We start from the raw sequence: 143,228 nt of genomic DNA, 5'->3' as shown, positions 1-143,228 counted from the left end.
CTGTGATGAAAATCTGAGAAACAATTTAGGAGGAAAGCTTTGTTTTGGATTATGATTTCAGAATTTTCGGTCCCTAGTCACCGGCCCTACTGTTTGGGAGCCTACAGAGAAGCAGAACATTATGGTAGCGACTATAGGATGAAGTTAATTAGGAAGGAACAAGGAGAGAGAGGGAGGAAAAGGAGGGTAGGAAGAGGAGTTCAGAGTCCCAGCGTCCCATTCAAGGGCACACACTCAAGGGCCTACTTCCTAGAACCAGGTCCCATATCCTAGTTTCTGCCATCTCCCAATAGTCCTTTAAACCACACATGCATCAATGGACAAATCCATCCATGGGGGGAGAGGGTAAAGCCACCATGATCCAGTTAATTCCCAAAGGCCCGCCTCTGAACTTAGATTGGTCCAATGGGGACAAAGCCGTCAATGCATAAGCTTTGTGTGGGATGTTTCAGACCCAAACCATGACAGGGAAGCATCCAGTATTGTATGTGCTATTTCGTCTTTCTCTAGCTTTTTAATTGACGTTTTAGAAACAATTGAAAAGAGTGAAGATCATAGAGATAGAAAGCAGAATGAAAGTTACCAAGGGTTGGGGGCAGGAGGGAATGAGGAGTTGGTTAAAGCATACATGCTTTCTGTCTGGGAGTTTGGAAATTTTCCTAGAAATAATTTGTTTCATGAAAGTACTTAATGCAACTAATTGTACACTAAAAAGTAAAGAGGAAAAATTGCATGTGATGTATATTGTACCACAGAAAACAAGTGAAAAAGTGAAAATAAAGAGGAAGTATACTGAACAAGTATAGACCATCACATTTGTGTAAACAAAACGTGTGTGTCCGCACATGTGTAGACGAGCCGAGTAATGCCTTGTATACAATGTGACCCTAGAACTAACGCTAGCATTTCTGGAGATCTTTTGATAACTGGATACTCTGCATTAAGAATCTGTTTTGAGCCGAGCATGGTGGCACACACCTTTAATCCCAGCACTCAGGAGGCTGAGGAAGGCAGCTCTCTGTGAATTTAAGGCCAACTTGTTCTACAGAGTGAGTTCCAGGAAACCAGAACAATTACAAAGAAACGCTGTCTCTAATATCCCCCCAAAAAGAGAATGTTCTTTGATCGCTTAAAACAAAACTAAAAAAGTATATCTACCAAAAAAATTGTTGAGTCACAAATTGAAGAGAGAAATCTGTTGAGCCTTGTGAATTGTTCTTCAGTCTCTCTTGGTAAGATCCCCACAGAGCAATGGAGACTTTTCTAAAATGTAAAGAAATGGCCACTTACATTAGGGGTCTACCTGCACAAAGCTAGCCCACTCTTGGCAGAACCGACAGCAAAGGAGATTTGCTTTTAATGGCTTTTCTCACCCTTTAGAAATGATCCTATCCTTTGTATTTTAGCCATCTCCCCGGCACCTGAGATTCCAGTGCTTCAGAAAGTGCCCCCAACTTCCCGGAGCTCTGTACAGAACTCCCTAACCCTGTCTTTCCTCCCAAGGGAATGTTCTGGACCTTTCCTTTCCCTCCTCAAAACTTAACAGCTGCTGGGTCCCTTTCACAAAGGACCTTGCTAAGTGATTAAGGAATTCAATCAACTAACTCAAGCTAAATGTTAATAGCTTCATTTGTCTCTCTATTAGGAGATAATATTTTAATTTTAACAGAGGCCTTCAATGTATTAATTCAAAGGAATGACTAATGGCTTGTGTGGGTGGGAATGGGGGATGGGAAGATTTCGCTTAATCACATCACATAAGCAGCTGCTTTGAAAATATCCCCACTTTCAACGGTTTTATGCAAATTGCTCACTCTAAATTTATTAAAGTAAATGTTTTGTATCTGGCAGGAGATGCAAAACTGGCTTGGAGTGTGATGCAATTATTTGTTTATAATTATTTAATGGTTACCTTTGTATATAACATATGTTGATCCTATTAAAATAAATCTGGCCCATAAAAAAGGGTGTCTAACAGATGCAGCCGGAGGTGTTTAATTGAATTAATCTGAAACAGACTTACCACACCACAGGCCCGCAGTATGAAAGGGACAGCTCATGGGCTATTTTTTTTCCAGTTGAGAATGTAAGGGGGAGGGAGTGGCTCCAGATACTTTCTTCGAAGAACAGCACAGAGGCCAGTCTGTTCCAGAAGGGAAAAAAAATCATATAAGGGTGATTTCGTTGTACAAGAGCATCATTGCTTCTGCTCTCAAAAGAAGCAGCTACTTGTCTGAAATCCAGAGGTTGACCAAAGGCTTTTTTAGCCGAGCAGCTCTTAACAGGATGGTGGGAAGAAAAGCACTTTTGGCATAGTCTCATCAATAGGACACTGTTCTAAAGCTCTAGTGGGGAATGGACTCCACAGGCTGCTTGCAAGAGAGTGGTTCAAATGTTCCTGATGTGGAGAACTAGCATGCGCCTGGCGCGTTGTATTATTTTATTAATACTCTGCTACTGCTTTCATCAGTTTTATAACTCTTCTGAACTGCTGTAATAAACGTGTATGTTTGCTATCTGCATTGCATTGTTCCCGGAGTGTTAATGTGTGATCGGGTCCAAGCCTAACCCTTACTGCTGGCCAGGCCTTTCCAATTGGCAGTGGCAGTTACTTACTAGCTGGCTTCCACAGCATCGCACCTTTCCTAATTTTCCTAACATCTCACTATCTGTTCCTTGGGTTCTGTTGTTTCTTTCTGCTGTTTTATTGCTTCTGAAGCCTGTATACCCCAGAGCTCAGGCCTTGGCTCCCCTTTCCATAAACACTCACTCCTATGGGACATCCTCTAGTCCTGTGATTCCCAGTGGGATCCATATACTGATGGATGCCAGTTGTATCTTCAGTTCATATCTCTCCCTTGGGTCCAAGCTTGCATATTCTTCTGAGAATTTTGCATCTCCACCTGGCTGCCTCATAGGCAATGCTAACAGTGTGACCAAAAATGAACTCTTACTTTCTACCTCTCCTCATTTCATTTAGTGGCACCATCCAACTATTTTAAATCAGACGGGAGTTGTCATCCTTGACACTTTCCACGCCCCAGTGCCCAACATGTAACTTAGAATTGAGTCAGATTTCCATTTTCTCACTTCTCCTTATATTAATCACCCTGGCCAGTGATCCTTTCAAGATGGAAATCTGATCATTTAAAGCCTCATTCCCCGACTAAAACTCTTCAGTCTCTTCTCATTGCCATTAAAAAATTCAAATTGCAGAAGCTATGCAAGACCTGGCACTAGCTGTTGTGATGGCTACTCTTGGGTTATCAACTTGACTATGTCTGGGATGAATTACAATCTTGTGATCCGGATCTTGAGGCAGGAAGACGACATGCTTTTGATCTGGATCTTGAAGCAGGATGACATACTTCTTTAATCTAGACCTTGAGGTGAGAAGGCACACCTTTCATCTGGGTCATACCTTCTGTTGTTAGCCTGTATAAGGATGCGGAGGAAGGAAGAGGTTGTTTGTCCTTCACCTACTTGCCCTTGCCTAGTCAGCACATCTGTTCCTTCACTGGATTGGATCCTACTTCTTTGGGCTTCCAGCATATACAGAAGACCAACTGAGACACCCAATCTCGTGGGACTGAGCATCTCTAGATTCTTGGACTTTACGTTTACAGCTAGCCATTGTTGGACTGCAATCTGTAAACCATTTCAATAAACTTCCATGTATGCATACATACAGATAGATGGATAGATAGATAGATGATAGAAAGAAAGAAAGAAAGAAAGAAAGAAAGAAAGAAAGAAAGAAAGAAAGAAAGAAAGAAAGTAAGTTAGGGAGATAAAGAAATTCGTTCCATAAATTCTGTGACTCTATAGAACTCTGTCTAATAACAGCAGTTCTCTTATCCAGCACTCATCCTTGCCCATGACAGTCTAAGCACACTGGCCTTCTGACACCCCTGGAACTATACACTGCCCTTACACCGCCCCCCACAAGAACTCCATGTGCTCATTTCCATCTTCTGCAGGGTTTCTCCCTCCACTCTCCACATGGCTGTCTAAAGTTTTCTCTCAGATTACATAGCACCTAATCAGATAACCCTTTCTGACTACTCTATCTATAGTAGCCCCTTCTCTTTATCTTCATCATCCTCTAATATTGTATGGCAGTCCTTTTCTTTTGGACACTATCATCAAATAAAAAAATTACATGTGTTTATTTTGAGCACTCACATACCCATGCATAAACACAAATATGCATTCCATGAGACTGAGAGTTTTGCCTGGTGTATCTCTAACACATCAAACAGCACCTGGATCACAGTAAATACTAATATTCACCAAATAATATAGGTAAACTGGTAGAAGAGTATGGTCCAGGAATGACCCTTGCAACCTGACCTAGATTTACCCCAATTTTCAATACATAATGAGAATTTGGAGAGGCTCTCTTAACAGAACTAGTACAGTCATAATAGACCCATGATAGGAAGCCAGACACATGACCCAGAGCCTCAACTGTCTATATTCTAATTCTTAAATTCGCTCTATAAACTTTAGTGTCCCTTAAGATATTAACTGCTATTATGAGAAAAGGGGATTTGATTAAAGATGTGTAGAAAATGCTACAGACTCTCTTAGAGACTCACAGCACACATTAGCATATTACGGCTCTAAGAAGTTCTTCCAGAAATAAAATCTATTTGTACTTTGTTTAACATTTCCCCCAACATGTTTGACCATGAAACATTTATGGTCTATCCACTTATTAACATCTCACAGTGGGGTGGGAATGTAGCTCACACTAGAATGCTTGTTTAACATGTGTAAGGCACTGGATTCCATTTCTAACACCACAGTAAAACAACATCTTACAGTGCCCTACAATCCTCAAAATACAGTTTTGGAAGCATTGTCATAGATATTCAGACAAAGCATGTGTGTGCATACGTGTGTGTGTATCATGGATATTGATCAATGTTAAATTAAGAGTCATAGAAATAAATCCTAGTCAAAAGATTCTCTTGTGAAATGAATTAGATTGGGATGCAAACTTAAAATAAGACAACAGAAGGTGGGGCAGGCTGGAGAGATGGCTCGGTGGTTAAGAGCACTGGCTGTTGTTCCAGAAGTTCTGAGCTCAATTCCCAGTGCCCACATGGCAGCTCACAACCTTCTATGGGATCTGATGCCCTTTTCTGAGCTGCAGATGTATGTGCAAACAAAACATCAATATACATAAAACAAATAAATCTTTAAAATAAGGCAATTTTGGGGGACAGTGCACCCTGTTAATGCAAACCTACGTGATGTTTGACACTGTGTCCTGTTAATATAAACCTATGTGGAGGTTTGAATAGAAATGACCTTCACAGACTCATGTGTTTGAATGTTTAGCCCATAGGGAGTAGCACTATTAGGAAGTGTGGCCTTGTTGGAGGAAGGGTGTCACTGTGGGTGTCAGCTTTGTGGTCTCAGCCTGCACAGTGGCTCTCAGTCTCCTTCTGCTGCCTGCAGATCAAGATGTAGAACTCTCAGTTTCTTCTCCAGCACCATGTCTGCCTGTATGCTGTCATGCTTCCCACTATGATAATAATGGATTAAATCTTTGAACTGAAAGCCATTTCCAATTGTTTTCCTTTCTAAGAGTTGCATTGGTTAACATGTCTCTTCACAGCAATAGAAACCCTAACTAAGACACCCTAGTAAGAATGAACTGACCTACAGCGAATGAACAGTGTTGCTCTACATTCATAGTTCAAATGCTATTGCCTCGTATCATCATTTCTACATCACTGACAATCTGGAAAAGACTGATGAAAGGACTATGGAGAGAGTTCAGTTGGTAAGATTCTTGTCATGTGAGTAGAATGTCTTGAATTTGATCCCTGGATGTACACAGAATCTGAACAAAGTGTCACATGCTTCTAATCCCGGTACTAAAAAGGTAGAGACAAGTGGATTCCTGGGGATTCACTGGCCAGTCAGCCTAGCCTATTTAGGAGCCAAAGTTTCTAATGAGACTTTGTCTCAAAAAATTTAGGTGGATGGTCCAAGAGAACTAGCACCTAAGGTTTATGTAACTCTAGCTTCCAGTGGATATGTGGGTACACCTGTGTATATCCATCTGAACACATGTGAATGTGCATACACACAGATATCAATGACACACTGTCAGTGATCCTTAGGAATACACAAAAATGGGAAGTATTACTATCAAATTAAAAGACTAGAGATGAGCAGCTGTTATAAGGGAAAGGTGTGACAGAGTTTGGTGGCACCTGTCTTTAATCCCATTACATGAGAGGAAAGGGCAGGCAGATTTCTGTGAGTTTGAGGCTAGCCTGATCTACACAGCAAGTTGAAGGCCAGCCAGGGCTACATAATGGGGGGATTTGCAAGGCAATGGCCAATAGAAATGCACATTGACTTGAAGTCAGACACATTGCTATTGCTCTTACCCATTTCAGTAGTTCTTTTGGTTATTTGAGCACTGTACATTGGTTCATGCTAATGGCCTCTACAGTTGCTGTTCCTTCTGCCTAAAGCAGACATAGGCAAAGCTTTTTCTGTTGTAGGCAGCTGGAAATATTTCAGGCTTTGTGGGCCATATGATCTCTATCCCAACTACTCAGTTCTGCTGTTACTGCAAAAGTAATAATACATAAACAATAAAACTTTACTTTCAGAATGAGAATGTGGATCAGATTTGGACCAAAAAAGAAAGTTGTTCAATATGGAGCAAATACAAAAATAACCCTTATGAATGATCCTTTTTATTCAAAATTTTACATAAACATTATTATCTCAAATGACACTATCCAATCTAAAGTATTTGCTTTATGTGCTTTAAAATTTAGCTATTTTAATTATTTCTATTATACCTATCCCAAATGGTATTTTCTTATTTATTGATTTCCCCCAGTTCCCCCACATACCAAAATAATAACTAATATTTATTAAGCCTTTTTGTATATATGTTACTGTTCTGAACACTTCAGATGCATTAAGCCTTTTAATCTTTATAATAACATATTGAAAATAATTCTTAATTGACTTATTTTGGAGATGAGGAAATGAAGATTGAAACATTAAGTAATTTATTCTCAGTCACATAACTGAGTTGGTGATGGTTCCAGGATTTAGACTCTGGCCCCTAAGTGATGTGGGAGTCCCCTCTGCCTGTTGCTTGTATTGGTTATTCTTTAATGAATAAAGAAATTGCCTTGGCCTGATAAGGCAAAACTTAGGTAGGCAGAGAAGACAGAACTAAATTCTGGGAGGAAGAAAGCAGAGTCAGAGAATTGCCATGGACCCACTGTCGGAGATAAATTTGCTGAGACTTTACTGGTAGGCCACGACCTCATGGTGATATACAGATTAATAGAAATGGGTTAAACTAATATGTAATAGTTAACCAATAAGAAGTTAGAGCTAATGGGCCAAGCAGTGATTTAATTAATAGAGTTTCTGTGTGGTTATTTCGGGGCTAAGCTAGCTGGGCTGCCAGGACAAACAAGTGGACCCTCCTTGCAACACCTCAGCAGTGTGCTACATTAAATCTCAATGATAAGCTCTGAATTGTGTGTATCCTATCTGTCTTGTTTAGTGATGTCCTTGAACAGTGTCTAGCATCTGTTTAATAAATATAGGTCAACATAATAAAAATTCTAAGCTTATTAAAGGGAGACAGTATTCAACAAATTTGAAATTTGATTACTTTTTAATGAAGCTACTAGATGAGACAAGAAAAATAAGTACAATGTTGTGTGCAGTGGCTTAAATGATAATGGCCCGCATAGGCTCATATCTTTGAGTCTTCAGTTGGTGGAGCTGTTTGGGAAGAATCAAGAGGCATGGCCTTGCCAGAGGATGTGTGTCTCTGAGGGTTGACTTCGAGGTTTGAAAAGTTCATTCCATTCCCAATTAGCTCTCTTTCTTGTCTTCTGGCTATGAATCAGGATATAAATTCTAAACTACTGCTCTGGCACCATGCCTGCCTGCCTGTTGCTGTGCTCCGTGCCATGATGGTGGTCATGAACTCTAACCCTCTGAAACTGTAAGCAAGCCCAAATAAATTCTTTTTATATAAGTTGCCTTAGTAATTGCAATAGGAAAGTAACTAAGTCATTGTGCTATTTGCATTTTAGCAAATCATTAAACATGATTTTCTATTTCATAAGAGCTTTCCATGTCATTTGATGCTGTTTCTCTTTCCCTTTCTGTTTGGTTTCCATGACATTTTGTGGTTTCCTAGATCCTTCTACACCTTAATAATTTACTTTGTCCTTTGTAACACCTTCTCCCCATCAATCATCTCCTCAACTGGGGGCGTTAACTAGAATGCCATCTTCAGCTGAAATGCTTTTAAGTAGTCCCCTCCATTGTCACTGCTTCTATTTTCCTGATAACACCTCAGGCTAATACTTGACCAGATTTTTATTTCAAGCCTGAGAAGTTCCACAAGCACCTTGTGTTTACATGTCCAAAATGAAATCCTTATTTTTTTTCTTATACCACCTCCTCAATTACTGACATCATCTATTATCTCCACATTAGAAACCTACGTGCCATTTTTGCTCCCACTCCGCTTTTACCCTACTCATAACTCAACACCAAGCCCATCTCAATTTTACTACTTAAAATTTGTTAGCTCATTACTCAACTATAATCAACTCCTCTGGTCTCTTTTTCAGTTTTGCATCTATTGTATTCTCAACACACTTTCCAGAAATATTTGTTTCTCTTTTATTTATTATTTGTGCAGTGTGTATGATTTGTGTGTGAGAGAGTGTGTGGGGGGGGTGAGGAGTGAGAGGGAGCATACTTGCAGAGGTCAGAGGACAGCTTTCAGAAGTCAGGTCTTCCCCCCTCCCTCCTCTATAGAGCTGGAATCAGGTCAATGGACTTTTGGGGTTAGTGATTTTACCTAGTCATCTCACTGACCTCAGAATTAGCCTTTCATAAGTGAAAGTTTGAGAATCAGTTATGATGGCACAGACCTGCAGTATCAGCACTGAGAAGACTAGAACAGGAGGATAGTGAGTTTGAGGTCAGCCTCAAATACATGGTGATCTACACAGCATGACCTTGCTTCAATAAGAATAAATATTTTCTCATGTAATGGCACATTGCCTACATGATAGAGCTCAAGTTACTTTGGGACCTACAAATCTACCCAAACTTGCAATCTACTGTATCGCTCACAACTAATGTTTTAGAAATTACAAAGTACTTTCATCATTGTAGCTCTTTATTGTTTTGTTTTGTTTAGATTTGCTTTGGGGGCAATTTTAAGGAAATTCATATATGAGAACTGAATCTACACATCATACTCACAAATTTATATATATTCTGCTAAGTTCATTTAGGGTTGCTCATGCGTACATGAGTTCAGGGTTGAACACTTGAAATTGGACAACTTAAGCAGGAGCTCCTCCCTCAAAGAAACTGATTCTCTCAGTAGTCACTGACCACCTAGAACTCTTAATCTAGGGTTGGGACTCTGTGGAATTTCACCTGCCCATGTTGACAAGTCAACTGGTGTTGACATTATGTCATTTTGTTTTGTTTTGTTTTGTTTTGAGACAAGGTTTGTCTGTGCAGCTTTGGAGCCTGTTCTGGAACTCACTCTGTAGACCAGGCTGGCCTCGAACTCACAGAGATCTGCCTGCCTCTGCCTCCTGAGTGCTGGGATTAAAGACATGAGCTATCACTGCCCAACTCATTACATCATTTTTTTTTTCAGGCAACCATACTACTAAGATTTCATGGGTGCATTTTCCCTGTCATGACTTGGAAACAGTAGGAGGAATACAGGAGTCTCCCAAAACAATATGGACTCTTACCACTGCCTTTGGTTGCCTTCCAAAATTTGAAGGGAAGACACTATTGCTGAAGACACCACACACTCTGAACACAGGGCATGGAAAAAATCAATCTGAAACTGATCTGAAATCACTTTCCCTTTGGACTGGTTCCCATAGTATCAGAAGGTTATTTGCAAACTGCTGGAGGAGAGGACTAATTGGTAGTCCTACCCAGCTATAAAGCCTATGAACCACAACAATGACTGGCCTGAGAAGATATCCCCAGTGGTGCAATAGTGGCAGTTTTATCTTGGGGGTAACCAATAACTACAAATTGAGCTTACAATTCTCTCAATAAGAATGAATCTGTAATGTGTACTTTGTACTGTTAACTGAGCCAGCTACCAGTGGTTAGAAAGGTCACATAAAGAGAATCTGCTACAATGCAGAGAATAAGTAACCATGAGGGGACAATCCTGGATCATATTGTGAGGATGAGAGTACTCACAACTGGTTGCTAAGTAGGTGTGATGTCAAAGTAATATAATCCAAGAACATGAGAGGCTGAGGCAGGATGCTCATGAATTTGAAACTAGCATAGACTGATTACACAGAGAGACATTGTCTCAGAAAAATATAGGTTGCTTGCCTGAACTTACTGAAGAAAATTTTAGGAATACTAACTTCAGATTGTACTGTATTATAGTTCTGGGGTTGGACCTGTGGACACATTTATGATGTGGGAGTCCCCTCTGTGTGTTGCTTTTCTTGGTTAATGAATAAAGAAACTGCCTTGGCATGTTGATAGGGCAGATCTTAGGTAGGTGGGGAAGAAAGAACTGAATTCTGGGAGAAGTAAAGAGTCAGAGAGACACCATGGATCCGCCAGAACTGTGGGAAACTAGCTGGGTAGTGAACAGATAAGTTTACTGAAGACAGGACAGTTATTTAGAAGGGACTTTAAATTTCTAAGAAAATCTGAATTTCAAGAGTGAAAAATGCAGTCCAGACAGAATAAGCAGAAATATATGACAGTTAATACAGCAATCTTATGTAACAGGAGGGCCTGCTGGTTGGGGTTTATGTCTTGCCCAGTTCCCACAGGCAGTAAGCCCCCAAAGAAAATCACTCAGAGAGTCTGCATTAGGCTATAAAACTGATTGGCCCATTAGCTCAGGCTTCGTATTAGCTCTTATAACTTATGTTAACCCATTTTTTCTAGGCTATGTTAGCCACATGGCTCAGTACCATTTTCAGTGAGGCAGGTCACATCCTGCTTCTTCAGTGGTCTTGGCAGGTCTGGGAAAAGAGCTTCGTTCTTCCCAGAATACTCCTGTTCTTATTGCCTCACCTCTGCTTCTTGTCTGGCTATTGGCCAATCAGCGTTTATTTAAAATATAATTGACAGAATATAGAACTGTCCTGCACCAATCTTATATTTCATTTCAAAGGATTTCAGTGCATACTTACATAATAAAATAACATATAAGCTTGTAAGTATAAAATGATTTGATTGATTTTCATTTATATATTACATAATATAAATCAAACTCATTATTCAAGGGTTTAGCTTTCCAATATAAACTAAATCCTTGGACTGGAGAGATGGCTCAGAGGTTAAGAGCATTGCCTTTAATTCCCAGCAACCACATGGTGGCTCACAACCATCTGTAATGGGGTCTGGTGCCCTCTTCTGGCCTGCAGGCATACACACAGACAGAATATTGTATACATAATAAATAAATAAATATTTTTTAAAAAAACTAATCCTTTTCCTGAAGAAGCCCATGGTTTAGTAAGGGGAAGATGAAAAGATAATTTAAAAAGCAGCAAAGTAGAATAAAGACAAGCTTCTACAGAGCATGTAAAATAGAGTTATAATAAATAGTGGAAGGGGGTAATAAGGAAAGATGGGTATAAAAGAAGAGTGGCAGTTATTTAGGGGAAGAAAGACATTTGTGAAAGATGAGATAGTAGCTTTGTAATCATTTGCTCTGTCCCTTTCCACTCCCTTCCCCCATCTGCCTAGGCAAGCTGATCTTCAGCTTCCAGCCTGAGTCCTCTCTCTCTCTCTCTCTCTCTCTCTCTCTCTCTGAGGCAGCTTCTGTCTCTCCCTTCTCCCCACTTCTCCCCTTCCCCCCTCTCCCCCCTCTCTCTGCCTCTCTCTCTCCTCTTCCCCCTTCTCAACTTCCCTTCCATAACCCACTAAATAAATATCCAACCTCTCTAGTTTTTGGTGCCTGTCCTGGAACTAGCTCTTGGAGCGAAGGCTGGCCACAAACTCATGGAGATCTGCCTGCCTCTGCCTCCTGAGTGCTGGGATTAAAGGCATGCACCACCACCACCAGAAACTACAGAGACACCCTGACTAGAAAATCCAAAAAAAAAAAGAAAGAAATATCTAACCTCACTCTGCATGGCATGCCTATCCATGTGTCTCTTTCCCGTGGCATGGCTCCCTACCTGGAACCAGCTGCCTTCAGAGACCTGCAGCGTAGTCTCATGGCATGTCCATTTGTCTGTTTCTCCTCATGGGACTGGCTGCCCAGTAGAGGTCTCTCAACCACCACATGGCTACCTGCCTGGGACTCACTGCCCCTTGTGGCCCACTGCAGCCACTCGGGGACCTGCAGCCATCCCTGCCTGGGACTGGTTGCTCTTGGGACCCACTGCCCACTGCAGCCACCCAGGAACCACAGCATTTTACTTAAACCCCAACAAGCTCAAAAGCCAAAGGGAATGTGATAACTTCAATGAAGTAATGATATTCTGAGAATACAGACTGAATATGGAGTAAAATGAAGAGATGATGATGAAGCTGTCACAGGATAGGTCATAAAAAGTTCCATGTGACATTCCAAGGAGTGTGAACACAATTCAGAATCTTTGAGTGATTTTGTGTGGGGAATTGGCATGATGAAATTTCCATGGTACAATAAATGCTCGAATAACTATAGACAGGATAAACTCAAAGCAGCGGGGACTGAAGCAAGAGCGCTGTTCTGAAAAAAAAATTCATTATGTCAAGTAAGAAGTAATGAAGAGAGCACATATTTGAAAGGGATTTAAAATGTAAGTAGAACTTTGAGACAAAATAACTGAGGGAGAAGTGAAGGGTCAGGTTTCTGTTTTCACAGGAGGGATGACAGTGGCACTTCTTCAAAAGGGAAGAGCAGAATTTTGAGGAACACGGAAACGGGGGAATGAGGAAGAATGACAAGATCAGCTTGGACTTAAGCTATGGAGCACTTACCTAGAATTGCTGATCTGAAAAATGAATGTTTCAGTGATTCTCAGAAGAGATGAGAGCTAATGACAGGTGTGGATACAAGCAGACACGTGGGAATTATGATAGCTAATAAATTAATCAAGGAAGAGTTTGCACAATGAATTGAGAACTGAACTGTGGACAGAAAATCTCAAAACAGCCTAGTTTAAATTCTGTCATGTGGTTATTAGTGTTAACTCTAAAGAAGATGCATAATAAAAATGAGCAAATGAAGCGAGGATAAATAGAAAATGTTCAATTTGAGGAGAAAGGGAGCACCAGGAAGTGGAATGGAGCTAAAGCCTGTGTTCAAGGAGTTAAACAGATTTAAGAAATGAATAAAGGAGTGGTGACCTCAGGGCAGGCTCCCACCCAGCTAAGCTTCCAGTTTGTGAAAAGAAATTAAAGAAAATTTAGAGCTGGGTGTGGTGGTGCACACCTTTAATCCCAGCACCCGGGAGGCAAAGGCTAGCAGATCTCTGAGTTTGAGGCCAACCTGATCTACAGAACAAGTTCCAGAACATCTAAGCTTAAGCAGTGAAGGAACTGGATATAAGAAAGCTGGTGAAGACGTAATTGAACAAGGGGGGCATGTTCCAGCCTCAGTAAACAGCACAATTTGGCATCTTTAGCCACGTGGTCCTGGCTTTAAGAGAAGAAGAAAGAGGTTATGGAATATTCTCCTGTGACTAAGGAAAGCCTCTGAGGCAAGGCATGTGTCAGGGGAGTCCCTGAATGGAGGCCAAGAGAGGCCATTGTGTGAAGCTGTGAAAGTGAAGCCTGGACTGCTTTGGATGTTGGAGATGCCAGAGCCATGGGATACCTGCTGAGGAAAACGGCTAACAGGGAGTGGAACCAACCTAAGAGGAAGAAGTGTGTTACAGTCAACAAAGCTGAAAGGAGTTGGAGTTCTGAAGAGCATTTTGACAGCAGATATAGAAATGCAGAATTTGAAGTTTGGCTAGCTGGTTTTCAATCTTGCTTTGGTCTAGTATTTCCTCACTGAGCTCCCTTCCCTCTGTTTTAGAATGGTAAAATGTATCCTGTGCCATTATATGTTGGAAGTATGTGGTATGTTTTTTTAATTTTGATTTTATAGGGTATTACAGTTAAGAGATTTCATAAATCTCAAATGAAACTTTGACCTTTGGACTTTTACACATTGTTGAGACTGTGATAGACTATAGGGACTTTTGAAGTTGGACTAAATGCATTTTGCATTATGATATTATTAAAAGCTTATGATGGTCTTGGAATGGAATGTGGTATCTTGAATGTAATAGCCTCCATAACCTCATAGGGAGTGGCGTTATTAGGAGATGTAGCTTTGTTGGAGTAGATAATGCCTTGTTGGAGAAAGTGTGTCCCTGTGGAGACAAAGCTTTAAGGTCTCATACATGTTCAAGCCGTACTCAGTGTCTTAGTTCACTTCCTGTTGCCTTCAAGTCAAGATGTAGAATTCCCAGCTCCTTCTTCAGCATCTGCATACTGCATGTCCCATCGTGATGGTAATGAATGAAACTTCTGAACTGCAAACCACCCCAATTAAATGTTTTCCTTTATAAGAGTTGCCCTAGTCATGGTGTCTCTTCACAGTAATAGAAATCCCAACTAAGGCAATTTCCTATTGCTGCTATATAAAGTAACCACAAGCACTGTGGCTGAAAAGAACCCAAACTTATTGCCTAATTCTTCTGAGAATGAGGAATTTAAAATTAGTCTTACCAAGCTAAAGTTAAGGTCTCAAAATGACTAATTCCTTATGGAAGTTCTAAGAAATAATAAATTTCTTTATCCTTTTCAGTATCTAGAGATCCTCTGTATTCCTTGGTTCATGGATTCATCCTCCATCTTAAAACCAGTGTTAGAATTTCACTATCACCGTATTTAAGATCACATTCTCTTCAATGTCTGCTCTGCTGCCCGTTTCTCAGAATGATCCTTCTTAGTACATTAAGTTTACACAAATAAGCCAGGATAATCTTTCTGTCTCAAGAACTTTAATCATACCTTTAAAATCTTTTCTTTCATATAAAACAACACATTCAAAAATTCCAATAATGTGAACACAGGCATCTTTGAATTGTGTTATTTTGTTTACTGCACTAAGGAAGTAGAGACTTTCAAAACGGAGGAGATTCAATAGAGTCCAATGTAGAAGTCAAAGGAAATCAGGACCAAAGTGGCCTTTAGAATTAGTAGCTATTAAAAAATTGTCATATCAGAAAGAATTGATAGAACTAGAACTACAGAATAGTAAATTAAAAGACAACTATAATATGTTGTATGTAATGGGACTCTCATCTTTTACCACTATATGAACCAATATAGAACAGAGAAAGAACACATTAAATCTTATGGTGCTTAATTGGAATTCAAGGACTGGTACAAATCAATAGTTTTTAATATAGATATATATCAATATAGATAACACAATAGAAATACAGAAATATATGTGCATTAATGTTCACACACATCTACCTATATGAATGCAAATACATGCATATGTAGACACATATGCACATATATACATATATATAAACAAACCATTTTGTGGCTCCTTCCACCAAAAGATAGCACAAACAAATAAGAACAATAGGTAACTTCGCTTCTAAACCTGTAGTAACTCAGAAATCAGAAAAGCAAAAAAGGACCATTGAGGAGGAAACTAGAGGAAAAACAGAGTACACGTGATCTGATCAGGTCTGAAATGGGAAAAATGGGTAAGGGCTCTAATAAGGAAAGAAGGAAGGAGATAAATAAATACAAAAGAATTATGTGGAAGGGTAAAATAATAGTAAGAATGTATTAAAAAGTCAAAAATTCAAACTGTTAACTTTCTACCTAAAAAATAATTATAAGTTGGTACATAAGTGTATACATGTCATTTAAATGAAATTTTCCCATCTAAGGTGATCTTCCAAAGAGCTGAAGATCATCTCACAAAAATCTTAAAACCAGGCAGAGAAACACTTGTTTTGAGTTGTAGGTTAAAGTAGTCTAAGAGAATCCCAAAACACTAGGCTAGTGTGATAAGCCTTTGGTTTCTCTTTGAAGGTGGAAAGTAAGTCCCAATTACTGAATACACTATGTGTTTTGGACACAGGGTCCTAAGGACCCTCAAGATGAGGGCCTGAAAGCCTCCTCACTGAGAACTAGCTTTCATAATACAAGAAGTTGGCATGCAAGCTTCTAAAAGAGGGGAAGCAACCAACAGTCATACTTATATGATACCTATAAATCACAAGGACCAGCATGGCACAATAACCCTAAGGGTGCATCAATGGCACACATACCTTGGCAGTAACAAGCATCTCTCTAATTGGACTTAAGACCCACTTAACAAGAAGAAAATCATGCCTGGTACTGGAAACCTAGCCAACTACCCAAAGCTAGTGAAGTCATGGCTATTGGAGGAGAACCTATGGCCACCACTTTACTAAACCAGAATAATTCCTAACCATATTCTAAATATTTGTCCTTATATACACAGCTAAGTGGAGTCCTTACTCCTCATCAAGGAAACTTCCCAGAGACCAGTACAGAAAACCACAACCAACTGAAATGCAGAGTTCTGAGACCCAGTTCCCACTGACACAATACAACTCTATTACCTAAGTCTTAGAGATCATTGCAGGCAATAGGCTGGAGATCTATAAGAGCCAGAGGAACAAGAAGTTCGTTTTGAGACTGCATCTCCTAGGAATATCAGCCTTGAAGTCTCATCAACATGGATGCCTCAATATCACCTGATATGATACTTAGCAGCATGCTATTGTGGATGGGGAAAATCTCACAAGACCTCAAATCTACACAAAGATTATAGGCAATTTCAGAATTCTGGGAACTGAAGAAATAGTTTTCCCCAGGGAAGAAGAGCACATCAATTGTTTCTACAATACCAAATGGTCAGCCCTGAAAACATGTATATACAAGTAACATTATACAGACTAAGATGATTGTATTTATATATTTAGGAATGTGTGTGTGTGTGTGTGTGTGTGTGTGCATATTCATTTAAAACACAATTAAAGAAAAAAGGTTGTGGAGGTTTGAATAAGAATGGCTCCCATATGCTCATATATTTGAATGCTTAGTCTCCAGGGAGTGGCACAACTTAAAGGGATTAGGAGGTGTGGCTTCGTTAGGGTAGGTGTGGCTTCGTTAGGGTAGGTGTGGCTTCGTTAGGGTAGGTGTGGCTTCGTTAGGGTAGGTGTGGCCTTATTGAAGGAAGTGTGTCACAGGGGTGTGCTTTGAGGTCACAGAAGCCCAGGCCAGGTGCAGTAGCACTTCTCTTCCTGCTGCCTTCACATTCAGATATAGAACACTCAGCTACCATTTCTGCCTGCATGCCACCATGCTCCCTACCATGAAGATAATGGACTAACCCTCCAAAAGTGTAAGCAAGCCCTCAATTAAATGCTTTCTTTTTGTAAGAGTTTCCATGGTTATGGTGTTTCTTCGCAGCAATAGAACACCGACTAAGACAGAGCCATAAATTTGAAAGAAAGCAGGGCGGTACATGAGAGGGTTTGGAGGGAGCAAAAGTAAGGGGGAAATAATGGAATTATAATCTCAAAAAGGAAAAAAATAAGCATCGAATTCTTGGGCTCTAAAGGCCACTTGCCACTAAAAAGAGCAGGAGTTCTTGGAGAAATGGCTGGTTCTGGGGCCAGGGTTTCACCATAATAATTGAATCAGAACAACACTAAATGATCTCAGTAGCTGGCATTTATAAATTTACCCACACATATATGTAACAATCATTGTTAATAATAAAAGATCATGAATCTGAGAAGGAGTGGGAGGGATACTGTAAGAATTGAAGGAGTGGGGGTAGAAATGATATCAATAGAATACTCATGCATAAACTCAATAAATAAATAAAATTTAAATAAAATGTAAAAGATAATAATTCAACCAGGAAATAATCACCAGTGAATGTTAAAACTAGTGGATGAAAAGTCTGAAGAGTAATGAAATATTTGTATTATCTCAAAGTATCTTAAGCAAGTGGTCAAACTTAATATGGCCATTAAAGGAACAAATACTCATCACGTGGTTACCAAGGGCATAACACTTCTATGATATACCTTTGTAAAGTGTATAAAGTTAATGCAATAATGAATAATGGGGAGAATTCATATACCCACTGTGGTGGTTTGAATAGGTATGGCCCATGTGTCTGAATGCTTGATCATAGGGAATGGCACTATTAGAAAGCATGGTCTTGTTGGAGTAGGTGTGGCCTTGTTGGAGGAAGTGTGCCACTGTGGAGGATGACTTTCAGGTCTCATATATGCTCAAGCTATGCCCAGTGAGACAAATCACTTCCTGTTGCCTGCTGAATCAAGCTGTAGAACTCTCAGTTCCTTCTCCATCACCATGTCTGCCTGCATGCCACCAAGCTACCTACCATGATGATGATGAACTAAACCTCTGAAACTGTAAGCCAGCCTCAATTCAATGCTTTCCTTTAAAAGTTGTAGTCATGGTGTCTCTTCACAGCAATAGAAACCCTAACTAAGACACACACATCCTGAGCGCTATTCTACAAAACAGCTGGACTATACTCTTCTGAGTTGTCCATGTGGTGAAACACACCCAGATTAAAGGAGACATGAAACTTGAGTACAGCTCAACTAAGAGTTTCTTCTTCTTTCAGGTACATTATTGGGGCAACAAACAGAGTAAAATCTAAAGTAGACATGTGTGTTAGCTGATCATTGTTAATTTCCTGACTCTGAGCTACAACTGGGTTATTTAAGAGAGTATCATTTATCTACAGAAATACGTTGATGATAGGATTCAAGAATCGATGCCATTGTTTCAGCAATGCACTATCAGAGCAGAACCAATGTGCGCGACTATGGCTAGGTAAGTGTACCCTTGTACAGAGAGAGCGAAAGAGGGGGAGCAAGGGGGGTTAGAAAGAATGCATGGAAATTACAGCACATATTTACATCTGAGGAATCTGGGGAAGGGAAAAGGTGGGCTGTTTTTCCTTCTACTCGGTGCAACTTTTCTGTAAATCTGCAATTACATCAAAATAATTAAGTAAAATAAATTATTACAAAGTAAAGAGAACAACTCAACTTTAACCAATCTTACTTTTCTTTCTGACTTCTTCCATCGGGTTTGACTGAAGGGATGTTCTGTGGTGGTACTGGTGAAAGCTGATGTTTGTACTGATGAGAGGGATGCTGGCCTGTCTATAGACTCCTAGAAGACAGTAAATGACAATAGTGTATCAGGCAATATTGACATCAGGAACATTGATAGGGCAGAGCTTGGATGGGAGAATGGACAGAAAGCATTCAAGTGCTCCTATGAAGGTAAATATCGACAGGGTTGATAGGACAGCTTGCACTCCCAGTAAGGCAGCCATTCTCAGCCTGTGGGTTGAGGCCCCTTTGGGGGTCACACAACCCTTTCATAGGGTCACATAAGGCCATCTGCATATCAGAAATTTACATTACAAGTTATAACAGTAGCAAAATTACAAGTATGAAGTAGCAACAAAAATAATTTTATGATTGGGGGGTCAGCACAACACGAAGTACTGTACTAATAATTAAATACTAGTGCAGTGGTTCTCAATCTTCTTAATTCTGTCATCTAAGAAGTCTAAGGAGGGTGTCAGTAAAGTGCCCTATTTGAAAAGTGGAATACAATCAAAATAGCTCTTCTAAGGAACGGGAAGGGGGAAAAGAGTAAATACCGAATTATCTAGTATTGTTTAGGGTACAGCTGAGGCTCAAGGGAGTTAACATCCAGTCATAAAAAAACGACTTGGAACTGGCTGTGCTGGTCAACAATCAGGCAGTGGAATGGAAGCTGGAGTATCATTTATCATTTATTGAAGGTCACCTTCAATAGTGAATTCAAGGTCAGTCTAGGCCACTCGACACATTTGCAAAAGAGCAAACCCATTTGTTGACTCATCCTATATATAATGGCTTTACCTCCTACTCCACAAAGTTTGTACTTCAGTATTCATGTGGGTGAACCACAAGATTTCCTGTCCCTTTTCCTGTTTGTCTCCCACGATCTTTATCTTAATTCTAATAACTCAGCCACCTACTTCCATGCTAACACTCTGGACCTTACCGTCATAAAAAATTATACCACTTCTGTCGTTTTGATTTGAAAGTCCCAATTGTCTACCACCCACCACTGCTAATAATACATATCCCCTCACATCATCACAGCTCTCTGAGATCTCAAATCTACTGTTTACTGCTCCCCTAAATATTCGTCAGCCTGCCTCCTGACTTCATTCCTTAGCCGGTCCTGAATGCGGGTCTCATCCTTACAAATACATACAACTCCCTTGGGCATTCACTCCTCAGTCCACTGGTAAAGCTCTAACCCCAAATGCACACCACCGTTTGCTTTCTTGGAGTCTGACCCGAGCTTCTGAAGAGTACAGGAGAATACCACTTAGCTGACAGGTAGGTCTTGCTTCAGAATTATGTGCTTAGATATCACAAAGTAACTCAGTTTCTCCCTTGTACTTTGAATGACAGCCTATTAATCTCAAAGAATCTCTTCCTTTATGACTTTTCTCTTTTTCTTTTCTTTTTCTTTTTCTTTCTTTCTTTCTTTCTTTCTTTTTTTTTTCAAGACAGGGTTTCCCTGTGTAACAGTCCTACCTGTCCTGGAACTAGCTCTTGTAGACCAGGCTGGCCTCGAACTCACAGAGATTCACCTGCCTCTGCCTCCCAAGTGCCTCTTTTTCTTTTCTAATATTAATCTTTTCCTCTCCCTTGGACCATTTCCATCATATTTCATTCATGCCCCAATACTCTTTAACAGCTAAATAACCTTCCCTGACCATATAGCCAGTTCCAGTCTCTCACACTATTCATCTACTCCACTTCCTCATCAATTTCTCTTATATGGAGTTTTCTACATCTGCTTTCCACACTTCCTGACTTGCACTTGATTCTCAGTTCATTATAACCACCAAGATAGCTGTGGTCATCAATACCCTGCATGTTACCAAATCTAATGGGTACTTGCATGCCCTCATTTTGCTCATCTTGTCAGCAGTATTCATCACAGATGCCTTTCTGGACTCTGTACTTTTGTGGCTCTTTTCTTAACTATTCAGTGATTCCTCCTTCTCCTTTGATATCTGATCTTCCTTGTACCTTCTTCGAAAGCACTGGTATTCGGAAGCAAGCTGTCCTATACCCTATTCTCTTCTCATTCTCTATTCTTTCAGTGGGGAATTTATGCTCTACTGTAGAGCACAATGCCTTTTATTTTTTTCAGCTGTCTAAAAAGATACCTATGCGTCAGTGGTCACTCTCACCATATCTGTTGTCAAATTTGACTCCTTAACCAATTTCATCTCAAAAGTCTCATCCTTACAGATACATGCAATTCCCTTACCCATTTCCTGCTTTTGGTGTCATACCTAAAAAAACCACTGCCTAGTCCAAACTCTTAAAAAGTTATACATTTGTTTTCTCCCAATAATTGCAGACTGCTCTTAAACGTGTATTTTGATCCATTTTAGACTAATTTTTGTCGATGGTATTAAGTAAGGGTCTAATTCCATTCTTTTGATTCTTTTGCATGAATATTTCCAGCTGTACATCAGTTTTTAAAAGGCTTTTCTTAGTCAGATGTGCTGACACATCCGTTTCGCTCAGATGTTCCAGGCAGGATTGGGCAAAACAACAAGATCCTGTCTCAAAATTAAAAAAAAAAAAATTCTTAATTGGATGGTCTTGCCAAAACCTTGTCAAATTTCAGTTATCAGGAATTGGAGAGATGGCTCAGTAGTTAAGAGAACGAGCTGGTCTTCAGAAAGACCCAGAGTTGATTCTCAGCACTCACATGGTAACTCACAAGGGTCGATAACTCCAGTTCCAGGGGATCTGACATCTTCTGGCCTCCGTGGGCACTAGGCACACAAGTGGTACAGACATACAAACAGGTAAAATGCCCGTACATATAAAATAGAAATAGAAACAACAAACAAAAAAAAAACCACTATGGGTCATTCCTTTCACTTCTACTGTGCTATTAATTGCCTGAGGGTTTTGTTGATTTTTCCTCATTCTAGGGCCCAACCTGGTGGTGTAACCATTCTCTAGGACGATGGCAACAGAGGGCAAAAAAAAAAAAAAAAGTAGCAAAACATGTGACAGTTCTTCACCCTCCCACCTCTAAATGCCACCTTCGCTAAAATTTCAGTTCTCGAACCATGTTGCCAAAACCAGCTTCTGATGGGGTGGAGAAAAATACCCGGAGGAAGAGACCTTGAAATCAGGTAGTATTCAAACCTCTCATGAAAATCTTAAATGAAACCCCCCACTTTTGCCCCCAGTCTTACCCGTTCTTGTGCTTCTGTCTAGACTGGTTCCTCCGGTATGGTGCTTCTTAACTTTGCACTACTGATCTTTGGGCCAGATGATTCTTTACTGTGAGGGGCTGATCTGTACACCATAGGGTATTTTGCAGCACCCTTGGCCTCATACCTATATCAACTGTACATAGTAATTATGTTTTTGCACAACTGCATACACAGACATACACTCATACTCCAATTTATTATGACCAAAATATCGCCAGTCATCACCAACTGCTCCTGGCAAGCCAGTACAGAGACTTTTGGTTGAAAACTAGTGCCTTTCTTTAGGTAATAGTGGTCATTCAGGTATTTTTCATCAGTATAGTCTTGGCTATGATTGCCAGTTTTACAAACCCTATGTTCCTATAGCTGTGTTTCTTTTTCTTCTCACTTACTGTGATACTCTTTCAAGGGAAATTTCCAATCTTGATATTTGCGTCCAATTTGAGTAAATTTATATTACATTATTTATAGCTATAATTTCTTCCAATACCTTTTCTCTGCTGTATGTGTGATCACTGTTAGGTAAATAGTGGACATCTTGGACCTGATTTGTGTAAATCAGTTACAATTCTCCTCTTGCTGGTGGTCAGTTTAGGAACACAGGCATAAGACAAGCAGAGTTGGTAATCTTGTGATTATAGTTATTCATAACTTCAAGATGGGCAGTAACCAATGAGGATCCCAGGGAGACTGAAATAAAGAATTTTTACCTTATTTTTTGAGGGGAGACATGTAATGAAAGCAAGCATGCATATAGTACCTACAGCAAGCTGGGCATGGTGGCACATGCCTTAAATCCCATCACTTGGGAGAGGCAAGCAGATCTCTGTGAGTTTGAGGCTAGCCTGGTCTACATAGTAAATTCCAGGACAGTCAGAACTAAATAGTGAGACCCTGTCTCAAAAAGAGCAAAACAAAAAGCCTTTGCTAGAAATAGGTTTCTTAGCCAGGCCGTGGTGGCGCATGCCTTTAATCCCAGCACTTGGGAGGCAGAGACAGGCGGATCTCTGTGAGTTCGAGACCAGCCTGGTCTACAAGAGCTAGTTCCAGGACAGGAACCAAAACCACAGAGAAACCCTGTCTCGAAAAACCAAAAAAAAAAAAAAAAATAGGTTTCTTACAAACAGAAAAAACAAGGCCTAGGATGACTGGGATACTTTAGACGGAAATAAGGGGGACCAAAAATTCTGTGTCTTTCTTGAGATTATCTAGCTGATAAATTAACAAACCCTGTTGCTCACACTATGTCTGGATGTATTAATTAATACATTATATTCCATTGTTATTATTATTTAAAATATTTTCTCATTCATAAACTTTATAATAAAAAGTTATAAATAAAAACTCACACATAGAAATTAATTAGACCCAACAATCTGTAGATCTCAGTGAACTTCTATAGAGTTAGAATGACTATTTAGAATGGAAGCTGTGTAGTTCACGTTGGATTTTACACATTCACTATGGAATATGTTTTTACGCACTGATTCACCACAAACCCCCAAAAATCCATGACAGGGTTAGACCTAGAAAAAAACAAGTAACTTTATATCATCTTTCATATGTTGAATATAGCCATATGTATGTATATGTATACATATATTTGTGTATATGTATATGTACATGTACATTTGGCCAAATAACATGTAGGAAAGAAAGCAAAAAGGCTAAACGTTAGAGGATAAGGAAGGACTGAATGCAGGTAATGGACATGAGTTATAAAAGAAGATATACTTTACTATTTAAAGTTGCGTGTGGCAGGATTTTCTGCTGTCATTAGCACTCTGATAGTAAACTTCCTACATTTTGTCTTTAATTTTGCCCTTCTGTTTGTTTCATTTTTGAGACAGGGTTTCACGTAGCTCTAGATAACCCTGAACTCACTCTATAGTCAAAGATCACCTTGAACTCCTGATCCTCGTGCTTCCTTTTCCCATGTGCTGGGATTGCAGTTGTATTACAGTTGTGCATTAGCATGTCTGGAAAATTTTATTCTTGCTTAAAGGAACTAAATCAACCCTTCATGAATTTGAGCATGTGCATTCAGGGTTCCTGATCTTTCAATTGGAAAATTGGATAAAATTATTTTCTTAGTCTTAACTCTAACTTGTTTATTTATTTATTACATTTTTAAAATTTATTTTACATACCAACCACACTTTTCCCTCCCTCCTCTCCTCCCATTCCCTCCTCTCACCTCCTTTCTACAACCCCCATCCACTCCTCAGAAAGGGTAAGACCTCCCATGGGCATCAACAAAACATGGCATATCAAGTTGAGGCAGGACCAAGCTCTTCCCCCCTGCATCAAGGCTGGGCAAGTCATCCCAACTAGGGAACAGGTTCCAAAAAGTCAGCTCATGCACCGGGGACAGATCCTGGTACTATTGTTAGGAGCTCCACAAACAAACCAAGCCACACTACTGACAGCCACATGCAGAGGGTCTAGTTTGGTCCCATGCAGTCTCCCTAGCTGTCAGTCCGGAGTCTGTGAGCTCTCATAAGCTCAGGACAGCTGTTTCTCTGGGTTTCCCCATCATGGTCTTGAACACCCCCCCCCACACACACACACTTGCTCATATAATCCCTTCTCCCTCTCTTCAACTGGACTGCTGGAGCCAGGCCCAATGCTTGGCTGTGAATCTTTGCATCTACTTCCATCAGTTACTGTATGAAGATTCTATGTTGACAATTAGGGTAGTCACCAATCTGATTACAGGAGGCCAGTTCAGGCACTCTCTCCACTATTGCTAGGTGTCTTAGGTGGGGTCATCCTTGTGGTTTTCTGGGAGTTTTCCTGGCACCGGGTTTCTCCCTAACCCCATAATGACCCCCTCTATCAAGATATCTCTTTCATTGCTCTCCCTCTCTATCTCTTCCCAAACTCGGTCATCCAGATACCTCATGGCCCATCCCCTCCCCTCTCCCCCACCCCCAGTTTACCCAGGACATCTCATCTATTTCCCTTCCCAGGATGATTCATACATACCTCTTAGGGTCCTCCTTGTTACCTAGTTTCTCTGGGGCTGTGGATTGTAGCCTGCCTAACTCAAGCTTATGACCTGAAGAAAAGGAATATCCATGTGAACTTTTAAAAATTGTTGTTGTGTGCATGTGAGGTTGTGTGTGCCACACTATTCACTGGCAGGGAGAGGGCAATTCTGTGTGGTTGGGTCTCTCTTTCCCCCTTCACTTGTGTTTCAGATTATGAAACACAAGTCAGCAGGCTTTTATCTACTGAACCCTCTCATCAGCCTGGAATATCTCTTTTTTTAAAAAAAAAATGATTTCTATGTACTAGGTACTTACTGTTAAAGCACAACTTCATTTCATTTTAACAACTCTGTGCTTATTGCAATAGGTTTGAGAGAGAGAGAGAGAGAGAGAGAGAGAGAGAGAGAGAGAGAGAGAGAGAGAGAGAGAGAGAGAGAGAGAGAGAGAGAGAGAACAACCCTGGAGGCTGGGAAGGTAAAATACTTAAGATCATCAACCAGTAAGTGGTAGACTTTGGGAGTACAACCACAAGAATTTCTTTTAAAGTTGGTACCCTTAAATGTGGCACATTTTCCTATCTTTCGCTTTCCTTTACTCGAGTTACTAGAAGTAAACCTCTGAATTTCTTTTTTCAAGCAAAGCTGACTACTTCACAGTGGAACTCTCTCTCTCCCACAAGCAAATGTACCAAGTATGTTCTCCTTTCTGGTTTGGTTTCTAGGATCTCTCAGACACCATGTTTCCTGCCATCCAACCATACTTATCCTCTCTTTGGGGGAGAAAGAGAACCATCTGTCTGTTTTTTTCTGGCCAATTTAGCGTACTCTACATTCACCAAAAGAGTTTACTGATTTTTTTTTTCAGCATCTCTCTTCAGCAACTTCTTTTTTTTTTTTTTTTTTTTCGAGACAGGGTTTCTCTGTAGCTTTGGAGCCTGTCCTGGAACTAGCTCTTGTAGACCAGGCTGGCCCCGAACTCACAGAGATCCGCCTGCCTCTGCCTCCCGCGTACTGGGATTAAAGGCGTGCACCACCGCCGCCCGGCCAGCAACTTCTTTAAAATAATAAAAAGGCTTTAAAGTTACAGAATTAAAGGATTTTATTTTTAAATCACAAGGTGTTTCTAGATGGGGTCTTTTGAGGGTATCTCTCAAACTCTCCCTCTAGTGGTTTCCCACATAAATTGTACCTAAGTGTGTCTTCCTAGGTTCAGAGAAGCTTTCGACAAGGTCTTGTGAAGGATGCTTTTGGCTAAGCTAAGGAACTTTCTCACTGTGTGGCTAGGAGACTCTAGCAGTTCTCACAATGTACTTTTCAAACTCACGCTGAGTACATCAATGGGATAAAGCATAAAAACCACATGATCATCTCAACAGACTCAGAAAAACCATTTGAAAAAAATTCAATGCCCTTTTCCTGATGAAAACCTCTCAGCAAACTATAAATAGAACAGAACTTTTCACCATGATTAAGGGCATCTCTGAAAGTCCCACACCTACTATCATCAATAGTGAAGATTGAAAACTTTGCTCTGAGATCAGGGATAAGATGTCTGTGTACAATATTGTATTGGAAGTTTCAACCGGGGCAGTTGAGCAAGTTAGATGAAATAAAAAGAATTCAGATTGGAATATAATTGTCTTAGTTTACAAACGACATGTCGTGTGTGTGTGTGTGTGTGTCCCTAAGGAGTCCACAAAAAGGACTATGAGGATTAATAGGTTAGCAAAACTGCAGAATAGAAAGTCAATACTAATAATTGTATCTTTAAACACTAATGGTAAAAAAAAATACAAGATAAAATTAAGAAAGGAACTATGATGGGGGCTTTAAATGGGGAGAGGCAAAAGAGGATAGATAATACAGGAGAGGAAGGTAGGTGAAATAAATAACACTAATGATACTTGAAAAAGACATAGGGAGCGATAATTTATATTTACCTAAAATTACATTTAAGAATAATGTACATATTATGCATATATGTAATATACATTTAAATGAAGTTAGATCACTTGGGGTGCTATATACTTCCCCAGGAGCCATAAACTATCTAATAAAAACCCCAGAACTAGGCATGAAAAATGACTTTATGAGTTTTTGCTCAGAGCAGGAGAGTCCCAAAGCAATATAGACTATTGCTATTGTCCTTGGCTGTCTCCAATAAGTTAAAGGTAAGTCTCTATCGCTGAAGATATCACACACTTTGGACATAGAACTTCAGGGATTTGACCCCCAAAAAAACCCTCCTCCCTGAGTATTAGCTGTATGGTACCAGAAGTTGATATGCAAGCTGTTAAAAGAGGGAAGCAACCAACAGTTCTAGCCAACTGGGGTGCAGATGTGTGACAAGGCATTTCCTAGGGAGATGCCGCACTTACATCTACTCAGATAAGAAATCTGTGATTGACCAACGTACTGATACCACCAAAGCTCAACTTGAGTTTTATTAGGGTTACGTATAGGAATGGGTGAGGGGTTACTTACAGGAGCAGAAACAACTCAAAGATTCAAATGACCCAAGAGCCCACTCCAGCACAAGTGATATGAAGGTGTAAATCACAAACAATGCCACACCAGTTTGGAATTATGATTAATAGGGTGGTATTTATTTAAAGGGGAAAAAATTTACAGATCACCGTCCCAGACAACAGCCCTCTGCGCAACCAGGGAGTCTAGTCGCCGGTGGAGCAGGAAGTGAAGAGAGCAAGAAGGGAAGTAGCCACTTTTTTAAAGGGAGAGAGACCACGCCCCAATGGGCTGGCATCTCAGCGGCTATAGGCTGGAGGAGCAGAAGGACCTCCCGCAACAGTGATATAGTTCACCAAGGCTGGGAACCTGGAGCACATGGGAAAGGGAAGAAGAAGGCAGGGAAAATGGTATAATTACATTTTAACTAATTTTTTTTTTAAAGCAACTCTGTTCACAATAACATCATGGTTATCCAAGACCAAATCATTAGCCTTAAAAACTTCTACATGCAAGTAGCATTACACAGACTCAACAGGCTGTATTTATATCTTTATTCACATATATGTAGCAATAAAGAAATGGAGACCATAGAGTTTGAGAAGGACCAGGGGTAAGGATGCATGGAAAGGATTGGCAGAAGAGGTGGGATGATGTAATTAGATTTTAATTGAATTAAAAAAAACACAATACTTAAAGAATTTAAAATACTGAGGACAATATCATTCACATTGAACTATAGGTTTGAAGAAATACCTATAAAAACTTAAGTTTGTTTTTTTTAGAAGAAATTGACAAGATGATCTTAAGATTTATGTGAAAATGGAATGGAATCACAAAAAGTGAGAAGAAAATGTTGGAGGATTCATATTTCCTCATTACAAACTTACTACGAGATATAATTAACAACCCAGAAGTAATTCATATTTGTAGGCAACTGACCTTTTAATTGACTTTTAAATTATATTTATTCATTTTACTTTATGGATTGTTCCAGCCCTAGCCTAGAGTATTTTTAAGTCACTGGTGTTTTGAAGATTGTGACAGAGACCATGCAGCAGCAGAAAGCATAATGTTGTCAACCATACTGAGAGGAAGACGCACAACCGTGCAAACAGGAGCATTATGCAAGCGAATTCTTCCTTTACGAAGGGAGAAAGTCAATGGACAATATTTCAAGCTAAAATAAGCAGTCATGTTATTTAGAGGTAAGAATAAACTCTCCTACTTAAAAAATATTTAAAGATTTAAATTATTGTGGGGGGCATCAGATAGAAAGGAGTGGGGCTGAAAGATTTCTTCACTCATCATATTTTCTTCTGGACATTTTATGGTCCAAATTAGTGTTTTTATGTTCTTTTGATGACAACTGAAAATTTCCATTTATTCAACTTTATTTTACACAGGCTCTTAAAAGGGGATCATTTCGGGTCCCAGAAATACAGGCATAGAGTCCAAGTGAAGGTTTCCTAAAAGGAAGTTGTACTTTGGAGGACAAATCTTACCTACCGAATTCATTCCTGAAGAACATTTCACTTTTGACCGTCTGATGTTCTAACTGGTAATCTGGCAACTTGTTCCAAAATTAAGATAACAACAAAGGTATTTTATTTTTTGTTCATCGTTTAATAGCTTTTCAGAAAGAAAAGGACATCAAAAGAATTTCTGCTCGGTGAGGAATGTAATTTCGAGTTGTTGAAGGATGGACTATTTGTGGACTCAGTGTTGTTCTGTAATAGACTTTTCGAAAAGAGTGTACTGCAAAAAGATTTCTCTGGTGGATTCTTTTCCTTCTGTGGTTGCAAACTTGATTGCAAAGCATCCTCTACCAATGCCAAAATCTTTGTGAAACCCTTTCACCTCTCCTCTAAATTGGCACCGTCTACCTCCTCTAACACTGAAATTCCAATCTGTGCGATGACATGGCTGTCTAGGCAGGTCTCAATAAGGAACTGCAGGGCATTTTTCAGCATGTTGTGTGTGGTATTCTGTGAAATAGAAAAGATCTGGTGTATTTTCTAATTAGTATTTCTAATTATCCAATCCATAAATACATTCTTTTTGCTTCCATAATCATTGCTATTATATTTTTCTTTGGGGGAACAGTGTCACTTCATTGTAGCCCCTAGTTGGCCTGGGACACACTAAGCCCAACCAGGCCTCCAACCTACATTCTTCCAGTCTCAGCTTTTTGAGTATTGGAAGTACAAACATGGGTCCCTGTGCCCAGTTGCTCATAACTGTACTCATTAGCCTCCAGTCTATTAAAGAGATCATATATCTACTCTTTGATCATATAGAGGGTAAGCTTGTCCATACACTGTGTAGAGATTTCTTTCAGTATGCGCTCATGCTCATTGTCATCTCCATGAAATATCTACCGCTCCCTGAGCTCCAGAAATGACTCGCTACACACAGTCCTCAAGTCACTGAGGATCCCACTGGTATGGAATAGGTGGCAAGCAGACATGGTCTCTCAAGCTGGTTGGGAAACAGTGGCATGACCACTAAAACTTTAAGTTAAGTTTAAAATGCAGAAAGAAACTACAGGAAGGGGGAAAGTACACACTTGAGAATATTTAAGAGATTTGTGTCCAACTGCAAGGACGACCTCAGTTGTTCTAAGAAAAAAAAAACATGATCATAAGATCTGATTTTTGAAGTCTTTCTGGGAACAAAAAAAAAATGCCTTGGCTTTTGATTTTGGTTGACTCAGATTTTATTTCCTATTTCAAAGAGGACACTTTTCCCCCTGTGGTTAGGATGGAACCCAAGGCTTCGCACATGCTTTACCACTGATCCTCAGAACACTTTCATAACAGTGTGCACTTAGGAAAATATGGCATAAAACTGCTAACTGTACCAAATGCTCTTAGAGAATGAGCCCTACTATCCCTGATCAAGAGTAGGTATCAGGAGATTAGAGAGATGGCTCCACGGTTAAGAGTACTGGTCCTGAGTTCAGTTCCCAACAACCACACTGTGGCTCACAACCATCTGTAATGAGATCTGGCAAAACACTGTAGACATAATAGATAAATAAAATCTTTTTTTAAAAAAAAGAGTAGGTATCAGGGCCTTCAAGATGACTCAGTGGATAAAGGCATCTTCCCCTAAGCCAGATGACTTTCGAGAAAACTGACTCCTGAAAGTTCCTCTGACTTCCACACACTCATCTTGAAACACATGTGCCCCACACATATGTGCACATACACACAAAAAGTAAATAAATAAAAATATAAATAAAACAGATTTAAAGAGTAGGTTATCAGATAAATCACATATGATTGGTATGAAAGTACAAATCTGTGGTCCCTCTGGCAGTGGGACCAGGATTTATCCCTAGTGCATGAACTGGCTTTGATGGAGGAGGGTCGTATGTCTATGTGTTACTTTCATTGGTTAATAAAGAAACTGTCTTGGCCCTTTGATAGGACAGAAAATTAGATGGGTGGAGTAGACAGAACAGAATGCTGGGAGGAAGAAGGCAGTGAGGCAGATGCTGTAGCTCTCCTCTCCAAGATGGACGCAGGTTAAGATCCTTCCCAGTTGGGGATGGAGAGATGGCTCAGAGGTTAAGAGCACTGGCTGCTCTTCCAGAGGACCTGAGTTCAACTCCCAGCAACCACATGGTGGCTCACAACCATCTATGATGAAATCTGGTGCTCTCTTCTGGTGTGCAGGCATACATGCAGGCAGAATGCTGTATACATAATAAATAAATCTTTAAAAAAAAAGATCCTTCCCGGTAAGCCACCATCTTGTGGTGCTACACAGATTATTAGATATGGCTTAAAGCAAGATGTGAGAGTTAGCCAATAAGAGGCTGAAACTAATGGGCCAGGCAGTGTTTAAAAGAATACAGTTTGTGTATTGTTATTTCGGGTGTAAAGCTAACCATGCAGGAGACAGGCGAGACTAAAAGCAGACCTGCCCGCAGCTCCATCTACATGGCTTTTTGGAGCCCATTCCCTATGGTGGGATACCTTGCTCAGCCTTGATACAGGGGGGAGGGCCTTGGTCCTGCCTCAACTTGATGTGCCAGACTTGGTTGACTCCCAATGGGAAGCCTTACCCTCTCTGAGGAGTGGATAGAGATTGGGTTGTGGGGAAGGGAGGAGCAGGAGGAGGAAAAAACTGGGATTAGTATGTAAAAAAAGAAAAAAGATTGCTTTTTGAATAAAGTAAGTTCAAATACTTTTTGGTCATATCCTAATAATTTACAGTTTCCATCTATAATATGAAGATCAATACATTGTGTTTAGGTTACACAAAGAGTCCGTATATATGTTATTTTTTCCCTTTCCTATTTTGTAGTGGTTCCCAAATTCTTGCATGAAAGAAATGCTTGTTGAACTCAATTGAAATGCAGATTCATGCAGCCTACTCTTAAGATAGTCTCTGTAGATTTACAGTTTGAAGTCTACAACATGGGGATCAATATATTGTATTGTTAAGTTACACAAAGGATCCCTATATACTAGATATCAAGTAGTCAAGGACCTGTATAAAAATGAGAACACTCTGGTATTTTAAATTTGACCTGAATTAAGATAAGATTTTATTAGCAATAATTCTACTTGTCATCTTAGACTTTAGAGACAGTTTTGTCTAATTGCTTTAATATTCAAAGTCTATTTTAGAAAACTTCATAGAGAATTTTAAATAATTCTCCTTTTCAAAAAAATTCTAACAGGAGCAAAAGCCACTAAAATGACTTCCTTGGAGCTGATGACACATGCCTGTAATATCAGCCCATGGGAAGCAGAGGCAGTAGGAGTGCAAGTTCGAGACCAGCCTGAGTCATATAGTCAAACTGTATCTCAAGTAAACAAAGATTTGATTGTTGATAGCCACACTTTTCAGAAAAAGGCATTATCTCCTTTCCTTCTCTCACTTTCAGTGACCCCAGTAAATGTGAAGACCTATGCAAAAGGCTTGAAAAGTAAGTTAAAACTGCACATGAAACAGCTAGGCTAGGCTTGCCTGAAAAAACAGTCAATGAGGGAGTCTTGGGCCCACGAGTTGATGTTTCGCTCAAGTTGGAGAATATACAGATAATATGTAGAGGATCCACATATTTATTTTTGGAAAGTGCATGCCATATTTTTGTGTGTGACATGATAACATTTGTTTGAATTGCATTTTAAAAAACTAAAGATTCATATTCTTGTGCTGTACTTAAAGATTCTGTTTATTATGAGTGTTATATTTTCTGTAGGTTTTAATAAATTGTAAGACATCAAAGAAAAAAATCTTCAGTGAAAGAAATGCATGGAGAACGAAATGTAAGTGTGTATTGTTGCAGCAACTCTGACTGTGGATGTGGAGAGGGACACAGGAATTGATGTTGTAATGTGCACCTCTCATTGATCCAGTTGCAAGTGGTCCAAGAAACACAGTTAGAGAAAGTTTGCTGAGGTGCAGCACTCCCTTAACAAATACTAAATAAACACTCTATTTTCTAGGCATTTGTGATAGCCATTATGAGTACAATAATGAAAAGACTCAATGAATGGAAGTCTTTTAGCAGGCATCTCAAGTACCTACATGATATGACTTGCACACACAGTAGACATGCAAAAAATATCTGTTGAATGAAGAAGTGAGTCAAGAATGAATGAGTTCTCAGATGAGGTCAGACAAGAATAACATAATACAGAATGATTAATACTATTTTAGAGATATTTATGAAAGAAAAGAGAAAGAAAGTAGTATTTATTTGGGATGTATTTTGTGGCAGGCACTGTGACAACCTTCTACTGTGTCATCCTGGAGGAGAAGCAGTTAACTCAGCTCAGGGACAACAGAGAATGTGTTTAGAAGGAAAACTGCATGCACTGACTCTCAGAGGACCCAGAATGTGTGTGAGGAGTCAGAGGAATTGGCTTTTAGCCCTTAGAGGGATGTAGGAATTTGGAAGATTAGCCAGGCAGAGGAAATATATCAAAACACAGAGACATAGTATAGACACAAAAGCATAGAAAACTTGAGGGGAAGCCTGGAGAACCCAGGTGTCTTAGTTACTTTTAAATTGCTGTGATGAGATACCAACTTTTAAAAGGAAGCACTTAATTTAGGGGCTCACAGTTTCAGAGGCTAGTAGAGTCCATGACCATCATGGAAGCGTAGCCACAAACAGGCAGGTGTGGTGCTGAAGCAACAGCTAGGGGTGAGGGAAGAGGGGCAGGAGAGGGAGAAAGAGAGTTAGTTAAGTGGAATTGATATGGGTCTTTGAAACTTCAAAGCCCACCCTCAGTGGCACACTTCCTTCAACAAAGCCATACCTCTTGATCCCTTCCAAACAGCTCTACAAACTGGGCACAAAGCATTCAAACATATGAGCCTGTGGAGGGGCATTCTCATTTAAACCACCACACAACAATAGAATAATTTATATATTTAATTTAAATTTAATTAATTTAAATGTGATGCCCTGCCGTTTTAGATGTCATTTGGTAAAGCAGTAGAAACCCATTAGATAAGAATGTGTGTGTGTGTGTGTGTGTGTGTGTGTGTGTGTGTGTGTGTGACAGATTATCAGTGATGTCTGGAAATATGGCTCTGGAAATTTATTCCTTTGAGTCATTGATAAATGGCCCTGTGAAAAAACAAATATCCCTTTTATATTTTATTTCCTTTCACTATTGCTGTTTCTAGATTAGAAAATCAGATCATGTGGTAGTTACAAATTTCATTTCACCCACATTGGACATAGTTTCCAATAGTTTCCTTTCAGATGAGATGGGTCAAATATAAGTTGGATACTTGAGCTGTTTGTCAAGATAATTCCGTAACTAGCTGAATCACTGTAGTTAGTCAAAGAAGTAAAAGAATGATTTGGTCAGACTGGAAAGCAAGTTCTAGTAGAAAACCAAAAGCCTCTTTGCTCATCTTCTTGGGCTAAGTGATAATTTTGGACCACTGTAATAAGAGCTTTAAAGATGCTTAGAGAACTGCAAAGATGGAATGCCTCCCTTGAGAAGTAATGAGCACTAGACACCAAGGGATTCAAGCCAACCATAGAGAGCTTTTTATCTGGTAGCCAAATAGTAGACGAGGCCCTTTTAATTAGTGTGTCATTTCAAATCAAGCATGAACATGCAGAATAAAAAAAAATCAAAACTCAAAGATGAACATGATGAAGCATGCCTAAAATCTTTGTCCTAGGGAGGCTGAGGAACGAGGATTGCTAGGACTCTCAGGACATCCTGGGCTACTAGACCTTCCCAGGTTACAGAGAAATCCTACCACAGACAAGCAAATAAAAGGGACTTCAGTTCACAGTTCAACTTCACAATTTTCTGAGAATAGGGCCATTAGCAGGGTGTGAAACTAAAATAGTGTTAGTGTCCTCATCTGTAAGTGAGAGGTCGAAATACTTCACTGCAGCAAATACTTTAACCACCTTTATGTAAAAACACAAAACGCAAGGCTGAGCACATTGTTGGTATTCAGCAAACGGGTCATCTTGTCCCTATTATTTTTGTTCACTGACTCAGATGACATGCAAATGCATCTCAGATCTACCTATGACATAAATATGGGAGAGACTTTGAATTGAACTGATTCATCGTAGATCACCCCTCCCCCAATTTTAAAGGCCCATGAGATGGATCATCAGGTAATGGTGTTTACCACCAAGTCTGGTGATCTGAATTCAAACCCCAGGCCCCCAATTGTAGAGAAAATCAACTCCTAAGAGTTGTTCTCTGACCTCCACATGTACACTGTGTTACTTACCATCATCACTCAAAATAAGCAAATAAAATTATGAGATTGTGCCATATACAAACTGACAAATTAATGCATAATACTTAACAAGATCACATGTAGGGTATCATTTCTAGAAGGAACATATAATTAAAGGATCACAGGCTTGATAGGAAGCTCTGTTTTAGAAATAAAACACTCAATAATTTGTTTCCACTCATCTCTTCATTTATGCATAAATATTTGTCAAACATTTTACTGGATTCTGGGGAAGCCATAAAAGAATATGTCTGGGATGGAGAGGTGGGTATGTGGTTAAGAGCACTGACTGTTCTCCCAAAGGGCCCAGGATTGATTTCCTGTACCTATGTGGCAGCCCCACTGCCTTCCATAACTCCAGTCCCAGAGAACCTGAAGAGGCCTCTCCTGGCCTCCTTAGGCACTGCATGCATGTGGTGTACAGACATTCATGCAGGCAAAGCATCATATACATAAAAACAAATTCTTAAAAATCGAAAGCAATAATATGCTTCCTCTTTTCTCAAGGAGCTCACCCTCTGAGGCAGTGATACAGTGTGAGTATTCTCTTTCCAGATGCATGTGGAAGTTTAGAGGAAGTACCCTGAAGGGAGTACAGAAATTTAGCATTGGGGGTTAAGGGAGAGACAACTTTCTACAGGACACGACTCCTGAGCCTTTGTAACTCCTTTTTTCCTTTCTTATTTGTTCTTTGAGAATTTGATACAGTATGTTTAATCATATTTTCCCATCTTCCAACTTCTCCAAGATCCCCATGCTTTTTATCCACCCAACTTGCTGTACTTTCTCTCTTCTTACAACAAAAACAGAAACAAAAGTCACTAAAAAAAAAAAAAAAAAAAAACATGAAGTCCAGTTTGGGTTGGCCATCACCTCCTGAGCACTGAGCTTGCTCAAGAGTTGATATACAATATAACTCCGTTAGAGAACTAATTTTGACATCTCCCAGGAGTTATCAATTGCAAATAGCTTCTGAGTTAGGAGCGGGACTTTGTGCCCACTTCCCCTCCTTCATGTTGGGAATTTTGTCTAACTTGAGTGTGTGCAGGCCTTGCATGCTGCCAGTGTTTCTGTGAGTTCATATGTGCATCTGCCCTGTTGTGTCTGGAAAAGTGTCTAAAACCTCTGGCTCTTAGAGTAATCTTTCTGCCTCTCCACATAGATCCCTGACCCTTGATGGGAGAGCAGTGGGATCAAGACACTCCCGTCAGGACTGAGTACTCCAGACTCTCACTTATGGGTCTTTGTGTAAATTACCACTGACTGCAAGACAAAGGTTCTCGGCTGAGGTTGAGTGAGACCCTGGTGACCTTCACTGGCGTTAGAGGTCATTTTGTTGCTATGTTCATTTAGCAGAATAGTATCAGCAGGTTTTCTCCTGGGCTCAAGACTTATCTAGTCTCAGGCTCTTGGCCACTTTAGCAGTGTCCTGGAAGGGTTCCAGCTTATGGAATAGTCCTTAGATCCAATAAAAAATGGTTGGTTGTTGACCTAATATTCATGCTATTATTGCACCACTGTGCATATCTTGCAGGTGGATCGATATCATAGCTCACAGGGTTCATAACTGTCTGAGATTGATGATTACATGTCTCCTCTGGTGGCGTGCAGAGTATGTCCCAGCACCGTGAACACTAGTCAGCAAGGGTGAAGCTTCTACTTGGGCACCAGCTCGATTTCTCCATATTCAGTGATATAAGTGATATCTTCAACAATAAGGCCTTACCAACGGTTTGTGAAGGGTAACCAATAGTCTCAGCAAGCCTGTGATGTTTGGATGGGTCTGTGGGGCTTTCGTTAGACAGCATCTCAAAAAGATGCAACACATTCACTGCATCTGGGGTTCTATTTGGTAGCATATGTTATCTAGTTAGGGTATTGTCTCTCCCATTACATGGTGACTCACTTAAATTCCTTTTATATAGGTATGTATTTTAGGAAACTTCTACAGTAGTAGGTTTCCATATGGCTTTTAAAAAGACCTTTAGTGGGTTTTGTGTTGTTGTTGTTATCCCTCTCTATATCCCCTCCTCTATCCTGCCTCTCATCCTACACCCCCTTTAATCCCCCTGTTCTAGTTACTCCTTTATCCCCTTATAACACTGTATTCTATATATCCTTCCTTGAAACATCTCTGGTCCCCTCTGTGTATATTCTAAACAAAACACACATATCTGAAGCTTAAAAGATAACCTCTACATAAAGGAAAAAGCATGCAATATTTGTCTTTTTGGATCTGGGTTACCTTTCTCGGGATGATTGCTTCTAGTTGCATCCACTTACCCACAAATTTCCCAACTTCACTTTTCTTAACATTGTAATAATAAATGTATGGCATTTTCATTATCTATTCATCAACTGATAGGCATCTTAGCTGTTTACAATTGCATGAGTAATAAGGTGTAGAGTCCTTTGGGTATATGCCCAAGAGTGGTATAGCTGGATCTTGTGGTAAACCGATTTCCAGCTTTTTGAGGAACCTCCACACTGATTTACATAGTGACTGTACCAGTTTGCAGTCTAACCAGCAATGAGTAAGTGTTCTCCTTTCCTCACATCCTCACCAGTGTGTTTTACTGACCTTGACTATTCCTGCTGAGGTAAGATGGAATCTCAGAGCTGTTTTAATTTGAATTTCTCTGATGGCTAAGGATGTTGTATATTTTTTAATATTTCTTAGCCATTTGTGTTTTGTTTTTTGAAAACCCTCTGTTAGTTCTGTGCCCACATTTTTAACTGGGTTACTTGTATTCTTGGTGTGTGTGTGTGTGTGTGTGTGTGTGTGTGTGTGTGTGTGTGTGTAAGTTCTTTGTATATTCTAGAAATTGACCCTCTGCCATATATATGATTGATAACAATTTTTCTTCAATTCCATAGATTGGCTCTTTATTCAAGCAATAGCATTCTTTGCTGTACAGATTTTGTGTGTTTCATGAGGTCCCATTAGTCATTTGTTGGTCATAATGCCTGTGCTACTGGGATCCTGTTCAGAAAGTCCTTTCTTGTGCCAATGATTTCAAGCATATTCCTCATTTTCTCTTTCATTAGATTTGATGTATCAGATCTTATTTTAAAGATCCTTGATCCACTTGGAGTTGAGTTATCTAGTTTGACCAGCACCATTTGTTGAAGATTCTGTCTTTTCTCCAGTGTGCCCTTTTGTTTCCTTGTCAAAAATCAGGTGTCCATAGTGTGAGGACTTATGTCTGGGTCTTCAATTTGACTTCATTGATAGACATATCTGGTTTTATGCCAACACCATGCTGTATTAATTACTATAGCTCGGTAGTACAACTTTAAGTCTGGGATTCTGTTACTTCCAGCAGTACCTTTATTATTCAGTAGTCTTTTCACACCCCTGGTTGTGTTGAAATTTTGTTGCATTGAATATGCAGATTGCTTTTGACGGGTTGGCCATTTACACAATATTAATTCTACCAATCCTTGTGCATGGGAAGTCTTGCCACCTTCTAATATCTTCTTCAGTGTCTTAAATTTTTATTATGTAAGTCTTTCACTTGCTTGGTAAGATTTATTTCAAGATATGTTTGAGGCTATTGTGAAAGGTATTGTTTACCTTATTTCCTTCCCGGTCAATTTGTCATGTGTATATAAGAAGGCTACTAATTTTTGTGTGTTAATTTTATTATGGTACACACACACACACACACACACACACACACACACACACACACACACACACACATGCTTGGCAGGAGTTGGTTCTCTTCTACTGTGTGGGTTACCAGGTATGGAACTCAGATCATCAGGCTTGGCAGCAAACACCTTTACCACCTGAGCCACATTGTTGGTCCCCTAAATATGCTTAACTTTTACTCCTTTAAAAAGAAACAAACACAACTTTCCTCCAACTATATCCCCAAGTGTCACTTGCCTTGAATTTTTTCTTCCATAGTCATGGATGCTTTTATCTTTTTGTAATTTATTTTTTTGAGAAATATTATTTTAATTATTTTTTTCACATCCTGACCACAGTTTCCCCTCCCCTCTACTCAAAGTTTCACCCACTTCCCCTTCCCCCCACAACCCACTCCTCCTTGGTTTCTCTTCAGAAAAGGGTAGGCCTCACATGGATATCAACCAATCATGACATTTCAAGCTGCAGTAAGACTAGGCACCTCCCCTCACATTAAAGCTAGATGAGGCAACCCAGTGCAAAGAAAAGGTTCCCAAAAGCTGGCAAAAAAGTCAGAGACTGCCTCTGCTCCCAAGGGTCAGAATTCCCACACGAAGACCAAGCTACGCAACTGTAACATATATGCAGCAGTCCTAGGTCAGCCCCATGCAGGCTCCCTGGTTGAAAGTTCAGTGTCTGTGGGCCCCTGTAAGCTCAGGTTAATTGATTCTGTGGGTTTTCTTATGGTGTCCTTGTCCACTCTGGCTCCTACAAATGGATGCTTTTCTTAAGTGCAGAAGCTTGCTCCATTTCCTCACCTCCTTTAAAAACTCCATCCCGAGTGGGCAGTGGGGGCACACACTTTTAATCCTAGTATTTGGGAGTCAGAGGCACATGAGTCAATGTGAGTTTGAGTCTATAAAGCAAGTCCCAGGATAGACAGGACTGTTACACAGAGAAACCAAACCAAATCAAACCAAAATACACCAAACCAAACCAAACCGAAACAAAATACCTCACCTTCCTACCTTGCTTTTCTGCTCACAGAACAACATCATTACTGCTCCTGTTAAAAGAAAAACTAATACCCTCCTCTTTGCCAAACCCAGTGAGTAAATAAAAGCCTCTCTGCTGCATGGACTGTGACTAATCACCCTTAGCCTACTGCTAGTTTCATGCCTCCCTTGGGCCTGCCTCCTCCTTAAGGCTTCTGACGATATTTCTCTCCCGAGTCTCCTCATTCCTCTCATGTTACTTGTGGACTCCTCTGCATCCCTTAGAGGTCAACCTTTCTCAATCTATATCATTCCAATCAATCACCTATCTCATCTACTCTGATTGCTTTATTGAGCTGAAATCCCTCTCTGTATCTCGTTGAGCTTCAAACCATATATACTCAATTGATACTAACCATGTAGATCACAACCTATCTCACAGATACCTACAGACAAAACTGTGTGTCTTAATGTCACCTTTCGTACACAAGCCCACTCCTTCTGCTTTTCTACTCATTCTTCTTATCCATTTCACTGCCATCAATTTGGTGACTCACCTCTACCTCCACAGTTGTCAAGCCCTGAATCTTTAAAGTCCTGATAATTCCTTCAGCTAGTCACCATGACTTAATAAGTCTATCTTCTAAGTATCAGATACACCTCTTATTTGTGGTACTATATCATTAACTGACCTGTCACCCCATCCTGTCTTTTCTGAATTATTTAAATAACTCTTTTCCCTTCTCTTCATCTACTCTCTTAACCACATTGGTTCCATGAATGTGTGGTTTCTAATGTAGATGAAGTCCCATCACTTCTAATTAAAGCTTTACCATGGCTCCCCACTATAAGAGTCCAAGATGCTTCACATGCCCCACAATTCCTACAACCTGGACTTTTCCCAATCCTTTTTCCTTACCATTTTTTATCTTCTTTGCCAATTAATGTCTCTCCACCTCTGCACACACTTTTCTTTCTAATATCATTCCTTGTACACACACACACACACACACACACACACACAAAATCAATCAATGCACATATGTTATAAAGACCTTAATTGGGTCAGGTGTGTGGTGGGTTACAGGAAAAAAAAGAATGTGAACATACCTAAATGCTAATGGAAAGACTCTAGTAAAAGGAGTAGTTCAAAAAACAGACAGGAAAGAGCCATATAGTGGCTCATAACCATCTGTAACTTCAGTTCTAGAAGATCAGATGCCCTCTTTTGGCCTAATTGGGCACTGCATGCCCAGGGTGCGCAGATGCACATGCAGGCAAAACACCCATGCAAACAAAATAAAATAAATCAACCCTCTATTTAAAAATCCCTGTATATATTCTTTTTAAAAGAAAGAAAATAGTTTCCAGGGAAGTGAGAGGTCATGGGTTTAAAAGCATTTAGGTGGATGGATTACATTTGAACTAGAGAATTAAGGACTTTTCTTTGTTTCAAGATAAAAGTTTTTTTAGGAGAATAGAAGGTGTGGAGATGAAATTGTATGACAGTGTAAAGGGAAAACAGGAAAATCAATGTTTAATCTAATTACCTACATGTTCATAATATAATAAGAAGTGCTCTCTTCTACTTAGAATAAAGTAAACCATGGAAATTAGCTAGAGAAATGAAGTGGGGGCAGAGATAATTGAAAGCATGAAGGTTAGCTCTGTATAGTAACCATAACTGTATATAAAGGAAAGCTGTAAGTGAGAGAAGTAGATAACAGTAGAAAGGATCAGAAAAGAGAGGCCATACCGTCTACTGACCTTGCGGGATAAGAAAGAGCCTCTAAATATTGATCATTCAGGGGGGTTGGTTTTTTGGTTGTTAGGAATCTGACTAAAGTTGATGCCTAATGAATATGATATTTAAGCTCATGTGATCATAAAACTTTATCTGAAGATCACAGGAAGTGACAGTTCCAATGTACCCAGCATTGGACAAAACACAGCACCACATGCATTCCTGAAGGCTTTATTTTTACAGTGGATATTTACAACACATGGTGTATCCAGAGGACAGCCAACAAATCCCCAAGGAGTGATAAAGAGCACTTGCCTAGCGTGTGAAAGGCTCTGGGTTGGATCAGAAGTACTGCAGAGATATAGAGACAGAGAGATTACGAGGGTTGGGGGAGGGCTAGAGGGAGCCATGAACTGATGTAGGAAATGAGTGTGCCTGGTTACAGAAGGATAGGACAGCTATTGTGAGACACTTGACAAGCTATTCCTGTTCCATATGGTAGAAATGAGAGTATTGCGTAAAAGTTAGAAGAAGATTGCAATATTGCAATTCTTTTCTTGCCGTGATGAAATGTGAACTTGTCTCCTGTTTTTAGTAGACACAAAATAAACAGCTACCTTCCACTGGATTTTAGAAAGACTACCCTCCAAGACTAACCACCTGAGATGTTAATGAGAAGAGAGAGAAGTTGTTCAGGGCCACAGACCCTCTAGTGGATTTGTAGACATTTCTGATGGAGTCTTTCCTCCCGAAACTGTATAGCTAGACTCAAGTAGAAGGCCCTCTCCCTGACTCATGCTACTGGGGAAGAGTTAGTCACTGACTCTATAAATAGAAGGGAGCTTGAAAAATAGTTCAAAAACGATCACATTCAAAATTCGAAAGGGAGGAAGGTGGCCAGACAAACCAAATAACCTTCCAGGAAACAAAATTTACTGGAATGACTTCTGGAATTGCTGAGAGGGCTCTGCAAAGATCTTTCCAGTGACTGCCTTAGACTAATACTTGGTCTTGTTTCAACTATGTGAAAAGAATACGGATTTGAACTCTTTAAAAGGCTATGCTGTTTCCTGCTGCAGATGAAGGCAGTGGCTCTGAGAAAGGAAATTTGAAAGAGGTTTACCTTAAGAAGACTGCTGGGGGGAGGGGCTGAAGGGGGCTGTGTGCACCTGTTGAGGCCTGAAACCCTGTGGCCGGCCATCTAGCTTGTGCTAAGAAAAACCAGCGCCTGACTGAAGCGACTTGGAGCTCACAATGGGAGAATATGCTTATATATATTTAACACCGGTATTTAAATGAACAGTTAAACATAAGCTGAAACAGACTGGCAGATCCGAAGCAAAGACAGTGGCCTTGAGCAGCTTGCAGAAGAATAGAGAATAAGCAACTGTAGTGTAGAAGGTTATTTCAAGAAACTGAAGTAGGAAGCAGATATTAACGGATGTTTGTCATTTACACTATACGGCCTTTCTCTTCAAAGTGTTGTCCTTGGACCCAGAGGCACAGCAGCAGCAGCAGGTTTGTTAGAAAGGCAAGATCTCAGGCTCCTTCTCAGACCTACTGAACAGCCATCTGCCTTTTCATAAACATCGGACAATTTGCATGCCCAGCACCGTTTGAGAAGGGCTGTTGTGTGGAACTTCTCGGTTAATGCATTTGAAAACATAGATCATTGTGTGCTTTTCTTCATAATGTTGTGAAGATGAAATGGGGGGAGCTAGGTCAGCTGCCTACTAGTACAATGCAGTAGGTGTTCGCTGCATGGTAGCCATTATTGTTTAAAAAAAAACCCACCACTTTCTGTTAGAAATAGAAAAGAACTAGGCTATGATCCTATACAGCCTGTCAGAATCCTTGTCTTTCTGGATATCTTTGGGAACTCAGTCTGCCTCCTTGACCACAAAACCAGCAGTCAAGCTAAAATATTTCTTGTTCCATTTGGGCTGTCTTCCGAGTCTTGCAGAATTAGCAAGATTCCCTACTTTTTCATTGCAAATGGCCCGTGTTTCTAGTGTATTGGAGCTTTAAAAACATTCTTCTGTGGGCTGGCCTGGAAATGTAATTCCATTTATCACATTTTTTTTTCTTCTGTGGAATAATGCATGCCACCTTCCAAACAATTGGTTTCAGGATGAACTTGGAGAACTTAGCCTGCCTATAGGGTAGAAACATGTTAGTGGCTAAAGTGGTCACAGAAGATTATATAAACCAAATCTAGAATTTCAAAGATGCCTGGGAGGTAAATAAGAAATACTACAAGGAGGGCTAAAGAAACCTCTCAATTGGCAAAGTGCTTACTAGGCAAGCATGAGTCTGTGTTTGATATACAGCATTCATATAAATAGCCAGTTGTAGTAACAGGTACTTGTAATCACAACACTGAGAAGACAGAGAGAGGTGGATCTTTGGGGCCAGCCAGCCTAGCTTAATCTGTGAGCCTCAGGTCCCAGAGAGTCATCCTGTCTCAAAAATCAAGGTGGGCTCTCACAGTACTCTCTCTTTCTCCATTCCTCTCCTGATCTGTCCTGATCCCCCCAGCCCTGTTCCCATCACCTCTTGCCCCGAGTTCACCTGCAAAATCTATTCTACTTCCCCTTCCCAGGAAGATGCAAGCATCCCCGCTTGAGCCCTCCTTGTTACTTAGCCTCTCTGGGGCTGTGGATAGTAGATTATCCTTTACTACACAGCTAATATCCACTTCTGAGTCAGTACATACCATGTTTGTCTTTCTGGGTCTGGGTTACTGCACTTAAGATGATTTTTTTTCTAGTTCCATCAATTTCCTGGTGTCCTTGTTTTCAACAGCTGAGTAGTATTCCATTGTGTAAATTCTCCATATTTTCTTCATCCCTTCTTCAGTTTAGGGACATCTAGGTTGTTTCCAAGTTCTGGATATTTCAAATAAAGCTGCTACGAACATAGTTGAGCAATTGTTGTGGTAAGATGGAACATCCTTTGGGTATATGCCCAAGAGTGTTATAGATGGCTCTTCAGGTAGATCGATTCCCAATTTTAAGTGATAATAGAGAAACTGCTTGGGTCTGCACTAGGTCCTCTGCATATGTGTTATGGTTGTGTAGCTTGGTGTTCTTGTGGGACTCCTAACAATGGAAGTGGGGGATGTCTCTGACTCTTGCCTAAGCTTAGAACCCTTTTCCTCCTACGGGGTTGCCTCATCCAGCCTTGATATGAGGGTTTATACCTAGTCTTATTGTAACTTGGTATGTCGTGTTCTGTTGATACCCTGGGAGACCTGCTCTTTTCTGAAGGGAAACAAAGGAGGAGTGGATGTGGGGGAAGAGGAGAGGTGGGGGAACTGGGAGGAGTAGAGAGAGGGGAAACTTCGGGTTGGGATGTAATGCACTAGAGAAGAATAAATAATAAGAAAATAAATCAAGGTGAGTGACTCCTGTGGAACGACCTTTGACCTCCACATGGGTACTCACACACAGATGTACCCAACACATTAGAATAGGCACACATGCACAAACACACATAACAAAAGCACACTACTAAAAGAAGTGGAAAATAAGGCAAACAAATCAATCTGAGTTCACAGTATCAAGATTCAGAGAGCTAATAGGAATGGAGCCACGGCTGAGAATGGATATTTTTTAAAAACAACAGCAACGACAAAGCATTTCCTACTATATTGGCTAAGGTACCACTAATTAGTAGCTTAGGATTTACAAACAGTACTAGAGCTTTGCAAGTAAACCTCCGAAAGAGTCACCCTCTTCCTGCCATACAATTAGCACCTGCTATGGGCAGTTGCCCCCAATCCTATTTACCTGCATACTCTGGCATCCAGTCTTCGAGTGAATTAAACTTCCTTCTGTCCTTAACCTGTCTCTTTATGACACAGGGAAAAACCATTGCAGTTTTTCCATATAAAAGGAAAAAGACTCCTATACTGGGTAAAACGAGCTGGCCAGTAAAAATGTGGTCCCAGGACGACGAGAAATGGAAAGCTAGTAATGAAAGGCCATGGAAGAGCGAAGGCTGTAACAGCGCTTCTCACCAAAATTGGTAGCAGTAAAATGAATCGTATCCAAAGGAGCACTGGGTTAATGTGGCGGTAAGCTAGCAGTGTCTGATGACCACTATTTATGGATGTCCGTTAAAGTAGCCACGAAGTTCTAGGAAGATGCTCAGATTTGTACTAGCTTAAGAAACATGGGGAAAGTAACCAACGTAGTAAGGACAGAATTTCTGCCAGCTGTTAGAGGGAGATGGAGTTGGAGTGAAGAACATAGTTCTGGCCTACTGAGACTCTACCATCTGATCAGAACATCGAAAAGAAGTACTCAAGAAAAACGAAGAAAGCCTTTGATCTGCTTCTATCGATCAGCTTTCCTCAGCTTTGCAGTGCCAAAATTGTGCTGATGAGAAAACCTGAGTCATGTCTTTACTATACAGAAAATATTCTTGAAGGCAAGCAGAGTTCTGATCCACTTCTTCCATCATCAGCTCCTCTCTTTTCTCTATGCAGTTTTAGAAACTGCTACTTGAGCATTCCATATGGCTGGTATCAATGGTGTGGGCCAGAAGTTGTTGTCAGGAAAAGCTCTAACAGTAAGCACGCTTGAAGGCATCATATCTGAAATAACATGACATGATAAACTGCACAGTCAGACAAGCCAGAAGATCCAAGAGAAAATGCCATCTCAATCAAGGAGAACCTAAAAAGAGAAATACTGTTAACGGTCACCATTTGATGTATAATTGTCATACTCTCGATAATTAATTAAATACGTTATACACTATACATGACCCTATTTATTTCTCATATCAGTTAGAAGTTATCATGAAATTTGTTTCAAATTTTCAGGTAGTTATAATGATGTCTACCCTCTTGAACACTTACTATGCTCTAGGCACTGTTTTATACACCCACTAGCTCATGCATGTTTAAGAAGGATTATAAAATAGACTGGAAATCCAAGAATAGTTGATAAATACCTGTAATTCCAATTACTTGGGAGGTTGGAAAAGAAGGATTTCAAGTTCAAGACCAGTTTGGACAACTTAGTGAGGTTCCATCTAAAAAACAGAAGGCTGCCAATAATTAACAAACAGCACGGAACTGAAAAGTTTCTGTACAGCAAAGCAAACTATTGGCAGGGTGAACAGACATCCTATAGAACAGGAGAAAATCTTTGCAAGCTACATCAGGTTAATATCTATAATAAATGAAGAATGGCAAAAATAACGCACACACGCACTCTCTCTCAAACACATCCGCCAATCAACAAATGGGCTAATGAAATAAACAGGCAGTTTTCAAAAGAAGAAATGTACACAGTGGACAATAAGTATTTTTTATTAACGTGTTCGTATGTTGACACCAGGGAAATACACATTAAATTACTTTCAAATTCCATTTCACCCAGTCAGATGGTTATTGCCCCCCCCCCCTCTGCACACACACACAAAAGCAAAAGCACATGCTGGTGAGGATGTGGGCAAAGAAGAACCTTTATTCATTGCTAGTGGTGGTATAACCTAGAACAGCCACTATCAAAATCTATGGAGGGTTCCCCAAAACGTAAAAATAGATCCTATGGCCCAGCTATAGCACTCGAGCATGTACCCAAAGGGCTCTATCCTACCACAGAGATTCTAGCACATCCATGTTTACTGCTGCATTGTTCACAACAGGAAGGCAATAGAACTAGCATACATGTCTATCAAGAGAAGAATGAACAATGAAAATGTGGTATTTAAACACGGCAATTTATTCCATTTTTAAAGAAAAACAATATCATCAAAACATCCAGAGAAATCACACGTTCTCTCTCATATGTGCATATTAATTTATAATGTTTGTATGCATGCAAATAAGTGGGGGAATGAGCGTGAGTATAGACTATGAAAGTAGAAGGAAGACTAAGGAAAGGAAAAAGAAGCATTGAGGAAGCAGGGACCGGACGGGATACAAGTGACTTGAAGGCACAAAAAGAGGAGTGGAGGGCTCACAGTGGGTTAGGAGGGGAAAGCACTGAAGAGAGTCGGCAAAAAAGTTTTGTTTGAAAATGCCTTAATTAGCTAGGCTGTGATGGTGCGCTCCTTTAATCCCAGCACTTGGGAGGCAAAGGCGGGCAGATCTCTGTGAGTTCAATGCCAGCCTGGTCTACAGAGCGAGTTCCAGGACAGCCAGAGCCACACAGAAAAACCCTGTCTCAAAAACAAAACAAGAAAAGAAAAAGAAAGTGCCAGAATTAAACCTAATATTGTACATGGACATGCTAATTAAAATCTTAGAAAGAAAAAATCGGAGGATACAATACTTGCGCCTGGCTTGGGGTAACAGGTTGAGGATGTAGTGAAGTTGGTATTTGCTCAGGGTACATGAAACTCTGAGCTCAGTGTCCAGCACCACATAAAAGTAGGTGTGGTAAGGCACAGCTGTGTAATACTCAGGAGATAGGAGGCAGTAGGATAAGGAGTTCAAGTTCATCTCCGGCTACCTAGTGAGTTGGAGACCGTCTGAGTGAAGGGAGAGTCTCTTGGGAGAGGGGAGAGGAAAAAAAGAAGAAAAATAGATTGAAAACTACTTTAATCTTCCCAATTCGTTACTTGATGTTCAATTCAATATGTCCCTTCCAGAAAGCCTTCCTTGAATCTTCCTATGTAAATTAGGTATGCCCACATTGTGTCCCTTCTATCAACACCTGTGTGTCTTTCTTTCACAACTTTTATTATATGTCTGTTGTGAATGGCTCTTTACTTGCTTTTGTTCCCACCCTAAAAATACACAAACACACTAGACTACAGCTACAGCTGAGAAAATACATACATACATACATACATACATACATACACACATACACATTAGGATGCAATAACAGATAACGTCTGCAAAACAGATCTATGGAGAGTATGATAGATATGTTAATTTGCTTCATTGAAGAAAACAATTTCACATTTTGTATGCATAACAAAACAACATCATTTTTTATACTGCACATGCATTTTGTCAAGTGTACCAAAATAAAGCATAGGAAAATAAATAAAAGCAACTAGGCAAAGGGAAAAGTGCACAAAAAGGGTTTACTAATTCCTGTCTTACAGCCTCAGAATTGTGAGTTCTGAACCCACAGGGGACACAGACGTCCTAAGTGTTCAGGTGTGGGTGGGAGCTGCTTTCTCCAAGCGGCTGCCTCTGATGCCCTGCACTTGTGTCTCTGCAATCTTCATCATGAAAAGGATGTGCACACTCCCAGGTACCCATCCCGTACTTCATAAAAGGCAGAAGCCTCAGGTATTAGAGCTAAAGATCAGGGGTGACCTGAGTGTTCTGACATACTGGTGGGGCCTCAGCAAGGGGGCTTTGTCATCAGAGTATTTGCTTCTTCACAATGTCTGGAGACATAAAGAGCTGAGAACAGAGGCACTGGGATGTCAACAATAGCTGCCCGGGGTGGGAGTCAACGTTCTCTGCGGTATTAAGTTTGTGTCATGAAAATGCACATCTAGAAAGGGAAAGCTGAGAAAAAACTTGCTTTTGAATGGCAAAGTTGTGGGTGAGCTGTGAGAATTCATCATCCCATCCTACGCCATCAGTTTTCTGAAATCATCTTGTATTGCCGTTACAATAAAAACATTTCTTTTCTACAGGCAAACCATGATAACTCTGGCAAATGAGAAACCTGGGAAAGCTCCCTCCTTTCATTCCTTTCCCTCACGACACCCAATTTCCTTTCTAGAGGTGAGCGCTGTCAGCACTTTAGTTGCAAGCCTTCCACAGATGATCTATGTTAACTTAAGCAACAGGAAAACGTGCGCGAATTCTGAGCAGTGCAAACCTTACCTGTGACTGAAGGCTGACAAACCCACTTTCGAGTAGTTAAAGGCGATCCAGCCTGCTGGCTATAAGGGAAGATGAATGCTCTGAGATGTGACTTCTCTCAAGTCTGCTGTCCTGAGAAGACAAAAATGAGGGAAGGAAAAAGAAAGAGGAATATTTATAAAAAAAAAAAAACAAAGGAGAAATTCTTAAGGGCAAAGACTTGATACCACTATTATACTCTGACTACTGTTAATACTTCTATGTTATGATTTTAAACATTTATAATGGCGGCCATTTGTTTCACTTGATGAGGAAAAGGAAAGCAACCCTCAATGGAAAACAAGAAACCTGACACATGGGCACATTTACACACTTTTCATACAGTTCCCTCACACCTATACACGGCCATATGCAAATGTCATTCCCCCACATACACAATATCAACAAATGTATATCAGGAATAGGTGAGATATATCCACCATTGCAATAATGCAACTATTCTGCATATATTGAATTTTACTATTCTTATATATTTTTTCATGTGTTATTTATTTTGCTGTGTGTGAGAGAAAAAGAGTAAGGGAGAGAGAGGAGAGAAAGAGAGAGGGAGGGAGAGGGAGAGAGGGTGAAAGTGGGAGGGAGAGAGGGATGTATGAAACTCACATGTTTGCATGTAGGTCAACTTCAACAGTCACTCCCCATGCACGTCCCTTGTCTGAGGCAGGGTTCTGTGGTTCACCACTGACTGCATGAGCTAGGCTAGCTAACTTGTGGGCTCCTGGGGCTTCTCTCTAGTGTGCGACTTAGTTAGGGTTCTTCTTGATGTGATTTTTTTTAAAAGCAACTTGAGGTATATACAAATATCAAAGAATATTGAGCCTATAGTTCGCTATCCTAGAGAAGCTAAGTAATAAGGTGAACCCCCCAAAAAAAAACATTTATGGATCCTCCTGGAAATTGGAAGCGGACAAAATTGCCAGGCAAAAGTTGGGAGCATGTGGGTGGGGTAGGGTGGGGGGAAGGGGAGAGGGGGAAAGAGAAGGGAGAAGGGAAGGATTGGGGAGAGCTTGGGGGAGTGGGATGGTTGAGATGGAAGAAAGACAGATATGGGAGCAGGGAAGATATCTTAATTAAAGGAGCCATTTTGGGGTTGGCAAGAGTTGGCTCTGGAGGGGTTCCCAGGAGTCCATGGGGATGACCCCAGTAGGACCCTGGACAGTGGAGGAGAGGGTGCCTGAAATGGCCTTATCCTGTCAGACTGATGACAGTCTTGATGATATCTTGAATATCACCATAGAACCTTTGTCCGGTGATGGACGGCGATAAAGATAGAGACCCACATCAGAGCACTGGACTGAGCTCCCAAGGTCTAGTTGAAGAGCAGAAAGAGGGAGAAGATGAGTAAAGAAGTCAGGACCACAACGGGTTGGTCCATCCACTGAGACAGTGTGCCTGATCTAATGGGAGCTCACCAAAGCCAGCTGGACTGGGACTGAACAAGCATGGGATCAAACTGAACCATCTGAATGTGGCAGACAATTGGGGCGGACTGAGAAGCCAATGATAATGGCACTGGGATTTGTCTCTACTGTATGTACTGGCTTTTTGGGACCCTAGTCTATTTGGATGGAAGGGGGAGGGCCTTGGGCTTCCCACAGGGCAGGGCACCCTGTCCTCTCTTAGGACTGGAGAGGGAGAGAGGGGGGGGAGCAGGAGGGAAGTGGGAAGAGGTGAGGAAGTGGAAATTTTGAATGGTATTATTTATAAAGCAATAAAAAATAATCTGCTGAAAAAAAAACAACTTAAGGAGGAAAGAGTTCATCTAGCACTTCCAGGTAATACTCCATCAGGAAGCAAAGTCAAAGCAGGAAGTCAATGTAAGAACCTGGAGGCAGGAATGGAAGCAGAAACCATGAAAGAATTTTGCTTGAAAAAAAATAATGACATCTTGAAATTTGCAAGCAAATGGATGGAGCTAGAAAACATCATATTGAGTGAGGTGGCCAGACTCAGACAAATATCATATTAGTCAATCATAAGTGGTTTTTAAACATAAAGCAAAGAAAACCAGTCTACAAATCACAATCCCAGAGACAACAATGAGGACCCTAAGACACACACACATAAATGGATTTAATCTACATGGGAAGTAGAAAAAGACAAGATCTCCTGAGTAAATTGGGAGCATGGGGATCTTGAGGGAGGGTGGAAAAGGAGGGGAGAGGTAGGGAGGGGAGCACAGAAAAATGTAGAGCTCAATGTAAAAAGCCAAAAAAAAGGAGCAGAAGGAGAGAAGGCACGAACAAGGAACTCAGGACCACGAGGGGTGCACCCACACACTGAGACAATGGGGATGTTCTATAGGGAACTCACCAAGGCCAGCTGGCCTGGGTCTGAAAAAGCATGGGATAAAACCGGACTCGCTGAACATAGCGGACAATGAGGACTACTGAGATCTCAAGAACATGGCAATGGGTTTTTGATCCTACTGCACATACTGGCTTTGTGGGAGCCTAGGCAGTTTGGATGCTCACCTTACTAGACCTGGATGGAGGTGGGTGGTCCTTGGACTTCCCACAGGGCAGGGAACCCTGATTGCTCTTTGGGCTGATGAGGGAGGGGGACTTGATCGGGGGAGGGGGAGGGAAATGGGAGGTGGTGGCGGGGAGGAAGCAGAAATCTTTAATAAATAAACAAACAAACAGTAAAAAAAAAAAAAGCCAAAAAAAAAAGAATTCTGCTTACTGGCTTGCTCCATTTGTTTTCTTATAACCTGTGATGCTTTAAACTAGTCAGCCTCCCATAGGCTCCCATATTTGAATGCTTGGTCCCCAGTTGGTAGAACTGTTTGAGAAGGATTAGGACATGTGACCTGACTGGAGGAGGTATGTCACTGGGGTTGGCTTTGAGGTTTCAGAAGCCCTACCACTGATAGTTTCTCTCTCTCTCTCTCTCTCTCTCTCTCTCTCTCTCTCTCTCTCTCTCTCTCTCTCTCTCTCTCTTCCTTTTCTCTCTCTCTCTCCTCTCATTGTGTGATGTTTTACTCTTTTGGTATGTGGGAGCCTGCCACCCAACTCCCAAATAAATCACACATGGAGGCTTATTCTTAGTTATGAATGCCCGGCCTTAGCTTGGTCTGTTTCTTGTCAGCTTTTCTTAGATTATCCCGACTACCTTTTGCCTCTGGGCTTTTCTCTTTCTCATCTTTTGTATACCTTTCTTTCCTTCTTACTCCATGAGTGGCTGGGTAGTTCGCCCCTGATGTCCTCCTTCCTTCATTCTTTCCTTGCTCCTTGCTCTCCTCCTTCTTGGTTCTCCTTCTATGTATGCTCTCTGCCTGCCAGCCCCACCTCTCCTTGCACCTGCCTCACTACTGGTTGTTCAACTCTTTATTAGGGCCATCAGGTGTTTGAGACAGGCACAGTAACATGGCTTCACAGAGTTAAACAAATGCAGTGTGAACAAAAGTCACACACCAGAAAATAATATTCCCCAACACCCCTTTGTCTCTCTGTCTGTATGTATGTATGTCTGTGTCTCTGTCTCTCTATCTCTATCTTTCTCCGTGTGTGTCTCTCTATCTATCTCTATCTTTCTCTGTCTCTCTCTCTGTGTCTGTCTCTCTCTGTGTCTCTCTGTCTCTGTCTCTCTCTGTCTCTCTCTCTCTCTCTCTCTCTCTCTCTCTCTGTGTGTGTGTGTGTGTGTGTGTGTGTGTGTGTGTGTGTGTGTGTGTCCGTCTCACTACCTTGTGCTTATGGACCAGATGTAAGCTCTCATCTACTGTTCCAGTGCCCTGTCTCCCTGCCTGCTGCTATACTCCCTGCCATGGTGGTCATGAATCCTACCACTCTGAAATTGTAAGCAGCTTAGCCCCAAGTTAAACACTTCCTTTCATAAGTTTGCTTGGTCATAGTGTCTGTTCACAGCAATAGAACACCCTAAGAACCAACTACTCAGTAGCTAATAATATCGTAGGACCACCTACTCAGGGGGTAGCACCACCCACAAAAGACTGGGCCCTCCCAAATCAGTCATTAATCCACAAATGCCCAACAAATTTACCTTATAGATGCATTTAATCAGTTGAATTCTCCACTCTCAGATGACCCTAGCTTGTATCAAGCTGAACAAAACAAAAAACCTCTCATTCGCACGAACTCTCATCTTCCTGTAGGGCACAGGAATGTAGTTCTGTGTTAGCTTTCCTGGGATCCGAACTCTCATCTTCCTGTAGGGCACAGGAATGTAGTTCTGTGTTAGCTTTCCTGGGATCCGAACTTTTGCAGTCAGGCTTGTGTGAACAGTGCTTTCCAAACTTCCCAACCCTTTTATCCCTTTAAAAGCAAATTCTTGGCTTGGCCCTTTCCAGACCTGAGCCAGTGGAGGACACGGATGGGTCCACCGAGACTTCTTGGGGTGGGGGAGCACAATCAACCAGGAGCCCCGGACACTGGGTGATCAGACCATCCTAGCACCATCCAAGGTTTCTAGGCCCAGGCACTCAAGAGAAGAAAAAACTGAAAGTTTTGTGCCATGCATTAAGGCTGGTGTGGGCAGGACTCAACTAAGCACCACCTACGACCCAACCAAGATCCCTGGTGCTAGCCAGGTGGTGGCACGCCTTTAATCCCAGCACTTGGGAGGCAGAGGCAGGTGAATCTCTGTGAGTTCGAGGCCAGCCTGGTCTACAAGAACTAGTTCCAGGACAGGCTCTAAAGGTACAAAGAAATCCTATCTCGAAAAACCAAAACCAAAACCAAAAAAAAAAAAAAATCTCTGGTGTCAGGCAAACTGTCACCATTATAGTGAGTGAGTACAAAATGGGGAAATAGAAAAGAGAGAGGCAGAAGGTTCATGGACTGGGGAGAGAGGTGGATCTGAAGAGGTGAGGGTGGTGAGGAGTAAGCTGAGGCAAATGACCAGAGTCCAAGGTGATGTCCAGGCCAGTGGCCAGGTCTTGGCCCAAGGCCCTGAAACAGCCCAAAGGGGCCTGTATTGATACCTGTGGCTCCTGTCATCACTGAAGGCCATGCAGAAGCATGTAGTCTTGGCTACTACCTGGGGCCATGGTGGTATCCGAGGGCCATATTGGCATAGGGGCCATGCCAATCTGAATGGCCTGTGCTGCCACCTGGGGCCATGGTGACATCCTGGCCTGGGATGTCTGGTGCCATGGTCCTACCAAAGCCAGGGTCTGTATTGATGTCCCTATCCAATGTTATCACAAAAAGCCAAATGGATACCCAGGGTCTAGGCCACAACCTGTAGTCATGTAGTGTCTGAAGGCCATGCTGCCACAAGGGCCATGATGATCTAAGTGGCCTGTGCTGTCACCTGGGGCCATGGTGTGCTCTTGGCTAGGGCTGCTGCCAAAGGCCATGTCTGGGTCTATAACCCCACAGCAGCCAGGATCTAAGTTGATGTCCATGTCTCCTGTTACCACTGAGGGCTATGTGGATGACTGGGATCTGCTCAGCTACCTGAGACCATGTCGGTGTTCGAGGATCATGCTGCTGTCCAGGCCATACTGATCTGAGTAGCCCATGGTGATGTCAGCACTCCAGTCAATGCCAAGGGCCATGCCTGCAGCTGCAGCTGGGGTCTGTGATGGTGTCCGTGAGCTATGTTAGCACAGGGACTCACTGGAACCGTGCTGTGCTGAGCCAGTCTCGCCCTCCTTTGACCCAGGGATGGCTGTCCCTTCTCCTCACTGGGTACTGTAGCAGAAGAGTTGGGTAGCACCCTAGAGCTGACTCTGTGGTCAGGACACGGGCGAGCTGACCTGCCCACCCCGTCATCAGTCATGTGGTGGCATGGGTGAGAGAAAGATGCCGTCCACCCCTTGCCCACCTGTGGCAGGTGAGAAAGCTGGCCCCAGGGATCAAGGGACTGAGAGAACTAACTTGCCCTACACCAGCTGAAGCACACAGAAGAGCAGGCCCTGCACCCTGGCTAGACAGCACACTAGAGCTGACCCTCTAGTGTGAACCAGCCCTGAAGGCATGAGAGCAGGAGAGCTGACCCCACTCTCCACCCCCCACATTCCCCCTACAACAATCAGGAGACAGAGCCTTCCACCTGGGCAAACACAGTTGAGCTGGCCCTAGTGGTGTGCGTGTGAGGGACCTGAATCTGAGGGCCCGAGAGCAAGAGAACTGTCCTGCTCGCTCTTTGCTGTAGGTTGCATTGCACCCCTGAGCTAGCCAAGACCGTGCTGGAGAGCTTGCCCAGGTAGTGACAATGAGGGAAAGAGCCGGAGGGCTGGCCAACTCAGCTTCCCGCCCCTCCCCACTCCAGACCCCAACATCCACCTCATCTGTGAATTGCTGGAGCATATAAAGGAGCCGAACCTCCCGATCCAAAGCTGCAGAATCTCCACAACACAGAACATCCAAGAGGCACCCCAGTGAGAGCCCAGTATCGAAGGTGTAGCAGAAACCAGAGGCTTCGAGCCAGACCAATGACTCAGAGCAATGAACACTTGCAAGTAAAGATGAATGGACTAAAGGGTAAGCTGTGTGACTCACAGGGCCACACGACAGCTTTCATGACGGGTTCTGTTTTGTTTTGTTTTTGTTTCTGTATTTTTTCTTTTAAATTTGGTTTTGTTCTAGCGGGGAGTTGTAAAGGCGGAGGGAGGATGCAAGGGGCTGGGGAAATAAGTAGGATCTGAACTCATGATTTAAAATCCACAAAGAATCAATAAAAGTCAGAAAAAAGCAGTTCCTTATTTTCACTTTTTTTTAAAAAAAATTGATTTTGGCGATTTCCTGCATGTACAATACAAGGTATTGTTTGGCCTGCATTTATGCCTGTGGACCACATGTGTGCAGCGTCCTCGGAGCCCAGAAGAGGGCATCAGATCCCCTGGGACTGGAATTACAGTCTTGCTGGTGTTGGGAATCAAACCCTTGTCCTCTGGAAGAGCAGCCAGTGCTCTTACCCACTGAGCCATGTCTCCAGCATCCCCGTTACTCTCCATTGCTCTGTGCGGGTCCTTTCCTCTCAGCACACACACGTATGTTGTACCTAGTAAATTTTTTTTTACATAGAAAATGTGTAGAACAGGGATTTTTAGAAATCTCCAGAGAAAATGTACTTAGATGAAAAAATATTAAATCTTCATTTTCATCAGTCTCCAACTTAAATTTATATTTTTTTCAACTACAAAGGCAAAGAAAAAGTTATAGTACCACCAGTGTGTAGGTAGGAATCAATAGAAATCAGTTTGTAATTGTAATTTGTGTGTGTACATTCATGTATGTGTAGTGTATGTGTGTATGATTGTGTGTGTGCGTGCGCACATGTGTGTGTTTGTGTAGAGATCAGAAGTTGCTTTCGAGATCACTTACTACCTTATCCCTGGAAACAGGGTTTCCTCATAGAACACATGCTGAGAATGGCTGACCAGAGGCTCTGAAGACCCACCATTGGCGCCCCCACACACAGACACCTGGATCCTCGCCTCCAGACTCCACTCACCTTCGGCCTAGGCTTCCAGTCTTGTGCTATCATGCCTGTTTTTTAAACCATGGGCACTACTGACTATTATTATTATTGCAGTTGTTGTTGTTGCTCTTTCATATATTGCATCCCAACTGCAGTTCCCACCCCCTGTTCTATCTCTGTCACAGTGGCTGCACCTTAATCTACTATTTCAGCTAGCAACTGGGACCCTGCAGTTACAGGCCTGCTTTCAAAGGCTGGGGCGAACCCCTGCTAGCTCAGAGAGGTTGGGGAGCACCAAGCTAACCTTCTCTTCTTGCTGCCATCTCCCAAAAGCCTCTTCTTCCACTCCATCAAATCAGAAAAAAACACTCAAAACCCCTCCCTACTGCTTCCGGTGTGTCATTTTATCTCTTCCAGATGCCCTCTGATGCTTTATGATTACTTTCTGTCAACTAGTTGCTAACTCAGCCTCCTGACCCAAGGTTAATTTTATTTAATTAATGCAAATGCTAACTCGGGGTCCATAGTGTGATTGAATATCCTCCAACACTTCTCCCAGTCTCTCCCCTTACCTCCCCTCTCCCCTAGAGCCGCCCTCCCTCTGCCTCCCCTCAGAAAAGAGCAGGCCTCCAGGGACATCAACCAAACACGGCATATGCTACAATAAGATCAGGCACATAGCATCACATCAAGGCTGGATGAGAGAACCCGGTAGGAGGAAAATGGTCCTACAAGCAGGCAAAAGACTCGGCAACCACGTGGCTCCCACTGGTAGGAATCCTACAAAAACACTGAGTTATTCAGCCATAACACATATGCAGAGGACCTAAGTCAGACCCCTATAGCTCACTGATTTCTGCAAGCTCCCATGAGTTCTGGGCAATTGATTCTGTGGGCCATGTTCTCCTGGTGTTTCTGACCCCTCTGGTTCCTCCAGTCCTTCCTCCCACTCCTCCACAGGTCTCCCCTAGCTCCGCCTAATGTTTGGCTGTGGAACTCTGCATCTGCTTCCATTGGTTTCTGGATGAAGTCTCTCTGGTCTCTTTGATGGCGATTCTGCTAAGGTCCAGTCCCAGAACAAGCTGTAGGTCAAAGGTTTTGTGAAGGCTTAGTGTCCCAATCCCTCCACTGGAAGCCTTACTTGGTTTCAGAAAATGACCCGTTCAGGCTCGATATCCACCCACCTCTTACTAGGAGTAGATGCCATGGAGTTTCCCTTGTACTAGGTTTTCATGTCCCCTGAAATGCTTCCCAATTCCAGTCGTTTCTTCCAGTATTTCCTCCCTTCCCTCCCGCAACTTGATCCCTCCTGTTCCCAACCCCACCTGCCCTCAGTCCACCCATAAAATGTATTTTAATTTTATATGGGTGTTGGAGATTTGATCTTAGATTCTCTTGTAGCAGGCACATTACTGACTGGGACATCTCTCCTGCTCCAGAAATAATTAACAGTTTTATGTCACATTACAGCTATTGTGGGTATCTTTAAATATATTAGCAGTCATTATACTGATGTTATCATGGTTATCAAAGCTGTATCAAGAATCTCGCTTTTGCCGGGCGGTGGTGGCGCACGCCTTTAATCCCAGCACTCGGGAGGCAGAGGCAGGCGGATCTCTGTGAGTTCGAGACCAGCCTGGTCTACAAGAGCTAGTTCCAGGACAGGCTCCAAAACCAGAAACCCTGTCTCGAAAAACCAAAAAAAAAAAAAAAAAAAAAAAAAAAAAAAAAAAAGAATCTCGCTTTTACTATATTAAGAAGCACTTACATAATGTTCTATGTTGTATATTTTGAAGTCTTCACTTCAGTACAATCGATTTTCTTTGTAACCCTGTGTGTTTTATTCTGTGTTATCTAAGAACACTGTTTTGAGAAGAGGTTTATAAGCTTCCCTATACTGTCATAAGGATGTGTGGCAGAAAACAGAAAAAAAAAAGGCTGTGAACCTGATCTAGATTTACCATTCCCAGCTTTTACAAATGTGTGATACGAAAGTGTGTGAGAGTTTTAATGAATCTGATTCCCTCTGTGAGGAGAAGTTAACAAACCTGAGTATTGATGATATGAAATGAACTTGCCTACAGCTCCCTTGGGTATATTGATTTGAACCTAACTAGACTATACGTGCTTAAAGGGTGTGTACTTATAATCCAGGTGTGCTTTATCTTGTCCCCTGTGGCTCAGTTTCCTGATCTATTAAATGAGACTGATGGTAGCATCTAACTCAGAAGGTTGTTGGGAAAATTAATTTGTATGGTAGCATATAAAGGACCTAATGCCTGGCTCATGATTTCAGCTATTATAATATTATACTAGGGTCACCAATTTTCTTCGTGGTACTCCACAGTATAAATAAAAATCTTTCAATGTATTAGTCAGGAAATTATTGGATGCATATGTGCTTCTTCTGTGAATGGTCAATCGTCTTAAAACACTTTGTAAATATTTGATAAGCCTTCATTTTAAAAGTCAATGGATAAGAACACACGCTCTGAAGTTAAGAAATTATAAGTTCAAACCTTGACTATATCATATACTCCTTATATAGCCTGAGAGTTTCTTTAACATATCCAAGGTCACATCACAATCAAAATCAAACCCACCTACTTCACAAGATTGTTGTAACAAATAAGTGTGTGTGTGTGTGTGTGTGTGTGTGTGTGTGTGCGTGCGTGCATGTGATATGCATATTTGGGGCACATAGTAAGGACACAATGAAACATAGTTATCTCTTTTCTTAATAATTATATAAAGCGAGGCAAATCTATGAAGTGGACGGGTTTGCTGCTGGCTGGTTTTTAGCCAGGGTCTTTTATGTAGCCCAAATCCCCGAGTGTTGGGATTACAGGTATAAGTCACCACACTAAGCTCAGAGCAGAAATTTTTGTAATGCCTTACACCGAGTCCCTAAGACATGAGCTCTGAGTACCTTTCCAACTCTCAGTTTCTCTTTCTCGTCTCATTCTCTAGTAACACAAAGCTCGTTTGCAATTCACATGGGATCCAAACACACCCACAATTCTCACTCACAGGTCTCTCTCCACTAGGCCCTGATTTTCAATGATTCTACTCACAAATTCTCTGTTTTATGATGGTGAAAAAAATCAATGTATATTCTCTACTTCAAACTTAGGATTTGAATGATGGGCAGCTCCCAGTAAGCCACAAGACTAGGAAGGTCATATGGACTACTGCTTGCTAAGCTATGTTGCTCAGTGGACTGAGTGTAGCAACTCCACTTTTTTTTTTTTTTTTTTTAGTTTTTCGAGGCAGGGTTTCTCTGTAGCTTTGGAGCCTGTCCTGGCACTAGCTCCTGTAGACCAGGCTGGCCTAGAACTCACAGAGATCCGCCTGTCTCTGCCTCCTGAGTGCTGGGATTAAAGGCGTGCGCCACCACCGCCCGGCTCCACTTTTTTTTATTTAGGATATTTTCGATTCAGGATGGATTCACTGGAGTATATGTTTACTATAATTCAACCAAGGAACATGTGTACATTGCCCATTCACCCCAAAGTAAGCGCTCCTCCACCTTCTCCAGGACATACAGTTGCCTTTCCCCAAAGCACCAAGCGCCTATCATTTACCTCTTGTAGTGGTAGGCTTTGGTTTTCTTTTCTTTCTTTTTTTAAGGTGCTGATGATTGGACCTAAAGCCTTGTACACGTTACACAAATACTCCCCCACTGAGCTATATCCTCAACCCTTAACACATGTTTGTGCCTACATATGAGAGAGAGAGAGACCAAGTTGTCCAAGCTGGCCTTGAACTTGTAATCCTGCCTTAGCCTCCACAAAAACCGGTGTTTCAGGCCAGTGCCACCAGACTCAGCTAGACTTGTAGTATTTTGTCTGTCTGTAAATCTGGTTTTTCAGCTGAACCAGGAATTTGTGTGGAGAGCTTTGACGTGATCTTATTTACCTCTGAATTTTTATGAATGTTGTACCTGGCGCAGGACAATCATACAGTAAATGGCTGTTGAGTGACTCCATCCAAGAAGTAGGTGTTTCTTCTACTCCCTTTTTTGCTTCACCCAAAAGGACCACCACCTTTGTCTGCTAGTACCCTAGACGCCTGCTCTCTGAATATATGCAAGAGCATTTGTTTGGAATCTCTCAACCCGACTGTGTGTCAGTAAAGTAAGACTTCAGACAAGAGAGTCAAGAGGGCCCTGTCCCATCAGCCTTCCCTCACAGAGGTATGCAGTCTGTCAACACAAGCTGGACTTGCTCGCTGAAGTTGCCTGCACACAAATGTCGGCGCTCTGAACTCTATCTCTGTACTATCTAGATTGGTCTGTATCTCAACTCTATTTACTCTTGATCAGCTTTGATATGGTTTGCAAAGCTGTACTGAATTATTAACAATACTCCTTGAGAACAAGGACTACAACAGGGAAATGTCAAGGGAACAAAAATCTTGAATTTAACGGTGCCAAATGCTGAGAAGGAAATAGTTCCAACAGGGCCTCATTCCAAGGTTATACACAGAGATAAGAGGGTTCAGGCAAACACAGAAGCAAAAGGCCTAGCTGTTCCCAGAACGCAGATAAACATTTGTGGAACTAATATATTTTATTATAACATTTAACATAAAATAATTATAAACAAGAAGGAAAATAATAAACACTGTAATTAAAAAACAATTCAGTAGACTATAAGTCTACACAATGCAGATGAAATTTTATATTCTACTACCTCCTCTGGCTTTTATCCAAGAACGTTCAAAAAAAAGAGAGAGAAGAAAGAAGGAAATGCAGGAAAATGACGTGACGGGCTTTTAAATGAAAACAAAATAGCCGTTTCTTAGTCTATGAGGATGCAGGGCTATACTCTCAGTTAAACTGCTCTCTGGGATAGCCACCACGGCCTCTTTCATCCCGGGCCTCACGATTCTCTCCGGAACCAGAAATACAAGAAGGTTTGGGTTTTCTTGTCACTACAGCACCAGGAGGACGGGGAACAGGAATCGGTTGGCCGCACGTTACTCCTACTGATAACAGGTCTAGCTTGAGGCTTGGTTTTATATGGGGTGGGTTGGGGGTCTTTTGTTGTTGTTTGATTTGGTTTGGTTTGGTTTTTGTTGTTGTTGTTTGGTTTGGCTTGGTTTGGTTTTTTGTTTGTTCGTTTGTTTTTGACAGTCTCACTGTTTAGTTCAGGTAGGCCTGGAACAAACGCGCCTCCTGCTTCTGCTTCGCGAGTAGTCGGGACCTTAGATGCATGCCACCACGGTAGGCTAGAAATGTATTTAAGTCAAGTCTAGCAGGGTTCAGGCAACTGGAACTTCACTTTTACTGAAACAGAGAGCCTCGACTTGCCATCCCAATGGACTCTTCCACCAGGAGGCACCTGTAGTGTCTCCTCACAGCGCTGAACCTTAGGCACCGAGAGAACATAGTTCAGGTTTTGGGCAGAAGATGGCAGTATATACTGCTCGATTTCAAATGCCTAGGGTTAATGAATGAAGAGAATGAAGGGGGCGGGGGTGGGGGTGCGTTGTAAGGGAGTTGGACTGAATAGAAATTTGAGTTTTATACAAAAACTGAATAATGTGGATTTTTTAAAAAAAAATTCCCAAGAATCAATAATTGCTCAGTCTTTCACGATCAACATATTCTAAGTTCCCAGACACCCTAAAAGGCGTCCTGCTTGATCAGCTCGCGCGTCCCTGAAGCTCCCGTCCACAGCAGGGGCTTGAACCCAGGGCACCAGAGTGACCCCTATATGTGCCCTCTTGCTATACCTCCGCTCGAGGTTTATTCTCCCAGATCCCTCCGCCGCCATTACGGGACGCATCACTCCTCTCTGACTGTGCGTGCGGGCGGCTGTGCAGAAGTCTCTGCAAGAGCGAAGGCGACAGATCACCTGAAGCAGCAGGTAGGGGGACTCGGAAAAGCGGGAGAACAAGTTTGGGGGGTAAAAAAAACCAGGAAAGATGAGTGAGGAGAAAGAGGGAGTGCTGACATGGGGGGCGAAGAGGGGGGGAGACGGGGAAATATGAAGGAAATAAGAGGGGAGGGGGTCGAAGCAGGATCAGAGAAAAAGAGAGGGGCAGCCAGAAATAAGATGGGCGAAAAGAAATACGAGAAAGGGGAAGGGGAAACGGGGAGAGAAATGGAAGAAACGGGTAAAGAAACTTGGGGAGACGTTAAATGACAGACATAGCGGAAAGAGCGGGAGAAGAAACGGGCGAGTTGAGCGGCGGCGGCGGCGGCGGTGAGGGAGCAGGGGAGGCCCCGGGGAAGCCCGCGGCCGCCGCGACAGCGGGACCTAGGGGAGATGGCGTCGAGTGGGGCGCGGGCGACGGGACGGAGCACCGGAGGGGGTGCCGAGTGAGGTGAGACGGGCACCGAGAGCCCGGGCGTGTTTTTAAAGAGTTTGGAGTCGGGGCATTTGCTTAGGTACTCGTGCTGTTTTTCTGGAACTTTCCGGAGTTGCTCGCCGAGGAGGCCGGGGCTCTTAGCTCTCCCTCAGCACTTCTCCTCAGCCGAGCGGCGCGGCGCGGCAGCGGCCATTTAAAGGCCGTGTCACCTCAGGCCTTGAGCGCCTCTGGCCGTCCTGTCGGGGGAGCCCCGGGCAGCGGCGGGACGGGCACCATTGGCCCTCCCGGCGAGCGGGAGACCTGTGCGGCCGGGGCGGCTCGCTCCCCCCCCACCCCCCTTCTCTCCCTCTCTCGCGGGGGAGAGCGGCGCGCGCGCGCTCCTGGAGGTCTGGACGTTTAAGGCGCTGAGCTCCGAACCACCCAGCGCCAAGCGGCTGAGGCAACGTTGAAGCGGGCTCCTCCACAGGAGCGCGGGCGGGCGACGGTGCGAGCGACCGCGTGGGCGTTAAGGGGACGGGGGATGGGGGGCGACTCAGCGCGTCGTGGGGGAGGGGGTCGGTCCCCTCAGGCGACGGCGGCGGCCAACCCTTCTCCGCTTGCCCCTCGGGGCTCATTTACGTGCTGTCACGGCCCGGTGCGGACGCCCAGGCTCTGGCATCTCGCTCGCCCACTCGCTCTGGGCTCCTGACGCCGCCGCCGCTCGGTCAGCGAAGCCCGCGAGCCTGAGGCCGGAGGCTGGGAGGGCGCGCCGCGGCTCACCCGTTCTGCCCGCCCTTCCTGCCCGCGGCAGGTCCGCCTGGAGCCATGCTCGCACTTGGGAAACTTAGGACTGCGCCGGGGGGCCCGCCTGTGGCACCTCCGGGGCAGGAGGGTAGAGGTGGCGGCGGGGGGGGGGGGCGGGGTAGGGGGGTAAGGGGGGGGGGGGAGCGGCCCTGGCTTCCAGGGGAGGAGGAGGAGGAGGAGGAGGAAGTGAGCCCAAGGGATCCGCTGGGGAGCTGTTTGTCCAGCTGTTTCTCTTCGCACCCTGAGCGCTCCAGCCAGAAGGGGGCCCGCGCTGAAGGTGGCCTGGCTTTTTTTAGGCGCTAATTTCCAACTCTCCTCGCAGCTTGTCATTCCCAGGCACCCTGGAGTCCGAAAAGGCCAGCTCGGCGGGCGCGCACCTGCCAGCCGCCCCTGACCTCGCCGCCGCCGAGCAGGCAACCCCCAAGCCTGAGAAGAAGATGGCCCAGTCCAAGCTCGACTGCCGCTCACCTGTCGGTCTCGACTGCTGCAACTGCTGCCTGGACCTGGCCAACCGGAGCGATGCCCAGAGCGGCAGCCCCGGGGACAAGAACCCGGGCAGCCCCACCGTGAGCAACTTTCGGCAGCTGCAGGAGAAGCTGATCTTCGAGAACCTCAACGCCGACAAGCTCGACAGCATAATGCGGCAGGATTCCCTGGAGCCGGTGCTGCGGGACCCCTGCTACCTGATCAACGAGGGCATCTGCAACCGCAACATCGACCAGACCATGCTCTCCATTCTGCTCTTCTTCCACAGGTGGGTAGCCGGCCCGAACGCCTGGGAACACGATCCTGCTGACACCGGCCTCTGCTGGATCTTGGCCTCTGACCAGGAAGTTCCTGAGGGGCACTGGGTGGGTTGGGGGAGTAGGCGACCATAGCTGATCCTTTTGGCTAGCTTAGAGCCCCGCGGAGCTCAGGGAATTTTAGCAGGCGCAAGTGCATTTTGAACGGTGCCTGGAAAGGCTCGCAGATTCTAGGGCCCGGAAGATGGGGTGACACCATATGGGTTGGAAGTAGTTGTAGATGCCCCCTCTTGGAATTTCTGTAGTCCTTCAGACAATTCTGCCTTGAGGTTCTCTTGGAATTTGAGTTCCACCCTACTCAATGGAACTGAAACTGGGCGGCATTGACAGTGACGACAAGCGGAACATCATGAACAAATTAGGCTTCTGATGGGGGAAGACCAGGATGAGGGATGGGAAAAATAGAAACCCGTGAGAACTTTTGAGATTCGGGATGGGGAGTACTGGCCCACTCCGTAGGTTATAGCCTTCCATTTTGAATGCAAGTGAAAAGCAATCCCAGAAAAAGTGGTTTAGGATTATTACTTTAAGAACTTCAAGACACCTGTATGGCAGGAGGATGGATGAATCCACATCCATGTAGACGTGTTGTCTGAGTGTGTATCAGATTTTCTAGAAAGGCTGAAGGAAAGAATGGGAGAAGGGAAGAGATAAACACAATGGGAATGCCCAGGGCATCTGCTATCCCCAACAACAAGATACTTTGATATTAATAACTTAAGATTCAGATAATTTAGAGGTGGGAACTTCAGGAAACCCTTCTATAGGTGTAGTGTTCTTAGAGATATTGTGTGTTTATGTGTGCATGTGTGTCTGTGCACACTGGGGTGGATTTTATTGTTGCTCAATGACACAGGTTATGTAAGAGTGACATTCCCTGCTGGGGGAGACCTAGGTGGTAGTACAAGTTATGCTTCTATCTTTTTGTATGACCCTGAGCAAGTTCTCTTACCTTCCTGCTCTCTGTATGGCACTTTCTATCTTTGGGCAAATGGTGTGCCCAAAGTGATGAAATGCCCAAAGAAATGCTGAATACTCATGCATTACTTGCATGGCAGTAAAACTCAAATGCTACCAAATTAAAAGCTACCAAGAAATGCAGGAGGCACTCCTGTCGACCGCTAAGAATGTGTTTACCTCCTTTGTCCCAATACACATCCACTCTAGCCATAGTGGTTCCTAGTGGGGATAAGCAAGGCTGCTTGTCTTAATGTTGTTGTTATATCAAGTTGTTTCTCTGAGGCATTTTCAGTAATTTTCTTACTTATTTCACATTAGGCATCACATTCTTTCATGGTCTAAAATAAAGCCAAGCTATAGACAGAATAGATTTCAAGAAAATCTTCATTTCTCATGAAATACTACTACAAGTGTATTTAGCCCACAGACACTGAAATCCTGTAGAGCACAATGCTTAACTGGCTCGTCATGGTGGTAATGATCTGCTTGCTGGTATAGCTCAGTTAGAGAGTTGGGGAGAAACCTGGAGACAGCACTTGCATTTGCTTTGACTGGCAAAGCAAGGGCTCTTCTAGGTCTTTGGTGAAGTGAGAGGGTGATTTCTGTTTAGAAAAAAAAAGAGGCCTTAGGAGGGTCTGACCTGGGTGAGTGAAGTGTGAGGCTGACATTTGCAGAGATTTGCTGAGATTTGCAGAGTTTTTGTGTCACACCTCTGTAGTGTCCCGATTCCCTGGGTTTCTTGAAAGACCTCCTTTGTCACCCACTAACAACAGTTTTTGGTACTTAGTTCTTGGCAAAACCTGAAAATGCTACTGAAGAGGAATATTAAAGGCACTGTATAAGAGAAAAGAACAAAGTAGGGGGATATGCACCTGACCACAATGCCTTCTGGCACCAGAGCAACTCAGTCAGTGTTCTATGCTGCTATCTCAGAAAAAGCCAGAAGGCTACCAGGCTTTTTTGAAGCTCAGTAGTGAGTGACAGAATCCTTTGGTAAGAACCTAATAATTATGACAGGATAAATCACTCTCTTTCCTTAATGACTGGTATTGGAGATCCAGATCCTAGATTCAGTCGAGGCTTTGCACAGAATGGCATGTTCTTTGCAAACTAGAAGAACATTGTTGCTGGTTATGGGTCTTCTCCAATGTCTAGGCTGAACAGTCTTCTATATGAATATTTCCTTTCTTGATTTATTTGATTCCCTGGGTTTCTACCTGTATAATCCAGCCACAATTTTTACTCCTGTTCCAGTTCACAATAAGACATTTCAGATCTCTGTTTGAGTGTGTTTTCTACTATCATTTTTCAAGGCAACAACTCCTACCGGAGATTCTGCCTCTTACCTTGTAGCCTCTTCTGCTATTTCAAGGCCTCCAACATTCTTCGGAAGAAGACTTGGCACATTCTTGATTTATATCTGGTTCATTGGTATTGGTCTGTCCTAGTTCCCAGTTTAGGACTGGATTTTCTTGGAACAAAGAGTGTAAGCAATTTGAGGGTAGGGCTGCGTTTTACTTGCTTGGTTTCTCCTTATGCAGCCAGTATTCATTAAAGGTGTTTTTGTTTTGTTCTGTTCTGGTGATTATGAATAACTACTTAATTGTTGGTGTACTCTGAGGTAAAGATTTCACAACTTTAACCTTTTTAAAAGAAGGTTTTTAAAATTTTTATTGATGATGTGTTTGTGTGTGTGTGCAGGTACCCATGGAAGCCAAAAGAGAGTATCAGAACCCCTGAAGCTGGAGTTACAGGTGGTTGTGAACTATCTGATGTGTGTGTTAGGAACCAAACTCATTTCCTCTGCAAGAGCACCAAGCACTCTGAACCATCTCTCCAGCCCCAAAACTAATCTTGTGCTAGAAAATCCTTATTAGTGTTTAAATGTGGATTTTTCTTTTTTAGTTTTAATCACATGTGGTAGCTAATAGTTTGGTAGAAGTTCTGATGGAGTATTTGTACTTACAGAAATCAGTTAGGATGTGTATGCAGCCTTTTAGTATATAAATGGTACCTCTAGACTATTAGGGAAAAGAAATGTATTTTAAACACCACCCCTTAAATCTTTTGTAATATAATTAATAACTAGAAAGGATTAATAGCTAACAATTATTGTTCATTTATAATACATACCAAGAATAACATCTGCATAATCTCATTTAGTATTTATACCAACCCAACAAAACTGATATTATTAGCACCGATTTTCACTTTTATAAGAAGGAAACTGATGCTTGGAAATTTTAAGTTGCCCTGTCTCACAGTGAAGAGCAATACCAAAACTCCAACTGATATCATGGATTCTGGAGTCTACTGAATGTCTAAAAAACCTAACTAACTAGCTAACTAACACTAAAGAGGTGCTTACAACACTTAAATTGTTTCTATGAAGCAAAGAAAAAATGTTATTCCAGAAATTTTCTAAGTGATCAAAATGTCCAACTATTCTACCCCTACATGGGACACAGGACTCTGATGATCAAACTTGGACAGCCTCAGGGAAAGTGTGATGGTTGGTCACTATTATTAGACTTCATTTTATCGTTTGTCTATGCTTCTGAATACTAGAAAGTTTAGGAGAAAAACAGTGTACACTGGACAACTAGCTGAATTTTCCAGTTTATATGCAGTATTTAAAACAAACAGACAGACAGACATAAACCTTCTTAAATGAAAATTTTGAATGAATTTAATTACCAAGCTTGCAAGGTGTAGCTAATCACATGGTAACTGGGAATATTCTGCTCTATGGTTGCTGTTTTTATAACCACAGATTTATTTCTAAAATTTTTTTTTTGGTTTTTTGAGACAGGGTTTCTCTGTAGCTTTGGTGCCTGTCCCGGAACTAGCTCTCATAGACCAGGCTGGCCTTGAACTCACAGAGATCTGCCTGCCTCTGCCTCCCGAGTGCTGGGATTAAAGGTGTGTGCCACTACCACCCGGCTAAGATTTTTTTTTTTTTGACATAGAGTCTCACACTACAGCCCAAGATGGCTTGGAACTCATAATGATCTTGGCTGTCCTGGAACTCAGCATAGCCCAGGTTTGTCTTGAACTCAATACAGTCCTTCTGACTATGCCTCTCAAGTGCTGGGATTATAGGTATGAGCCACCACACCCGTCCAAAATCAACCATATATTGCCCTTGGTCCCAGAGCATACCTGCTCAGTGTCATCCCAAATACCTAAATCTTAATTCCCTTCAGCTCCAAAATTTTTAGAATTCTATCTAAATAATATATATATTATATAGAATATCTTATATTCTATAAGCTGACCTGCTACCAACGGGTTCTAATACACAAATCTCAGGAAATAATATTAAATATTTCTGATTGCTTGATGTATGCTAATTCATTTAATATTCTTTGTTGAGCTGTTTGTTAGGTACTAGCATGGAGGAAGAGTTAGATATAGACATCAGTTTTTTTTTTCAAGAAATATTTTGCCGGGCGGTGGTGGCGCACTCCTGTAATCCCAGCACTCGGGAGGCAGAGGCAGGCGGATCTCTGTGAGTTCGAGACCAGCCTGGTCTACAGAGCTAGTTCCAGGACAGGCTCCAAAACCACAGAGAAACCTTGTCTCGAAAAAACCAAAAAAAAAAAAAAAAAAAAGAAATATTTCATACTATTTAAGATTCAAGTCTGTCTTTGAATCTGAACCATCTGTAACTCCTCTCCTATAGCATCAGTGGTATTTAGACCACACCGTGAGAAACCCTGAACTAGAGATTGCAACCCTTTGTCAATTAATTTACCATTTGATTTCAAGGACGGGATTCTTTGTCACAGAGAGGTTTTGAGTTTCTATGTGGTTAAGCCTGTCATTCTTTGCTTTTGTGATTTTTGCTTTTGGTATCAGGCTTCAAAAGTCCTTCCTTGGCCTAAAGTAATTTAACATAACTATTTCCCAAGTGTCTAGTAGTCTGACACAAAATAGGCACTCTAGGATTAAGGGACATCCTCCATTAAAAACACAAATGCATTTGCAAACTTAACATTAAGGGTTTGGATACCTTATGAGAACCCTACCATATAAGAAATTGTCATTTTGCCAAGGCACAGATGTGAATTGCATGTACTGGCAGGCTGGTACATGGAAGCCAGTCCATATGCTAATGAGAAAGCTCAGTGCCCTACTACCACCATTACATGAGTATCTCTGTGCCATATATATTGTGTTCATACACATATATTTTATGTGTTTAGTGCTCCAATATTTGCAATGTAAATTTTGCCATTTTCACCACTTTACTCACTAAGTAGTAACATACTCAGTCTCTCCTCTCCCCCATCCCTAATAACCTGCCACTTTCTGTTTCTATAGATTTGCTTGTTTTTGTTATTCCATATAAGTGGAAGTGTGCAGTTTATGATCCTTTGTGTATGGCTTCTTTCACTCTCATGATGTTTTCAAGATTTATCCACATTGTAACATGTAACAGTACTTCACTTCTTTTCATGACTGAATAATATTCCATTTTATTGCTATAACACATTTTGTTTATGCATTCATCTGTCAACAGACATGGATTGTTTCTACTTTGTGTGACCATTATGAGGAATTCTGCTATTAATACTATACAAGTACATGCTACAGTAGCTGGTATTTGGGGTATTTGCAGTTGTTTGGGATATATACCTGAGAATGTCATTGTTCACTGATTTTCATCAAAAATTTTGACCATGTATTCATAGTCATTACCTGTCATTTACTTCTTTGCATCATCTCTGAGAAAAGGGTGACAGCTCATAAGAAGTAGATTTTAATGTGAATGAGATGTAGAAAAGTCAAGTTTAGAAAATAGAAGTGGATAGGGGGTACAGGATTCATGGAAGGCCAGGCTGGGTGGGCTGTTAGTGTGGGGCACTGAGAAACAAGAGAGCACAAGAAGTCTGCCTACAAGGTTCAGCTCTTAAAGAGGGTCAGAATGAGGCATTAATTTTATCTTCTTGTCAGTTTAGCCCAGAGAGCACCTATGTGAGTCCATACCTTAGGAAATAACTCTTTCCAGGGTGACCTTATTTTCCCTCTCTAAGTGATGTTAACACCCTTGCTTATATTTGTACTTCCAGATAAACTGACAGGCTCTCAATTCCAGGTAGTGTTGGATTCTTTCCAGACTCACTCCTGAAGGCCAAGACATCTAGATAAATGGAGAGAGATTTGTCTGGCCAAGGTTTCTGGGGTCTCTGGGCCCCCTTAATGATGAAGCACCACAGAATACTAGCCCCCAACCATTTCTTGAGAGGAATGATGTTGGCTGTGTCTGTACATGATGGTAGCCACTGCACTGTGTTTGCTCATCATTAGCCTGCTCCTACCTGAACTTTCTCCTCTTATATAAGGCATCCCTCAAGATAACTGCAAAGCTGTAATCTGCCATGGCTGACTGAGTTTACATAACAAATTGGTTGGTGTCATGCAATAGTCTTTTGAGCCCTTGAGAAACCAGTGTGCTGAAAGAGGCCAAAGCTTGGGCTCATTTGTAGGGGTACTTTGTGTGCTCAGTGTACTCAAGGGAGAGCATTCCATGACCACAAGGGTCAGAAAGATGAAATTTCCTTTTCAGATGAAGAGAGTAATGATGACTCAGGACATACTGTGCTGTCCCAATGCCTGCAATAATGGGGCAAGGGTAAGGGATTCATTTTATGCCAGAACTTTGGCAGACAAGGCCATCCATGGAATTGCCTAGGTTAGTGGGGGCCCTCTGTAGGACTAAAGGAGAAACCCCACTTTTAGCAAACTTCACCCAATGAGGGGTCAGCCAGGGAAAAAATGGCTTCTGGAAGTTACTGTCTTCCATGCTGAAATCCAGCTTAATCGAGGAGTTGGGATAGAGATAAACTAGGAGCAGAAAGCAAGCTTTTTCAAATGCTGTGCTAGGAAGAAGATGATTTTATCAGCAAGCAAGGTAAGTTTATTTGTACCTTCTGGCTAGGAATCTTCCCCAAAGTAGCTACTGAACTTTTAGAAACATTGTAAGAGGTGTAAGGTCCCAACCAATGCAAGAGACGGAATGAGAAGGTTCCCAATGTGCAGACACTAGTCCAAGAGAAAACAAAGACTGCAGGCTGGTTCAGTCAGTGATGACCAAAGCATGTTATTGCCTTCCTTTCTTGAGAGTAACATTTCTTAGATAGACCAAGCCTGAAATCAGTCCCCTGCCTATGGACGTATCACAGTGACCTTCTCAAAGGAAGAATTTACTCACAAAATAGCCTTGAGTATTCAACCTACTTTCTTGTAAGCAGCTGCTTACAATGCAGGGGTCTGATAAGGATTCCTACTTCTCTGAGCTGTGTACTTCTCTGAGTTGTGTCCACCAAAAATTGGCTCCAACTATCCCCAAGGAAAACAGTGAGAAGTGAGAGGAGAGAAGTGGATCCAGTGGCTGCATTCTAGCTAGCCCCTTTACACCTCTCCTACACTACTGTTTAGCCTCACTTTCCAAACTAGGCTGGGCCTGTGCCAGCCTCAGGGCCCTGACTCATATCTCATGCAGTGCCTTATGTAATAGTGCCAGGTTACTGAGCCATCAAGCTTCTGCTTGCTCAGTGGTGGGCTTCCCTCAAGGCCAGGCACTCAGAAGCCTGCTTCAGGTTTAAATGAAGCTCATACTTTCCAAGGAAAAGCTTGCTATTCCCTATGTGAGGCAAACAGTTGTCTCAGAAGTAAATGCCAGACTTCAAGGTGTGAGTCGCTTTAGTCCTACACTTAGAAGTAGATGTAAGCAGACAGGCAAGCTGGAAGGATTTAGTGTGACTGAAGTCATTTGCAGGGGTACCGCTACTTTTTCCCAATAGTGCACTACTAAAGGAATGATGTGTGAAGGGGCTTCAGAACAGGTCTCAGAAATTCCCTTTCCTTTTTATCTGATTATCAGGTCAGGAACATTTCTGGATCCCTAATTTGATAGACATTTGGCAGAAATGTGTACCTGAAGCTAGAAGAACCATGTAAAGAAATGCACTTCACGTGTCAGTTCCCAGTCCATTTCCCATGAAGTCTCATAGTTCTCAGGTCTCCCTAAATTCACCATGATTTTTAACTTGGTTCATCTTGTTTTGTTTGGGGGGGTTTTCTTTTTTGCCTATTTAGAAAATTACATTACCAGCTTAGTACAACTGAGCTCTAGTAAAATTAGGGTTGCTAGATTCTGACATTCTTCTCTAATAAACAACTCAATATACAATACACATATCCCTATCAATCTAATATTCTGTTGACTCCAAGTTTGTGACTAAGTCAGTAGCTCTTCTCCTCCCTTGTGTTTGCCCCAGCCTGTTCCACTATGTTGCCACCAGGTAAGTGGCTTGCAGGCTGAGGTTAACTGAGGAGACTGACTGCTCTCTAGTCCAAGAAAAAGAGAGAAAAGCAGGGAAACAAGTTTTTAAAAAGTGACTTGAAAATTACTAACAGGCATAATCTGCATCCAGAGATCGTACTCATGAATTCTTGAACAAGTCCATGGCCATTATCTCAGGACTCAAGAGATCTGGGCATTCCAAGTTATGAAGACACATTACAGCTAGAATCAAGGAAAACTGTAAACCCTTACCACGATATTTGCACTTGTCACTCCTCCCTTTCCCCTGCTTCGTAGTAGTAGAGGAAAAAGGAAAGGGATGAAAAAGAAAAAGGGTAGCATAAGAACTACTCAGTTTTAAGAGTACTTAATCTGCCTACTCTGGTGCACAGAGAAATGAATAATGGCAGCATCTCATTCAACCTTATAATGAGCCACCAAACACTTCAATTAATCAATCCATCATTTATTGACCAAAGGTCTGATACTTACTGAGCTCTGACTGTGGATTTATTGAATGCCTACCTTTCCTGCAAGGCCCTGTAAAGGACACAGGGCTATCAGACACCAAGGCCAGTGTCTGAAAAGTTGAAGGTGTGGCCCTGGGGAGTAGAGCAGTTGCCACCAAGGACTGGGGACAAAGAAGTGTTGCAGGCTGCGAGCTTTTTAAAAACTGAGTTGAGGTTATGCTCCTTGAGAGAAAGGTCTTACGCTTAGTGGAGCTTGGCTTGTGCCAAAGCAAACTAGGAAGGGAGTCTCTTTATGGCGGCAGCTTCCAGCAGAGCCTTAACGAATGGGTTGGCTTTGGCATGTGTTTAGTAGCTGGCTGGCTGGCTGCAAGACTTTCTGGTTGGGAGAGGAGAGGAGAAGCTTGCCAGCCCCACAGGGATCCTGGTAGGAAGGGGATGGCCTGGAGTGAGAACACTTTTTATTCTTCCTGGGCTGGAACCCAGAGTTACCAAGCTTTAGGAGCAGGAGAGAAAGGCTTACTTTAGCACTGTCCCTCACTGTTCCTTTTTGACTCAGAACAAGCTGGACTCTGATATCCTTTACTCGGGACTTTGGACTATCCCTCCATAGAGGGAGGCATCTAGAAAATGGGAGCAGGAAGATAGCTCTGTCTTATGACTGACTACTGGAACCAAGAAGGTTGAACGTAGGTATACAGTACAGGGTAAGCCCCTGAAGAACCTGAGGTGTAGCTTCATATCTAGATCTTAGCTTCTATCTCTACAAGGACCCTTTAGAAGAAATAAAAGCAGAAGCAGAGTAGTATCAGGGTGCTACAGTGTGTGTGTGTGTGTGTGTGTGTGTGTGTGTGTGTGTGTGTGTGTGTGTGTGTAAAATTTGCTCATATCTTTCTTGGAAATGATGCCCTCTAGGGTGTCATTTTAGGCTTGTTTACACCACAGAAAACTCTTTCTTAGCCGGGTGGTGGTGGTGGCGCACACCTTTAATACCAGTACTCAGGAGGCAGAGGCAGGTGGATCTCTGTGAGTTCGAGGCCAGCCTGGTCTACAAGAGCTAGTTCCAGGACAGGCTCCAAAGCTACAGAGAAACCCTGTCTCGAAAAACCAAAAGAAAAAAAAAAACAAAACCTCTTTCTTAGATGCTCTCTAAATGAAGGCCTTTAGGTAGGATTGAGAAAGGTGGGAAGCCTCAAGTTGGCAGGAAGGGAAAGGAAGCTAGAGTAGCAAAAGAACCAGCCTCAGGTCAACTGATCAAGGAAGGTTTTGCTCAAGGTCAGTATTCCATCTTTATTTTCTAGTGCTCTCTACCCCAGTCAATGTCCTGGACACCTGTGCCCACCATCCTTTCTTACAAGTGGTCTGAAGAATTCACACTTAAGTTCATGAACTGATTCACTCAACAAGAAACGTTCAGTACACATTTTTCATATTCTAGGTTCAATGTCACTGAGGGTACAATGAGAAATGCACAAAAGGCATGCATAATCTTATCTCAGAGAGTCAGGCAGAAACCAGATGGTGATGGTAATGAATATATGAATTCTGAACTACCAAGAGAGAATATAGCAAAGAGACTTCCTAAGGAATGGCAAGTGTGCTAAAGAAATGAATATTCAGTATTGAAATTCTAATTATCAGCTGGGCGGTGGTGAGACACACCTTTAATCCCAACAGTCTGGAGGCAGAGGCAGGCAGATCTCTGTGAGTTCAAGGCCAGCCTGGTCTACAGAGCAAGTTCCCAGGACAGGCTTCAAAACTACACAGAGAAACCCTGTCTCAAAAAAGCAAAAACAAAAAACAAAAAACAAAAAACAAAAAAAATTCTAATTATCAGACACAGGTCAAAGGAAGACATGTCCAGAAAAAAAAAAAAAGGATTTCTGGGAACCCTTCAAGTAATACCATGAAGATAGTTTTCACACCCCTAGACATATGTCTAGGCCATGAGTAGAGAGCAGGTCCAAAGCAGAAGGAATAACAACATTCTGACAAGTGGAAGAGATAAGTTTGAAGCCTGTGAGGCAACTAGCATTTAATGTCATCCTTTGCTAGAAATAGTCCCTGACAGTATGGAAATGTGTAAAGGCTAGTCCTGGGGACCATGATAAAGTGGGTATAGCCTGTTGGGAGGAAAATTTGGTTTTGTAAATTATTTACTGAACGGCAGCAACAGAAACAAACCAAAAAAAAAGACAAAAACACAATTGAGGGGATGCTTTTTGTTTTTCTCCTTTGAGATCCTTCTTCTGAACTATGTATGAATGATTCTTATTTTAAGACACAACTGGGCACAGCACTGCAGGTCTAAACTCCTTTCTAGGGCCCATGGTAATGTCAGATATTTGTCTAGTCTGAAAAAGATAACCTGGATATAGAAGAGAAGAGTACTACACCACTGAGGTGGGCACGGAAATTGGTCAAAGGTCCCCTCGTAGCTTTCCTTTGAGAGACATGACTTCATCACAAGGAAAAAGCAGGTGACAGTTGAAAGCTAAATGGGATCAAAGTAAAATTGAATTGTGAAGGGTCAGGATTGGGCTATAAGACTTTCAGAGCCAACAAGAGGTAAACCTAGGACTGGAGGTACCTGATTATCAAAACTAAGGAACTAAGATTGCTCGTTTAAAGAGGAATTTAAGTGTGAGAAAGTGGTAATCAAGAGACAGAAGGTTTTCAAATAAAAGAAAAGTGACAGCTTAGCTATATTGACTAGCTGTTTCCCAACCACATTAGGGACAGAATAAGAGAAAACATGCCTACATTATAGCATGAATAACTGAGATTAGATAGCAAAGATAACTTCCTGACTATAGGCATCCAAAGAAGCTAGACAGAATTACCAAAAAATATTATTTATAACTTTAAGGTATGGGACAGGTGTAATACTATCAATAGCTGGATAAAAGAGCGAGAATGTTGATTTAATAAAGGCCATGGCAGAAGGGGATAGACAGTTGGGGAAAGCAAATAGGTAAGGAACAAGAACATATAAAAAAATGAAAGCACGTGATGCAAGATAAAAATGTGTGACAATTTTATAATAAGAATGCTATTGTGGGGCTGGAGTGATGGTTTGGCCATTAAACACTTGTACTACTGCCTGGGGTGGTGCCGCACTCACTCAGCAGGCAGAGGCAGGTGATCTCTGTGAGTTCGAGGCCAGCCTGGTCTACAAGAGCTAGTTCCAGGACAGACTCCAAAGCTACAGAGAAACCCTGTCTCAAAACAACAACAACAAAACGTTTGTCCTGCTTTTGTTCTCACTCAATTCAGTTCCCAGAACCATGTCCCATGTTGGACAGCTTACAATGTCCTGTATCTCCAGTTTCAGGGGGATATGACACCTCAGCACTCACACACATAATTAAAAGTAGTAAAAATAAATCTTTGAAAGAGTATCAATTAAATTTCCATTAGAGGCGAATCATTACAGCTAGCATATGTTCTTGTATGACAGAGTGGTGTGTGGAAATGAACTGTATGAGGAACTGTTAAGACTCCTTCCAGAATCCTCCAACTTTCTTGTCTCTTAGCTAAATTAGTATCAGTGGGGTGCTCTCATCCCTTACACTTAATGGTTTGGGAGTTCACTCTATTCTGGAGACAGTGGAATAAGATTGCCTATCCCAGGTGCTTATGGAAAGAACGACTTTGTCCTCATGCACATGACAAAGATTAGATGCAGAAGACAGAGCAAACCATGACAGATTTCCTGCCCCAGGAAGCTTACAATTTAGTAGTATTGACAGATATGTAATAATAATTACACAAATGAAAATATTGATTCATTTATCACAGAAAAGGACCAGGAAAGCTGGTGAGCATAGCATAAGAGGGGCTTCACTTGGGATTAGAGAGTCTGCAAAAGAAAATCCCTTCTTAAGACCTTAGGAATTGCCAGTGACCCACAGTGAATATATCTTGCCCACAATCAGTACCAAGAAAATTTAAAAAATGAACCTAATCACCATTAATGCCCTCAAAAGTGGATGTTGAATCTCTTGCAACTCACTGAAGTCTTGTCAAACAAAAGCAAACCACCCCAAGTAAATTTTCTCACTCCCGAGATCACATAGCCTTGATTAAGAGAGAGTGATTCTCTATGTGTCACAGTGGCCTATCAATTAAAAAAATCTGTGTCTTGAAGACTTTGAAGAGTTCATTGCCTGCCAGATGAACAGGATGGAGGTCAATGAAGTGAATAAAGGACTAATATGAGAAAGTTTTACCAAAGAGCTGCTCATGGTGGCACATGCCTATAATCCCAACACTTGGGAGGTGGAGACCTGAAGATCAGGAGTTCAAGGTCATGCTCCTCTACCTGTGTAGCAAATTCAAGGCCTGCTTGGATTATGTGACTGTCTCAAAAAAAAAAAAAAGGAAAGGAAATTTATTTGAAACTACCCTCCAGTACACACACTAGAAATAGTCACATCTCCAAAAATGCCCTCATTTTACTCTTTAAATGTGAAAAGTTTTGCTAAGATTACCTTGTTTGGGCTACAGGTTAGGTTCAGTGCTGAAGAACAAGTAGCTTGGTTCTGGGAATCTAAGGTTACAGAGAGATAGTACCCCATTTCACTGTTCCTTTATCTCCTTTCTTGGGAAACTAATTGGTTCTGGCCCTTCTGAGAAATTGGTAGACTACTCAACCTTCAAAAGTGGACTACCAAGTGGCTCAGAGGTCATCAGGCATTGTGTATTCATAAGACAGGGGCTTCCCATTCAATGGACAATCATCTAACATACTGTGAGTTTGTCAGTTTTTCCAGCAAACCTTGGTGTCATCATTTAGATTAGTGACAATACGATTAGAAAAATTGAGAGGGCACTCCTAGAAGGCATCTGTATTCCAGTATTCTTTATTAGTATTAGAGACATTTTATGTGGTACAAAAACAAAACATCTGTCTATCCTTGCCTCCTGTTCTCCCTAAACCCCTCTCTGCCCGAATCCTCCCCATCTGCTGTCAGTCACAAACCTTCTCCTGCCCAAAACCACAACTGAAATCCAATCCAGTAAGCTTTCCCTGTAACAAGGCTAGCTCTCTGTGCCTTCATTCACCTTTAGGTATAAAGAACTAAGAATACTTCTGGTTTCCCTCCTGCTGGTGGTAGTGTGGGGTTGGGGGTGGGTGAGCCATGGCTTTGACATTTAAAGCAGAAATTTAAACATACATAAGCACAGGGCTGCCTTCCTACCATTACTTAGCCAATTCGTCAAGTTCAGAGCACTGTGGGGCTTGGGATGGCATCTTTGAGACCCATATTTCCTTCCCAAGATTGACTATTATCTGCTGTACCTTGAACAGAACATAGAGGCTTAGAATTGTAAATACTTTCTCAATAATCTGGTCTGAACCTTCCCAACACCAAGGAGAAAACTGAGGCCCCAAGTGGGGTGGGGTGGGTACCCGCCCTGGGTACCCGCCCCAAACTGAACAGCCAATTAGTGAACAGCTGGATAAAGAAATCATGTCTCCTGATTCTCTGATCCAATGATCTTCCAACTTTTCATCTCTAGATGGCTGTACACACACCATCCCAGTAGGTACACAACATCTCCATGCCAGGAGACCAGCTTTAGGACCACCAAATGCCAAAAACGTGTTTTTAAAATTTGATTTTATTTAATGGAATTGACCAGTGGTTTGGGTGTTAGGGAGCCCCAGCCCTAGAATCCTACTTCTCTTCAGACTGGGGCTGCATGCCACAGCCACAGTCATGCAAAGGAGACAGAAAAGCTTGCTGTTCGGGTTGGAAAAGAAATCAGTTGCTGAAACATTGGTCTTTTTGAAAGTTCCAACCACAGGGGCTGGCTGGCAGAACCTCTGTCTGGGTTTCCCGGGAGGATCCGGCCCTCCCCTTTAGTCTGGGAGTTAGTTTAGGAAGCTGGCCCGTCCTCCGCAGAAGATCCTGAGGGCAGCACTTGCCTCAGGAGCTCCAATCTTCCCTCAGAGCCCAAGAGCCCCCAGAGGCATTCAGGACTCAGGGCAGGGAGCATCTTTCAGCTGGCCTCCGCTGCAGAACCAGCCTAGGCTGGCCCTGAGGCTCCTTGGGCACTTTTACTTTGGAGTCTGTGAAAGAGTTTCCAATTGCTCCCGCCCTAGCCAGGAAACTACAGGGAAAGAGAGAGAGGGGAGAAAGAACAAGAGGAGACACAGAAAAAACAACTCTAACCAGGCAACCAAAGTTTCCCTGTGCAACTGGGAAATGAAGGTGGAAAGGCTGGAGGAACCCCAGCTCATGGAGGAGCCCCAGCTCGGGGAGGACCCAGAGCCTGGGGAGGAGGCACAGTTCCTGGATGAGTTACAGCTCGATGTGGTAGAGAGTGGGTCAGATTTGGATCCAGAAGATCTGGGTTCGAGTCCAGACTTTGCCACCAATCTGATGCTTGAGCTTGAGTAAGTAACTCCCTGCCCTTATATGGGCTGCTTTCCCTCATTATACAATGGGGGAGGGAGAGATAAGATGGTCTCTAGGGTCTCTTCCAGTCCAGACATTTGGGAAGAATATGTCTGTAAATTTGTCTATGTGTAGGTTGGATTGCAAAAAAAGTTGAATCAGTTGTTGCATACCTTAATGTCAGAATGATGTTTAAGGGGCACAAGAGATTCACATGAGTAAGATGAATAAAAAAGGTGGTGAATGAGGGAGTTATGACCCCCAAAATAAGGCTTACCATAATGTCAGCTTTGATTTAAAAAAAAAACAACAATAAAGAGATTAGGCTTGGAGCAAACGTATAAGTAATGGGAAAAAGGGCATTTGGGGTCTTGTTGATGTATAGTTGCTAATACATCCCTCAACCAAATGTCTCCCCATGGCATCATCCATCCTATAATGCAGATATTGAACCCAAATTGTGTTTATTATGTTTTTCATATGTAGCTTTGGAGGAATTCTCAATTGAACAGAAGGGAGGTAACATCAGTTATCTGTTCACATTCAGAATTCCTAGCAAACCATAACTCCCACTAGACTTACTGCTGCATGACTTAAAGCAGACCCTTTAGCAAATCTGAAGATATAGATACATAGATAGATAAATAGATAGATAGATAGATAGATAGATAGATAGATAGATAGATAGTTCCCCCATTCATAATATGTAGATGAGCTGCCAAACCCTTATCTACTTTATGTGTGCTAGTGTTTGGGACATGGTACTATGTTCAGATTCATTCAATACTGACCATCCTTTCATGGGTTATATGGTAAGTGTCTACAGACCATAGTAGGAGACATTCATCTAGCAACCAAAGAGCTCCTCATCATGACAGGCATGATACCTTGAAGTTTCTCATGTGGCAAATTATTTACATTGTCATCTGCTGTCCTATGCCTATCACCGTCTGTACTGCCGGGGGAAACTGCAGTGGAGACAATGAGTAGAAAGGGAGCCTCCCTCAACTTGCACAGATACTTGCCCACATCCCTAGAACCATTAATCACGCATTCTTTGCCCTCACCTTCACCTTTACACTTGCCCATAATTCTGTCTGTCTCAACTGAATTCATTTCTTCAATTATTTCTTGGCTGATTTCTGGCAACTTGAATTAATCTTAATAGATTTCTAAGATTGAAAAGATCTTCTTATTTTCACAGAACAAAGTTTTTTTAAAAAAATAATTGAAAAATGTAAAATCCTTTCTGACAATTTAGGGACTGTAAGAAGGAGTGGAAAAGAAAGGGAAGAGATTTTTTTTGTTTGTTTGTTTGTTGTTTTTCGAGACAGGGTTTCTCTGTGGCTTTGGAGCCTGTCCTGGAACTAGCTCTTATAGACCAGGCTGGTCTCGAACTCACAGAGATCTGCCTGCCTCTGCCTCCCGAGTACTGGGATTAAAGGCGTGCGCCACCATCGCCTGGCCAAGGGAAGAGATTTTACTGAGGAGAGGAGAAATGACTGTAAGGGAGAGAAAGAGGGTAAAGAAAATTGGAACCAAATAGAGGAGGTAAATTATATTATCACTTTCCCTAAGGAAAGATTATACTTATAAAGTCACAAATAAGAATCTACATGTGTCTTTAATGTTTGTAGGATTTTGGTCGTCAATTTGACTGTTTTTCTTTGCCAAAAGAATTTCACACGCCTTCCATGGTTGGAGAAACCACAAGGGTGGTACATTTAGGCAGCTCTGGGAGGTAGGGAACCAGGTGGCCAGAGCTCCCAGCCTCCCATGGAGCAGCTCTTCTTCTCTAAGGACCTTGCATCTAGAGACCTTGAAAGATTTGAGCTTAGAGTAGGGAGTAGGCAAGGGATGGAGGGTGATTATTGTTTAGCAACCACAAAGAGGTTTGTAAACCACTGAAGGACCTTAACTCTGCAACCAAACAAGAATTTCTTACAAATAAATTATCCATAAGAGGTGGAGACACTGCCTGGACTTAGGCAACTAGCACAAGCACAAGCCATTTCTCTTGCTGATCAAACCTGCTTGTTAGACTGCCTATCTGTTTAATACAAATCAAATCAGCAGAAACAGAACAGTTTGACCTTCCAGTAGCATTCCTGCTGCAGGCCTCCTTTGTTTCTTTACCACCCGGGTAGCAGGCTAGTGGCCAGAGGTGTTTTTGGCTGCAGTGTTCAACTAGGGGCATCTTGTGCTTCATGGGATCTCTATAAGCCCAAGATATGGCTCATGGGTGGGCAGGCTAGCCACTGATGTGGGCTTGGGGCGCTCCAGCCCACACAGCCCCTGGGGCCAAGGTGGAGGAAGTCCACTCCACAGAGTGTACTGGTTTAGTTAAGTGAAGTCTAGTGTGGCATTCTGTGCAGGGGAAATAGCTCGAGGGAAGGAACACTTGACCAGGAATAAGGGCCCTGTGTTCTGTAGCAAACTCCAGCTTTGGCCGAGGCTGTCACCTGAAAGGAGAAAAATAATAACTGGCTCTGAGAGGAAGGAGGGAGGGAGCCAGGCTCAGGATGGTATCCTGGCCATTTGGGGCAGTCGAAAGCCCCACCAGCTTTACATTTGGAGAAAGAAATAAAGCAGTGCTTGTTGGCTATGGGAACCATCTGTGAGCATGATACAGAAAGCACTGTTTCTCCACGTGTGGCAAACATACACTGGTGGTGTGCAAGATGATTTTAGGTGGTATAAGGACTAACTTTGTTTTTTTTATATTTTTATAGCTATTTATTGATTTAACATGTATTAGGGGTAAATCGGCTAGCACATACACTCTGATTTCAGAACTATTTCTAAGGGTGAGACATTTTTAAAAGGCTAATCTGCTTAAAGTTAATTTTGAGAAAATTTCTTGACAGTAGACAATTAAGTCAAGGACATGGAACTACCACACTATGTCTTTAACAGACACATGGCAAGAAAATCCAGGGGAAAACAGGATTCATACAGTAAGGCCTGAGGTTTTCTTTTTCATGTGAACCTGGCTGGAAATCATCCTCTGAAAACCTTATTCCAAACACAAGATCAACCTGCTATTTTTATATCTTTGGTGTCCTTCTCTGCCCCATGACACTCAGCACTCCTGATTAGCAGTAGGTCTTTCACTCCTAGTGAGCACTGTCTTGACCACACTTTGGTAAACATCGACTAATAAGTGTTAGAGAACTTGTGGGGCTGTCCCCATCTGCCTCCACTGGTTTCCTCTCAGCACTGTCCATTGCTTCATTGCTTCATTCAAATCTAAGGTAGGTATCTCCCAGGAAACAAGGCGAGAGATTAGTCTTTCTTTGAATGTTCAAAACGAGAGGAGGGCAGGAACTGTCACTGAGATAATTTTGCATGGATTTGTACTGATCTTTAGACAGATTAGAAAAAGATTTTGTGAGAAATGTGTATAAAATCAAACTGAACAAGAGACTTCTCACTTCTGCTGGGATGCTATAATGGACTGTGTACATAAGTTTAGTTCTCTTCCTCCTTCCATTAACCTGAGACAGATAGCATGATGCTTACAGAACCTGATGTTTAATCCTACTTTCTCCCAGAGTCCTGCCTGGCAGATTATGAGGGTGAGCCCTGAGCAGAAGCAATGAAAGTTGTGAGCTTGGTATATATTTCCTTATGGCTAGGTTGTATTCAGGAGAATTGTATGTCTTTCCCATGTGTCTGATCTCTTGAACTAGCTCAAGAATAGTTGACTGATCTTCAACTCAAAGAATTTTCTTTGGTCATACATTCTAGTGGTTAACTAGCCCTGCTCTGAAATTATTACCCCCGCCCCCATGCTCCCAAATTTTGTCAGGCGATCTTGTCTGCTTCCAATTTCCAGGTAGATCTATATATATATATATATTTCCTTTGAGTTCACTTTACTACTTAGCTTCTCTAGGATCATGAACTATAGGCTCAATGTCCTTTGTTTATGGCTAGTATCCACTAATGAGTGAGTACATACTATATTCATCTTTTTGAGTCTGGGTTATCTCACTCAGGATAGTGTTTTATAACTCCATCCATTTGCATGCAAAATTCAAGATATCATTGTTTTTTACCGCTGATGTGTAGATGTGCCACACTTTCTTTATCCATTCTTCCATTGATGGGCATCTCTAGTCAGACTGATGATTATCTTTTTTTTTTTTTCGAGACAGGGTTTCTCCGTAGCTTTTTTTTGGTTCCTGCCCTGGAACTAGCTCTTGTAGACCAGGCTGGCCTCGAACTCACAGAGATCCGCCTGCCTCTGCCTCCCGAGTGCTGGGATTAAAGGCGTGCGCCGCCACCACCACCCGGCTGATGATTATCTTAAATATCACCATACAACCTTCATCTAACAACAGATGGAAACAGAGACAGAGACCCACATCAGAGCACTGGACTGAGTTCCCAAGATCCAGTTGAAGAGTGGAAGGAGGGAGAATATGAGCAAGGAAGTCAAGACCATGAGGGTTCACCCACTGAGACAATGTGCCTGAGCTAATGGGAGCTCACCAACTCCAACTGGACAGGGAGTGAACAAGCATGGGATCAAACTAGTCCCTCTGAATGTGGTTGACAGTTTGGGCAGACTGGGGAGCCAATGACAATGGCACTGGGATTTGTCTCTACTGCATGTACTAGCTTTTTGGGATCCTATTCTCTTTGAATGTATATCTTGCTCAGCCTGAATGTAGTGGGGAGGGCCTTTGACTTCTCACAGGGCATGGTGCCTTGCCCTCTCTTATGATTGGAAGGGGATGGGGGAAGGGTGTGTGGAGGGAGTGGGAGGGAAGTAGGAGGAGGGGAGGAAGTGGGAATTTGGATTGGTATTTTTTAAGTAATAAAATAATAATTAATAATAATAATAATCCAAACTTATCCACTCTAGTTTGTGCTGCTACCCATATATACTCCCGGGTTGGGGTCACCTAATGGAGTGTGGTCCACCTACCAGGAGCCACTAACTTAAAAAAGACTAACCCTTCTAATCCCAGAAAACATCAACTGTTGGTGGATACTCAATTAGGAGTAGGAAGTAATGAACCCCTCCCACTCTATGCTAAAATGTTGACTGACTTGATCTTGTGCAGGCAACCACAGCTGCTGTGTGTGGTGATATTTTGTTTGTGCCATAACAAATAAAGCTTCCCTGAGGATCAGAGAAGCAGAGCAGCCAACCACTAGTTCTTACCTCTGCAAAATCCTCAGACCGAATGGGGTATCCTGTCTCTATAAGTCCTCAGACTGAATGCTTTTTGAGCTCTTGTCTCCTCCCACCTTATATTCCTTCCTCCATCCAACCATATATATCTTCCTGTCTCTACCTCCCTAGTGTTGGGATTAGAGGTGTTCGGATCCCTAGGGCTGGAATTAAAAGTGTGAGCCACCACTGCCTGGCTCTGTTTTTCTTTGAGACTAGATCAATCTAGTGTAGCCCAGGCTGGCCTTAAACTCAGAGTCTGCCTCTGCCTCCTGAGTGCTGGGATTAAAGGTGTGTGCCATCACTGCCTGGCCTCTATAGCTAACTACTGGCTTTCTCTACACTCTGATCTTCAGGCAAGCTTTCTTTCTTAAAGCACAAACAAAATATCACCACAGCTGTGAATTCTTCAATGCAGTAGTCTTGTCATGTTCAGATGACACAGTTTGAGTCTAGTCATCTCTGACCTCTGGCTCTTGCTCCCCTCTTCCAACTATGATCCCTAAACCTTAGAGAGGGAGTGTCATATGCATGTCCTATTTGTGGCTGAACACTCCACTGAATCTTATTTTCTGCACTTTGACCAGTTATGAGTTTCTGTGTTTGCCACCATCCATTGAACAAAGAAACACTGATGAAGTCTGAGAGCTGCACTAATCTACAGGTAGAGAAAGATTAATTTAGATGGCAATTTGATATGTCCACTTAGCCATATAATAGTAATGGGTTCTCCCCTGGAGCCTATGAGCTCCCAAACATGAGTTCTTGGCCAGATTTATGGTATGAAATCTATTTTTAATAAAAAAATTTATCTGGGTGATGGTGGCACATGCCTTTAATCTTGGCACTCTGGAGGCAGAGACAGGTATAGAGTTCAAGGCCTGCCTAGTCTACAAAGTGGATTCCAGGACAGCCAGGGTTGTTGTATAGATAAACCCTGTCTTGAAAATCCTAAGAGAGAGAGAGAGAGAGAGAGAGAGAGAGAGAGAGAGAGAGAGAGATTTGAACGAGCTCATTTTTCTCCACCTTTCATATAGTTTCCAAATTATCCAATAGAGATTTCATTCTATCTTTTAAAAGGGCTTAAGGTTATAGCATGAATAACTTTACTTTTAGCTAGTCACCCCAATCCAACTTTGATCAATGACTTACATTTATAGGATGCAGATTTGGAAAGAATCAAAAGTAACTGGACTGTGGAAGGCCAAGTTACCTTCCCTAAGCCCTTTAGCTCGCTGTCCTTCTGGAAACTGGGGTTGTGTCGGATTTTATTGGTTGCTTAATAGTCACAGAATAGAGAAGGAAAATGACCTCAAAAAGTCTACATATTGCTTTCACGTTCAGATCATCCACAATCATGTTATTTCCTTTAATAATGCTAAATTATGTAATAGCAAACTGCCTTTAGCTACTCACTGGTATGGTCCCATTTTGTATATGGGTAGAGCCACATCTGTAATATTCCTGTTTTTTCATTTTGTGAATTATTCATAGCAATTCCAAAATCTCAGGTGGCCCACTTGCATACTGTCTAGCTAGTTTCTGGGAACTTAGGAGTGCTTTGACACCAGTCCATACAGAGTATAAATTAAGGAGAATTTTGGAAAAACATATTACCTACTCACATTTGGATTCCATACTGAAGCATGGTTGAATTTCCCATGGCAGGATCACTAAGGTAGGATGTGTGGCAAAGGATTAATATGGAAGAAAAGCATGTATAGCAAACTTTAAAGGTGCACTATAAGTCACATATATTTTAGTAGCTGTGCCATTCTACTTATTTGAACTGATGTGAAAATGAGTTTGCATCCTTGGAGTGCATAAAAACCAGAAGAACCTGGATGTAAGGAAAAACTAAGCTGAGACCACTATTTGCCACAAAGTAGATAGACCACCCAGAAACACTTGAGAGTTGATTTTCTGGCACACAGAAATAATATCTGTTTGTCTTTGGAATGTGTTATATGTCCGTTTACCCCATAGATTTTTCCAGAAAGATCTAAGGGAGCTACCCATTGGGACTTAATTTGCCTTGGGGAGATAGGACCAAGCAGTTCTCAGGAAATTGATAGCCCTCTTTACCATCCTCTTCATAGCCCAGTGGCTATATCTCAGTGCCTGACCTGTTCATTTGACCTGTGTGAGTTTGCAAAAGGTAGTGTAATCCATCTGAGGAAAATCACTTCAGAGACAGGAAGGGGCATGGCAGCCTCTTTGGCCAGGGATTTATGTATCTGTCATGGGAGGGAAGTGTAAGCTGAGAAATGACTCCCAGAAGTGCAAAAATTGGCGAGGGAAGTACTGCTACCTTTAGCAGTCAGTGGTGCATTCATTGGGAATTAGTGGTATTTCAGATAGCCAGCATTATTGACTCTTTCTCTCTTTCTCTCTTCCTTCCTGGAGTCCATTCTCCCTGCTCTCCCCTTTACTTCCTGCTTTCTTCCCCTCTTGCTCAGCACACACTGAAGAAAGCAACTGAACTGGCTGAGTGAACCCTGCCAGTGGCCAGGCAGTGGGTGAAGAAAGGATAGTAAGGTCTTGGACTGCTTTTTGTGAGGCAATTAGAGGATGTGAGGACAGACATAAGATGCTTGGGTCAGTCACAGCAGGCTTGCAGCTGGTGCCATGTCACCATGGCTGGCACTAATGGCAACTAATGGGGTCCTGACAATCCCCACAGCCTACAGAAACAAGCCAGTCGCTCAGTTGGACTCTATCTAGTCTTAATTCTTGCTGTCTTTGTGAATTGGTTTCTGCATTTTCACCAGCCATGCATATCATTGCTTTGGGGTCTCTGCTGAGCCTGGGACTAAGTCTTTGCTTTACATATCTTCCCCTGCTGTGAGCCTGCCAGACTGGCTCCCTTGGCAACCTCATTAGGCATTAGTGGTGTCCATGGGAATCTAAGCTGGGCAGCAGAACTCATCTTTAGTGCTCTTATCCTCCCTGATGGCTTGTAACATCCCCAATGCAAAGGAGTCTCAGCTGAAAAGTTGTATTCAGCTATCTTGGGAAACATCTACTCTGCCCACAGCTCAGCCCAGCACTTGCTAAGACAGACTAGAGAAATCCCAGACCTCTAGGTGCAGCTATTTGTTTAACTCTGCCTTATTCTTTCTTTCCTAATGACTGTTGGCATTTCCTGCTCTCAAGAAGCATGAGGTGAGCCTTGACAAGCCTTGAATCTCAGTAAGGAAAATAGGTACCACTCAGACTCCGGACCTACTTCCTTCTCTGCAGCACATGTTCCCTATACTATGTGGGAAGAGATGAAGGAACATGATATGAGAGAAAATTCCTCAGCGTTAAAGGAGATTTCGCCTCTTTGATGCTATATAGAAAACATTTTCACTCTCTTGTAGACCAGACTGGCCTAGAACTTACAGAGATCTGCCTGCCTCTGCCTCCTGAGTGCTGGGATTAAAAGTGTGAGCCACCACTGCCTGGCAGAAAACATTTTCACTCTCAAAAATCAACAAATGATGTGGGATCACCCCCCCCCCATTTTTCCTTCTAGCAAATTATTCATCACACAATCAGCAGCTGCTCAGAGTTGTCAACAATAGGATTATGTCTTATGTTATAGAACTTCTCTGATCTCCTGGCCTCTTAACCATCCATGGCTTTCAACCTCTTGCTGTCTGCCAAAATTCATGTGATATATTGATGCCAGGTAAACTGTAAAGAGCAAACATGCTGTCCTATGCAGGTCCCAGTTCTATTAAGCCTAGCTCTTCAAAGGGAATAAGTCAAGTAAGCAATGCAGGCTCAGTGGGGGGCAGGTAAACTGAGCTTTTGGTGACATTGTCCAATCTATATCCTCTCAAACTATGTAGGAAGTCACCCTCCCCATTTGTGTGTGAGGTCATCCCTGGCCATGGTCTTACATAGCCATAGTGGTTTGCTATAGCAGAAGAAGCTGGAAAATCTTGACTAGATAAACTCACTTAAGCCTGCAAAATTCTGCTTCAGTCTCTAGTCCATCTTCCCACCAGTCAGGCAGGCACTTATAAGAGATGCAGACAAGAAACTGCAACTCTTCTTCCCAGCGTACCTGTCTTAGTTGACTTTTTAAATATCTGAGAATTCAAGTGTGAGGCAGTTACTTAAAATGACAAACCCATCTTTGTTTGAGGGAGGAGCTCTTACCACTTACTTATAATAAGGGTTATAGTCCTTCAGAAGGGTCTGCTACAAAGCTATTTTTGGCTCATTTGCTCTTCTTTCCTCTTTGAGTTCTATTCCCTTTTAGGCCCCTCAGGAGAGCCTCTCTCTCTCCACCTCCTTCTCAATGTCTGTGCTCACAGAGCTTACGCAGGGGAAGTAACCCCTAGCCAAGTGAGTCTCTCATCCAACTCATTTTCTGAGATAGTCCCACTGGTTCTTCTAGAAGATCAGGGACAAAGACTGTCTGGGTCAACATAATGACCTCTTCCCCTCCGCCCAAGCACACCGGAATTCCAAATGTTCTTATTTCCTTCAAGCTCAAATGGTTTTTGCTGCTGATCCTTTGCTCTGGGTTACCCATTTCCTGCTCAACCCTGGCACAGCAAATGTGTCTCTGTAGCAGCTACCTCAGGGTAATTTGAGAAGCAGCTCTAGGCCACCACATGTGGAAAAGGAATCAGGGGAAGTCACATGTGGAATAAGAATCTCCTAGAGAAAGATGTTGGGCCTTTGCAAACAGCTTTAATAATGTAGAAATGCCAGCACCGGATGTTTCTAGAATGCTAGCATAATTTACTCTAAGGTGATTTTTAAATGATTATTATATCCTTCCCTAGGTTTAGTGATTTCACCAAAATCTCTGACACTCTTCCATCTATCTGCCTTGGGGAATCAGCCACTACCAGTCTTCTAACTGTGTGAACATCTTGGGCACACACACATACCCCTATCCTTCTTAGAGCCTCTAACTTGTTCCTGCAGTATCTGATCAGTTTCTGCCTAGTCAGTCAGATATGCCCTGTTGCTGAGCCTGTTTGGGTGGGGAGGGTGGGAAAATGGAGCAAGCATTCTAGGAGGAAGCTGTTCTCGGTTTCCCCACCCCCACTTTCCAGGTCTCTAAATTTGTTCTGTGTCTCCTGTTTCTGGGCCCCCATCCTGTTTTGACCCAATTTCCTTGCCTATAACACTGGGTTTGTAGTTTTGTTCAATATATTACTTTGGTGCTTCTACCACTCTTCTTTGGCTCAGTTCCTAGGGCTGGTTGCACATATCTGCCTGCCTGATCACTGAGCCCACCTAAAGATATTCTCTTGGTCTTTTCGTCCTCACCAAGGCAGGCTTGTTCATTTGTGGTTCCACAAGTTGGAAGCTGCTTCTTCAATAAATTTATCCTAGAAAACAGATATGCAACTCTTATTCACCTGGGCTCTCGCTTTTTTAAAAAAAAAAAAATCCATTTGGAGGTCTACATTGTTAATAGACTTTTTGCATGGATTTCCAAAGCAGTAGTTCTGTTCTCTAGAATGATTGAAAATTTATGATTGGGATGTAGAAAAAGCTGCTGACTAAACTCAGCTCTACCTTTCTGTAGGATTCTCTCACCCATCTTCCCCATGTCCTGTCCTCCAACTCCTACAATACTCAGCCTGAAGGCCTGGAAGAACCACGTGTTAATCAACGGTTCCTGCTCTACACTGTCAATTGGCAGGAATACTCTTGGAACCTGAGGCATAGGGATCCACTGGAGGGATTTCAGGGACAAGTTGGTCTAACCATTGAGGCCACTTACCCCTCCCCCTAGCTCCAATCCAAGTAGTCCTGCTTTTGTCTATTTTATAAATAGGGCTTTGCATATGAGTCTATGTTTGAAAAAAGAGGTTTACTTTTTTAAATTGCTGCTCTAGGCCTTTCTTCATGTCAAACTTAACCTATGCCTTGCCTTCCCTCTGAGTCTGAACTCTGCTAGCAGACGGTGAAAGGGATATAGTACTAATCAAATAATGGTCCCTAAGATGTGATCAGTGGCTCAGGCTTGCTAGAAATGCCAGTTCCTTCACCCAGTTAAAGTGCTTCCCACTTCATGTAACTGCCTCCCCACCCATGATTAATAATAATCTCTCATATTTGCATAGTACTTGACAATTTCCAAAGTACTTTCACAGGCTTTATCTTATTTGCTCCTCTAGAAGGCCTGTGAGTGCTGCCAGGGTAGGAGCTATTATTTATATTTTACATACTGGGAGGCTTGAGATATTTAATCGACTGACCTTATTGAAGAGCTTGCTGAAGAACTAGTCAGGATGAGATGAAGGGCTAGATAAAGGGAACAAGAGTTGGAACAAGGGTTATGAAAGGAATGGCAAAGAAGAGAGATGAGGCAGAAGGGATGAAAAATCAACAGTACTCCAGATCCACCATCCCTGCTTGGGAATCAAAAGCAGTGTAGAACTTTGGGATTGGCCCACGTTAAGAGGCAGAGACATCCCTTCTTCGTGATGGGAGCTAGTGAGCCATTGTCTCACCTTGTCTCAATTCTGCTCCAAAAAAAAGCTGATTTTTGTCACATGACTTTCTTGAAACTCCTGGAGCCGTAGTCAAGTACTGGAAAGGTCCATCCACTCATTTTTCCAAGAGAGGTAACAGAAATCCCAGAGACAAACAAATTTACTCAAAGTCACACAAAGAAGGTGAGCAAAATATGTTGAAGTGTGTGTGTGTGTGTGTGTGTAGGAGTATGAAGAAAGACTGTGAACTGTGTTGGGAATACTTGTCTGGTGAATTGTTGTAGCCTGGACCTTGTACACATATGCACTAACTGGGGTTAAAGCCATTTATAGGGCCTGGGGTATGGCAGGGTGTGAGAAAGACAGGGTTCAGGGTTTCTCTCCCAAGGGGATTCACCCATATAAACTGCTCCAGGTAATTAAGATCCCAGAAGAATTGGCAGCTGCTTGCTGAACAAATTAGGCTCTGCCTTTATGGACATGTTCTGTGCTGGAGATCAGAGGGCCCTCCCTGATGTTTGGTTCATTAGTCATTGTTCCCTGTCAGAGCAAGCACTCAGAAAATTGGATGTCTGGCAACAGTCTGTATTCAGAAATTCAATAGCAGGAGCGGCAACAGCAACAGCCGAGTGTCTGGGACAGTGATCCATGCACAGTAGGTGCTTGAAAACTGCTTGTTAGCTAACTAATGAACTAAGTAAGGAAAGCCTTTAGTCTTCTGTGCTATTCAGAATGAAACAGTGTCAATAACAGATCTGATTGCTTTTCAGCAGAAGCACAGTTGAACTTTTTAACAGACAGACTGATGGAACTTGGGGAGGGGGGACTCACTGGAGTCTTGATTTCCTATGCTGACTACACTTTATGGATCACAGTGCCTACCACTTAGATGTTGTACTACATTATCTGGGTTGCATAAACTCACTGATCCCTCTAGACTAGCTTATAATTTTCTTGTATTTGAATCCAAACGCATTTTTCCTAGTTCTAGGCTTCTTTGGCCAGATCAGACTATGCTTGGCAGAGAACAAAATAAGGCCTGAGTGCATGTATGAGGAGAGAGAAGTGAGCAATCTCCAAATGACATATAGGGCCAGAGAGATTTAAAATCAGTTCTTCCTTCATCACTGGCTTGCCATAGGCCAGGCCTGCCAGGCTAGTTTTGTCAGGCAGTTTGATATTGTTCTTAAATGTCAGGGAAAGATTTCTGTTTTTGTTTTGTTTTGTTTTATACTAAATGTTCCTAGTTCAAAATACCCAGGATTCCTTGCAAAGGTCAGCTAGCATAGCAGGACCAAGAGAATCTTAGAAGCTTTTGGCAGTCTCTAAAGGTTACCACTGATGTCTTGTCTATAGGCCAAGGGAGTGAACTCTATGAGGGATTTCAAATGTCCTTGATGGACTTTTCCACCATGCTAACAAACTATCAGGAAAAATACTTCTTCATTTCACCTAGCATCGAGTCGTTGTTTTAAATATTATTCATCAAAGATGAAAGCACTAAGAATTTAACACAGACTCTTTTAGGCTTCGTCGGAAGAGGATTTTGTGTGTGTGCATGCGTGTGTGTGCTTGTGTGTGTATATGTGATTGTGAGAATTTGAGTTTGTGGGAGTGGCTTTGGTAGTAATTTAGATGTATATAAAGAGTCTGTTTATACTATATGCATAAAAGGTGCAGAATAACAGGTGGTAAGTTTATTTAAGTGTTCAGAGTACTTATGTTTGATAAAAGACAGCTGGAAGGTTAGCACCTAGTAAGATTGATGTTCCTATGTGTGTGACTTCTGTAACTCTACCTGAGTCTCTTTTTTTAATATGGAACTCAAGAGTCATGGTGACAAGGGCATATGTGAAGAAGGTATGTGTGTCTTCCTATGTGGGTATATGCATAAGCCGTGTGTGTGTGTGTGTGTGTGTGTGTGTGTGTGTGTGTGTGCGCGCGCGCGCACTCAGTGAGGTTGTGTATGTCTGCTGAACAATCATCAAGTCTTCTACTTTGAGGAGAACTACCTTGGCTCCTCTTCCTTTTTCTATAACACAGCCCTAGGCCTCCTTTCTCTACTTCTTTTTTCTTATGGAAATGTTTCCTGTCATGAAGTTTCACCCTCCCACATTTCTGTTTTTACCCCTAGTCTTCTAACTAAGTGGGGGTGAGTCAACCAGTAAGAAAGACAGCATTCAATGATTGAGAAACAAGCTCCAAGCCAATGAAATGTCTGCCTAAAGATTGTTCTTGGATCAATTGAAATCCTGTGGGTCACCCTTGGACCGACTAACATTGTCAAGAAATGTAATATAGATATTCAATCCTTGAGTTTTGGTGAATTAGTTAAAACCTTGTTTTTAGTTCTATTGAGAAGGAAAATCATTTATTATCTTTAGTCTGACCCGTACTTTCAAGAGAACTCTCCATTCCATGAAAATAAAAGCTGAGGTAGGCAATTCACACATACTTGTGAAATCTAAGCACATTATCTCACCAGTGGCTATAACTGTAATAAACTAGAGTGACCTGGGTTTAGATAAATAAATGTTTGGACGTGGCAATTGAAGTGCAAACATGACCCTAATTAACGGTTTGGTTAATAGAGAGTAGTTCTGTCTTTAGAGATAGTAAAATAAACCTGTCTTTAGTTATAACATGGGTCTTTAGACTACTCTTAGATTTTTCCTGTTTGAAACTAAAAATGTCTATCCATTTAATCTGTTTTACTCTCCTGCTTTTGAAGCAGGCTATAAGTAAAACTCAGCTCTCCTTTGAAGACTGTTTTAGGAAAAGCATTCCTAAATACTCAGCTTTTATATGTAGGGTCATCAAAACCAATCTCATATGTTAATTCAAAAAAGAGTATATCTGTAACTCACTCTACAGCCAATACAGTTACATGGGTAGATTCAAAGGAACTACAACTTCTAGAAAGTAAACCTAAAACTCTGTTGTCCAAGAGATAGATGCAATAGAGTAGAATATGGTAGGGAGTGGAATGGATCCACCAGCTCCTGCGCTTAAAGGCTGCCTGGTGTGAGGTGCTTTACCCTTGTCCCAATTGCTTGTTATTTCATGAAGATGACATGGGGAGGGGCTGGTTAAGTCAACTGAAATGCTGGCTTGCCGTGTCAAGAATAGCTCATTCTTTGCTACAAGGGATACATCCAGCTGCAGATTTCTGTCATCACTGGACACACTTACAGATGAATTCAGAAATTATACTGGCCTCCCCAGTTGTTGACGAGCTGAACAATCACTATTGAGACCATCCTCGAATCCACGTCACTGTACTGGGTGCCACAAGAGGTGGGGGAGGGGAGAAAACTACAGAAGGTTTGCCTCCCACCTTTCAGGAGCTTTAGATTAGGTTGGGAAGATAAGATCCACAGAGAAACCTCTCAGGAACAATAACAAGAATATATTTGTCCGTGGATACAAAATAGTGCAAACCAAAATGATGTCTCTGGCGCCAGGTGAAATTAGGTGACAGTTACTGTCTACAGTCTTGATGAAGATCATCATGTGTGTAAGACTGTCTGGTGCATGTGTACCACTGAACCTCCTATAGGGTATGTTCTATGTATGTGTTTAAGTGTTCAGAGTTGTAGGCATGATTATCTTCCATGCTGAGTTCTTTATTTTTACAGAACTTCTAGGAGATATCTAGATTACCTTACCTCAGAATGCAATGTGTACTATTTTCCACTGGTCACAATGAAGGAATGGCTACTTAAAAGAGTAGAAAGTTGGTCATAACATAGAGGACAGGGCAGGGAATGAGCTCTGCTTCAGTCCCTGCTCATAGCTTGTGCACAGACCTATTTGATTATAATGTTGGTCTAGGCACACTGGAGTCAACATTATGAACCTTTCTGTCTGCCTATAATCTGACCACAGAACTTGCTCAAAGTTTAGAAAATTCCCAACAGCTCATCACCCTGGAGCTAGGAGGTAGTTCCACCTACCTTTTTCCTCTTCTAGGCTCCATTTCAGATAGACACACAGGCTTCAACTAGAGTATATGGAAGGTAGGAATGCACAAATTGGGTCTGAATACCCAAAAAAAACACTTAAATGTTACATAACTTTATTTGTTCCACATTGCCCCTACCCAACCAATGAAAAAAAAAAAAAAAAAAAAAAAAAAAAAACAGGTCTGGCCACCTACCTCCTTCCAGAGCATGAGCCCTGGATAGAACGAATAGTCTAAAAAGGATGAAAAAAAAGGAAGTTTGTTACCATTCAGGTTTGATTTTTGAGTCCCAAATATGCTTCTCATCTGACCCAACAGTGTTACCAAGCATGGAATTGACAAACAAAGGGGTCTAGAATACTCCAGCCTCACAATACCATTCTGGCTAGCTTCAGTTCACACTAAGTTGCACTGTCCACTTAAAATTTATAGATGGGTCTAGTGCTTCTGGGTCCTAGATTCCTACATATTCTTGAGTTGGTATATCTTCTTCCAGCTTTTCTGATAACTAGCAGAAATCTCGTTGCCACTGTGGGCCTCAGTCTCCCCATATGGAAGATGCAAATGCTGAATCACATTATCCCTAAGGTGGCCTTCTGGCTCTGACGTCTGTCCTGTTTGTTTACATGTCCTTTTGGTTTTCATGAGGTAAACATTTCGGGGAGGAGCAAGGGATATTTGAGAACTTCCAGTTTGGAAGCTGGAACTAAGTTCCCAGGCTGGGTTTATTTTATGTCATGTTTGCTTCTTCCTAACTGGTTTTCCCCATTTCTAAGGACCAAGGGCCACTCTGGATGCAAGTGGGTGAGGTAGGGCAGCAGGTCCACCAGGTCAGTGGTTCAGGGCTACTCTGGGAGCATGGGCTGGTAAAAAAAAAATACTATTACCTGTGCTATGAGCAGCTGCCAGAGCAGAGCCTCTTATCTCAGAATCATTGCCACTGACCTGTGAGGTGACCTGAAATCCCTGATGGCCAGGCAGACAGCATTGTGGAGTCAGCTACATTTGCGAACAGGAGCAGTTTTCAGGGTTCCTGAGAAGTGAGGATTTCTCTAGAAGATATGAAGATCCCAGAATGATCCCAGGATGGGATCAGATTCATGACAAGAATCTGGGAAAGTTGCATGGAGGCCCTGAGGGAACCAAACTATGGGCCTGGGGAAGAGTGCTGCCAGTAGGCTATAAATGAGAGTGGGCAGGGGCTGTGCAACATTATACACTTTGTTTTCTCCAAGGGACCTTGAATTCAGGCCTTCCAGCCTGGGTTTTCATTTTGGGGAGCTGAGGAGAAGAAAAAGAAAGGCCTTCATAAAGCTGGACTGGGAGTTGAAGGAAGGGAAGATCATGTAGTGATACTAGGATTGCCCCCTATTTCATAGTCCTTTTGAGGGAAGCATTAGTAAACTGGGAAGAAACTAGGCAGGGAGAACCGTGATAATGTGCCACACAGAAAGCAGTGTCCTCTACAACAAATAAGCACAACCTCCCAGACAAATACAGTCTTATTTACAAACACTTTCCTACTATATGTACACATGCACACACTTAAATACATATGCCAATAAATATATACAGAGGCCTCACTGCATACTCATCCCAGACCCTGAACCATCACACCATTTTTCTGTGAAGATGCCAATGACCCAGGCAACATCAACTGCAGGTAGAGTTTCACTTTGGACAGGTGTGAGGGAAGGACAAGTTCCTTGGGAGGGAAGGAACATTTTCTAATACTTGGGGGCAAAGTAAGGAAGAAAGAAAAGAAAACAAAGAAAGGCTGAAGTCCTCCCACAGGCAGGCTCGTGCTCCGGGTGTGCTTTCGCAGGCCAGAAACTACAGAACTAGGAGTACTGCCAAGTGCTTTATCAAAGGAAACAGCCTGCCCAACAGCTGGAGATGGGCTTCTGCCAGCTGTGTATGCCTCTTGGTCTCCTTCTTTCCAGTCTTTTCCTATCTCCATCTATCCATCTTTTACAGCCTTGCACTTTGCATTGGGAAAGGCCATATACAAACATCCTTGGACCATAGAGAAATCTTCATGCTAAGTAACTAAGCAGATCACAACCACAGCTGTCTGGAAGAGGCTGTCTTGAGAGGGAACGCGTTACTCAAAAGCTGGTCTCCAGTAATTGAGCAATAGGTGTGCACCATAGGAGCTCTTTACTACACCTAGAGTCTTGGGGAGATACAATCCAGTGCCTCCCTGTCAACTCACAGTGGGAGGTAGGTGCCTAGCCAGATGGTGTGCTGGCAGCAACAGGGTGTTTTCCAGCAACCTCAGCAACTTTATCGTCTATATTAATTAATTAGTTAATTACTGGGATTCACTTCTCTGAACTTTAGGCTTCCAATTGAGAAAAGAAACAACAATGTTGGGCAGAGGGAGAGCTCAGAAGAAAGGTGTTCTTTTTCTGGAAGTGGCAGAACACCTGTGGCTTTGCTTCTTTTCCCAACCTGCATCCTCTTCAGATTTCTGATTTTTCAGCTGAAGTGGTTAGCACCAAAAGTTATACATTACATGCATATGTGGAAACAACTTCATGAAAATGAAATCTACTGGGGCTGCTAAGTTCAAAGTTAGTACTGATCTCTGCACTCAAGGCAACAGCCACATCTTCAGGGAGGCCTTGAGTATTCATTCGATTCTCTGATCACACAACAGGCACCTCTTGCCTCAATTGACCCTGGAAATGGCTCAAGAAAAACCTGATACCCACCCTAGAAACTTGGAAACACCTCAAGAGCAAGATCCCTGTTATGTATCTCTAGTGTCCCCAGTGGTTGCCTACTTAAGCAACTGATGACCTAAATGCTGAAGAAATTCACTTTAAACTTGGATCTAATTCAGTGGGAATCGATAACTTGTTCTATGTGTATTGCCTGAAGTTACCATGTTGGGCTTCTTTGTTCTTTAGATGAATTTTACTGAGTACTAATGAACAAAAAATGTAGATGATCTTACCTCTGGCATCTCATAGGTGTTCTGCTGCCCATCATCCCTGTCTTTCACTTAACATTGTGGTTCTTCTACCTGGGCCAAGATCTTGACTCTTGCTTCTCAGTCTTCCCTTCCTCCTTCCATGAAGCTTCTTCTACAAATGAGAGCACTCTTATGCTCAATCACAAATGGCTCTAAAGCATGAGCATGCACTTTAGGGCTAGACCTGAATCCTTAGTCTCTTCTTTGAGTTAGTTCTTCACTAGCTCGCTTCTCTGAGCCTCAGCTTTTCTCTGTGTGAAAATGGTACTGATAATACTAACCCCATGACTTTGGGGAAGTCTGATTGTGCTTACATGTATATTGTGTGTGAAGTGCTTTGCACATTATTCAGCAGAAAGTAAGCACTCAATGATCATTAGCTGATGATTTTTTAATACTGCTCCTCAATATTTCTGTGATGGTAAAGGGTGTTTGTCCCACACAGATGGGCTGATAGAACTGACTTTATGAAAATCCAGAGACCCTGGCAAGAGACACTCTGAAGAACTTTCAGCAATTCTGTTTGTTCGGCCTTACAATCTTGAATGGAGCAAGGAGTAAACAAGGGTCTAAAGCACAGTTCAACACCTGCCTGATTATATATATCCCAAGTAATTTCCCCTTGGGTCACATAGACTAGTTCCTGAGTTAGGGGCAAGATATCTTCTGGGAAGTTATGCCTTCCATGCAACATCTCTAATCTGACTTCCTTTCTTCCCTCATTTGGGGTCACATCTGTTTCATCTTTCCATCCTGCCCTGTGTGCTAATAATACACGCCCCTTGCCACATATTTCCCAGCATATTCTCAAGCTTAAATACATCTAAAAGTACCAGACTAGGACTCTAAAGGACTACTACCGCTATCACAGCCTGGTTATTACTATCTACTTGAGGGTGTGTAGTGAATGTGTGTACACAACCTTGGAGTGCCAATTCCTCTGCATGGTAAACTTTATGACAGCAAGATTTCTTGTCCAAACCCAACTATAAATTGTTCAACATGCTATTAGCAGTGGTTTCTATAGTGCTGGACAGTCAGAAGGAGGCCGACAGCACGGACATGATTTGTCATCCAGTTCTTCACAAATGGATGTTTGAGGGGCTTGACTCCTTCAATTACCTCTAAGAGTACTTCCAATGGTTGGCACCAGAAGTGTCTCAGCTGTGGGGAGCAAGTGGCAAGAGGCGAGAGAGTTTAGGTCTGCCTTGGCTACCACTGATTTCTTGTTTCCTTTTCTTTCCTAGTTTGAGAGCATTTGTTGCTGTCTGAAGGGCTGGACAGTGCCAACACCACAATAAGCAGCTTGTCCAGTACACACAAGCTCTTTGGACCCTGAAATGTCAGCTGGCCAACTGGCTCACAGCTAGACCCTGCTGCGTGCTGTTTGCATCCGGCCCCAACAATGCCACTCAGCACTTGTAGAGCCATGTGTCATAGCAACAAGGCTGGGAGTAGGGTACCCACAGGGACCTGGCCCTGGCTCTGGGAAGCTAAGCTCAAGGACCACACTTAGGGCCCCAGATACAAATAACTTCCTTAAATATCCAGATCTGCCTGTCTTAGACTAGCAATGTGGCTGGTCCTTCTCCATCCTATCCCAGGCATGACTCCATGGCATGGTAGCAGCCAGACAAACTCCCTATGCCCCATAGGGCTGGACTGCTGACTGGTGTTGGGGCAGAAATATCTCACCCAGTGAAAGCTTATGGGATGTGGGATATGTGCCTCCAGGGGGTGCAGACTGGGCATAAAGGGCAAGAGAGAAAAGAGAGCAACAGTGGGGTCTGGTGGCAACAGTGCTAGGCCAGGATCCAGAAAGCCTGGGCTGTGCTCCCAGCCTTTGCCATCAACTCCCTTGGTGTCCTTGAGCAAGATCACCCAGGGCAGGGTTAGGGGAATAGGCACAGGGCCAAGGCCTTGCCTAAGAGAAAATGAGCTACAAAATCTTGTTCATACATCTGAGAGGTAGAGATTGGGTATTTAATCAGGAAGTTTTATCCAGCTACCTAATTACCTTTAAGTATCTTGGATGAATTTTGACCACTAACACAGCCAGGCTCAAGTGCCAGAGGCTATATCAGAAAAGATAGAGTAATTTCTTTCCAATTGCTTGTTCTTAGGTTTTCTTTGGAAGTCAGCAGAGATCCATGCTGTCAGAACTTAGGGCAGAGGGGACAGTTGTTCTTTAGCTTTGCAAATCTTTGATATTGTCCTAACTTCTGTACCTCACAACCACACACAACAGCTTCTCTGGGACAAGAGTTTATATAAAAGGAGTATCTCCGGCCTCACCACTTCAGCTGCCTCTGTCCCAAAACTCAGGGATCCATCCATAGCAAGGCACATACTTAGTCTCAGGGACCATTTTGCATCTCATCTCGAGTTTCCTCTTATGTAACATACGCTATTTGTCAAGTCCTGTGGGTGTTCGGCAGTGATGAACTCATTGGGTGCTCTAGTATTCAATTGCACAAAACATAGTTGACAGAAGCTACCAGTGTCTGACACTCAGACAGTGCTCAACACATATTTGTCAAGTGAATACAGTCTAAAATAAATGCATAATACTCTCATATAGAAAGGTTTCATCTAGTCAGGCGGTGGTGGCACATGCCTTTAATCCCAGCACTTGGGAGGCAGAGGCAGGCGGATCTCTGTGAGTTCGAGGCCAGCCTGGTCTACAAGAGCTAGTTCCAGGACAGGAACCAAAAGCTACAGAGAAACCCTGTCTCGAAAAATCCAAAAAAAAAAAAAAGAAAAGGAAAGAAAGAAAGAAAGAAAGAAAGAAAGAAAGAAAGAAAGAAAGAAAGAAAGAAAGAAAGAAAGAAAAGAAAAGAAAAAAAGAAAGGTTTCATCTATTGCTACACATACCAGGCAGACAGGCTTCTTTCCATGGCAGGAGCAGTTCAGGGGGAAAGTCAGGAAGAAGAATCCTGCCAGAAAATAATATGTAGGTACCCACCCTCTGTATATATAGAGAAAAAAAGGAGAATATGCCTATGGTATGGTGGGGAGAATGTCTGGGCAAAGGACTCACTGCAGTTTGAGAGGCTGTAACAATTTGCATCACAGGAAGGTGATGCAAATGGTGGTGTCTAACTGGGTTTGGGACTCTGTTAGTGATTCGAAGTCCCAGTGTGACAAAGCTACATCAAAGCTGAGATTTTAGCATCTCTTCTAGTGCTTTTGGGAAACTCATTATTACTATTTCCAACCAGATGCAGTGGCCAGGAAGTGCCTTAGAGTTAGGAACCACTTCTTGGGGGGGGGGGGGGGGAATAAGGAACATTTAGATTAAGATCTTAACAGTTCCTAATAACTCATTGTAGCCCTGGTCTTCATGCTGAAAGAACTCTGAGAGCTGTATTTTGGAATTTTCAGCTTCTTATGCCAGATTTCTGTGCTGTCCATACATCCACACATGATCAGTGAGAAAGATTGACCCAAAAGGAAGAAAAAAAGAAAAAACAAAACAGAAGAAAGGTCTCCAGGTCCTTTGACGTTAAGTGCTATTGATTTTGCAAGATTTTTCCATTGGGAGGACAGTGAACTGATCTCATTTTGCAGCCAGGTTAGGCCTTGACACCACTGTCTAGGCCATAAACTGAGAATCACAGAGGCTGTGCCTTTATTTCAACACAGTTGATAGTCACCACTCTCTGCAAGGCCAAGCTGGGCCTCCCTTGGTGGGATATAGTATGTGTGTGATTCTGGGCATTCCCTACTCCTTCCTGTTTCCCCAGAGATGTCATATGAACCTAGACCCACATGCTCTAAGCTCTTATCAGTGAAAGGAGGCTTTTCTAGGGTGAAGGAACAGGAAAAATGATGTTGAGGCAGCAGAAGGATGTCTGAAAGAGCACAGGGCTTGTTGAATTGGTGACTGGGATTTGTGTCCCGACTGTGCCACACAATTAACCATCTGAATTTAGGCAGATAGCTTCTCCTCTTTTTGTCTGTTTTTTGTTCATTTGTTTGTTTTGTTTGGTTGGTTTTGCTTTTTTGTTTTTTAATCTGTTAATGAATAGGTAAAGAGATTATTCTTATCTCTAAAATCCTGTAGGCTTGTGAAAAGAAAATACAGCATCAGGAAAGGAAAAAAGAATGAAAAAGAAAGAAAGGGATTCAGATTGAACAATTCTAGGACAATACAAAAAGGGGAAACTGGGGAAGAAAGAGAGGTGTTGTGATGGAGTGGGAGTGGTCCTGAATGGAAATTCCATGGATTCTGTTCTCAATTATATCACTAATGAGCTATATGACAATAGGCAAGTCATGTCACAGTTTTGTATTTTGTATCTCATGCCTGTGGTCCTCTACTACCAAGCCATTTTGTTATTAAGGCAAAAAAATAGATATATTCATACAAACATTTAAGAAATAAAATCAGTGCTCAGTGGTGTGCATTTAGAGATGGGAGGCACTGTTGATGATGGATGGCAGGCTAACATCTGACACATAGGGCAAGGGAAACAGAAAAGAACTGTGGCTCTAGAATCAGGCAGGCCTGGATAGAGGCTTTTTTTTGTATCTAGCTGTAAGACCCTGAGCAAGTCATTTTCTCTACCTAATTTAAATTACTTTACCATTAATGGAGAAAATTGATCTAGTTGATCTTGAAGGCTCCTTTAATCTCTCTGAATATGTAAAAAAAAAGCATAATAAAGAGAAGCCAGAATATGCCAAGTAAGTCAAAGGCAAGCATTGTGCATTTAAGAAAGCAGCCAGCCACTGTGGATCATCATTTATGTCAGGAGTTTTGTTTTTTTTTTTAATGGCATTTTCAATGCTAAAGTTGGAGGAGGGGGACGACAAGGCAAGGTTATGTCAAAAGAATTGTTGGAAAAGATATTATTACTACATGTTTAGTGAGAGAAGACCTGGTTGAAAGACATTCTGGTAAGGAGCCACCACCTGGCATAGAGATCTGAAATGAGTTCCAGAATAAAATGTTGAAGAGGGTGGTGAGTGCTACAGCAGACTCACCAAAAAAAATGAACCTCAAATGGAAAGCAAGAGAGGTGGAACACTTTCAAATTGTCAGGCTTTCTTCCATGGCAGGGTGAGGGAGTGCAGAACTTAATTAAGGACTCTTCATCAAGTATTTTACACTCTTGGACTTTATTCTCCTTATTCATTTATTTATTTATTTGGTTGGTTGTTTGGTTTTGGTTTTGGTTTTTTGAGACAGGATCTCATGTAGCCCATGTTGGCCTTGAAATTAACTATGTAGCTAAAGATGATCCTAAATTTCTTTCTGATTCTTCTACTTCCTCATCTCATTTATGTAGTGCTAGTGGTTGAAGCCAGGGCTTCATGCTTGGTAGGCAAGCACTCCACAAGTGAGCTATATCATCAGTCCACTCTTAGATTTTATCCCAATAGAGACAAAGTCTATGTGGATATTGATTCAACCTACCAAGAACCCTGTAACAATTTCATGGCAGAACCAGGAGTAAAAGTTGTTAAGTATTCTTGTTATTCCTATTCCATTACCTGGGTTTTCTTAAACAAACCCCAAGCTGAAATGTTAGCCTATTAGAGGAAAAAAAACAGTAAAGAAAAACCAATTCCAGGTAACTGTTCTCTTAAGGCCTTAAAAGGCCAACCTACAAAGGCTGGAACTTGATGGAGTTTTTTGTTTGTTAGTTTGCAAAACCTGAGCCTAGCACAGGAAATAAGGGCTAGATGAGGGGGAAGAATATGAGTCTACAGTTAACTGGATCTTCAAACCTAAGCTGTCTGTGTAATCTTCTGCTTCCTTATCTATCATCTATAATGTTTTTTCATTGGGTTATTATAAATAAATGAAATAATGCATGAAAATCACTTAGCATAATGGTACATTATAAGCTTTCAATAGTAGTAGCTATAATCATCATCATCATCATCCTTTTATGACTACCACTACTACCATTACTGGCAGTAAATATGACAGTGTAGTACCTACCTCACCAATATCCCACTTACCTCATCCCTTGCTTTCTTTAGAGTTCTGTTCTGTCATACAGGTCCAACAGTCAAGCCCTGTTTTCTCAGGACCACCTTCTTAATTACCTTATGACACCAGCATTCCCAGGCAGCTTCTCCAGAGTGTTCTACCTCCTCCCAACCTGCCTGTCATGTAAGCACCAGAAGAAGTTTGAAGTTGGGAGACAGGTGTTAGGGGACAATCAAATGAGGCCATGCATTGCCATTCTGTCATCAGTTTTCTGGCAAGGCCTAGCAAGGTGACCTTTTGCTTCAAATTTCCTCCTTTTGGGGAGAGGAAAGTTGAAATGCAGCCCAAAGAGAGCACAGATAAAAGCAAGGGCTTTGTCCTCACAAGGGAGGAAAAGAGTGGGGGCAACCCTCTCCATTATTTTCCAATCCAATTATTTTCCATTGCAAACCCATCACCTTGAATAGGTGCAGAACTGTCATATCTCTGTTCTGCTGTGATGAGACTCATTCCCCTACCAACCCCTAGGCCAAAATCCAGGATCTCTTAATGCTAGGTGAGAGGTCCAGGTTGCTTCAGATGAGAAAGATTTGTGAGTATGATCATACAGAGGTAGCTGATTGCTTGTGCTGAGGAAACTGGAGTGTGCTCATACTTTATCAGCCTCTCAGATCCCTGGAGGAAAGGTAAGGTCACCAGAGAAACTCAGCTACACTAGACTAGAGAACTGAAATCACATTGTATCATGCAGGTCCTGGAAATTAAGTAAACTGTTGCATTCTCTGGGCTGAGAAGTGAAGGGGGAGATAGATGGGAAGAACAGACAGGCAGGAATGTAATGGTGAAGAAGGTCCATGGCTGGCAAGATTTCAGGGGAACCAAAGCACACTCCCAAAATGTCTCCCCCAGCCTATGTAACCAAACAATGATGTGTTTCTTGAGCACATGCTGGGTGTTCCCCATTGTGCTAAGCCTTTGTAGCTAATTTTCCAGACTAGTCTAGTCATTACCCCCTAGAGTCCCTTCCTCTTTAATGCTTTGAAGGAGAGAGCCTTAGATCAGTGCTAGAAAAGCAGGGCCACAGACAAAGTGGAGAGGTAGAGAGCATGGGAAGAAGCTCTTGCTTGGTGGAGAAAGGCTTGAAGAAATATAGGTGGTAAAGTGGATGAGGGTTGGGCAGATGATCTTAAATAGGGTCCAGGCCCTGGAAGAGAGAGAAAAGTTAGGAGAGAGGGAAGGAAACAGGCCTAGGATGTGTGGGTATGTTTTTGGTGTTTTGTTTATTTGGTTGTTTGTTTGAGATACTATCTTTTTTTAATTTATTTATTTATTAAAGATTTCTGCCTCCTCCCCGCCACCGCCTCCCATTTCCCTCCCTCTCCCCCGATCAAGTCCCCCTCCCTCATCAGCTCGAAGAGCAGTCAGGGTTCCCTGACCTGTGGGAAGTCCAAGGACCACTCACCTCCATCCAGGTCTAGTAAGGTGAGCATCCAAACTGCCTAGGCTCCCACAAAGCCAGTACGTGCAGTAGGATCAAAAACCCATTGCCATGTTCTTGAGATCTCAGTAGTCCTCATTGTCCGCTATGTTCAGCGAGTCCGGTTTTATCCCATGCTTTTTCAGACCCAGGCCAGCTGGCCTTGGTGAGTTCCTGATAGAACATCCCCATTGTCTCAGTGTGTGGGTGCACCCCTCGCGGTCCTGAGTTCCTTGTTCGTGCTCTCTCTCCATCTGCTCCTGATTTGGACCTTGAGATTTCAGTCCGGTGTTCCAATGTGGGTCTCTGTCTCTGTCTCTGTCTCCTTTCACCGCCTGATGAAGGTTAATATTCAGGAGGATACCTATATGTTTTTCTTTGACTTCACCTTCTTATTTAGCTTCTCTAGGATCACGAATTATAGGCTCAATGTCCTTTATTTATGGCTAGAAACCAAATATGAGTGAGTACATCCCATGTTCCTCTTTTTGGGTCTGGCTTACCTCACTCAGGATAGTGTTTTCTATTTCTGTCCATTTGTATGCAAAATTCAAGAAGTCATTGTTTTTTACTGCTGAGTAGCACTCTAATATGTATATATTCCACACTTTCTTCATCCATTCTTCCATTGAAGGGCATCTCGGTTGTTTCCAGGTTCTGGCTATTACAAACAGTGCTGCTATGAACATAGTTGAGCATATACTTTTGTTGTATGATAGGGCATCTCTTGGGTATATTCCCAAGAGTAGTATTGCTGCGTCCAGGGGTAGATTGATCCCGAATTTCCTGAGAAACCGCCACACTGCTTTCCAAAGTGGTTGCACAAGTTTGCATTCCCACCAGCAATGGATGAGTGTACCCCTTTCTCCACATCCTCTCTAGCAAAGGCTGTCATTGGTGTTTTTTATTTTAGCCATTCTGACAGGTGTAAGATGGTATCTTAAAGTTGTCTTGATTTGCATTTCCCTGATCGCTAAGGAAGTTGAGCATGATCTTAAGTGTCTTTTGGCCATTTGAACTTCTTCTGTTGAGAATTCTCTGTTCAGCTCAGTGCCCCATTTTATAATTGGGTTGATTAGCCTTTTACGGTCCAGTTTCTTGAGTTCTTTATATATTTTGGAGATCAGACCTTTGTCAGTTGCGGGGTTGGTGAAGATCTTCTCCCAGTCAGTGGGTTGCCTTTTTGTCTTAGTGAGACAGTGTCCTTTGCTTTACAGAAGCTTCTCAGTCTCAGGAGGTCCCATTTATTCAATGAGGCCCTTAATGTTTGTGCTGCTGGGGTTATACGTAGGAAGTGGTCTCCTGTGCCCATGTGTTGTAGAGTGCTTCCCACTTTCTCTTCTATCAGGTTCAGTGTGTTTGGACTGATATTGAGGTCTTTAATCCATTTGGACTTTAGTTTTGTGCATGGTGATAGATATGGGTCTATTTTCATTCTTCTACAGATTGACATCCAGTTTTGCCAGCACAATTTGTTGAAGATGCTCTCTTTTTTCCATTGTATACTTTTAGCTCCTTTATCGAAAATCAGGTGTTCATAGGTTTGTGGGTTAAAGTCAGGGTCTTCTATTCAATTCCATAGGTCGACTTCTCTGTTTTTATGCCAATACCAAGCTGTTTTCAATACTGTAGCTCTGTAATAGAGTTTGAAGTCAGGGATGGTAATGCCTTCCGAAGTTCCTTTATTGTATAAGATTGTTTTGGTTATCCTGGGTTTTTTGTTTTTCCATATAAAGTTAATTATTGTCTTCTCCAGATCTGTAAAGAATTTTGATGGGATTTTGATGGGGATTGCATTGAATCTATAGATTGCTTTTGGTAGAATTGTCATTTTTACTATGTTGATCCTCCCAATCCAAGAGCAAGGGAGATCCTTCCATTTTCTGGTGTCCTCTTCAATTTCTTTCTTCAAAGACTTAAAGTTTTTGTCAAATAGATCTTTCACTTCCTTGGTCAGAGTTACCCCAAGATATTTTATGCTATTTGTGGCTATCGTGAAAGATGATGCTTCTCTGATTTCCCTCTCTGCTTCCTTATAGGAAGACAATTGATTTTTTGGAGTTGATCTTGTATCCTGCCACATTACTAAAGGTGTTTATCAGCTGTAGGAGTTCTTTGGTAGAGTTTTTGGGGTCGCTTATGTATACTATCATATCATCTGCAAATAACGAAAGCTTAACTTCTTCCTTTCCAATACGAATCCCTTGATCCCCTTATGGTGTCTTATTGCTGTTGCTAGAACTTCAAGCACTATATTGAAGAGGTATGGAGAGAGTGGACATCCTTGTCGTGTTCCTGATTTTAGTGGGATGGCTTTGAGTTTTTCTCCGTTTAATTTAATGTTAGCTGTTGGCTTGCTGTAAATAGCTTTTATTATATTTATGTATGACCCTTGTATCCTGTTTAAGATACTATCTATCATGGCTCATGAGCAAGAGGAAGCAGCAGCAGAATATCTGATACTCATCCAAAGCCTTGCCCTTTACAGAAAGTCTCTGTGTCACTTGTTTGTTGGCTGATTGGCTGGTATTCTCTTTGTGTGTCTCTGTCTCTGTCTCTCTCTTGCTTGAAGATACTTTACTTTCAATCCTCTAGATGCTACTTCTTCTTGGATTTAAACTGTAGCCCATTAGAAATGAAAGAGGCTACTGAAGGCTAGAGTAGGGAAGCCCAGGAGAATGTCTCAGCACCTCAGGATCTGGGAAAGTTCCTAAGAATGGGCTTGAGCCATGGTTCCTGTGGAGTAGGGCAGGGGGTGTATTGGGAGGGAAGAAACCCAGTGGTGGCTGGCAAGCCTCCACTCATTTGCATAAGCAGTAGAGGAGGGATTGTGTCTGAGTAAATGCAGGCAATAAGGGAGGGAGCAAACCTGTCCAAAAGTAAGGCTGGTCTCAAATAGCTCTAAAGGGGGACTGCACCAACCAGCTATGTCCTTGGAAAGAGGTTTGGGGAAGATGTTCATGTAGCCTTTGTGTGGGGAAGGTAAAAAAAAAAAAACCTTGGCAGTCGCTAGAGAAGGAAGCAGATTGGCCTAAGAAGCTGGAATTATGGAGGGGCCAGTCGGGGAGCTATTCAGGGAGCTGGCCTGGAGCCACGGGCCAGTCCCAAGGGGGTGAGCAGAGGCTTGAGAGCTCTGGGACCCAGTCCAACTCCTGACCTTGAGTCACCATGCTACTCTGCACTTTTCCTACCTCTGCCCAGACACCCAACAGGTCTCTGTTATTTTGGCTTCCCGTTTTACAGAAAACTATAAAGAAGTTACTTCCCTGGCTTCTCCTCCTGACTGACCCCAACCTTCCTATAACCCTCACACCACCCCTTCCACCTAGTCCAGCATCCTGTGAACTTCTTGGTCTTCTAGAAGTGCATTCTTGCTCCTTTGATTTCCAGAAACTTTCCCGGCACAGTACAGACTATTCGTGAACCAAACGGTACAGACATAACCTAGTTCTGTAAGCAAGGGCCTGACCATCTCACCTGGTTTGGGGCCTCTTGATTCAAAAGTTTATGCAGAAAAATCACTGCATCTAAGAACATGGCAGAAAGTGTTGAGCTGGTGTCAAATGTAAAAGTCACTTTTATTGTTTATTCAATCACTCTGTTTGTTGAGCATATACTGTGTGCCAGGTGCTGTTATGGGTACTGAGATATATGAATCTCAGTCTACATAGGCGTGTCATTTATGAAAGAAGCACCAAAACTTTATAAAACTGCAGCCCTGGCCCGCTCATCATATAGTTTAAGGAAATTTGGACCTGAAATTGTTATAGGACTTTTTTCAGAGTTGTTTTGGTAGCAAGAGACAACCAGGCCCAAATTCAGCTTTTCCTCACTACTATTCTAGCACTACTTGTACTATGTTCTGGAAAGAATATAATGCAACTGTAGGGGAATAGTTGTATTTATCCCTGTACATATACTCATATTTACCTGCTGTGATAGTATAGCATGGCCCTCTTGGCAATACTGAAAAATAGTTGATTTGCGATCTCCTTCACCATTGCCACCCTCACCTAAAATTATACTATGGACTTACCTCTCTTGATTAAAGCGCCTGTGATCTGACCAGGGAAAACACAAACAAATTTCTTTAATTTGTTCTTTAGGGCTAAATGCTAGGTATACTTGGTTTATGGAAGGTAGATCTGGAGTTTTCCTGAAAGCAGCTGTGCTGTGGAGAGGCCGTGCCCAGCCACCTCTGAAACTCCCAGGCAGTAGGAGGACAAGGACACAGGTCGTCTGAGGATAAAAGGAAGAGGAAGGTACCCAAAAAGGAAACAGGAAGGTTCTAAAACACAGGCTCCTACTTGAGTTTAGCCCGGGGCGGGGGACACCAGTCCTGCAAAGACACTGTGATGGGTGACAGTTTGTTTCAAAGTACATGTTTACCTTTGCTCTTTCCTTATACTGCCTTATACTCAGTCTTTTGTTCCTTCTACCTGGCCTCCTGGGTGGTTTGCACCTGTTTGTCACTGAAATGCAATTATTCCATCCTAGCATCCTAGAGGGCCCACTTGTCCTGGGATTCCCTCCTGATCTTGATAAGGACCCCTTCCCAATTCCCAGGCTGCTGTGATGAGAGGAATTACCCAAGAAGAGACATTGGATGTAAGTTACAGTCACTGTCAAGTATACAACTGTACCTGGAACACTCCTCAAAGGAAAAAATAAAGAAGATACAAAGGTCTGGAGACATAATAACTCAGTGATATAGTGCTTTACTGCAAACAAGCAATGCACAGTTAGAGACAAGCCAGTACTTTGGAATAGAATACCAAAGATTCTTATCTGGCCTATGCCACTAGTGTGCTGCAGTTCCGGCAATGATTCTCATCCATACAATAGGCCTCATATCATATAGTAATCGAGCTACTAAGATTATTGACAAGATTCAAAATGCTGAGGGGATAAACCAAAACCAAAAGTAGATACTGCTCTTAGGATAGGTAATCAGGACTTGAAAGCTGTTACTTTTATAGTTTAGACCAGATGATGCTTTGGAGGTCTCTCATTAGGTCAAGGCCTCACAGATCTTTCTCCCACAGTTTCCTTATATCCATTTTGCTTTAAACAAGGCCCACCTACAGAGCATCCCTTTGCTGGTGATTCAGGAGGAGAAATATTCCACTCACCTATTTTAAGCTGTTCTACATTTTCTACCACTGAGGTAGATGTGTTTATACAGGGAAGGACAGTCCTAGTCAAAACAAGATGAAAATACACTGCTGGCTGGGAGCCCCAGGCTAACTGGTTTCAGGTCCTCTCCCAGCTGTCAGCACCTCACAGCAGGGCCCTAGGGGCGGGAGGACACCCAAACTACCTCCTTGCCTCCTTCATGAGTGCCATCTGAGTCTGGTGTCTTCTGAGTTATCTCCAAGTTGGCCTCAAAGACCATAAAGTTTATTGCCTTCACAGGTGCCCATCACACATATTTGATTTCTTGACAGCTAGTCTTGAATATCTTGGCTCACTTTGCATGTCCTAGGCTACCAAGTAAGCAGTATTCTTTCCAATTCAGACCAAGCTAAGATCATCACGTTCCTTGAAAAAATAAAAAACCTAAAGGGTATTCTCTGAAAGGCTTTTCATTTTTAAGAGAATGCATGGAGATTTCAAAAGCAAGGGTGACATTGACAGAGAATTGCCTTTATCTTAGTGGATGTTAGGATATTTTTATCTAGATGGGTTTTGTCTCTTCCTCCCATGTCATCATTCAAGTTATACCACTGTCACTCAGGCCTGCTAGCCCTAAATCCCTCTTTGATATTAGTGCCAGTTGAGATTTGGCTGCCCTGCTCCTGGACTTTTATCACCCTCTACTGCTCCCTGTGGATGACCTGTTCCCAAACGACTCAGCCCCTTTAGCTAAAGATGGAAACTGACCAGAGAACCAAGAGTACATACTCAGGCAAACTGTCCCTTTTTATTTAAGTGGTTGGACTTTGCTTACAAGTTATCAGTGGCCACTTGCTCAGTTAAACTGTATTTCGGTTTGTAAGGAATGTTTGATCTTCAAGGGCCTTTCATGTATTAACTGTAAAGTTACTCTCAGACAATGAGTATTCCAAAGCTTAAGTGTTAACAAAAGGCCAATACATTAATTTGCCTATAGTTCTTTCTTGCTGAAACTATTAGCAAAATTCTAATTTTGAATTTCTATGCAATTAGAATAGGCATTTGGAACTGAAGCTGTGGGCTTTGCATTACATTTTATACTTTCATTACTAAATATATTTTATGCACTTATACATCAACAGAAACAAACAAATCCATGACAGAATTAGAACTTGGAAAACAGCTTTATATCCTCTTTCATGACTTGGATATTGTTAGGTTGGGAGCGTAGCTCCTAGTTCCTCGAATCTATCCCAGCCCCCAGGCCTGGTCTGGACTTCAAATTCCAGCAGGCCAGGTTCTGACCCCTCCCTGGGGGTGGGCTCAGGACCACTCCCCAGGGGACTTAAGTGACTCCCCAAAAGAGAAACACATGGTCTCCCTTTCTTCCTCCTGGGGTCGCGTTCCTGCGGCTTCCCGGTTTCCCCCTCGGGGCTACCCGAGAACACAGATCTCCCATTAAACCTGGATATTTCTTAATTTGGCTTGTTTTGATTTGGCTTGATTGGGAATTTTTTTTTTTTGAACTTCTTTTTTTTTTTATTTATTTATTTATTAAGGATTTCTGCCTCGTCCCCACAACCGCTTCCCATTTCCCTCCCCCTCCCCCGATCAAGTCCCCCCCCCTCATCTGCTTGAAGAGCAATCAGGGTTCCCTGACCTGTGGGAAGCCCAAGGACTGCCCACCTCTATCCAGGTCTCGTAAGGTGAGCATTCAAACTGCCTAGGCTCCCACAAAGCCAGTACGTGCAGTAGGATCAAAAACCCACTGCAATTGTTCTTGAATTCTCAGTATTCCTCATTGTCCGCTATGTTCAGCTAGTCCGGATTTATCCCATGCTTTTTCAGACCTAGGCCAGCTGGCCTTGGTGAGATCCCAATAGAACATCCCCATTGTCTTAGTGTGTGGGTGCACCCCTCGTGGTCCTGAGTTCCTTGCTCGTGCTCCGTCTCCTTCTGCTCCTGATTTGGACCTTGAGATTTCTGTCCGGTGCTCCCGTGTGGGTCTCTGTCTCTGTCTCCTTTCATCGCCTGATGAAGGTTAATATTCCTGAGGATGCCTATGTGTTTGTCTTTGGATTCGCCTTATTTAGCTTCTCTAGGAACATGAATTATAGGCTCAATGTCCTTTATTTATGGCTAGAAACCAAATATGAGTGAGTACATCCCATGTTCCTCTTTTTGGATCTGGCTTACCTCACTCAGGATAGTGTTTTCTATTTCCATCCATTTGTATGCAAAATTCAAGAAGTCCTTGTTTTTTACTGCTGAGTAATACAAGACACTTAAGGTCATGCTCAACTTCCTTAGCGATCAGGGAAATGCAAATCAAGACAACTTTAAGATACCACCTTACACCTGTCAGAATGGCTAAAATAAAAAACACCAATGATAGCCTTTGCTGGAGAGGTTGTGGAGAAAGGGGTACACTCACCCATTGCTGGTGGGAATGCAAACTTGTGCAACCACTCTGGAAAGCAGTGTTTCTGTTTCTCAGGAAATTCGGGATCAACCTACCCCTGGATCCAGCAATACCACTCTTGGGAATATACCCAAGAGAGGCCCTATCATACAACAAAAGTATATGCTCAACTATGTTCATGGCAGCATTGTTTGTAATAGCCAGAACCTGGAAACAACCTAGATGCCCTTCAACGGAAGAATGGATGAAGAAAGTATGGAATTGATTGGGAATTTTTGCGTCGTCAGGGAGCTCACATTAGGAAATTTTCCTAACAGATATCTTTCATAATAAACATTGCCTACATTCAGTCATTCCTCACCTCCTTCTTTTTAGTTTTTCTTGTTCTCTTTTCTTCATGTTACATTGTTCTCACTTATACATTTGTTTACATATATACATATATTATTGTCTAGGTTCTGCATGTGAGAGAGAACGTGATTTTTTTCTTTCTGAGATTGTATGACTTGATTAATATTGTGCATTCTAATTTATATATTGATGCCATTTTCATATCAATTCCTCAACTACCCTCCTCCACATAATTGGTGTAAATAACTTCTGAAGCCATTAGAACAAAATTATAAACTGGACAGAAATTTTGAAACAGTACTGGAAGGTTTTCATAATTAGAAAGCCATTTTTTCTAACCATTCTTTAGGATCATGTAGTATATCACATTCACATGTTCCCTTTTCATTCTCCAACAAATTAAGGAATGTGAGCGCCTAAAGCTTGTCAATAAACTCTAGAAATACAATACATACACACATATTATATATGTTTAGCATTTTTGTTCTGCTAAAAATAAAGTGAAATTATTCATTTCCAGACCTTAAGGTATCCATAATATATACACTTTGTGAGGCATTATATGAGAGGAAGAACATAGTTCCATTTTTATGGATAAGGATCTAACAACATAGGGTGTTTAAAAGTCATCTATGGCGTCTTCCAGCTGACCAGTAGGCAACGTGGGAAAAATACTCTGGTCTCCTGACATAATTTTCTTCTTGCTTGACAAGGTTTATTTAGGATGGATGTTAGAGTATCTCTCAAGAAAAGTACATTAGGAAATACCTCTTCACTCTTCTGTCATTACCATCTGTCTGAGGGACCTGTATCTGCATGTGGGCCAAATCCTTATTATAACTGCCTAGAGAGGACTCACTGGTCACATAACAGAAGTCAAAGGAGTATCTTTAAAAATCCCTTCTTGGCAGGACAGGCTCCAAAGCTACAGAGAAACCCTGTCTCGAAAAAACAAAAAACAAAAAAAAAATCCCTTCTTGGGGGCTGGAGAGATGGCTCAGCGGTTAAGAGCAGTGACTGCTCTTCCAGAGGACCTGGGTTCGATTCCCAGCACCCACATGGCAGCTCACAACTATCTGAAAATGCAGTTCCACAAGATCTGACACCTTCACACCAATGAACATAAAGTTAAATAAATCATTAAAAAATAATAAATAAAAATTTAAAAAAATAAAAATAAAAAATAAAAATCCCTTCTTAGCCATAGAGGTAATAACTGCCTATACTTAGCTATTCCTCAGGTTTTTTTCCCATATTTACTTTAGTTCTCTTGCAACTCTGTCAACAAACCTCACAGTATTATTAGTTTCAACAAATATCAGGATTACAGAGCTATTGACCAGGATTCATTAGGTTGCTGTTAGAGCTCTATCCCAGGATAGTGGAGCTAGTGTTCATCTTATTTTCAAGGTGTATGAACTTTGGCAGGAAGCTTTTCCTGGTCAGGCCCACAAACTCTCTTGTCTCTAGGTCTTAAAGGCTTCTTATGCTCATAAAACCTTCACCTATCATGATCCAGGCACTTCTGTCTTTGATTATTGACACAAAGGTAGCTATAAGTTGTTGTTTTTTTTTTTTAAATCTATACTGGCACTTTGAACTTTTCATTTCTGTGCTTTATCTTTACAGTATTCTTGTGGCCTTTAAAAGAAGTCTGTACTTGTTAAGGTGACTTCACTATTTCACATGCCTGCTTTCAGGAAGGACTGAGAGCTGTGTACCTCAGAGAACAGCTACAAGTTCATTGTCTTTGGTTTAATTGATTCTGTACCTATGGTTAGTCAGAACAGCATGGTGGCAGGAGCATGTGGCAAAGGCTACTCCCCTAATGGTGGACAGAGAACAGTGAAAGAAAGGGATGGGGAATGGGTATAATCTTCCAAGAATAGTCTAACATTAAACTTCTTTCCAGGTAGACCCCAACTCCTGAAATAGTGCCACCAGTTTGGGACCAAACATTCAACACATGACTCTGTTGGGGGTAATTTCATATTCAAACCATAATAACTGGTGTTTTAGGCTGGCACTAAAATTTTCCAGGTTTTTGACCCAAAGTATCTCTCTTTTAAAGTCTCACCTATAACACTGTATCAAGGAACAACAGAAACGAAAAAGATTAAAAAGATCATTCTGTTCCTGACGGAAATCAGGAAGTCCAGGTCTTGGGGAAAAGCATAGCCTTTGCTTATTTCTAAGCCCCAGAATATAGCAGTATAAAATAAAGATGAAAATGAAATACAATGCCCAACTACAGTTCACAGATCAGATGCTTATCACAGAGAGCAGTGAATTCCCCTCCTGTTATCCCTTGAGAGAGGGGAATTGGTAAGCAGTAGAGGCAGCCTCTTGACCAAGGACATAATCATAGCATAGAGTGATAGAGATGGTAGAAGTAGTTAAGTTTCAGCCGTGGATCAGGGTAGGCATGTGTGCAGCAAATAGTCCCCAATTAGGCATTTGTAGTCAGCCCTAGCAAGTTACTGATGGGGAATGAGTTACATCCCTCTGGCAAACCTAGGAAACAACCCAACCCACATTTGACTAGTTAGATGACAAGTGTGGACCTTCAGTAAAGCTAACTTCTGTAAATGGAGGTAAAGTCTGTTCATTGACTACGATGTTCAGAAAAGTCAGACCCTTCCTATTCTCTGGCCTGAGTTCTCTCTTCCCTGTTGTGATATCCCATTTCCAAACCTCCTGAGCTTCACAGACAGAATTCTCAAAACAGCTGTGAAGTGCCTTAGAAATAATCTATTTCTCATAGCAGGGGCAAAGTTTTCCAATGTTTATATATAAATCAAAGTATTTCAGAAAGGCTGACCATGGAGGCACACGCCTGTAATCCCAACACTGAGGAGGCTGAAGCAGGACTATTTCTGCAAGTTCAAGGTTAACATGGACTACAAAACAGGATCCAGGCCAGTCAAGACTGTATAGCAAGAAGCTGTCTCCACACCTCTCCTCCCCTCCCCCCAAAAAAGACATAAAACAAAAACAGAGTAGGTTTGACATTATCCCCCTAATAATAGCTCTCTTGTGGTCTTATCAAGTTTCTAAGAGTGAGAAACATGGAAAATTAAGTAATTGGCCTAGAATATGTTGAACTACATCATACAAAGTAGAACTCAGTATCTATCTATGGTACCACAGGAGCTATTTAGATAGGCCTTTTCTTGGTTCACACCTTTAAGCCATGATTCAAGCTCTGACTTGATTTAAAGTGCCCTGTCTTTCTATATTGCCATATACTATGGCCCTATTACCTTACTGAGAGTGATAGGGAAGCTGGCAACCAAGGAGAAAGGGAGATGAGACCTCTTTTTGCCTGCCTATCTCTAGGAATCAGACTTTGTGAAAGGCTAGAGAAGGAGGTGTTTGCATAATGTGTGTGTGTGTGTGCGCGCGTGCATGCTTTGTGCATCTCTTTCTTTCTGATAAGATGTGTGAATTCTTTGTCAGCAGCCCTTAAAAGCAGTTCCTTGGACTAGTGTAGAAGAGATGCATCCAAATGACCTAAAAACTAACCTTCCCTTCTCCTGACAAGTCTCACTAGCTAGAGCTAAAGCCTGAGAAGCTCACTGGAGTGTCCCATCACTATCCCTCCATGACCACTATCAAGATTTATTTTCTGTGAGTCTAAATTGTGTTCTAACTTAGATTGGCCGCTGACTACAGAAAGTGCTTCGATAATTTACTTCATACTGAAGCACTTTAACTATTAATGGCTGCCACTGGCACCTCTTTAGGGTTGCTTTCCATTGACAATAAAACTTTTCTAGTTCCTCAAAGTATAACTCCAGAAGATGTCACTGGAACCCAGAATCATGATGGTGATGGTGGTCTTTATAGGCACCACAGCTGAAGGTCTGGAAACAATTAGGATGAAGTTCTTCTCCTCTGTCCTTCAAATCACATTCAGAGGTAGCCAGTCACAAAAGGCTATGCCAGGATTGGCCCTAATTAGAACTGTCCTCTGGAAGAACCTGTAGGAGTCATTTCTTAGGCATCTCATATGATTGATTGTGTACAAATGTCACCTGTATTTATTTGTCCTTTATTTAAAAGACTCCATTATAATGAATATATGATTGACAACTTTGAAAATATAGTCCTGGCAGTGCCAAGGATTTCCTCTTCCCAGCGTGCAGTTAAATGTTTAAAGCTGGTTTCTCTAGTGACCATTTGAATGTCACTCCAAGTTTCTTCTAAGATCCTGTCACCTGTGACTTCTATACAACACATAGCCAGCTCAGAATGACAGAATAGAGGCCCTGCCTTTTGACACTAACATAAACTCTAGAGTTTACATTGTCTTGTCATATCTTATTATCTTACTATCCCTTTGAGGACGTAAGGAAGCTGGAAAAAGCAAAGGAAGAGCAGAGGGATGGAGGGAGAAGGAATGAACTTCTTTCCCTGACTATCTCCAGGAATTGGACTGTATTAATGGTTGAGGAAGGTGTTTGCATTGGGAGGGATTATGTGTGTGTGTGTGTGTTTTCTCTTTCTTCCTGAGAAGGTGTGTGTATCCCTTGTCAGCATTTCTTAAACCTGTTGAAAGGCCTTCCTTAACCACTCCCATCACTCCTTTAAGTGTTCTCTGGCACTATTCCCATGGTTGGGGGGCCCTGCCCAAGGAATAATTCCACCTATTTTTCTGCTTTCTGTTTTGAGAGAAGTATTTCTCAGCCAATTTCTGTATCCCCACTGTGGCCTCCCACTCTATCTAAACTGCCTTCTCACCATCCAGGAAACCCCAGGGTAGGGTGTGGACAGACCAGACCCTTTGAAATCTGTAGCGCCTCTCTCTACAAGTTATAGAGTTCCACAAAAGAGACCCAAGGATCCACCTCAAGTGACTGTTTGGTGAATAGCTCTGCTGTGATGTAAAGGAGCTTTACTAAGCACAATGTAAGACCCATTGTAGATTCAGGAAACAAAATCCCTGAAGAAGCTGGCATTATTAGTATTAGCCATTCCTTTTTTTTTTTTTTTTTTTTTTTTTTTTTTTTTGGTTTTTCGAGACAGGGTTTCTCTGTGGTTTTGGAGCCTGTCCTGGGACTAGCTCTTGTAGACCAGGCTGGTCTCGAACTCACAGAAATCCGCCTGCCTCTGCCTCCCAAGTGCTGGGATTAAATATTAGCCATTCTTATATTCCTTAGAGAACTTATATCACTTCAAAGGTCACCTATTTTATTGTGGGTCACCCAGTGAAGCCAGGTGTTCCACCTTAGAGCCTGTGCCTTCTTCACAAACCCCTTGACTGCTAACTCTGCCTCCCTGACAAGTTCCTCTGCCTTATTAGCAAGCCCCTTGTCTGTTGTCTCTGCCACCCTAACAGAGTTCTCTTGGTTTTTGTCTCCTAAGCATTTCTAGTAGCCTTAAGTCCTTGATGTAACAATCAAAGTAACCTTGGCAACTGCCAGAAAAAAAAAAAAGATTTGGAATTTTGGCTCTCAAGATGGCTTCACAGAGCAAAGTGGGTAAGAAGACCCTGCCAGTGTGTCCTTGGTCATATTACACTCTTATTTTCCCAGCCTCTGTAAGGCTATAGTGCACCAAGATTTTCAGAGAGAAGTTATTTGCCTTTATTAATATGTCTCTTGGCTTGGGGATGGATGTGCAAACAACCCCAGTATCTGCTTCATAAAGGATATGGAATGAGATTAAGATTGAGTTGGCCAAGGGAGAAAGGTCAAGAACATGACAGGGAGAAGTGAACCCCCCATGGTGGCCTTGCATTACAAACCCTTCTTGGCACTGTCAGTCACTGTGTTAGAGAAAACAGATCCTACAAAAACACCATATTCTGTGGCGGCTATATTATCAGCTTCAGGTAGGCAGTAGCCAAAGAGAGGAGAGGATGGGAATAAGAAAACTTTACTCTTCACTTTGAAATTATGCCCAGAGGTAGAAATGGTATGGTCCCCATGAACTCCAAGCTACACTCCTGTGCCAAACCCTAGTTTTTTGTTTTGTTTTGTTTTCTTTACATAAACTTTTCACCAAGGTCTAACAGTAGGGAGAAATTCTAAACTTGCCAAAAACTTAAGATATTCTAGAAGGAATCATAATTGATATCTTATATTACCAGTTTGCTTTTTAATTATGTTAATTTTACAAACCTCTTTTTCATGAAATTTATAGTTATTGGTAAGGGTGAAAATGTGAAGAAGGCTTGGAAAAATTAAGGAGATTGATTGTGACAGCCACAAGGTATAAAGGGAAAGGAGACAGGCATAAATACTGACACAAGGTTCATGAAATTCGAGATCCACTGAGGTTAAACTACATTCCTGAAAAGTCATCAATAGTTCCATTCCTGTTGAGACTCCAATATAAGACCTCCCCACAGCTAGCCACCAAAGTCGGGGTAATGAAGGTGGTTTGAGGAGAGCAATGTTTACTCATGTTAATGAGGGCGGGGGTAGGGGAGGTGAGGGCAGAATGCCTATTGAAATTCTGCCTCCTATCCCTAGTGTCACTCAGATATTGTTTGTGAAGCTCACACGGGACCCTGTCCAGGAGGGAGCTGAAAGGCACAATTCATTGTTCTTGCCATCATCCAGTGCCAGGGTGTGCCCCAAATCATTTGCTAGAGCTGCTTCTCCAAGAGAGTACCCATCTTTCTACCAGGATTCTACTTGTCCCCCACACCCGCAATACCATTGCCTTCTGCATTTGCATCTACATCCTCCCCACTTTCCCGCCCAACAAAATTAAGGCTCTGGGTCCTGGCTATGCAAGGCAATTCACATGATCTACAGAGAACAAGACACTTTCACTGTCACCGTCTTTTCTTCTTGCTTCTCTCCTTCTGAACATTGGGGATTTTCCATGAAGTCAAAATAACTATGTAAGTGGCAGTGGCCTTCGTGTCTATAGTCTCCCACATTGGAGTGGAACCAGAGGGGAAGAGAGAAGATAAGAAAGAAACAAGGACAGATTATACCATGGCATTTCAGCCTCCGTATTCCCCCAGCCTCTTCAGAAAATGGGACAAGTAAGTAACCAGAACTAGACAGACCCTAGATAGAAGGGGGCTATATCTGGAGGAGTAACTGGGGAGGGATTTTTTTGACCTATCCCATTAGCACTGTACTAATGCTCAGGCGTTCAATATCCTTTTTGTATTTCCCTTTCTAGCTCCTAACCCAATATTTGTTTTGTGGCTGGTCCCACACCTCTCGCATCATGTCCTTTTCCGCTTCTCCTGACATAGGACCCTGTGTTTTGCTGGCAATATTGCTGAATCCTTGGGTGGAACATTCCCTGTAGAAAATACGGAAGACTTGCCTATAAATAGTTTCCTTCTGGCTGTGTGGTACACAATGCTTCAAGTGTGACAAAAAGGGAAGTAAGATGTTCCCCCTTGCTGCCTCCTCCAACCTACCACACCCACCCAAGCCTGATCTCCACCCTTTCGCACCATGCTGAGATCCCATGTGAGGTTTATGCTGCTAGGATTTTTCCCAGTAACCTATCTACTGGTAGTAGGAGCTCTTGTCCGGATGACTTTGACATTTAAAGTAGAACAGACCAATGGGAATGTGAACATATTCTTCCAGCTCAAACAATAAACTACCTCCCATGGCCTCCTGAAATGAGGAAAATTGATCCATCCTCATTACCTTTAGGAGGTCACCCCTGAGGGAGGTAGGGCCAGCTATGTCTGCTTCCTTGCAAAAAGTACTGTGGTGTTAGGGCTAAAAGTGAAGCCAGTGAAGGGCCTAGCTCATCAGCAGGTACTGCTGGCGTGCTGGCTTCAGATCTAGGCTATATTTATAAGTTGTGGGGTAGAAGAAGAGGCTTAGAAATATTTCTGAATGTTGATGTTGTTGGGCTGTTGAAGCCTTGAGTTGCTCGTTCCTGTGTGGAGTCCACTTGTGCAGGAAAGAAGGATAAGATCAGTACTTTACTCAGAAGTATTAGACTAGATAATGGATATAATGTACTGTGCAATCTTTCACCCACTCCAAGGGTTGGTGCAAATGTTTTAAACAGAAGAGTTTTCTGGTATGCTGAGGGTTAACCATAAAACTAACCATTTAGGTTCAACCCCCTTCCCCAATCTCCCTTGTCCTTATTAGAAAATCTTTGTATAGAGACATTTACAGAAGTTTTTTTTTTCTTTATATAACCCTGGGATCCAGTAATTCTCTGGAAACTGAGATAAAGCTTACTTTTCACATACAGAACTATGGACGTATAGCAGAAGAGAGAGATTGGTCTAAGTGTGGGCTGAATCCACAGGATAGTGGGTCAGTCAGAAAAACAAAACCACTAAGTTCATGGTATAAATTTGCCCCTCCCCTCCCCTCCCCTCCCCTCCCCTCCCCTCTCCTCTCCTCTCCTCTCCTTTCCTTTCCTTTCCTTTCCTTCCTAAGGGTTCACTCACTCCATAGCCCTGACTAACCTACACACACCAGACTGGCCTTGAACTCACAGAAATCTGCCTGCCTCTGTCTCTGCCTCTTGGTATTAAAAGCATGCCACAATGCCCAACTAAGCTTGTTTACTTACTGACCTCATTCTAAAGACAATACAGCAAGAATAAGAAAAAATGGAGAGATTTAACTAAGGATATCGGTAAGTGGAGGGGGGGGCAAAATTTTGAGGTTTAAATAGATTGTGATTGTTATTCTAAAACCACACACTTTATTTGGAATAGTGTGTGCTCTGGAACTATATATTCATTCCTTTATGGAATCACCAGTAGCTTCTATTTCTTAGACTGGCATGACTTTGAAGACTTCTCAATTGTGTTTTGAACTGATCTAAATGAACATGGCCCTTTTCTTTTTTTTTCAGTTTAATCAGTTTTATTTTATTTTTTTATTTGCAATACTTTTGGCCAATAACTTAAATGTATTTTTGCCTAACGCTTATATCCTAAACTAACCCATCTCCATTAATCTGTGTATCGCCATGTGGCTGTGGCTTACTGGGTAAAGTTCCATCCGGCGGGTGTCTGTCTCTGGAGGGGCTCCACGGCTTCTCCCTGACTCTGCCTGCGCTCTTTAGATCTCTTTCAACCTGGCTTTACTCTGTTAAGCCATTGGCCGAAAGCAGTTTCTTTATTCATTAACCAGTAAAAGCAACATGGCCCTTTTCTAAAGCTCTTAAGGACAGTCTGATTATTTTTCCCATCTCCAAGTGTCAGAAAAGCTGACTATGCTTAAAACTCAAAGTTGGCCTTAGAGCCTCTTGTCTGTCACCAAAGTTGCTAGCATCCTACAGGCATTTTCTCTCCACCCTTTCTTTCCTCCTTACCCTTCTCTGACTCCTCCAATTCATCCCTCCAACTTCAGTAATCTCTGCTCTTTCAGTAAACCTATTTCCTGACCAACAATTATCCATTAGCTGGTATAGTCAAACAAACAAACTTAGTTTCTTGGTCAGTAGATTTGTGCTAGAGTCCTAGCTCTGCAATGTATTCACCATGTTGGGCAAGGTACCAGACCCTCAGGGTTTTTTTTATTTGTAAATGGTAGTGATATTGCCTAAAATGCAGGGTTTATGGTATAGCCAGCACAGTGTCAGCTCATAGCTAGTGCTATGGTAGCTATTATAGTCAGTGAATCTCAAACTCAGGTTGTTTTTTATTTGAAGTATTATTAGTGAGCAATTCAATTCAACCTTGTGAGCAACCCCTGTTTCCTCTTTTCTTTCCTCAAAGTACCTGAAATTCTCTGTCACTGTTTCCAAATGAAGAAACCTTCATCAAAATGGTTGTTTTACTTCTCTTGTACATCATTTTCCTGGTGGTATTTTGCCCCTGCCAACCTGTCTTATCCCTACCTCCCACTGTCTTCTTGGGGTGGGTGAGTAGCAGTAGTTTAGGAAAAATTTACAAAGCAATAAAAAAATCAACTCAGAAGTTTTTTTCAGACCAAGAAAGCTCTAGGTGGCAGAGGGAAGATTAATAAATCAGGAAACTCCAAGAGCAGCTAAGCTGCTAATTTAAAAGGTTTTTTTCTCCTCGGTTAATTTTTTTTTTTTTTTTTTGGTTTTTCGAGACAGGGTTTCTCTGCGGCTTTGGTTCCTGTCCTGGAACTAGCTCTGTAGACCAGGCTGGTCTCGAACTCAAAGAGATCCGCCTGCCTCTGCCTCCCGAGTGCTGGGATTAAAGGCATGTGCCACCATCGCCCGGCTGCGGATAATGTTCTTAATGACCTATAAATACTACCTATACTTTGTTCTGTCTGCTGCACACCACTTAGTGCAAACACCACATTCAGGGAGTCCGAAGTTAACAATGTCTTGAGGTTGGCATTTTCTCCCACCTAAATGGTATGGAATGGGCTATGCAAAAGATTTGCTTGGAGAGTTTATTGGTCATCTCTTTGCTTTTTGTTGTTGTTTTGGTTTTTGTTTTGTTTTGTTTTTCAAGACAGGGTCTCTCTGTAGCTTTTGAGCCTGTCCTGGAACTAGCTCTTGTAGACCAGACCAGGCTGGCCTCAAAATCACAGAGATCCACCCGCCTCTGCCTCCCGAGTGCTGGGATTAAAGGCGGGCACCACCACTGCCGGGCGCTTGGTCAGCTCTTTGCAACTGCAGTGGACATTGAATATTTTACCATTGAAATCTACCAGTGGAGCCCCATTTCATAGTTGAAAACAGTGACTGTTCAGTGACATAAATGCACTAAAAGCCAGGAGGAAATCAAGGTCTTCAGATTGGGCTTGGCTGGGGCCTTAGCCAGGGTGTCAGTACCAGGTACCTGTCTAAGAAATATCCTGAAGCAAATAATTACCTCCTTTGCTGATAAGAGGTCCCGGTACTTTTCCAATAGAACGATTGCCCTGGGTTGTTTCATTGGACCATAGCTTGTGGAGCACTGATTTATGTGTACTTGCCTTAACATCATGCAAACTATTGTATATGTTGGTGGAACCTAATGTTCCTCTAGTCCTAGGTTGGTGTAAACAGTATTGGTGATTGCATCACTTATCCCTGTCTCTGCCCACGCTGTTTCTTATCCTTGCAGTTCTAATTTTATCCACCAGGTGGCCTCTCTTAGGCAGGAGTAGGAAGAACCTCAAGGCTTTAGATGCCACCTCCTTTTTCAGTCTTTTTCTTTCTTTCCTTCCTTCCTTCCTTCCTTCCTTCCTTCCTTCCTTTCTTTTTAATGCCCAAAAGAATGAAAATACATTTTGATGCAAACATGTGTAATTTTATTAAACAACAGAAACCTCTTTCCTTATGGTATCATTAAGTACTCTTCAATGGTGTATATATATAGTTGGATCCATTACTACTAGACACTTAGGTCCACAATGTACCAGCTTAGTTTCCTGTATTCTGAAGTAAACAGAAGTGGGCAAATAAAAGTGAATTTATTTATAGTTTGGCCAAATTTTTCCCAGGGGTGGAGTTTCTCTTTGGATTCCCTGTATCATTCATTATTTCATATTTTATAGGAATGATAAAACAAAAGTTAAGAAAGCAGGAAATATGCACAAGTAAATGGAACTGTTATCAGGACTTTGAGATTTCTGGAGGAGGCAAGTTCCCCTTGATGTCAGTGCTTCAGGGTTCTCAGCTTGGGAGCACCTGGAGAAATTCTAAATCTTCCTTTCCTCCGGGCTCTGTTGACACTGGAGCTATTTTTCCTGAGGCAATTTATGTGTAGCTTTGGTTTGTAGTTTTCTTCTTCAGCTTGCTGTTTATAAGAAAGATTTAGAAATATTTTTGGTTGTGAGCCTAGCCTTTAATGGATGAGCCATCCCTCCATCCCTTAAAAATCTTTTAAAAAATAGTTAGCCAAGTCATGTTGGTGTAGTCTACAATCACAGCATGTAAGAGAATTATGATTGGAGGTCAGCTTGAGCTGCATAGATAGACCCTGCCTGTAAGTAAGTAAAAAAAAAAAAAATAAAAATAGGGCTGGAGAGATGACTCAGCAGCAAGAGCGCTGGCTACTCTTCCAGAGGACCCAGTTGATTGCCAGCACCACATGATTGTTCACAATCTTCTGTAACTCCAGTCCCAGAGGATCCAATGCCCTCTTCTGGCCTCCTCAGACAGACAGACACCAGACACTCATGTGGTGCACAGACATACATACCAGCAAAACACTCATACACATAAAATAAAATAAATAGGGACATGAGCTCTCAGGTAATAGTGGTGAATGTATTTTCTTGCAGAGTAGGGTGTAGAGACCAAAGAGAAAAGGACTGGCATCTGTGGTCACTCCATTGCCAACTCCACTGCTCTGTCTTCTTTCCACATCTTCTGTCACCCACCTACTGCTCCCTAGTGTGTGTCTATCTCATCAGCTCTTGAACCCTCTTTCCCCCATACACATGCACTCACAGATCCGTGCACACCTGTGAGTGTATTACATGCAAACCACCCATTATTCCCATACTTGTACTTCTCAAGGAAGAGATGAGTTGAGTGGGTCCTGAAGTTTAGACCAGGCTGGGTAGGCATCTGGCTGATGCTTTGCTAGACAGCTGCATTGCTGAGTGAGTGAACATACAGATGGAAAGTCTGTGTCCAAGGAAAGATGCAGTCAGCTGGAGAAAGTGAGACTCCTAATGGTGGGGGTAGGCATTCAGAGAGTGACAGGAGAGCATTGCAAAGTCAGTTAGAGCACATGGATTGGCACCCGGAAAGCTTTTAAATGCAGTACCGCCCTCTACTGAATGCTTTCTACCTGCTGTTCATTTCTCTAGAAAAGAGCTCCAGTTTGGTTTTTACCAGCCTCCAAAGTCCTCTTTGGAGATGCCAATTGGCACAAGAAAGTGCTGAACTGTTTACACTCCCTGACTAAGGTTCACCGAGGGGGATGTGGTTTAAATGGGCCACAAAGCCCAGTACAGGACTCATTTGCATGGCCCTGACGCCCTGTGACGCAGCGGGCTCCTCCTATATAAAGAAGCAGGAGCCGAAATTATCTCTGAGTCTGGGTTGGGCTGGCAGCTGTGGAGTTGTGACACACTTGGTGACTTCCCTCGAGCTTGAAGTGCCTGACTTGCTCAGGTTCTGCCAGGCAGACTTCCTTCTAAGCTCCAGGGCCGAATTGCGGCTCCAGAGCCTATCCCGTAGCAGCGCGCCAGCAGCCACCCAAACCAGCCACAGCTCCCCCCCCCCCCCCCCCCCGGCAACTCGAATCATGAACACCGAAATGTATCAGACCCCCATGGAGGTGGCGGTCTATCAGCTGCACAATTTCTCCATCTCCTTCTTCTCTTCTCTGCTCGGAGGGGATGTGGTTTCCGTTAAGCTGGATAACAGGTAACCACTTGCCCTAGCTCGCGCGCTGAATCGAGCCGCGGAGCCCACGGGGCTGGGCTCCGAGGTGGATCACATAGCTAGCTAGCCTTGCTCTGGTCCCTGTTTCCCCGCGGTGTAGCATCCTGGGAAGGGGCGGGGGTAGGGGACGCAGGAGGGGGGGTCACCTCTACGCTGGGATCTGCCGGCGGAGCGTCCCTGCGGCTGCCGCGCCGCGGTGAGAACTAGCAGCTGCCGCTGCTAAGGCAGAGGGGCGGCGAGCTAGGCAGGGCCGGGGCAGGCTGTGCACCGTCTGGGGAAAGGTCCGAAGCTTCTAAATCGAGAAGGAATTCCTAGCTAGGTCCGGAGATTGGTAGGTTTGCCCGGGACCTTTGGGGCCCCGCAGCGGGGGGGCTTTACTTGGGCGCGCGCTCTATTGTTTGCAAATAGCCTGAAAGCAGGCCGCTCAGGCCCGGGCGCCTCAGAACCGCGCAGAGCTCCAATCCTTTGGAACTCAGGGCGGCGCCCAAGCAAGGTTAGCGGGGTTAGAGAAGTGCAGTTTCCTGCAGGGGTGGAGAGAGACCTTAAGTGCCTGGAATTAAGGCCAAGGAGGCAGGAGAGAAGAAGACCCTAGGCAGGCTTAGAGTGAGTAATGGGTGGCTTTGCTTTTTGTCTTGGCAGTGCCTCTGGAGCCAGCGTGGTGGCCCTAGACAACAAGATTGAGCAGGCCATGGTGAGTGCATCACTGTGTCATTACCGTCCCCTGACTTATTTGTAGCTTATGTAACTCTGGACAGTTTGAGGGGGTGGATGCAAAAACGTTTAGCCAGGACCCTAAAGAAAATAACTGCCAGCTTCCTATTCTCACTGGAGACCATTAGCGGGATGTCTTTTAGGACATTCCTAGTCTGCCCTTGGTACACTACCTCCTTTTTGACTCCTCCTCTATCCCAGGGCTTTGCAGCAGCCTATGGCTCCCTCCTGAATGGTGCAAGGTGAGAATTGCAACTCTTGGATTTGTCTGTTTCCTGCAGTTGGCAGGGGCCAGAGCTCATTGGATGCAGTTGCACTGCAGTGCCTCTGCAGATCCTGGGCTGGGGTCAGGAGTTGGGAGGAAACAGAAAGCAAAGCACCCCACCCTTTTGCTGGCCTGCTTCTTAATAGGTAGAGGTCACACTCCACCAAACAGCCAAAATGCTGCAGAGACTTGGGACGTCTTCCAGTGATAAGCTCCTCAACTGTGCTGTGGGGCTTAATGGCACAGTTCCCTATCCCTCAATAAATTCAAAGGGTACGGAAAGCTCTGCCTCTCCCCAGAGTAAGGTTCATGTGTCCTATTTGAGTTTTCAAGACAAAGGTGACTCGATGTGCGTTTTTAGGAGATAACAATTTCATATTATTGGCAATTGTTTATAAAACAGACCAAGAATATGGGGTGCACTGTAGGCTTCCCCCAGATTTGTGCCATAAAATTATCTCAGGATAAACTGAGAGGTCTTAACCTAGTCAGACTTGAAAATCATGAGTAATTTGGAGAGTCTGGAACAAAGTTGGGCTCCCAACCCTGACATGGCCCAAATTCTGCAACTGTCCTAAGCAAGAGTCTTAAGTGTGTAAGAATAGGGCAAAGAAGTGAGCTCTAGGAACGATGTGCTGGGTGAGAGTTGCATGATGGTGGCATGAAGACCAGTGCAGCAGATTGATAGCAGAGTGACAGTGCTGCGGAGGGGCCATGGTGGCTAACAAATAGTTTTGTTCCATGACAGGATCTAGTGAAGAGTCATCTGATGTATGCTGTGAGAGAGGAGGTGGAGCTCCTAAAGGAGCAGATCCGTGAGCTGGTGGAGAAGAACTCCCAGCTGGAGCGTGAGAACACCCTCCTGAAGACCCTGGCAAGCCCAGAGCAGCTGGAAAAGTTCCAGTCCAGGCTGAGCCCTGAAGAGCCAGCACCCGAAGCCCCAGAAACCCCAGAAGCCCCTGGTGGTTCTGCGGTGTAAGTGGCTCTGTCCTCAGGGTGGGCAGAGCCACAACTTGTTCTACCTAGTTCTTTCCAGTTTGTTTTTTGGCTCCCCAAGCGTCATCTCATGTGGAGAACTTTGCAACTAACATAGCTGGTGCCAAGAGATGTCTCAAGGACATGGCCATCTGGGTCCACTCCAGTGACAGACCCCTGACAAAGAGCAGGTCCCTGGAGACTGAGTTGCATGGGGCCTAGTAACCCCAAGCCAGTGAGCCTCTCATGCTACCGGGCCCAGGGGCTTCCAGGGCCTGGGCAACTTAGTTACAGCTGGCAAAGGAGAAAGTAGTTTGAGATGTAATGCCAGTGTGCTCCAGAAAGTATAAGGGGTCTGTTTTTCATTTCCATGGACATCTTCCACAACTTCATCTGACAATAACTGTTCCTATGAAGAAGCCACTTGTGTTTTAAGCAGAGGCAACCTCTCTCTTCTCCTCTGTCTTGCCCAGGCAGGGGCAGAGATGGGAGAGATTGAGCCAAGTCAGCCTTCTGTTGGTTAATATGGTATATTGCATGGCTTTGTGCACAGCCCAGTGTGGGATTACAGCTTTGGGATGACCGCTTACAAAGTTCTGTTTGGTTAGTGTTGGCATAGTTTTTCTATATAGCCATAAATGCATATATATATACCCATAGGGCTAGATCTATATCTTAGTGTAGTGATGTATACATATACACATACACCTACATGTTGAAGGGCCTAATCAGCTTTGGGAGTACTGACTGGTCCCTTGTCTCTTAAAGCTAATTTTTTGACTGTGCTAATTTACCAAATTGATCCACTTTGTCCTTTAGATTAATTAAGACTCAAGATACAAGGGAGGGAGAGGGGGACCAGCCTCACAATGCAGCCACAGATGCCTTGCTGCTGCATCCCTCCCCCATCTGTCCACTGAAGACACTGAAGTCCTCATTTGAATGCCAAACCCACCATTCATTGGTGCTGACTACATAGAATGGGGTTGAGAGAAGATCAGTTTGGACTTCACTTTTTTGTTTGAGGTTTTTTTTTTTAATTGTTTTTGTTTGTGTTGTTGGTTTTGTGTTGTTGTTGTTGTTTTGGGGGGTTGGGTTTTTTGTTTTTTTTTGTTTTTTTTCTTGTAAGAAACTTTGGGATGAATTAAAGGATGGAGTCCTGTGTTGGATAAGAGAAGTAAATGGTTTTGATTCCTTGGGGGCCTGGGAGATGTACCCAGGAAGTTTGTGTAAGGAGGTTCTGTGACAGTGGACACTTTCCACTTTCTGACACCTTATCCTGCTGTATGTCTTCAGGATTTGGATTTTTCAGATGTAGCTTGAAATTTCAATAAACTTTGCTCTTTTTTTTTCTAAAAATAAACTTGGTGTCTGACTGTATACATAGACTGGGTGGGCATTTGATAGAGGGAAAATGTTTTACTAGTCTGTCCAATATTTGCTGAACACCCGGGAAGGGCTGCTGCCTCCCTGATGGTGTGTCATTTACATAGTCTCTACATGCTTTTGCTCTTATACCTCTCTGTCCACATAGGGAAGCTGAGACTCAGCAAGTTTAAGTAACTTATCCAAAATCACACAGCCCTTATGAAAATTTGGACACATCTTAGCCTTCCTACTTGGTCTAAATGACTATTAACACCCAACTTTTAGTTTGAGGGGAAATTTGGAAAAATACCCCCTAAGAATCCCCCCAAAGAAACAAGAAAGGTATGCTTCTGAAGGATCCAGAGAGGAGCCTAGTTAACTTAGGTGAGCCTGCCTCTTCCTGCTTCTAATAATCCACTCAGACTCCTTGACCTTGACAAAGTAGAAGCATTGTGGTGAAAAAAAGGAGACTTGCGAGGGGGCAAAACTACATTCTTTTAGTCTGCTTTCCCCACCCCACCCAAAGAAAGATGTGTTTAATTCCTGCTTCTCCACTAGTCCTGAGAGTTCTCTCGCAGCATCAACCAGTGGAGCGGGCCAAGTCTATTTCAGCTTCCCTCTGCACCTCTTAGGGGCTACTTACTTAGGGCCCTTCTGTCCACATTTCTCTGCAGTTTGTCTGACTAACGAAGGACATTTAGTTTCTCTTCTGCTGCACCCTCAAATGGACTTAATTCTAGATCAATTCTGAGCCTACCGGGTTCTTAAGAGAGTCACCCTTATGTCAGTTATTTAATCTGTGCTTCCTGTAGAACACACAGTTATTTTTTGGACACATGCATTTAAACAGAATTTCACTTTTCTTAAGTCATAATAAGCCTCAAGGTGACCAAAATGACTTGGCCCAATTGCTACCCAAATTAACTCAAAATGACATGCTTCCTTCTCAGATTCATACATATTCGCCTGTTCTTTTCCAATTGTCAAAACTTTCCTAACACCACACATCTCTGCTTGCTGGCTTCTTGAGCCCCAATTTCCATATCTAATCTCAATCTTGCTATTCAGGATGCCAAATTCATTGTGTGCACCTGTCAGTTTGGTCATGCTGTGCAGAATGCACAGCTAATGGCATAGATACAAACTGAGGGCCACAGCCACATCCGCTCTCAAGCAGCCATCCCTCCTCTGACCTAACTTTCTTAATCCTCATTCCCAAATCCTTTCACCCTTTCCCTGTAAAACAAACTGAAGGGCTCTGGGGACATTCAGTTCACCTACAGACTCTACACCCCTGTTTTCTAGCTGAAAAGTAACAGATGATGAAAGGAAAGTTTGGCCCATGGTGTTAATAAAGATTTAGGGGGGGGGGGCAGGTGGGTGAAGTGACTGTTATAATCTCAGCACCTGAGATTTGGAGGCAGGCAGATAAGAAGTTCAAGGACATTTTGGGCTGCTGGAGACTGTCTCAAAAGGGGGAGGGGGAATGAAGAGGAGCAGAAAGTAACCCATCAAACTCTCTGGTCAACAGGCACTTTCTATACAAGAAAGGGGAAAAAATCTTGTCCCATAATCACTTAGTGGTAAAGAGAACAACTTTGTTCCCTAGGCAACCCTGCCTAAACAGAGACAAACAACTGCAACCTCTGAGGCCACAGCAGTTAGCAGACCAGATAAGAGGAACTTAGGTGTTTGTTCTTCACACAATGCAGCAACTCTGTTATTGTTGCTCCACAGAAAACCACCTAGGCTGGAGAAAGGCAGGGAAAAAAACAGTGCTCGTGGCCTTTCACAGCTTTTGAAGTTCTAGGTTCAACTGGTTGCATCAGACCCAGAACAAGAAAAAAGAAAAAGAAAAAAAAGCAAGGAGAGCTGAAGCAGTAAACCTTGGGTTCTGGGCATGCCAACTTGTGGGTGACCTCTGATCTACTGTCGCATTGATCCTCCTGACATCATCACAAGAGCACTGCTCTGCCACGATCCTGAAGGCAAAACTGTTTACTGCCCTTCTAACGAGGCAGTTATGGTTTACTTCCATTAAACAGACCAGAAAACTGACAGGCAGAGGTCTCTGTGTGGCTCCCAGAGTTCCCATGGGCCTCAGGAGACAGCAGCTTCCCCTAGACATGTCAAAAAATACTCTCAGACCACCCTCAAATCCATAGTGGTTGAACCGTGCATCTTTACTGAGAGAAAGAGGGGAAGGAGATGATGAGGGAGAAAGCAAAGAACAAAATGATTGAGTTCAATGTGACTTTTTTGATTTTTTTTTTTCCGAGACGTTTTTCTCTGTGTATCTTTGTCTGTCCTGGAACTTGCTCTGTGGACCAGGCTGGTCTTGAACTCACAGAGATCCGTCTGTCTCTGCCTCCCCAGTGCTGAGATTAAAGGTGTGCCACCATGTCCAGCATCTCAATGTGGCTTTTAAAAGAACTGCTTATATTTATCCATGAAAGCAGAGACATTCATTTGAACACTAGAACAGTAGTAATGCATTGCTATCTAGCTAAGTTTAACTACCCACGAACACCCGTACCCACAGTGGGACTAGATTAACAGAAAGAGGCTGCCTTGGCTACAAAGAGCAAGGTTCCCAGGTTCAGGACAAGCACAGAGGAAACTACTTGGGAGGGAGGCCTCCTGGAGAGCCAGTGAGGACTGAGTAGGGGAAGAGGCAGGGCTGTTTGCTCCTGGTGTATAGAAAGAAAAATAGGAGAAAGCACCAGGAAAGAAAGTGTAGGGTCTCCTGGCTCTGGAAACGTTTTGAAGTTGTACTAACATCATCGTGTTTATTCTGGAAACCCTTGCTTTTAAATCTTACCTTTTCTCCTCCTAGCAGGCCAATTACAGCTTGAGAGACAACCCCGTCCCTGGGAGAGGGCTGCAGAGAAAGCCAGCCAGATCCAAACACTGAGCATTTAAATTTCCCCACCCCTGGATCAGTCAAGGCCTTACCAGGGACTCATATCAGTTCAATATTCCAAGAAGAAATGGTTTCTAGAAAAGAGCAGGCTGGAAGAGGCAAAGATCACAATCATATCATCAGTTACATGACAGTTTATGTCACATACCATTATAATCCATTTTATTGACTTTTTAAGTCGTCTCCACAAGCCTATGAAATATGTCCTATTAAGATCCCTGTTTAGACAAAGTATAGCCCAGTGGTAGAGAGCACACCTAGTACAAGTAAGGCCCCGGACTTAATCTCCAGCCAAAAGCCACCAATAATAAACATTCTCATTTTACCAATGAGAAAATGAGAATGCTAAGTAAGATACAGAGAACTTAGGCCCTTTGGCCAAAGTCATAGAACTAGTGCAAGGCAAACCATGCATATGGAGAAGGTGAGATGGATGCCTGAACAAATGGGATGAACAACCGCAATAGTTTTCTTGATTTCTCCCGTGTTTCCCAATCCAGCGATGGATACAAGTGAGCTGGGGACGGATGGGAGTGAACGGAGAAGGAAAGGGGAGGGTGGGAAGCCGGCTAGGCTGGCCAAGAGCCCATGCCTTTAGATAGCATCTAAGAGCCCTCAGGGAAGCCTCTGAGCAGGGAAAGGATGTGAGGCAAGAATTATTTGTACAGGATGGGTTGTGGCCGCTGGGGAGGCTGGAACAGGCAGGGGCTAATGGGGGGGGGGGGGGCAGGCAGCTGCTGTTCTAATCCAGCTGTGCAGTGATGAGGGCCAGCCCAGGGAAGGGTGAGAACAGAGGTCACCAAAAGGAAAGGACAAAGCCAGTACAAGGCCGTTCTTTTTTCTCAAGTGTGGTCTGCAATCCACTCCATCAATTTGACCCAGAAGTGCAAATTGCAGACTCCAGCTCCACACAGGCTGTAGAGCCTGCATATTTCCCAAGTCCATGTTACTAAGGAGCCTCCACTATGGGAAACCTTGAGGATCTTCTACCAGGTGAAAAGTCACTATGACCTACTAGCAAAACGAGTTAGGTAGAGAGGCAATAACAAAGTAGTCTAGGTCAAAGATGACTTGGATATTGGGATGATTTTATATATAGGGTTTTTCTGTGTAGCCTTGGCTATCGTAGAACTTGCTCTGTAGACCTGGTTGACCTCCAACTCACAACGATCCACCTGCCTCTACTTCCACAGTATGGGGATTAAAGGCTTGTGCCACCACCGCCATGGGACTTCAATCATTTTTTTTTTTTACTATATAACTCAAGATAACCAAGAAATCAAAATGTGCTGCCTCCACTTTCTGAATGCTAAGATCACAGATAGGCAACACCAAATTCAAAGTTAACCAATTAAAAATTATTTATTCATTTTATGTGTATGGATATTGTGCCTGCATGTATGTCTGTGTACCACATGCATCCCTCGTCCCCAGGGAGCCAAAAAGAGGGCGTTGGATTCCATGAAACTGGAGTTACAGACAGCTGTGAATTGAACCTGTGTCCTCTGGAAGAGCAGCCAGTATTCTTGCTCCTGGCTCATCTCTCCGGCCTAGTAACCACTTTTCTTTTTAGATGAGGATTTTCCTGATACTCCTGGGCTCAAGTATACTCCTGCCTCAGATTCTAAAGTAGCTGAGACTACAGGTTTGAACCACCAAGCCTTATTTCATTTTAACCAATTTGGAGGATACCGGCCATTAAGATTGGCATGCAACCATGACCAACCCATCCCCAGAATGTAGACAATATCCTGAGTTGATACTGTGTCCCAAGCAAGCACTCGCTATGCCTTACTCCCAGCCCCACGGTGAAAGGGTGGCGTCTGGTAGATCTGAAAGGCTTTTCAGAAAGAAGGTGCATTTTAATTTACATTTCCGAATGAGCTATGAATATTTGCATATGGAAAGATTCTCTGTTAACTGTGTGGAGAGAGAACTGTGAAGGCCAGGGCTGGAGCACGTGACTTGTCCATGTCTGCGTGTCATCAGAAATGAAATGCTGAAGTCATGTGAATAGACACAAGCCACCACCCCGGGAGAAATGGCTGCGGAGGGAGACAAACAGAAAGCCGAAAGCCCAGGAGGGAGCCAGACTGCCTGGCACACAAGAGCTGGGGAAAACAGTTTGCTGACCCGCTCTCATTTTTCCTCTTTGGTCCATTCTTTCTGACGTTTCTTCTTCAGATGCCACCTCGTAAAATTGAACACAACCCTAAAAGTCACTTTGAGGAAGCCTGAAGCAACTGAGGTGTTCTGGGAAGAGGCACCCAGGAGTTCCGAACTGCTGTCCTTCCTTGTCTTTCCATAGCCAACTATATCACTGGTGGCCTGGCACAGGCTTCTCTAGACCTCGGTTTCACAAGGTGAAAACCAAGTGCCTCCGTGGGATCTTTTCTAAACCATTGCCCAGGAAGCCCAAAGACAGAGGAGCTCTCTGACTGTAAGAATCGTACAGATTACCTCTTCCTCAAGGGGACTCGGTTTCCCCTCCAGCCTCTACTTTCTAATTTTCATCATATAAAGCTCTTATCAAGTTACTCAGTTAAAATATCTTTAGAGCTCTATGCAACCCCCGTGTCATCCTTTCTTTTGTCTCCCCTCCTCTTGTTTTGTTTTTTTTTTTAACCTAGGGTTATATAACAGAGAACAGTCCTGAAATCCTGATCCTCCTGTCTCTACTTTGAGAATGCTGGAATTATAGGTGTGGTTCATCATGCCTGGGTTTTGTTGTACTGGGGATCAAACCCAAGGTTCCATGAGTGCTAGGGCTACTTCCCTAGCTCCTCACTATATTTTTCTAACAGCAGACACGACAACCCTCTGAGCAATTGTTAATGCGCAGAGATGCCTCGGCACAGTGGTTAGATTAACTTTGTACTCGAATTGACTAAGTCCTAAACTACAAGGATCAATAAAGACAATTTTGGGGAAAGTTCAGGATTAAATATATTTTAAAGAGCTACACATTACCAAACAGGGTGGTGCACACGGGTAATCCTAGGGCTTGGGGGACTAAGAGGGGAGGACAGTCTATGAAAATCAGGCAAGGGTTACAAAGGACGCTCTAAACTAGTCTGGGTTATACGACCCAACTCTGTCTCAAACCCAAACAACCAGTAACAAAAAGACTCCGTTACTTTGGCTCAGCCTCTGCCTCCTGAGTGCTAGGATTAAAGGCGTGTGCCACCACACCCAGCTATTCTCAGGGTCTTAAGTACCATTACCTTGTCTTGTGGCTCCAAAAATCTCTCTGTCTAGCTTCAAGATTTGCCCTGAGCTGTTGGGCACAGGTTCTCAAAGTTTTCCTTCTCAGTGGCTTTCCTGTGTTTCATACAGACATTGTTATCTCTAAGATCAAAATCAAGTCTTGACTCTCACCTCCACCGCTGTGGATCCCCAACTACACAGCTGTCTAAGTCTCCATCCTATCTCCAATACTCATGCAAATGCATATATGGGGGGGGGGGGGGGAGAAGGGAGGCGGGAGAGGCATTCCTTTTCTCTAGCACCATAGCCTAAGCTACCCTCACACAGCTTCACACAGCCTCACACAGTGGGGCTCCCTACTTCCATGTTCGAACGTCCACAGCTGTACTGAGCAGCTACAGTGAGCAGCCCTTTTTTTTTTTGAGACAGGGTTTCTCTGTGGTTTTGGAGCCTGTCCTCGAACTAGCTCTGTAGACCAGGCTGGTCTCGAACTCACAGAGATCCGCCTGCCTCTGCCTCCCAAGTGCTGGGATTAAAGGTGTGCGCCACCACTGCCCGGCTAGTGAGCAGCCTTAATGCCAAATCAAACCATGGAGTCCCTTGCCTTAAGCCTATCAAACGGCTTATCATCATACTTAGACTAAAGTCCAAACTCCTTCCCAGGGCACACAGTCGCTGCATGATCTAGCCTCCACTGACCTCTTTAGCCTCTCCACGTGCCACTTGGCTGCTCTGGCCAAACTCCATCTGCACAGAACTCCCTCCTTCCCCTACTTCTCACTCCGCACTTTGGGTATGTGCTTCTCTGTGAAGAACCAGGAGCCACCCAGCTGCCCAGCAGCTCACTCTGCTAATCACAAACTTACTTGGTCCTGTCTCTTGGCGCTCTCTCTCTCTCTCTCTCTCTCTCTCTCTCTCTCTCTCTCTGATGTTTGTTCACTACTGATGTGGGAGTGATTTCTTATTAATAAAGAAACTGCCTAGACCCATTTGATAGGCCAACCCTTAGGTAGGCGGAGTAAACAGAACGGAATGCTGGGAGAAAGAAGCTGAGTCAGGGAGTCGCCATGATTCTCCCACTCCAGACAGACGCAGGTTAAGATCATTCCTGGTAAGCCAGCTCGTGGGCTACACAGATTAATAGAAATGGGTTAGATCAATATGTAAAAGCTAGCCAATAAGAAACTAAAACTAATGGGTCAGGCAGTGTTTAAAAGAATACAGTTTCCGTGTAATTATTTCGGGTAAAGCTAGCTGGGTGGCGGGACACAGCCCGCCGCTCCGTATTTCAACAGAGTGGCACCCAACGTGCTAATGAACTCCACGTAAAACCTGAGAGGGCTTAAAAAGGAGAGAGAGAGAATTTAAGACAGCTTTTTGCTGTTTGTGGGTTGCGTGCCGCAAAGAAATTGTCCTGACTCAGCAGCAGGAAAAAACTGGCTGTTTTAAAATGCCGGCTTTCTGGGCTGTGCCGCCACTGCGATCTCTGTCTGGCTCCTGCGGGAGACAGAGCTTTTGAATGGAACATTTGGAGTAAAGCTCTACGGCTTGCTTGATGGCAATGTGGACTGCTGTGTGCCTGTGACTGTGTGTGGTTCAGGGGCACCAAATGGCTCTGAGGCAGGAGCGGCTTGGTTCAGCTCTGCCATGCTGAACTGTGCTGGTCTCAGGCAGGAACTACCGTAATTACTATAAAAACAGCGCATTTAAGGTTTCAACTGGGCAGGACACAGACGGTGCCGTATTACCTGTACATGGCACAACTTAAGTTTTTAAGAACTGCTTAACATTTTAAGAAATGCTCCTGGATAGTAAAAAAATGTTACAGATTCACAATAAAACAGATTCAGACATAAAAGACCACACTGTTGGATGAATGTACATAGGCTTGAGAGAGAGAAGAAAAAAAAATAGAGAATAAAGTTAATGGTTTAAAAAAAAAAGGTAAAGTCTTTAAAGAGACAGAATACAGATAGTTAAGAGATTAAAAGAAATAAAGAAAAATAAGCCACGTAAAAATGGAAAATTCACAGAGAGTCTGGATTATGTACATTGTGTTTTCTTTAAAATTTTTGACTATGAAGGAGCTAAGTACAGAGAGACATTTCATTCTATGGGCTGCCAAATGGAACCAAAACGGATATCATGAGGGTATGACTTCAGAATTTGGGTCTAAGGATATGATGCTTTGGAAAGGGTCTTCTTTTGTTTTCACAGAGGACCAGACCCTGTGGATTGCATCTATCCCGATATGGTATGATAGACCACGACCTCCTGAAAAGTTCCTGTGAACACCCTCAAGAAATTACTTCACTCAACTGCCAACTGAGATAAACCTGGCACACAGGTTACACCCTAAATGATCTGATTAACAGCGCCCCCATTCAGCAGGAAGCAGTTTGGAGAGAAAAAAACTGCGCCCATGTTCCCAAAATATTGTTTATAAATGTTCTTTTACATTTAAAGGGGGAAATGATATAGGTATGAATAATTTGCATTGGCATGGACTTTAAGGTCAATTTTGTGATATGTATATGTATTTCTGATCTTGATTAAGGTATTGTGATTGTGTAGTTCATTTTTAAAATGTAATGTATAATTAGGAAATATAGGTTGTTGATGGATAGTCATAAATAATAGTCAAGTTTGTAGTCATAGAGATATATTTCAGATAGGCATTCTTCATATCTCTCAAAGGCTACAGAATATGGCATTTAAAATATTTTAATAACTTAGGACTTTTCATGACAATCAGACATATCTGCTCCTGGCAGCAACAATCTACTTCGAGAGGAAGATGGGCATCAAAGAGGATCCTTATAGAGTTGGATAGCCATTTGGGCAAGAAACTGCTCTTGCCTGGACTGTTGCATAAAATGGACACAGAGAACCCGCAGAGAGAGGACTGCTAAACTTGCCTAAAGGTGAGATGGTCTTTTGGGGTTCATGACTCATGAAAGAGTCTGCGAGACATTCTGCAGGACACAGCAGATAGTGACTAAACTGTCTTTGAAATTTCCTGCTTCATGGAAATGTCTGCTGGATACTATGGGCCTAAAGGCTGAAGATGGATGCCCCAACCATACAAAAGAACTTTGGGTGACTGTCCAGGCAGCAAGATGTCTCTGTCATTTCTAGAGTTTTCTTATTTCTTGTTTACTTAGGTAGTATTATATCCTTCTGGAGTCTTTGATGGAGTTGAAGAATGAATAGATAGTTATAGTTTTCCTTAGTTATGATAAAAGATAAAATAGATATAAATATTACAACTGTAATTCTTGCTTGATAACTGTTTTGCTATATGTAATTTTACTATGTTAAAGTTAAAGCCTTTCTTTTTTGTTTAAACAGAAAAAGGGGAAATGATGTGGGAGTGATTTCTTATTAATAAAGAAACTGCCTAGACCCATTTGATAGGCCAACCCTTAGGTAGGCGGAGTAAACAGAACAGAATGCTGGGAGAAAGAAGCTGAGTCAGGGAGTCGCCATGATTCTCCCACTCCAGACAGACGCAGGTTAAGATCATTCCTGGTAAGCCAGCTCGTGGGCTACACAGATTAATAGAAATGGGTTAGATCAATATGTAAAAGCTAGCCAATAAGAAACTAAAACTAATGGGTCAGGCAGTGTTTAAAAGAATACAGTTTCCGTGTAATTATTTCGGGTAAAGCTAGCTGGGTGGCGGGACACAGCCCGCCGCTCCGTATTTCAACACACTACTCTCTCCAAAGAAATATCCCCCAAGGGCACTTATCCCGATTGCATGATTTACAGTTTTGTTTGTGCCTCATGATTCTGGATGCTTCCCAAGATCAGAGAAACATCTTCAGAGCACAACACAGTATCTGATACATGCCAATCAATACATTTTGGATGCTGTAGCCAGTGATGGAAGGTTGGGCCAGAAGCTTTTTGATGGAGGAATTACATCCCAAAGCCTTTCAAATGGCACAAGCAAACTGGTTTGCTGGTCACGTCAGTTATGAAAACAATGACCTGCTTGTTCTGTCAACAACTTTTTTTATTGATTTCTATTGAGCTCTATATTTTTCTCTGCTCCCCTCCCTGCCTTTACCCTCCCCCAAGGTCCCCATGCTCCCAATTTACTCAGGAGATCTTGTCTTTTTCTACTTCCCATGTAGATTAGATCTATGTAAGTCTCTCTTAGTGTCCTCATTGTTGTCTAAGTTCTCTGGGATTGTGATTTGTGGGATGGATTTCTTTGCTTTAAGTTTAAAAACCACCTATGAGTGAGTACATGTGATAATTGTCTTTCTGGGTCTGGGTTACATCACTCAAAATAATGTTTTCTAGCTCCATCCATTTGTCTGCAAAATTCAAGATGTCATTATTTTTTTCTGCTGTGTAGTACTCCATGGTGTAAATGTACCGCATTTTCCTTATTCATTCTTCAATCAAGGGGCATTTAGGTTGTTTCCAGGTTCTGGCTATGACAAACAAAGCTGCTATGAACATAGTTGAGCACATGTCCTTGTGGCACGATTGAGCATCCTTTGGATATATACCCAAAAGTGGTATTACTGGGTCTTGAGGAAGGTTGTTTCTCTGTCAACAACTTTTCATTGAGCTGGTTCTGTGTGTCTGTCAGGCAGCAGACTCAGCACTGGGAATATGATGTTGTAAACCTAGGAGATAAGATGCCGGCTTCTAAATGGGTTACTGCAAAGGGAGACTGTAGAGGTCCCCACTGTTACCCTTTAAGATACTCTAAAGGTCTGCTTCCCCGCCCCCCCCCCCCCACCGTCTCCAGGTTTTAACCTAGACAACTTCTGCTAACTGTCTGAAGGTGTTGTTCAAGCCATGTCTCTTTTCAAGAGAGGGCCATAGTTACTAGGGTTGGCTCTGCCTGTTGACAAAAACACCAGCAGCAAATTGCTCTTAAATGATAGCTAACTTATCTCTCTCATAAGAAGTCTGAAGATAGGCAGCCTAGGTGGGTGGATACAACATTTCTATAAAGTTACCAGTGACTCAAAGTCCTCCCAAGTTGCTACTCACCACAGATAGCTAATTGTTTCATTGTCCAGACGGGCTGGTCATGAGCTGGCAAATCTATCCACACCAAAGGCCTCGGAAAGGGCAAGGAGAACCACTCCTGGCTTCTGAGAACTCTTCCTAGAAATAATGTACACCTTTGCTTACATTTCACTGGCCTGCTCACCCCTATTTGTAAGAGAGGTTTTCTTTAACTGATTCCACTATGACCACTGATGAAATTCACATTTGCACCAGAGAAGGCAGACACTGGAGAGGCAGCAAGCAGGTGTCTAGATACACCCAGACATAATGAGGGAACAGAGAATAAAAGAGGAAGAGAACAGAAAAGAGCTTTACAGAAAGGTCTGGAACCACTAACTCCCACAAAGCCTACATTAGTGGGCCATGGCTGGCTGTGAGGCATGACTGCATGCCTGAGTAACAGAGTCAGCCACGCAGACTCCTGGGAGGAGTGTTGTCTCTCCTGCTGGGGAATAGGCTTCCAAGAGTGGCTGGGGTGGGGGGTGGGGGGCTCGGAAGGTTATCAGAGGAACTCTAGAACTAGGGAGCCCAGGCTAGGCTAGTAAATGTCTTTCTAGAGTCATCTTTACAACAATCAGCTCTTGCACAGCGATGGTGGTGTATGCCTTTTATCCCGGCCCTTGGGAGGCAGAGGCAGGCAGATCTATGTGAGTTCGAGGCCAGCAGCCTGCTCTACAGAGTGAGTTCCAGAACAGCCAGGGATATGTAGAGAAACCCTGTCTTCAAAACAAAACAACAACAACAACAAAAAAAATAAGCTCTCAGCCCAAAGCCTATTATTTAAAGTGGGTGTTCCAGGAAAAAAAAGTCTCTTCCTTTTAAGACTGGGAAAGGCATGGAGAGCTGCCACACCCTTCTCTTCCCATCCCTCACACCTTCCCACCGCAACCTCCTGCGAAACACCTGGGTTTATTTCTGGGCAAAGTTTTCCCTAGGAATGTAGCCCCTGTATATTCATGCATTGATTTTTTTGTTTTTTCTTTTTTCTTTTTCTTTTTTTTTCTTTTGGTTTTTTTGAGACAGGGTTTCTCTGTAGCTTCGGAGCCTATCCTGTAACTAGCTCTTGTAGCCCAGGCTGGTCTCGAGCTCACAGAGATCTGCCTGCCTCTGCCTCCCAAGTGCTGGGATTAAAGGCATGCACCACCACAGCCCGGCTCGTGCATTGATTTTTGAGATGGGATCTTGCTATGGAGCCCAGGCTGTCTTGGAACTTGACCTTCTCTTTCCCCACTGTCTCAAGTGTTGGGAGTAGAGGCAAAGGCCACCACCCCAGACACATGCCCTCAAGAATGTAGCATTCTTTC

General features: G+C 42.6%; 1 protein-coding gene across 7 annotated transcripts; it reads left to right on the top strand.

Moving 5' to 3' along the window:
• The first annotated feature begins 62,985 nt into the window (after positions 1–62,985).
• LOC121436941 (TSC22 domain family protein 3) lies at positions 62,986–130,738 on the top strand. Of its 7 annotated transcripts, none has more exons than XM_041636845.1 (4): positions 62,986–63,099; positions 64,650–65,081; positions 128,075–128,126; positions 129,160–130,738. In XM_041636845.1, the coding sequence occupies exons 2-4, from the start codon at positions 64,765–64,767 to the stop codon at positions 129,388–129,390; spliced, it is 600 nt and encodes a 199-aa protein (XP_041492779.1). In that variant the 5' UTR covers positions 62,986–63,099; positions 64,650–64,764; the 3' UTR covers positions 129,391–130,738. The 7 variants fall into 7 exon arrangements, with proteins under 7 accessions (XP_041492779.1, XP_041492781.1, XP_041492778.1 ...); XM_041636847.1 differs by lacking the exon at positions 62,986–63,099 and adding an exon at positions 63,435–63,559; XM_041636844.1 differs by lacking the exon at positions 62,986–63,099 and adding an exon at positions 63,903–64,028.
• Positions 130,739–143,228: the final 12,490 nt, after the last annotated feature.

The sequence above is a fragment of the Microtus oregoni genome, unplaced genomic scaffold (assembly GCF_018167655.1).
Source record: "Microtus oregoni isolate MIOR12 unplaced genomic scaffold, Mior012 000050F_009, whole genome shotgun sequence".
Taxonomy (NCBI): domain Eukaryota; kingdom Metazoa; phylum Chordata; class Mammalia; order Rodentia; family Cricetidae; genus Microtus; species Microtus oregoni.
The sequence above is the reverse complement of the archived record's forward strand: the minus strand, read 5'-3'. Positions and strand labels throughout refer to the sequence as shown.

Bases quoted from the DNA above. Each gene is read 5' to 3' on its own strand.
- LOC121436941 (XM_041636845.1), top strand. From the start codon at position 64,765: ATGGCCCAGTCCAAGCTCGACTGCCGCTCACCTGTCGGTCTCGACTGC. The intron at 65,082-128,074 runs GTGGGTAGCCGG...TTGTCTTGGCAG, and splicing joins ATTCTGCTCTTCTTCCACAG to TGCCTCTGGAGCCAGCGTGG. The intron at 128,127-129,159 runs GTGAGTGCATCA...GTTCCATGACAG, and splicing joins ACAAGATTGAGCAGGCCATG to GATCTAGTGAAGAGTCATCT.